The 107815-nt window shown below is 37.6% G+C and overlaps 4 protein-coding genes, 1 long non-coding RNA gene and 1 pseudogene across 7 annotated transcripts; 2 read left to right on the top strand and 4 right to left on the bottom strand.

The window, feature by feature from the left end:
* The first annotated feature begins 21686 nt into the window (after nt 1-21686).
* Nucleotides 21687-28202, top strand: LOC148878333 (aspartate carbamoyltransferase 1, chloroplastic-like). Its single transcript, XM_088953121.1, has 6 exons — nt 21687-21916; nt 22506-23126; nt 23260-23399; nt 27064-27237; nt 27389-27625; nt 27728-28202. Exons 2-6 carry the CDS (start codon nt 22568-22570, stop codon nt 27833-27835), a joined length of 1218 nt encoding a protein of 405 aa, XP_088809247.1. The 5' UTR covers nt 21687-21916; nt 22506-22567; the 3' UTR covers nt 27836-28202.
* An 894-nt stretch (nt 28203-29096) lies between these two features.
* Nucleotides 29097-33991, bottom strand: ALE1 (PA-domain containing subtilase family protein). Its single transcript, XM_088953131.1, has 10 exons — nt 33753-33991; nt 33400-33544; nt 32451-32848; nt 31967-32062; nt 31790-31859; nt 31249-31531; nt 30773-31113; nt 30396-30663; nt 29974-30246; nt 29097-29668 (listed from the first exon to the last, which is right to left on the bottom strand). Exons 1-10 carry the CDS (start codon nt 33941-33943, stop codon nt 29253-29255), a joined length of 2481 nt encoding a protein of 826 aa, XP_088809257.1. The 5' UTR covers nt 33944-33991; the 3' UTR covers nt 29097-29252.
* A 9674-nt stretch (nt 33992-43665) lies between these two features.
* On the bottom strand, nt 43666-52290 carry LOC148878335 (chromatin remodeling protein EBS-like). Of its 3 annotated transcripts, XM_088953179.1 has the most exons (7): nt 51494-52290; nt 51044-51386; nt 50892-50960; nt 47071-47209; nt 45029-45073; nt 44786-44919; nt 43666-43914 (listed from the first exon to the last, which is right to left on the bottom strand). In XM_088953179.1, the coding sequence occupies exons 1-6, from the start codon at nt 51564-51566 to the stop codon at nt 44842-44844; spliced, it is 747 nt and encodes a 248-aa protein (XP_088809305.1). In that variant the 5' UTR covers nt 51567-52290; the 3' UTR covers nt 43666-43914; nt 44786-44841. The 3 variants fall into 3 exon arrangements, with proteins under 3 accessions (XP_088809305.1, XP_088809295.1, XP_088809312.1); XM_088953169.1 differs by lacking the exon at nt 44786-44919 and having other exon boundaries at nt 44994-45073; nt 51494-51872; XM_088953186.1 differs by lacking the exons at nt 44786-44919; nt 45029-45073 and having other exon boundaries at nt 51494-52050.
* Nucleotides 52291-67194: 14904 nt separating this feature from the next.
* On the bottom strand, nt 67195-69995 carry LOC148878336 (uncharacterized). Its single transcript, XR_016105238.1, has 3 exons — nt 69784-69995; nt 68068-69675; nt 67195-67628 (listed from the first exon to the last, which is right to left on the bottom strand). It is a non-coding gene; the product is annotated as an uncharacterized LOC148878336 (long non-coding RNA).
* A 1495-nt stretch (nt 69996-71490) lies between these two features.
* Nucleotides 71491-74713, top strand: LOC148878337 (uncharacterized; annotated as a pseudogene).
* A 5130-nt stretch (nt 74714-79843) lies between these two features.
* Nucleotides 79844-87793, bottom strand: LOC148878338 (homeobox protein SBH1-like). Its single transcript, XM_088953199.1, has 4 exons — nt 86745-87793; nt 86196-86439; nt 80522-80766; nt 79844-80341 (listed from the first exon to the last, which is right to left on the bottom strand). The coding sequence occupies exons 1-4, from the start codon at nt 87093-87095 to the stop codon at nt 80138-80140; spliced, it is 1044 nt and encodes a 347-aa protein (XP_088809325.1). The 5' UTR covers nt 87096-87793; the 3' UTR covers nt 79844-80137.
* Between the last annotated feature and the right edge of the window lie 20022 nt (nt 87794-107815).

Raw genomic sequence — 107815 nt, forward strand, 5'->3', positions numbered from 1 at the left:
TTCTGATTCCTATTTCTAGTGAAATGGGATTCTCCAAATTGAGGGAGTAGCCATTTCTGGCCTCTCCCTTGGAGATGAGATTCTCATTTCAATCAGCTAGAGCCTAGAGCAGTGGGGGAAGGAGATAAATGAACTTCAAAACCCCTGAAATCTTATTTCTCGTTACCCAACTCCAATCCTCCCTCTTTCCATCTTTGCCAATGCCGCTCTCCACAAATCGTTGAAGCTTCAAACTCAAACAATATATAAGACTGCATCTGGCATTCTTTATTTTAAGGACTTATCTCCTTTTTATAATTATAAAAGTTTAGTGTTTATAGAAGCATTTTAACAAAAAAAAAATGAAATAAATCCTTAAAATAAGAAATGCCAAATACAGCCTAAATCACTATCGATCATCTCCTTTTTATAATAGCAATGTACTTATAATTGGCTTGAGCCAAGTAAGCTCGAATATCTTACAAGTAGCAACTCGAGTTGAATTCAAGTATGAAACTCAAAACTTGATCGAACTCCAAGTTTTTGAGTAGAGCTCATGACTTTTCAATACTTCAATGACCAAGCTAAGCACATTTATGGCAAGGGGAATTTAATTCTAACTTCTAAACGAACCAAACAACATCAATTGAGATTTGATTAATCGAATAGGCGGAGAATAAACGATTCCGATTCCAATTCCAATTTTAGAAGATTTCGATTCTGAATCCGATTATACACCAATCCAAAGAAAAACATATCAAACCATTTGTATTGCAATGCGTTTTTTCATGCACCCTTTGTCTAAAAAACAAAAACTGCATTAACTCTAGAGCTGTAAATGGTATCTGTTTGGTTAGAATTCGAACCATTGTTAGCACCAATAGTAGAAATAATTCCTTTTATGAAATAGATATTTTATATTTAATTCAAGAAGAAATAATAAACCAAGGCAGTAGGTGTTGAATAACAAAATACTTTATTTGTACTAAATCTCTCTAGACATCTCCTAATTTAATCCACACCCTAGCTCCAATTTCTCTTTTTATTACTTCTTTGAAAGCCCTTAAGCCAAATTTCATTTCACCAGAAAGAAAACAATTGAATTACATCATCTCGTAACTCCATAAGCCAATGCTAGAGGAGATGAAAATCAATATTACATCCAATACTTTTATTATTATAGTCCCGGCCCCATCAAGCTTTGGTAACATTAGGGCTGTTTATGGGTCGGGTTGGGTCAGTTTATTGGGGTTTTCTCAACCGACCTGACCTAGTCGGGTTACCTGAGATGGAAATCAAAACCAATCCAGTGTTAAGCAAAACCAACTTGGTTGGTTTGAGTCGGTTTCGGTTTTACTCCTGTACAAAAAGGACATAAAAGGCTAGAAGGAAATATCTATTCTGAAAACTGAAAATTGAAAATTGAAAACTGAAGTTTTTAAGATATTTTCTGGAAATATATTTAAAAAGTTAGAATTAGAATAGAAGACAAAAGTTATCAGGAAAATAGAAAGTCAAACTGTTTTATAAAAAGAATGCTGAAATTTGTATATTTCAAGAAACTTTCTAAGTTCTAATCTAAGTAAAAAAGGACACCTAATTCTAATTGTAATTGCCTAATTGGTTGCCTATTTGGTGTAAAAGACTATAGAATCTAGGATAGAGACAACTTAGTTAAATAGGAACTAGAAGACTAGGTTAGGTTGTAATTAGGAATTAGGATAAAGACAACTTAGTTAAGTAGGAACTAAGTCAATTCGGGTCGGGTCAGTTTCGATTTTCACACAAGAAAACCAAAACCGACCCGAACTATCAGTTTATGAATTTGTACAACCCAAAACCGACTGGTGCTTATGAAAACCCAGCCAAATCGGGTTGGTCGGTTTGGTCGAGTTGGACCTTCTTATGAACAGCCCTAGGTAACATTGTGCTACTTTAATGGCATCTAAATAACAATTTGGTGGTTAATCATACATCTTGTTCTTATAAATAGGGTAGCCCATGGGCTGGCCCATTTCACTTTTAGGCGAAATTGTTCTATGATTTGGTCTATCATTTCTAACTTCAGACTGGTTTAGCAAGTCTTTCTAAGAAGATCTCCTGGTAGTTTTAACAGTCAAAAGATGCATTGAACTTTTGTATGAAGATCTTTTGGTAGTTCTAACAGTCAAAAGATGCATTGAGCTTTTGTATGAAGATCTGAATAGTCTGAAGTTAGTTTGGCATATACATGTCTTTCTATGTGTCTTTCCATGTCTTTCTGCACGAGAATAAAATATGAAAGACGCAAAAAACTTTATTTGGAGCTTCTCGTATTTTTTCGGCACTCCAACTTTGGTAACTAGATGTTCCGTGAACCAAACGATAATAGACCGAAAACCGATCTACCTGACTTATAAACAGCCGAAAGACCGTATGAAAAAACGTGATAAATAGGCCCTTCATTATTTAGGTCATCTGTTGCGGAGGAGATGTAACCTTGTGATTGTTGAATGAATGTGCCTTTTTTGGGCCAGTGACGCCCCAATTGAAACTTCACCATCGTGAAAGCATATCACTTCTTTCTATTTTCTATTTTTGATTGAAAAATAACTTGCTTTGTGTTAGTATTCGTTGTGAAAGTGTCGACTGGCCATTCAGTTGGACTAAACAGCATCTCTTGAAAACATTTTTGCTGAAAGACAAAATAATGGTTCCTTTGTTGCACAAACTGACAAATATCTAAAGAGTCTTTCAGTTCAGCCACTTCAACTGTCATACGGTCCTAAAATTCAACTGTCATCAAATGACCCCTTTTTGTTGCACAATCAGCTAAATGGTCATTCAATTCAACGCACGAGCATCTGATGCCCTAGTCATAAAATGGAGTGGATCACATTTGCCATCAATCTGGTCCATATCATATCACAGTTAATGCCTTAATGGGTTTGGTGTCTTGACTCAAGAAAGATCCATGTTCCAAAATGGACCTGATCCAGGTTCGATAATGTTGACCTGAACAGAATTTAGGCCTGATCAGGGTGCTGTTATACCAACCAATTCGAACATGTAAACTGATTGAGTGTGGATCCGTTTGACTGGATCTCATTCGGACCCAATTCCAGCTAGAGGCTTAACCCTATTCAAATGTCAGTCCGGAATCCGATTAGGCCTGTTTCATGTCCCATTTCTAAAGGCCTAAAACTTGATGAGTGCCTTGCTAACTTTGCTAGTAGAACTGTAAGTTGCAGCCTGAATTAACTTTGATAGATGGGACCTGATAATTGTAAATCCAAAAAACTTGTCAAATGCGGATATTTTTTTCAAATAAATAATTGTTACAAACAATGGTTGGCCCACTATATATGAGAGAAATGTTTGAAAAATACAAAGAATGTGCAAAATGGAGATATGGGACCTGATAACAACCTTTCTTTCTTTCTTTTTTTTTTTAATTCTTCTTTCTTTTTTAGAATAGAGGTATTAAAAAGTATTTTCCTTTTACTTTATTTTCTTTTTCTATTTCTCTATTTTGATTCACTTTATGTTTTTTCTTATATTTTTTAAGCAAACTGAGCAATACAACCATACCTGTTGGAGTCCTTAGGGGTGCCGTGGGCTTATTTTTGAAACCTAACTAGGGTTACTAGTTTTTGGAAACCGAAACCGAATTGAAGGCGATCGATTAATAACCGGTTAACTAGTTCAGTTAGCCATCGGTTTTTTGTTTTTTTATTATTTACAATATATATATTATAGAAAAACATATAAATATATAATAAAAACTAGAAATATATATAATATTATATTATATTTTAAATAATAAATAATATATTATATATTATAAATATATATTTATATATAATGCATATTTATTAATTTATAATGTATAGAAAATATAAAATATAAAATATATATAATATACATAAATATAAGTAATATATATATAAATATACGTATACCAATTGATTCGATTAACCGTTGGTTTTCTATTTTGGTTAACCGAAACCAAACTAATTGGTTCAGTTAACTGAATTTTTTGTTCAGTTTTGATTGGTTTTTCGGTTTTTCTTGCTCACCCCTAGGAGTCCCTACTTCTTTATCATTGAACATTGCTTAAGCACTAAAAAGTTCTTTTGGAATTTGGTAACTTCTTGAGTTAGGAATTTGAGTTTCATATCTATAGTAAGCATCGGCCTACTCTCATTTGCCTCCTTACTCTCTTTATCTTTTTGTAGTTTTTATTTTAAAAACAATAATAAAACACGGACCATTCGCAACCGATTCAATTTCTTTTTATTAAGAAACCTTAATCATTTCCATGTAAAATATGATCATGTTTTAAAACCAGCATGTACATCGCATAAAAAGCTAGCTCTTCTAGTCACTCCGAATCTACTACCCACAAATTGTTTCCACATCCATACCCACAGATTGTATTAGGAACGTCTCTCCATGAATGACAAGGGAGATATTTTAGATGTACAACTATAATTACTTTTGGGCAAGAATGTGGGAACAACTCATGGGTAGCACATTCAAGCCCTCCTATATCTAATAGATTCAATTGGAACTATTCCAATCAATTTATGGATGGCGCATAGTTTCTCCTGTTTTTCTAACAAAAAAAAAAAGGAAAATGATGTTATAGCCCATTTTATAAATTTTAAATTCAAGAGTGCCTAATCATTAAAATTGGAGACACTGCAAACCTCCCTTTATTTCAAATTCCCAATGCACCTGCCTTTCCTACTTAATAGATATTCCATGTCATCATATCTTAAAGTCTTGGATGAAATTACCCCCAATTCTATACACATTGGTATGTTAAGTATGAAAGTAAATTGTGTTTGCTGTTCATGTGTTGTTCTTCGAAGCTAATTGAAGTTGTTATGTTATGTTTAAAACCATTCCATTGTTTTTATCTTTCTCTCGAGAATAGGAGGCAAGAGAGAGAGAGAAATAAAGTTCGCCCAGGTATCTTCATATTGATCTCAAGCATCTTCATCTTTATACAACTCTATTACTATTTTTTTCTTTCTCCCGAGAACAAGAGGCAATAGAAAAAGAGAAAAAGAGAGAGAGAGAGAGAGAGAGAGAGAGAGAGAAAGTTCGCTCAGGTATCTTCATCATGATACAATTTATTGTGAGAAGTTTTTTTATTTGTTTTTTTATTATTTTCTAGTTTACTGTTCATGTATTGTTCTTTGAAACTAAATGAAGTTGTTATACTACGTTTAAAACCACTCCACTATTTTTATCTTTCTCTCGAGAATAGGAGGCAAAAGAGAGAGAAAGAAAGTTCGCCCAGGTATCTTCATCTTGATAATGAGCCATTTTTTTCGAAGATGAATCTAAGATTCCATGGTGTTAAGTCAATTTGCTTTTTCCAAATTTATAACTAATAGTGAATCCCCTTCAATTTCTAGATCTCTTACTTTTGACCTTGTAGGTAGACCTGTTCATTGGTCAGGTAGCCCGATGGGTTAACCCGGCCCAACCCGTTATTAAGTCAGGCTTGGACATGATTTTAGGCCCGTGGGCTCAGGCTCGGGCTTTCTCAAAAAAGCCCGGCCCGAGCCCAAACCCAACTTGATACTATATATTAAATAATACAAATATATTCTATTTAATTAAAATATATATATAGTATTTTTCTTTGTTCTTCTTCTCTTTTTTTACAAGTAATAGTGAGATATTTATTATTTTTGAGTTTTGGAGGTTTTTAATATATTTAAAATGCTTTTTTACTGAATAAAAAAATTTTGTTTTCAAATTTCTAGTCGGGCTCGGGCTTAGGCCCAGGCTTCAGGCTTTATATAAGGGTCGGGCTCGGGCCTGAATGTATTCTATTGATACATATACAAAGACCGGCCCCGCCCATGAACAAGTCTACTTGTAGGAGAGGCTGAATTTCAACCTGAATTTATTATTCAAAGCCAATTGGTCCAAAGAACATTGCCACAACTTCTTCTTGATGGTTATGGATAACCCCCTATCCCAACCCTTCTCAGATTGCAAGGATCTGCCGTCAAAGTTCAGCTCTACCTTGTTTGGTCCCAGTGGTTTTCAACTCATTCCTACCCTTTTTATATGTATTTTTTACTATGCCACTTTCCTCTAATTCCTTAGGATATTATCTGTAGATATGTTTTTAAAGAAGTCCAATGTTTTAACCCAATGTGCGGTTCTGATCTTTATGACTTCAATCACTTCCTCCCTTGACTTAATTTTCTCTTTTAATATCCTTCGGTTTCTTTCTTCTCATATGGACCATACCACAACTGCCCTTACCACCTTCCACATACATTTTCTCCTCTTTTTCTGTTGCCATAGGAAATTTTAGCTGAAAATGTTCACTATGCCCTGAGGTGAAGCCCATTTGCAACCAAAAAGATAGTAGAAGTATTCTAAAATATAAGAAACAAAAGAACATGATACAAGTGAGGAAGGGTTTCACCACGAGCCTTGCATAGGATGCACACATGGGGAGAGAGGCACTTATTTGGCCTTCTTTTCTGTAGCATATCACAAGTGTTTACCTTTCCTAAGAACACTTCCCAACATAGAACTTGAACTTTAGGAGGGATTGATTTGCATAATATTTCTTTCATTGGAAAAGTCACTCCCTTAGGGTTAGAATGGGTAAGTTGGTTAAAAAATGATGCACAAATAAACAAATCATCGGGGGTTGGATGCCGAATTCTTTTATCTGAGGCATATTAATCTAAGTAGACATTTTCCAAAAGTAAAAGTAGATGAATGATGGAATTGTACTCAGAATGTATTACACCTCTCTTGAAGCCAAGATCCCAATTTTGCTATTTTATGAGGACAAAACAAACCTAGCAGTAGGTTCGGCCTTAAAGTTTGACAAGGAGTAGAAGTCTAAAAAGAGCAAATTAAGGGGCTGATCCCCAAGCTAAAGGTCTTCCCGAAATAACACTATATTCCCATTCCCAACATTAAGATGAATGCAATTAAGGAAAGTGAATAATACCTTAATGATTGCTTTCCAATGGGAGCTTGAATTTGTATTTGAAGCTAGTTTTGCATCCCATCCATTGTTGGCTAAACTATGAATGCTTACAATGACCCTATCCCAAAGTCTTTCTCCTTGGGTTTATAGACTTGTTCCCATCTTATCAAGTGATCTTTTTTTGCCTCTACTAGTTGTCACAAAAAGTCCATTATCTTCTCTACTTGTTTGCCTACTTTTGTTGTGATCCTAAAGGTGGAATGGAAGCAGGTTGGCAAATTTGTTAAGGTGGACCTAATCAAAGTGTTTCTACTCCCATTGAAATGTAGCTTCTCTTCCACATGGCTAGTTTTTTAGTGAATATTTGTACAATTGGTTTCCAAAAGTTATTAGACTTTGGTATTTCCCCCAAAGGCATACTAAGATATTCTAGGGGCCAAGAGTTCACCTCACAACCTGGTATATCCACTGAGGACTAGACAACATACTTTTCCTAGTTGATTGCTTCCACACATCTCTTACCCCAATTGACCTTCAACTTTGATACCCACTGGAATTCATTTACTAAAAGTTTCTAGTTTCTCAAGGCGGTTTTTTTACAATCCTCACAAAAGATAATAATGTCATTTGTAAACTAAAAGTGAGTCACTACAACCTCATCCCTACCAATTCTCTAACCTCTAAACAAACCTTATTAAGGATTTGTCAACTCAAGACCTCAACCATTAAGGTGAATAAGAAAGGGGAGTGAAGATCTCCTTACCTTAACCCTCTTTTATAAACACAACAATTGTGTATGGATTTTCTCTATGAATGGTTATTTTTATTATGAGTAATTATTCACATCTTCATTTGTATTATTATTATACTACCTATTTGTTTTGTATAATGATGCACACATTTGAAATGGACGTTTATGTACACGAATCTCATAATTAGTTTGTATTTTATTGTAGGTTGTTAGTGATTAATAATGTCCCAAAAATCAATTGGATCAACATGTTCAGCCAAATGATTACGACAACTAATTGCAAGCCTTGATCTATGACCTGAACACAAAGCTGCACTTGTTACAACTCCATTTGGGCATTTTCTTAGATTGCCCCATATCATAATGGAGACTAGTTCTTGATGTCTTGCTCTATGCTTGGGATTGCAAAAATCATTGCTTTCAATTGGGTGGTAAGTCAATACCATTCACATGCAATGATGTTGCAATCATCACTGGGTTAAGTCTTGTGGGAAAGCCAATGGAATTAGTCCCATAAAATTCAAAATCAGAACTATTTCTAAGATTGTTTAAAAAGTATGATAACAAAGTACTACATGTAGACTTACTCATGGTAGAGCGTAAATTACGCAAGCTTTTGAAGGAAGACTCAAATGAAGCTTTGCTTGACATAGTTAAATTGGTACAATTGTATATTTTTTGATTAATTTTATTCCCATGGAGTAGTGCCTGAATAAGTCCACTTTAGGCCAAGTATGTAGATGATTTGGAGCATATGGGTGACTATGCATAGGGTACGTGCATCCATTCATACATGGTTAGTGAGCTGGATACAATTACCTCTGGGTCTTGTCAAAGAAAGCATATTGCAAAAAGTACATTTACGAAGAATTTATTTGGTTGTAGCATTGCTTTAATGGTATGTTAAAATTGAATATGTATAAACTTTTTTTTTAAATGTAACAATAAATATGGAGTAGTGTTTATTGACGTAGTTGTAATGTTGTGCAGGCTTGGTTGTTTGAACACACCTCCCTGACAACTCTATCAAATATAACAATTCTTCCTCGATTTTTTAAATGGGGGAATGTAGGATTATAATGGAAGGCCAAACAAGTGGATTCATCGGCCAATTTGACAAATGAAATGGTATGTGTCACATACTTTATTTTTTATTAAAAAGTAAGAATAAACTTGGAAAGACAAACTCATTTTATTAATTTTTAAGTTTGTTCCCCTCTAATAATTCCACCATATTGTAGATTGTTGAAAGGCTGCTTCCATCAAATAAAGAGTTGTTGTTACTAAATGACAATAACACTAAGGAGGTGGGGACATGTCATTCCATGGCAATCAATGTGGCACTTCTATTATCTATTTAGACGTATGATAATTTAATCTTTTTACATTTTTTATTATGTAGGAAATTGTCCTTTCCGATCAAAACAATCAAGTATGCGTATCCATTTCCAGAGGGCAAGAGGATAATGCCATTGAGATAATAACAGTAGTTGGTGGAGATAAATTTTTTGTTTATTATAAAGTTTTGATATTGTTAAAATATGATCCAAAGACTCATGACTTTTTTTGCTTCAATTATGCAGTCGATGTGCTTACGATGTCCAGAGTCCACAAAGATTCAAGATATAAAGATGCAGGCCGATGAATACATATTAATGAGAAAAAAATATGATTAATTAGAAAAAGAGATGGGACAAATTCAAGAAGAAATTTTGCGACTACGGGAGCTTATAGCTTCTAATGGTGTATCTATAGAAGTTAATGAAGATCGTCTGCATGTAAATGATCACTTGAGTTTAGATGGTAACATGGAGATAGGGCCTAAACTTGATTCTGTGTTAGATTTACCCATTGATGATGTGTGTCCCAACTCCCCAAATAACTCGGTTACTAAAAGCATTAGCCTATCGTGTGAGATCATTGTTACACCAAGTCTAAACTTGAAGATGTATCAACTTAGGATAAGGGTGAAAGACAACCTAGTCATCTTGTGTAGTCTCATTTTGGTGCCCCACCCTCAAGTGGTCAAGTTGCTAAGAAAATTGCAATAGCGGTAGGGCAACAATGCCCAAGGCATGTAATACAACACCTTTGTTCTACTTTTACCATATTGATATTGACATTTGTATTATGATATTTATACTTTCCATAATGCCTTAGTTAGTGGTTGAATATTTCTAACCAGTTTTTCTAATGCAAAAAATCAATGGTTCATTATTGTAGAGGTCTTACCCACACAAACAACACTTTGCTTCAATGGAACTTGAAGTGATTGAGAAGACATAAACAACACTTTACCTCTTCAAATAGCCATTAGAGAGTAATATTTTTCTACTATTTCTCAAAACTTTATTATTTATTTCATCCAACCATTCTTACTTGTGATGTAATTGCAATGACACATACTTATGGAAAATTGGCTCTTTGCACTTGAGTCAGGCTCATTTTAGCACTTTGTTTGATATGAAAGGATGGCTATATGAAGAGGTAAATGTGGTGAAATTATTGCTTGATCTTATTCATACCATATATGTGTGTCAATTGCTTAAAAACAAATCCATCTATGGTATTCCATAGGTCATAGATGCTTATGCGACACTATTGCAGTCGAGGCACTGTAATAAGTATTCTTTTCATTACGTGCCTACATTAGCACATGTTTGTTCTTGTCTTATATGTCATTATGATTTACTAAATGCAGTCCATCTAAATAATAAATTTACACCATTACTTATAATGCAGGTTTATGCTAATTAGAAAAAGACAGTAAAACTAAATAAATACTTTGAACCCTTAAATAGTGGTAAGTATGATAAGATTTTTACCAATTAATGGTAGCTCACATTGGCAACTTGTTGTCATTGACGTATGTGAGAAGAATATTTGGGTATGTGACTCAATGAAATCCTCCGCGCATAGAGCCTTCGCTGCAAGCATGGTACTTTTTCTAGTTTTTGTTAGTTATTTCTTGTTTGCACAAGTATATTTTCCAATGAGTATTGATTCCTTGTTTCAATCCTTCATATTATGTAATGTGACTTTTATATATCTCTACTACAAGCTCACATTATTGACATTAGACAATGGAAATTTGAGGGTAATGTGTAGGCTCCACAACAAGAAGGGTATGTTTACCTATCACTATCATTAGTGAATCTAGTGCGCTAAATTTCATTCATTCATTTGTGATTGAACTTACCATCACTTTTTAAAGTGTTTGCAAGAATAATGATTGTGGTGTTTTTGTATTTAAATATACAAAATGTTTGTCTAGGTCAAGATATTTTGATTTTTTTGAAGTAAGCCCCATAAGATATAGCTTTTATCTTATCAATGTCAACTTAAGTTTACTAACCCTTTAATTCCAAAAAAGACCATGATAGGAATTTATCATTAGAATATAGAGAATCAACTTCTATAATGACAGATCTAGTAGTGAAAACCAATTATTTAGTGGTGAAGTATCCTTTGTAGATATGTGATATAAGATTTAACTCCGATGTGCAAGGTTCTTGTGGAGAGGGTAAAAACAATATATGGAAAATTAGTTTATGGGTAAGTCACATGGAAGGTACATATGTTGAATATAAATATTTAGTTTTGTTGAATGATTGATTTGAGAGCATCTTTAATGAAAATAAAAACCATTTTTCTATTACCATAGAATTCAATATTGGGTTGCTTTAGCATGTACATATGTTGGAGTTTTTCTCTCTTAAGTGGGAATGAATCCCCTTTAAAAAATATGTCAAATGCTTTCTAATTGATTTCCTTTGATTTGTTTGTTGTCATTGCATGAAAATACATAATCTAAACCATTATTTAATCTTCCATTATTTATATTTTATGTTTTAATTTTTTGTAGGATACATCTTTATACTTGGTTTCCAATCTTCAAGAATATGTTAATAATGGGTGTAAATGATGAGCAAGCTCCAACTCCAATTTCTGATAACACAATAGGAAATGTTATTCTAAAGGTAGATTCTAAATGTAAAAAGGGAAATAAATCCGGATATGATGTTTGGTAACATTTTTAAAAAAATTCTAAAACCTCATGGTTTAAAGCCTGACCAAGCAACATGAAAATATTGTGGTAAGGACCTTGCATGTGCTAGTGCAAATGGTATTAGCACATATAAAAGGCATCTTGAAAAATGTAAAAGGTATCCTTACAACAATAATGATTCAAAGCAAGGTTCAAAATATCGATACGCCCAATACGCCGGTATGGGCGTATCGAGCGAATCGATAATACATTTTTTATTTTTTTGAAACTAGTTCAAGGGGACCGATTTAGGTCTTCTCCATCCCCTGAATCAGTCAAACTCCCGATACACCCACTATAGAGGCGTATCGGTGGGTCCCGTATCGATACTTTGAACCTTGATTCAAGGCAATAAGTCCTTTCATTTGGGTCTGATGCAAATGTTGACTATGTGGTTTGGAAATTTGATCAAGATTTAGGTTGAAAAGAGCTAGCTAAAATGATAATTTTTTATTAGCTACCGTTCAATTTTGTGGAGCATGAGGGTTTTAAGAATTTTGGTGGATCTATTCAACCTAGATTTCAGGTTGTGTCTTAGACCACTATAACCAAGGATTGCATGGATTTATGTGTGAGAGAGAAAAATTGAAAGAAGAATTAACAAGTTCATCACAAGTATGTTTGGCCATTGATCTTTGGACTTCTATCCAAAATCTTTGATATATGTGCCTCATTGCTCATTATGATGATAAGGATTGGAAGTTGTAGAAAAAATTATTAATTTACATATTGTTCCAACTCCACACACCGGTGAGGTCATTGCACATGAAATTGAATTGTGTCTGATATCTTGATGTTTAGAGAAATTTGGAACTATAACGGTAGATAATGCATCTTCAAATGACATTGCAGTTCGGACTTTGAGAGGAAATTAAGTAAGAAAAATGACCTCTTGTTAGATGGTGAATTCTTTGATGTACAATGTACGGCCCATATTTTGAATCTCACTGTGAACAAAGGGTTAGATGAGATTCAAGATTCAATATGTTGTATTCATGATAGTGTCAAGTATTAGGAATTCACCATCATGTTTGCAACAATTCAAAAAATGTGTGAAGAGAATAAAAAGTAAGAAATCAATTTGTTTGGATATTTGTACTCAATGGAACTCCACTTACTTTATGCTTTAGAGTTCCAAAAAGCATTTTAGTGCCTATAAGAGCAAGATGTGCATTTTATAAAATTAGGACCTTCCATTTTAGAAGATTGGAAAAAGACTAGGAGCTTGTGTAGATTCTTGGAGACCTTTTATGATGCTACAAATAGGGGTGCAAGTCGGGCGGGTTGGGTCGGGTTTATGGTCAACCCAAGCCTACCCTAAAATTTGGGCTTAAGGCCTGAGCCTGAGGTCAAGCCCGATTTTCCCAACCCAAGCCCAACCCACCTTGTAATTTGATGCACTCAGGTTGGGTTTGGGCCGGGCTGGGCTCGGGTTGGTCAATAACCCACTCTAAAATTATAGATATATAAATGTATTTATGCAAATATATATACATATATTTATGTATGTGTGTAAGTATGTATCTAAAATATCTATACAAATGTTATATATACAAATATGTATGTATATATATGTAAATATGTATGCGACATTTACACACACACACACACATACACACACACACACACACACACACACACGTGTGTGTGTATATAATTAGGCCGGGTCGGTCCGAGTTTGGGCTACCTAAGGACTAGGCCTGAGCTTGACATGAAAAATAGAAAACCCGACTTCTCGGGCCCGAGTTTATGATGATGTTAACAAGGTGAATCAGATTATGGATAAAATTAAATGTACAATGGAAAAAGTTTTTCAGCAATATAAAGTCATGGATTCATCTTTTGTCTTAGCAATTGAGCCTTCACAAAAAGTTCATAATGATGGAGTAGAGGGGTCTATTAAATCATCTGAATCTTTCAAGAGAGAATATCATATGGTTTTAAGAAATGAAAAAACAATTGTGAAACCAGAAATTGGATCGTTACTTAGAGGATGCATTAGAAGAAGAGAGCTCAAGTTTTGATATTTTGATTTGGTGGAAATTGAATAGCCACAAATATCGTGTGCTTTCTCAAATGGCAAAAGATATCTTAGCTATTCTTGTATCAATTGTTGCTTTAGATTATGCCTTTAGTGCAGGGGGTAGAGTGCTTGATCAATTTCGTAGTTCATTAACACCAAAGATTGTTGAGTCTTTAATGTACTCAATATTGGTTAAGAGGTCCATCAAATCCAATTCAAATTGAGGAAAAACTATAAGTTCTTAAGGAGATAGAGACAGGTACTTCAATTTCTAATTATTTATTGTATTCTCCTTTTGTTTTATTAATATAAACTTATAATCAGAAGTTCTTTTTCCTTTTCAATAGCCTTGTCAAATGAAATTGGTGCTAGATCTGGCTTCAGTTCTAGCACACCTTGTTCTATTAATGTCTAATCTCACTACATAATGAGTGCTTGAGGTGATTATAATTTTTAAACACACGTGTATTTCTATATCCATTTAAATACTATTACTTCTTTACTAAATTTATGAATTTATTAATTAGTTTTTAGGAATAAGAAGTTGAATGGATTTTGGAAGATCTTGGGCTGCTGTTGAAGTTATTTTGAGAGATGTTAAACTTTGTAGCTAAAGATTTTTTAATGATCTTAGACTCTTTTATTGTTTTGTGGAGGATTACTTAATTAATTTTAATAGTTATATATTTTTATTTGGAAGTTAACTTTTACTTAATGGTTGTATGGCAAGATTTACATGACATTATTAATTTCTAATAGTGATGGGTGAAGTTTTAAGTTGGCGGTTCTTTAGATTAATTGAATTATTTTATTTTATACTTGATGATTGAAGTTAACACTAAACTTACCAAAACTAGGTATCTTTTCTTTTTCCCCTTTTGAAATTAAAGTTTTCAGTTTATGATTCAAAGAAAATTCCAGGTATATCTAATATTTTCTAAATAAAATAATATTCCTTTTAATTTTATGATGAAAATTATATTGTATTTTTTCTTTTCTAAATGCAATATATGTATTGCAAACTCGGCTTTAGTTAATGCAAGGCCCGTTCGAACATACTTTATGGCCTTTAATTGGGAATATCTCCCCATGAAATAAAGTACATAGGTGTGGAGGGCTATAAAGGCTATTTGAAGAGTGTCCGAATGAGCCTTGCATTGTTTGATATTAATGTATATTAATTTTTAGTTTGGGGATTTGGGCTAATTAACCAATCCAAATTTGGCCCGGGCTTGGGCCCAACCCGAGTGCCTGAAATTTTAGTTCGGGTTGGGCTTAATTTGGATAATTTAGACTTGACCTCAGGTTGGGCTTGGGCTTTAGGGCCAACTCTTAGGGTTGCCTGGGTTGAGCTAAAACTAGGGGTGAGCATTCAGTTTTTTTGGTTTAAAACCAAACCAAAAAAATCAGAATTCTAAAAACCGATTTAGCTATATGATAAACCAAATTACTGAAATATTTGAAAACTGAATAAACTGAACCAATTTTTTTCGGTTATTTCAGTTAGAACCGAAATATGGAATATGTGTTTTGAACACAATTTCCATAAAAAAGAAAAAAAAGAAAAAAAAATTGGCAATAATGCCAAAACCCAAAGGAAAATTAAGTGGGTTATGGGCCTTACTGCATCCTTAGGTAAATGAATCAACACAAGAAGAGGGCATGCCTATTTAAAGTTTTAAACATATTTAACTGATGGCAGCCCTATTAACATGTTAACAAACTAAGGAATTAACAGAAATTTATATGATAAGAAAGGTTTTTTAGAAGAAATATTATCCAAAAGGTTTTCAAAAAATCAATGGAACTTAGCTTCAACTTCTGTAGATTCTTTGGGATTATACCTAAAATCCTGTTTTGTGAAAGATTCAGAGAATTCAAAGAGTTTAACTGGGAAAGTACTTCAAGGATATCACCATTAAGAGAATTCCTGGCAAGATTCAAGTCCACCAATCTGGTACACTTACCCAATTCTATTGGTATTGATATTGTTAATAAGTTCTCCTCTAAATGCAGAAATGGTAGTTGCTTTAAATCTCTAACTTGGTAGTAAGCATACCAAGTTCTGGTGAGAGCTCACCTAAAAATTTATTGTTCTTTAACTACAATTCAGTTAAGCTAGTGGAAATCCCAATATCTGAAGATATTCCTCCACTAAAGCCATTATCTCCAAAATCTATGATATTTGCATCGGGTAATCCCCAAGTCCATTAGAAATTGACCTAGATAAGCGGTTCTTGTTGATCCTTAACCTCAGCAGTGACTTGCATTCAACATATGTTTCTGGGAAGTACCTAGAGAAGTCATTATCCAAAGCTCGGATTTAGCTAACATAGTAGAAGGAGCTCATATTTTAGCTAACAAAGCTCGGACCTGCATGAAAAAACTAGTTAGAGCCTCCAGTCCCTTCATGAATCCTTTTAAACTCAAGTAAAACTAACCTAATTTTAGCCATTGTATCCATCTCACACTCTACAAACCTTGCTTTGGAATCTGAAATCCAACAAACTTCAAATTCGATTTAAGAGTAAGACACAAGGTTCAATACATTAAAACAAACACCTCAACAACTTCAAATTCGATTTAACACTCTACAAACCTTTCCAACTCCTTGATATTAGTTTTGCTTGAGGCTGAACAAGACAACCTTAAATGGTTAAAGGTAACAATAATGGCATCTCTAATTTCTACAATTGGTCAAATACAACAAAGAGACAAAAATGAATCTGATTTATAGTTTAGATGATTTATATGATTCATATGATTCATTTATAAATAAGAAATGAATTCAATGGTTTCATATATAAATGAATCAACACAAGAAGAGGACATGCCCATTTAAAGTTTTAAACATATCTAACTGATGGGTAACTCTATTAACATGTTAACAAACTAAGGAATTAACAGAAATTTACATAATAAAAAAATGTTTTCTAGAAGAAATATTATCCAAAAGAAAGGTATTAAGTAATAGTCCAAATCTTCTTTGGAGCACCCAAGAGGCTAAGTCGCCAAGACTTTGTCTAACCTAACCGATGATTTCTTCTACTTCTCTTGTTTAGATACTTTTAGAACTTCAAAGACAACTAAAAGTCCAAAACTTCTACCACTACATTTCCACAAAGACTTTGCCTCCCACCTACTATATCTATTTGAAAGAAAGGCCCCTTGTTAGAAAATTAAGGTGAGTAAATATAAAATAGTCCATTATACAATATAAGTATGGAATTTTAAAACTTACCCAAGAATAAGCATAGGAATGAATTTAATGATCAAATATCAATCACTATTGTTTGCTCCAATGCACTCTTTGGTAAATCTAGAAAGGAAGAAAAATATGTATCATTTAATCATTTACGAAGGCTAAACAATTATCATTAAAAATGATATATGAAACTTAAATAAAAAAGAGTATTACCATTTTCAAATTTGTCAATCTCTTCTAAATCTTCAACATTAATTGCATGTTGCGATGATCGAGTCCAATCTCGAGTACATATAAGTGCTTCTGCTACCTTAAGTGCCAATGAGCTCTTAAATGCATCAAGCACTCGTTCTCCAGTGCTAAAAGTAGACTCAGAAGCAACTGTAGAAATGAGAACTACTAATACATCACGAGCCATCTGTAAAAGTATAGGGAATTTGGGACTATTAACTTTCCACCATCCTAGAATATCAAAGTCATCATTACCTTGTCCCTTTTCAGTATCTTCACTCAGATATCTATCCAACTTTGATTTAGCATCTCCCCCGCCACTTAATGACTTGTACTCATTAAATCGAAGCATCATCAACATATTCTTTGCTTGTGATTGTTGGAGTTGCTCACTCTCTATCTCACTTGAAATTGAACATTTGACCTTTTCAGTAGTTTGTCCACTCTAAGGTGCAAACATACTCTTGTATTCATTATACAATTCATACAAGTTTTCCCTAACTCTTTTTGCAAATTCTTGGTTCTTTGCACCTTGATAAGTTTCAAGTACAAACTTCACATACTCTAATTTGTTCCAAGGGTTTAACACAACTATAATATAGATAAATTTATTCATCTTTTCAATGTTTCCTCAATACTTATCATACTTTTCTTTCATCCTCTTTGCCATCGCCCTTAAATTTTTGTCCTCACAATTTACCCATTCTTGTAAAAGGCACTCAACTGCATTAATTTCATGGAAAAGTTGTTAGATGTGACATACAAGGAGCCTGAAACTAGTATTGTGAGATCATAAAAATGTTGTAAAAATAGCACTAGCCTCCTAACATTCTCCCAATAAAAACAAATAGGAATCCCATCATCCATCTCAAGTTCACTTCTAAAATGAGGATCATAATCCTCAAACCTCTCAAAGACTCTTTCAAACTTTTGAGCTGCATTTAACATTAGGTATGTTGAATTCCATCTACTACTAACATCTAAACACAACAAACTCTTACTTTGAATGTTTTCAACCTCAACAAATTCTTTAAATTTTTGCAACCTACGTGGAGATTACCTAACATATCTCACAGCCTCCCAAACACGACTAATAGACTTACCAATTTCTTTCAAGCCATCATTCACAACTTACCAATTTCTTCAAATTTTTGCAATGCACCTCATATGAAGCAATTTCCTATATAGAATACAAATTCCCCGATTAAAAATATTTCCCTTTCAAATATGTAATTGCAACATCATTTGAATTTGCATTGTCAACTGTAATAGAAAAGACTTTATCAGTCAAACATTTTTCCACCTCCTTACTAATGGTCTTTCCTTTATGACTAGAAATTGTACAAAAGTTAAGAACATTTTTATTCAATTTCCAATCATTATCAATAAAGTGGGCCGTTAAAGACATGCGGTTGATTCTTTGCAAAGAAGACCATGTGTCTATAGCAAAACAAATCCTTTGGCATGAATATTTTTAGGAATTTCTTTAACTTTAATTTTTCATTTAGATACAATTGGTAACAATCTCTGGCAATAGTCCATCTAGATAGAATTCGAAGCATAGGACATGAAAGTGTCATAAACTATTTAAAGCCCTCTCCATCCACAAACTTGAACGGAAACTCATCAACAATGAACATCTGAGTTAAGCCCTTTCTAATGGCCTCTTGGTCAAACTTCCAACAACTAAGGGAACTCATCTTCTTAGTGTTTCCACCCTCCCCCTCCCTTGAGGCTGATTGCATATTTAACTGTGACAATTTTGCCTCTAACCTATAGGGGCTTTTCTCTATCACAGTAGTTGCACTTACCCTTTACTTCACCCTTATATGAGATAAATTTTGAAAAGTGATCCCATACTTCTGACCTTTGCTTCATCGTTTTTCTTTTTCCTTTAGCAATTACATTCATCAAATCCTTTTGGTTGGAAGGCCGGGGCCGGGGCTGTGGACTTCCAACTTCAGTAATATTGATAGGAGTGTTTCTATTTTGTTGTGACATCTAAAATCACAATTCACAAAGGATAAGATATATGTTAAAACTAACAAACGAATGGAATAAAATACTTGAACGTCCGCAATCATAATTCACTTAAGAAACAAAAAGAGAACTAGGTAAGAGCAAACTTACATTACATGATAAGGTAGATGATGTCGTTGCTAAAAAAATATAGCACACTAAATAAATACTCCAAGAATCTAAGTCCAAATCCCTATCAAAATAAAAACAACAATTTATAAAAATTAAAAAAATACAATCATAATTTTAATGAATTAATGAGTATCTGAGAAGAGTGAGTTTCTATTATGTACCTTCCTCAAGGGGCAAATAGTTTGAATGAATTAATGAGTGAGAATTATGCAAATTACAACCATAGAGTGGTAGAAATAGAAAAAATAAATTAAAAAATGTAACAAAATTTGAAGTTTTTTTTTTTCACTCTCTTTGATCTCTTTTATTTTATTTTCTTGTGAAAAGGTGTAGAAAGTAGATGAAAGCAATAGAGAGTGATGATATGTGAAAGTAAGGAAATAATTCATGGGGAAATAAACCAAATCTCCAATTCCTATGTTTATGTGAATTTCAGATTGTTTGGGTGATAGGATATATTGATATTGTTTGATTCTTTGGATATGTGTTACAAATAGGGTATTTCACATTCTAGTTAGTTCAGTAACATATTTGTTGGCTCATATTAATCATTCTTAATAAATCAATTTATTACTTATAAAAAAATATATTTAATTGGCATTTTTAATTTGTAATGCAAAATTTTTGTTTACAATTGGGGAACCAAGAGTAAAAGGGACATGTCTAATAGTTTGGTCAAATAAACATATTATGGTAAAAGATTGTCTACATATATATTTTTGTTGATTACCAAAAAATATATGCATTACATTTATTAATCCGTTCTTATTTAAAAAGCTTCAAGTAAGAAATTCATGATATTTTATATGTATAGTATAATACATTAAAGATATGCATTTGTTAAATATAAATATTTTTAATTTTAGTTATATATAAAATTAAAGATCCTCAATTTTTTTTTTGTTCTGCATCTTTGAAAATTTGAATTATTTGATATTTCTTTATTTATTTTTCCCTGATTTGTTTGTCTTTTTCCATATTTTTGAAAAATATGCAATTTGGGACATTTTCTTTAAAATGTCAATTTCCATGTACTATTTGAGTTTGCTAACCATGGAATAGCTTTTTCCTAATGAATTAATCACTATAAATTTGTGTTGTGTGTTCACTGAGATGATGGTTAGGGCCATGAGAAAGCATTTGGCTTAAGCACTTTTTGAAAATGTTTGCATGAACCGAAGTTTTGAACTTTGATGAGATTCCGAGGTTTCATTTTCATTTCCATTATTTTTAAAATTTTAATGAACTTTATCTCTTCTTTTTTGTTTCAATAAAAAATACAGTAACCATATACGGTATAAAATCTAAATATTTAAAAGATTTTGATAAGAAGAAGTTAATTAGTTACATGTAACCGGAGGTGAAGACTTGAAGTGGTGAATCGGAGCCTGGAGCTAGAATAAGATGCATTGATGTAGCGGCAGCCGGCAGTTAGTCTCAGTCAGTGGAGCCTGGAGCAAGTCTTCTGTTAATCAGTCTTAGTCATTCTATGTTCTATCAAAAGAAGAAGAAGAAGAAGAAGAAATTAGTTTATTAGTTATCTGTTGGCTGTTGTAAGCCTGTAAGGCCTATAACTGACAGTGAAGAAGAAGAAGAACCGAAGAAGAACGATGGCGGCACGACAGTTGACAGTTGAGAGAATTCAAAGAAGAGATTGAGGAAGGAAGATTGGAAGAGCACAACGGAACTGAGTCTAGGTCTGCGAAAGTCGGAAGTTTGCCTGAGTGCAAAATGCTTGGGGCTGAGACTGGGAGGACTCTCGACTCTAGAGTCTGGTCTTGACTGCTTTAGAGTCAGAACTGGAAGTGCCGAAGCGGACCATAGAAGACGAAGAGTTTTCTTGTTTTTGACTTTTCGTGTCTAATACGAAATTAGTCAAACTTTTATATCAACTTATTGCTTATTGTGGTTATGGATGTTCCGTGTTCAATTTTCGATGTATAATTGTATATAAGTATATTTATTAATTAATTAATTAATTAAATATTAATATAAAATTATAACTTATAATATTAAAAATATATAATTATAAAATTAAATCGATTTTTTAGTTAATCGATTTAGCATATATGATGACCAAAATACCGAAATATACAAAAATCGAATAACAAAATCCGAACCCAACTGAAAAATCAATTAGGCTGAACCATTTAAATCGAAACCGAAATTTCGGTTCGATTTTTCGATTTTAACCGAATTATGTTCACCCCTAGTTAAAACCCGGCCCAATTCGCCCGACTTGCACCCGTAGTTAGCGTTTCTCTCGACCCGATATAATCCGGCCCGATTTGGGTGAGGTGACGACTATACTTTATTCCCATGCACGCGCAATACCAACTTGAGACGAGTGGCAACTGGTAAACGAAAGAACACAGATTTTTCCTCCAAAATCCCTTTCTTTTCCTTTTCCCGAGGTCTTAGGCTTTTATTCATTTTTATTTATTTACTTTTTTTTTTTCTCGCATTATTTGTTCGAAGGTTCCATTTTGCAAGTTCAATCCTGTATCTGTTCGCAGCAATAGGGTAGAGTCGTATAGACATTAATCCGAGCTCGTTCTCATCTTGCAGAGGTATCGTATTCTGGGTTTTCTCCCTACCGTCCTTCTGTTCTTAGTTTGATTTTGTTATTCAAGCCTCACTACAAACACTTGGGTCCTATTTTCTTTTTCTTCCCCTCTTATTTTCCTTTTTTTTTTTTTTTTTTCTCTTTCTTCTCTATTTGACGGGTTGAATCTCGAAGGAGATGAGCTTCAGGCTTTGTTTTAGGTTACAGATTTGCCGATGACGCTTGAATACTTTTCTTCTTCGACTCTTCTTGTTAGAACTTTTCACAACAGGCCTGGCAGAGATTATACATATTTTAGTTTTTGTTTGCTTTTTTTTTTGTGATATTATCCTGTCAATTTATTTTGATCAGCTTCTTTTGATTCACGGCACCTTGTTTCATGTATTCTTCATTTATTTGTTCATTTGGTTTAAGGATAACCAGTTCCTTCTGTAGTTACTGATTTTTAGTGTTATAGAAATTACCAGTCTCTTTGATGATTAAATTGGGTTGATTCAGTATGTTGAAATGGTGGTTGATCATTCGGAAGTTGGAATCACTATTCCTAATTAGTACAATCTGTCTAAGGTTGAACTCTGTATTATTTTCTAGAGGCTCTGGAAGAACTCCCAGGATCACTACAAGCTCGAGTATTTAGCTGCTTCTTTCCGTTGCAATGGCCTCTCCGTCTTCAATCTCTACTTGTTCCCTCAATGATAGTGTATTTGTTCGAAGAGCAGCGGCTGTTTCTGCAAACCAATGCCAGCAGGAGTGTAGGTACTCCTATTCAAGACTGATATCTAAACGATCACTTCTTTCTCAGTCAATTTCAGTGTCAACTCGCTCAAGCGGGTTCCTTTCCATTGAGAAAAATACTGGAAGAACCTCACAAAGAAGCAAAGGCCGATGTCATGCCTTGGAGCTGGAGGTTCAGAAATCATCTCCATTTTCTGTAGGAGAGAAGTTTCAACTTGATGATGTGATAGAGGCTCAGCAGTTCGATAGAGATACTCTGAGTGCCATATTTGAAGTGGCACGCGAGATGGAGAAAATTGAGAAGAACTCCCCTGGTAGCCAAATTTTGAAGGGTTATCTAATGGCTACCCTGTTTTATGAGCCTTCCACAAGAACTAGGCTTTCCTTTGAGTCTGCCATGAAAAGGTTGGGTGGAGAAGTTTTGACAACAGAAAATGCACGTGAGTTTTCATCTGCAGCAAAAGGAGAGACCCTAGAAGGTACTGGTGCATTCTTGTATTTATTTATTTTTTCTTTAACTTATTTATTTATTTATTTTTATTTTACATTGTTGGGGGTAGTTGGGAGTGGTTTTAATGCTGTGGGGTTTTCATTTGGGATCTTGATCTGCAGATACGATAAGAACTGTTGAAGGATACTCGGATATTATTGTGATGAGGCACTTTGAAAGTGGTGCTGCCAGAAGAGCAGCGGCTACAGCTAATATTCCTATTATTAATGCTGGAGATGGTCCAGGACAGCATCCAACACAGGTATTGCTAATATGTTGACCAATGAAGTTTATCTGCTAGAGTTCTTTGGATATTTTGGGGTGCTAACTGTGTATATCCATCTTAGCCAGCCTTGAACCGAAAAATCTAATCTTGTAGCATATAGCAAACATAGTGATTTATGAGCATCATTTTCTATGTAGTATAGGCATAACAATTTTTTAGTGAGAAGGCTTAGGAGTTTATTTCTATGCAACCTATATATATATATATACGTTCCTAAGCCCAGATATTTTTACTTGAATTGATAAGCAAAATGCTAAATTCTTAACTGTTAGAGACCTAAAACCTTCCTCATGTCTTGTTTTCCTTGTCTTAAGCAAATAACATGGATTTCAGCAAATCCCACATGACTGTATGGTGTGGCTCTTGCAAGTGGCTCTTTTGTCAGTCACCTAGTTTCGCCTCTTAAAACATTTTTTTTTCTTTTTTACTTTTGGTAATTCTTGTTTTTGGTGGTCCATTATTTCATGATAGTACCTCGGAGGGCTAAGTAAAAGGAGCAAATTATTATGGAAAATGTGCCTGGCTGCAATATTTGGATTCTATGGAGCGACAGAAACGATAGAGTCTTCAAAGGTCAATCCAAATCAGAAGAGGAAGTAATGAACAGGTTCACAGGTGATATTTGCAAGCCTAGGCATCAAGGTGGTGTAGTCATTAGACCACTCATGCAGGTTAACATGGCTCTTCTGACCAAATGGATTTGGAGATTTGCTACTGAAGGAGATGAACTTTGGTGGTTTCTGATTAAAGGAAAATATGGTGAACTAGCTTTTGTGTGGGAATCTGGACACCCTACTGAACCTTACAGCACAGGTCTGTGGAAGGAAACCATGCAAAACAGAGATTCCTTTTTCAGCTTATTCTCCTTCAAACCAGCTTCTGGTGAAGGAATACTGTTTTGGAAAGATAGGTGGTGTGGAGATAACCCTTTTTGCCTCTCTTTTCTGGCATTTTTTGTTTTGGCTCAAGATAAGGATGCCCAAATCTGTTGACTGTTTTGAAGAGCTTGCAAATCAGGTTGTTTGGTACCAAAGACTTCAAAGAAATTTTAATGATTGGAGCCTTGATTCTTTGACAGCCTTCTTACAGTCCCTTGAACAAGTTAATCCCCAACCAGGTGTGGAAGATCAGATTTGGTGGCCGCATTTTAATTCTGGAATTTTCAGTCAATTTGATGCTACATACCCTTTTGGCTGTGGGTGCTGAAACCCTGCCTTGGATTTGGATTTGGAAACAAAAGATTCCCACCATTGATATTTTAAGAAGGAAAGATCTGTACCTTGTCAATAAATGTTATTTGTGTGGCATAGATGAAGAGAATATCCTGCATCTCCTAGTAAACTGCACTTGCTCAAAGGTCTTGTGGTTTCATGCTTTGGAATTGTTTGGGGTGTCCTGCGTCAAACCTCCTGATGTGGAGTATCTGTTCTCTACTTGGAGAATACACACTTTCAGTAGAAGGGGGATAGCTCCTGACATGTGGTGCTTTTTGCAATCTATTGGTGCATCTGGAGGGAAAGAATTACCAAATCTTTGAAATGTCTCCCTGTCCATTGAGAAGCTTTGTGGCAAGGTCAAGAGGACTATTCTAAAGTGGGCCTTGATCAACAAGATGTTTAGGGGACTAAAGTATAGTCATTTCACTGATCATTGGGGTTCTATTTTGAGGGATGACACCTTTTCTGGTTGATGTTGTTCTTTGTATTATGATTTTCCTTTGGCATCTGTATGCTCCCTTGTAAAATCTCTCCCTTTACAGCCTTTTCGTTCACTGTATCTATTGAAACTATTACCACTTTCCCCGAAAAAAAAAAAAGAAAGAACAGGCTCGTGGGCATCCTATGTTCATGGCTTGGAATCCTCAAACTCTTTCAAGGAATACCTTATAGCTCTTTTTTTTTTTTTTGATGGAGAATCTCTTTTTGTAAACAGAATGCATAGAAATGCTTAACTCTTTGTTTCTATTTTAGCACATTCCTACTGTACAGTTACAGTCCCTTATTGTACATGGGTCTTTCTTTTATAGATCAATGAAATACTATACTTTACCTCTTCAAAAAGAAAAATCGTGATGGGCATCTTCTTCATGATGCTTACCATATTAACATTTGTGAAGAACCATCAAGTCTGAGGTCATTGCTTCTCTTTGAATCCATCAACATTTTATATTTTATTCTCTTATTACATGGGCTATGTAAAGCTTTAGAATTAGAACTTCAGTTAGTAGAGACAGTCTTAACTTTTCTCTTCTTATTCATTAGTTGCTCTTGGTTACAAATATCATTTCCTTATCCTAATGGACCTAATCTATCTTCTATGTTCTAACATTAATCCTTCACAGAAATACCATGATATCTGTAAATGGATTCTGAAGTTTGTCTTCCTCTCATCTCCAGTTGTAGTCATTGACTTTGCATTTCATACATTTTATATCCATGATACCAAAATTCATATTTATTGGTATTGATCATCATTATCCAAGCCTTGCCCCAACTATATACTGTTGCCTATATGGATCCTGTTCTGCCATTCTGTGATGTTTAGTGCCACATCCATTGTTAAATTATGGGCCCTTAAATCATTTCTTACTACTTCAACACATGTCCTTTTTTTGCTTGCCCCCTAGCTCTTCTAACCCCTTCAACTTGTAATATAACACTTTTCTTAGTCCACTTTCCTTCATTTTATCACCTATTGGAGACTCCTAAGTTCCTTTCAATAAGTTCATTTCTGATATCATGCTTTCTATTTTTTCCTCTGATCCATCTCAACAGTTGCATTTATTGGTACTGATCTGTTATTCATTTCGTGTACTTTTTTTCCTTAAAGCATATGGAAGTAGTGCTCTTGCAATTTTATCTTGGTTTGGAGCTTATGCAGAGAAGTCAGGGCAGTAAATTTGATGTGCATGAAACAAGATTACCTTCCTAATCCTACATTGACTCTCCGTATTTGAACTTTTATACCAAGAGTTCTTGCCTATTGGGACCACTCTTTGGAGGAAGAGTTGCAATGTCCCACTTATGATTGTGATGGAGCTCATTTGGTGGCATTTACTTGGCATCAGTAGTCAAAACACCCTGAAACATACAATAGTGAATCCATGTGGAAGGAATTTCTATCGTAAACTGAACATAATTGGTCTTATGACTTTAATGCGTCGTTAGAAGTTGTCAAGTTCATATAAGTATCACACCTGCTTTCATTTAATTGGGTTTATGTTTTAATAAAAATTGTTTTTATGTTTCCAATAAAAAAGAGTACCACGCATGCTCTGAACTGAAAGTAGCAACTGTTGGATCTTGTTTCATGCCAGCACCCACCAGGAACCAACCACAAAAGCAGAATGACTACCATAAAAATGCAGTCAGAAGAGTGTTGACATATAAGAGTACATATGCTTTTGTTACCGAACTTGGGTTCTTTCATCAATATAGGATATATTTCGTTTTTTTCTTCTCTTTTTTTTTTCATTTTTCTTTCTTTTTTTTGGCCTCATCACTCTTTCATTTTTCTTATCTTTTGGTTGGATTCATTTCTTAGTTTGGAATTTTTATGCCATTATCCCATTGTTGGTTACTCGGTAGAAATGCTAAACTGATGAAAGTCACTGATCAAGTCTTCAGTGTTCACTGTTCAGGCACTTTTGGATGTATACACAATTGAGAGAGAGATAGGCAAACTGGATGGCATCAAAGTTGGTCTTGTTGGAGATCTTGCTAATGGAAGGACAGTCCGTTCACTGGCATATCTGCTTGCCAAGTACCAAGGTGTTAAGATCTACTTTGTCTCACCAGATGTGGTAAAGATGAAGGTACTAAAAAAAGTTTCAGTAAACCAAGTGTTTTTTTTTTTTTTGGTGGTGATTCCCAGCTCAGGACCACTGATATCATAACTTGAAATACTTCTTGTCATAAAGATAAACTTTGGAAAAATCAGGAATATGGTTTTCTTGTTTCATGTAGGATGATATAAAAGACTATCTCTCATCTAAGGGGGTTGAATGGGAAGAAAGTGCAGATTTGATGGAAGTGGCATCAAAGTGTGATGTAGTCTATCAGACTCGCATTCAGCGAGAAAGGTTTGGTGAGAGGACTGATCTGTATGAAGAAGCTCGAGGGAAGTATATTGTGGACCTGGATGTGTTGGGTATGATGCAAAAGCATGCTATTGTCATGCACCCCCTCCCAAGGCTGGATGAGGTAAACATATGACGTATTGATACCATTTATAATCATAATCACAATCATTCTTAAATGCCTTATTTGGTTTGCTTATCAAATTATTTTCATGATATTATGCAGATTACAGTGGGTGTTGATGTGGATCCTAGAGCTGCCTACTTCAGACAAGCGAAGAATGGTCTCTACATCCGGATGGCTCTTTTGAAGCTTCTGCTTGTTGGCTGGTGATGGATGCTGGATCCTTTATGCTTTTCTTTTTTTGTTTTTGTTTTTGTTTGCTAGCCAATGCTTGCGCACTTTATTCTGCTTATGCCCAGAATGGTAAGTTACTTGACTTGTTTATTGAAGGAAGTTACCCTCTTCCACTTCCCTTTCAATAACACTAGTTCATAACCCCTTCACCATTTACAAGCACAAGTTGGCAGAGACATTATTCAAACAGCTGGCCTGAGCCCTGAACTCAAACATTTGGCTAATTGGCTGGTCAGAATTGAACATAATAGATAATTGAGAATATAATTTAGAAGGCTATGATTATTATTATATTCGCAAGTTCAGATGGGTATGATAATCTAAAATATTTCTTTTAGGAGCATATCTGGAAATACATTTCTTTCAAGGACTAAACGATTACAAATGTTTGCCATTAGGGCAAAACAAGATGGAGTTGCTTCTTGTTACTGTGTTCTACTTGACAAGATTGTCCTTCATATTGTTTTATTTAACCACATTGGGCTGAAAAAAATTGAAGGTTGTTGTCAAGTATCAACTGATGAGCAGCGACTTATTGTTTCAATTACACCCTAATTTTCAATTTCTCCTCCAGTAATCGTGCCTTATGTTTCAATACTGTTACTTTTAATAGTTTCTTGATTATGCTATTTGGACGTGGGAGGGAAAAATTACATTTGTCTCCACTTTTTTTTTGGGTGGGCGTCTCCTTCACTTCATGGTTTTTATTTCTGCTCCTCTGTGTCTCACCGTCCATATCAACTCACTCGTGTTTGCATCTAACCTCACATCAATTACTTGTGCGAACTCAACACAGATCACAGATGGCCAGCTCATCCTAAAAACGTCATATGCTAAAGTTGATTGATTGGCATCATTGAATTCCAGATGATCCATATGATCACCAATCTTTCCATCATTGAATTCCAACCTTAGTTGCATTGCAATACACAAACTTGTGAGACAGAATACCACCCGGTGTTCCTATTTATGCACCAACTGACCTCTGTTACATACTGTTCTTCAATACTGGTTGGAGGTCTAATGACCCACATGAAAGCCTTGAGTAGGTTAAAGGTTGAATTTAGTTGCTAGATTATGTTATGGCGATCCTGTTCGGTTGAGTCAAGTCTGTTCAGTAATTCAAGGATTCGATTTTGCCCAGAGATGTTTTTGGCTGGCTGAACAGTGAGTGCTAGTCTGCATTCCAACATTCATGCCGTGATTGTGCTTCGTAATAGTAACATTGTCTCTGCACTTTGAGGAAAAACCACTTCTTATTTAAGGAAAATGAGAGTCATGGTTGAATGTTTACATTGTTTAGCATTGGGCGATTTCTTTTTATTTCTCTTTTAAATATTAAATTGTATAGGTGGTTTTTTATTTTTCATTTTTGCATGCATTAGCCTCTCATTTACAAAGATGTTGAAACGAGAAAAACTGATAAGGGTATTCTCACTATGTGATCTAAATTTCCCGTGAGAACAATCTCGCCAAAGCTGAAAGTTTTGAGGGCGTGGACCACACTGATCCCGATTTCCAAATCTTGGGTTCCCTGTGGAGCTATGGTGAACAAAGGTGGGTTTATATGGACCAGAACCCCTTTCGGCGGTCTCACTGAGCACAAGTATGTCTCTGTCTTGCTTGCCACATTCTTGACACTTCGTTGCACTGACTGGTATCTGACCAATGCCGATATGGTTATCGAGGGGAGATTGAGATCAGATGGCTTGGCAAGTGAGTGATTGCATGATACTCCAGTAGAAGCTTTGACAGTAGCAGGATCAATATTGGGCAAGGAGCATAAGAAACCGATATAGTCTTCAAAACCTGCTTTATGACAAACGTGAGCTCAACGGCTCCCAAAAGAACTGAAGCTACAACAGTTCAAATCATGAATGACAGAATATGCTTGTTCCTAGAGCTAGAATTATCTCAATTGGGTTGCTGTGTCATTAGGTTCAAAGCACGACTGCATCGGTGAGCCTTGTCTTCCAACCCTTGACCACAGAGCGATCAACCCCTAAACTAATTAACCAAGATATATATATATATATATATATATATATATATATATATATATAGTTTTAGACTTCACGTCTTCACCTTGATAATTGAACGAACAAGCTGGCTACCTGATGGGAAGACAAGGCCTGGATACTGTGCACGCGCTGGATTGATGAGACCTGAGCCAAAATCGAAAGGAGTGGAGGGATATAATCCATTGATATCGGGTCCTTGTGCCAAGATGGGTTTCCCTTGGTTGTCATTCTTGGACGCAGTAGTGGAGATAGCGGAAGCAATCATATCCGGTGTCCATGAAGGATTGCTTTGCTTGATGAGTGCTGCAATGCCCCCTACATGTGGAGTTGACATGCTAGTCCCAGACAACAGCGCAAAATTGTATCCTACAAAGTACAAACAAATCGAGGCAACTCACTAATTAAAATAATATAGTTTTGCATTTAAACCCATGTCTTATGCATCTTAACATAGCAGGATATTCTGGAATCGTTAGCTAGCTCCTTAATTCCTTAGTCTTTAGTCCTTTCCTTACCTGTAAGAATGGGATCCAAGGCGCTGACAGGGCTCCAAGCTGCCCATACGAGATCTCCAGGGGCGAGAATATCAGGCTTGAGTACATCTGTTAGGTTCCCACTTTTGTCAACGATGTCAGGCCCTCTTGATGAGAATAAGCTAACAATGGGTGCCCGCCCTTGGTAAGAAGCAATTCTTCCCTCTCTAATGGCTGCGTTTCCACCAAATTCAGTGACAAGTCCACACTGATCCCTCTTTGTTGTCCGTTGGTAATAGTCCAGGAGGATCTAGGACAATCAAAATGCAACATAAAGAAGTACAGCAAGAATGATGTGTGAGCTATATATATCTCTACAGTTGAGACCTGATCAGTAATGTAAACAGAAGCATATATACCTGTGTATCAGCTATTTTGGGGATGATGATGCCCGGCACAGAGAAGGGAAGGGGCTGTGCAACGAAATCTCCATAATCTGGGTTGGCTACAAAAACAAAACCCGCTAATCCTAGCACCCTTGCAGTGTCAATGATGGCGGTGATAGTCGACGTTGCATTGGCGAAGCCTGCTGAGAAGGTGCAGATAACAATTCTGCCCTGCACAACCGTCCGGTCAAATGCCTCTGGATGCTGACACTCCTCAATATATTCTGGGGTCATTGGGAAGGTTCTATTTGCCCTCATTGCATCCTTTGCCAAGACCAGCTTATATAGAAAAATCCCACCTCCAAAAGAGGGTCCTGATTATTAACAGACAAGCAAATTCAATATATGAGGAAATCCAAATATTAAGAGAGCTCAGAGCTGTTTTAAGTTTCAGGTGATTGATCTCTTTCGCTTTTAAAAAATATATACGAGCTAAAGCTAACATTTACCCGATAACCCAACGCCTCCGATCCTTCGACCATCACCTAGAACAAGGGTGCCAGGAAAACTTCTGTCAGTGGTGCAGGCAGCTACACCCATTGCCCAAGGACTGAAGGACACAACGGTGGATGGACTCGGCCCCTTATTCCCTGCAGCTTGCACCACGAAAACTCCAGCTCGTCGTGCGAATAACATGAAAATGTCGAATACATTCAGGAAAGTGAGTGTATCTTCAGGAGGGTCATCTGGTCCAACTGAAAGTACTAAAACATCCACTCCATCTAGAACTGCCTGCAGTAGTAATACATATTGCCGCCATAATAAGAGCACTAAACACTTTCAGAGGTCCCACAGAAATGCCGTTTTCTGATCTTACAAGTTACACCCTTTCCTTCTTTTGAAATAACTGATGAATTGGATGCCGGTAGTTCATGTGCATATGAAATTAAATTCACAATGAATAAGCTCACATCCACATATGTCTTGATCAATTAGTTTTAACCATCCAACGAAGAATAATTTATAGAATTAATTAAAGAATGTTCTTACTTGATCAATTGCACAAACCACGTCTGCTAGAGTTCCGACGCTAGGAAAAATCGCCTTGTATACAGCAATTCTGTTTACATGGAACAAAGACATGATTCCACGTACGCCATCAGTTGTTGTTCACACTGGTTCCTGAGAACTTCGATATATTCAGAAACAACCCAGTTATAGTTATACCTGGCTCGTGGCGCCATTCCACTGGCACGGCCGTAAAAGAAGCCATTCACGACTACTGGAACTCCAAAATTTCCGGCAGCAATCGAGGCGACATGGCTGAAACAGTAGATTGATTGATACTAGTGTCTCATAAAACATGCGACTATATATGGAAGCTCTTGGGTAATTGATTTAGAAATACTAAGTTACGTTTGGGTAATTGATTTAGAATCCGTTGGGGGAACCATGACCTAAAGCTAGGTAGTAATCCTAACCATATTTGATTTGAAACAAGCTAGAACTATTATGATCCTTCAGCCCATTTCCTGCCATCAGGGACAAATCAGATAGTACTGTTCCTCTTCAATGTCAATGACCCAGAGTCCATAGTTCAGAACTTCAGATCATGGCAATAATGTCATAAAACCAGATCATGCCTATAGTTTCGGTCAAGCTAAGACGTATATAAGTGAATGTAGTTCTCTGAAAACATGTTAAAATTTACCTCCCATGACCAACTGCATCCATGGGTGAGAGGAAGTCTATCGAAGCGTTGAGAGGCGCGGTTGTTTGAGCTCCAGCTGAGAAGTACCTTGCTGAGATGATCTTACCATTGCATGCACTTTCAGGAAAATGAGGACCCGTCTCGCAAACGCCCTTAAATCGAGAAGGTTTCGTGGTGAATGGATTTAAGGGATCATAGGCGAAGCTGGGGTGTGTTGGGTCGATGCCAGTATCAACAACTCCAATAACTATGCCTTCTCCGGCATTTCGCTCTCCTCCTTCTTGAGTCCATACTCGTTCAGGTAATGAAAGGAACTCAGGAGTGTAAGTTGTCTTCAATTTGGCACCTCTGTCCTTCTCCACCAACTTCACTCCCGGAGTCATTTTGAGCTTCTTAGCCTGACATTTTACACAAAGAATATGGTAATAGTTTTGGTAATTCAGTTGACCTGGCCGGTCCAATCATTTGAACCATGCATCACCCAATCATGATTCTGGCCAGGCCACAGGCTTCAAACTAATGTGGCATGGCCTGATCCTCCGGGTCAATTTTAAAACATTGGTTTTTGGGGGAAGGGGCAACGCAAAACCCTAATGGGGTGTTTGATTTGATGGAAAATAAGAAAGAGAATTTAATAAGGAGGAATTCTCTTTTCTCTCATTTTCTATCAAACCAAACATAACTTAACGCATGTTTTAAAAGAGAAAGGCTACTCTTGTGCATTAATAAAATTTCACCGCTATCTTGCTTTCCCAATGAGAATGTGTCCACACCCATTTTGTCAAAAATGAGGATGCAGCCAAATCAAAAGATGAACTTCAGACGTGTGGATTGGCCGGGTTTACTTCTCACCCTAAATCGGACGACATTTGATTTACACCCATAAAAACAAAACAAAAGAAAGCAAATTAAACAGTGATCAAAACTGAGTACGTAGAATATTAATGACCTGAGAAGGACTGGTGTGAACAGCAAAGCCATTAACAATATGTTTGAAGCTGTAAAGCTTTCTATAGCTCCCGACCTCCAGAGCGGCCTGTAGAAGTTGGTCATGCGAATCTACCAAGTGCTTTGCATGAGCCTTGAAAGCTTCACTAAAAACATTCAAAGTACGTAGTATACATGAAGTAAGTGAATACCTACCTGGGACGCTATCTCAACAGTTCTAATTTAATTATGTTACAAATAAAAACAATATTAGCATCTATCTATGACACTTGCTGCTGAGATTTTCTATTGACAAACGATGAAATCTTTTAGACCCAAAAAGAAAACATGAAGTGACATCATCAGTTCCTCTACCTGTCTGGGTCCAGTTTCTTTCCATGGAGGTGATCAGGTGACGAACCTTGGTGGAAGGCAACAGGGTCTCCTTCCATTAAGACTAGGTATATTGCTGGCTCTTCTGCTGCTAAACCCAGGATGAGAATCATGGGGAGAAAAAGAACAACCACATGCCTCCATGAAACTAAGATAGTTGCAGTGCTTGCCATGATTACAGGTGCAACTACGCAGATAGGTTTCGTTCATTAGAGGAGATGGGGAAGAAGAGAAATTCCGGTTATAAATAATGCCATCATCGGATCTCATACTTAGCCACATGGTTAGTGTGAATAAAGCTACTGGACTTGCTGAGCAACTTAAGGAAAAGCAGTATCAGCTAATCACGTGTCCAGTATGAATTTAGGTTGTTTGAATCGTCAAGCAAGTTAACCTTGTAACCGTTTATTATTATTATTATTATTATTATTGTCGTTTATTTAATCAATTTCCAGTTAATGCACGTGAGAGAGAGAGAGAGCGAGGCTGTATGTGACCTTAGTTGGAGAAAACATTTCCCGCGACCCCAATGAAACAAACTCATACATCGCCATCTTGTAGATATGAGGCTGCAATGTACTGTGAGTAGGGTAATAGTAGAGAGTGTGAGTAGTAAATCTGTCCACCGAATGAAATGCGAATATACCAATCACAGCGTTTGAAATAAAAAATATATACCAAGTAATAGGGTATTTAAGCTTTAATGGCAGGGTTTGAAATAATAAATGAGTTTATGTAATGCCTTAAATTGCAAACGCTGGCATATTTCATTTTGTAACGAGAGCTCTACTTTGGTAATTTCTTTTGTGGTCTCATGGTGCATGCACTAGATTAATTGGGTCTTACTATTTATTATGTGGAGATCACTCTTTCATAGGTTAAGTGAGAAATCTCAGGCCACAAATTAGATGGGATATGGTGGGACCGAGTGTCATAGTACTACCAACAGAAGAGGTTGTGACGTCACAGCTCATTCTTTCTTTTTTTAATCCCAAATTTTGCAATAAGTAGAGGGGCAGCCACTAAGATAGTGCAGGGCTAAAACAGAAAATCATACTGCAGTGACCTCACCAAGAAGTCATTTCATTTTACAGTTTTTAAAACTGGATTGGACAGGATGCTCTCACTGAAAAACCGAGAATGGATCACTTGATTGGTTCCATTTTACCCTACGGAACAGTCTTGTCTTTTGGCCAAAAATCTGATTTAGTCAGCAAAGCTTTGACCTGAACAGTAGAATCGTTTGAACCGTTCAATGGCTTTTAGTCTTTTTTAACTTTTAATATTTTTGTTAAAATTCAAATGGTCAGATTGTTCAGCTTGAAAATCGGACCCCTAAACTATTTATTGTCCAATTCAATTTTAAAAACCTTACTTCATTTAATTCAAGGTGGAACCATGGCAACAAATCAAAAGGCTTTCGGCTTTCGGCGCAGGACTATGATACCGTCATAGCAAATGTGGGTTAAACCATACAAGGTAGTATTTATCCTACTTTGCCCCAGAACCCGAGCATACAAAGCACTGCATCCCCAATTCAAAACCACCCAAAACAAAAGGAAACCATTACAAAGCATTAACCATAATGAATAGGGGGAAGTCCCATAAGGTCTTCATGAAACAACCTCATTAACTCCTTAGGGAATAAATGAAACTGAACTTCCATGAATACCACAATTTGCAAGGAAATCCACACAACAATTACCTTCATGAAAGGTCTCCAATAACCTTCATGAAAGGATATAAGAAAGATGCCATGGTGAAGAATTTTGTTATCCACTTTCCATCTCAACATCATGAATTTCATGATCAATATACAGATGAATGTCATCGAAAATAGAAAATATTTCTGCTCTTAAGGAAATACCTAAACTGTAAGAACTGTGGAAAGCAAAACAGACTTCACCACTATGGTTTCTTTACAACACACCCTGACCCTCCTCCACTTGAGGTTCCTCTACAGCACCGTCAACATTGAATTTTAAAGGATACACCCTAGGCTTAAGCCAGGAGGTTCATCCTGCTCTCTTGTTCGTAACTGATTTGACTAGAATATTAAAGAATATGAAGACAGGCAATAGAACGGTTACCTTTTTATCCAACTGCTCCCACTATTCGTTCTCAGATCATAAAGTTCCGCTTTAATTCCGCTAAACATTCCTTTGCGTATATGCATGTATTTATTATATTTGTTAAGTGCACCATAAAAATCTTCACTAAAGTTTCTAATAATCATAAAAACCTCACCTTTAGTTTAATTTTAACAAATACCTTCTCTGAATTTTTTAGAAATTTGACAAAAGCCTCACTTTCATCACTTTCTTAAAGGGAAAATGTTACATTGATGCACCAATTTCTTCTAAATACCCATTCTATCCTTTTATAAATTATTTTACATACAAAATTACTGAAATAACTCCATTTTTTACTTGACAAAAATCTCCTTTTAACAATCTTCTAATGTTTTTGTTGAATTAAAATATGGTTATTCAGTAATTTTGTATGTAAAATAATTTATAAAAAGTAGAATGGGTATTTGGAAGAAACTGCTACATCAGTCTAACTTTTTGTCTGAGAAGGTGACTGAAGGGAGGTTTTTGTCAAGTTTCTCAAAAGTTTAATGAAGGTATTTGTTAAATGAAATTAGAGGGTAAGTTTTTATGATTGTAAGAAACTTCAGGGGAAGTTTTTGTATTTTACCCTTTTTTTGAAATTTTCGTTATACATTTTCTATCTCTTTTATTTTAGCATATAATAGGTATAAAGAAGGTATATATGTCCTTTACTCTCATTTCATAAACTATCCATTTATAACTATTCATAAATTGTTAAGATGTTGGAACCCATATGAATTATAAAAAGTGATCATGAATTATAAATAATTGTGTTAGAGATACTGTCACTTAAAAATGCACGTATTTATTAATATTTAAAAAATACTGAATATCCACTTGATTGTTATTTATAAAAACGGATACACCTTTAAATGTTTTACTTTTACCTATTCTGATTAAATTAATTTTTGGGCCAACCTAAAACAGTCAAAGTCTTGTAATTGAATCCCAAAAAATGTCGGGGTGTTAAATGGATCAATTTAATTGGTAAAGCATTAATTGGATGCCACTATGTCAGGTTGGCAAATGGCAATTAATGGCAGCTCGGTTGTATCCTGTTGGCATTACCAACTCGTTTTTTCCTTTCTTTCCCGTATTGCTTTGGGTGATGTCAAGTTATTGGTTTAGATACTTTTGTGATGTTACCAAACCCGACCCGTTTGACATCCATACATGATGATGAACTTTGGATCACATTCGTCTGATTTGCTGCTACGTCCAACAGTTAGTCAGTTAGTCAGTTACTATAGCTTCCAAATCACACGTATTGATCTTGTTTGCCTCGTTTACCAAAAATAAATAAATCAATAAAAAAAAAAGGTGTTATTTGCTTGGGTGGTGTTCAACTTCGGTCGCAATAATGATTCACTGAGAAGTAATAATGGAGGACAGTTCGAACGCCGGATTATGTAGGTCCTTTGGTTGGGCTGTAAAGAAAAAGAAAAGATCGGAGTATCCGGGTTAATTTACTTGGTATAAGCATTCCGATGCTTAAATCAGTGAATTAGGGTTTTCTGAGAGCTAAAAAGCAAACAAAGTCAGAGAGTTTAAGTGCTAAATTGCGCGTACCTTATGAGGTTAGAGGTGATGCCCTTATACAGGAATTTTTCCGTAAGCGCCCATTTGGTTCAGAGGTGGTTTCACAGGAAGTGGACTCCGTGTAAGTAGGTAATGTCTATGCGGGCGGGGTGATAACCAACTCTTCCTACATGGCATCGTGATTCCGGGGAATTCAGAGGCGATAACTCACTTAAGAGAGAGGTCGCTTGGCACGTTAGGTAGGTTGCTAACTAGAAACATGTCAAATCAGTGGAAGCAGGTCGCCACTTACGCCGACTTGAGGTCTTGATTATCTATTTGTAGTTCGGCCTACCGGGGTGGTGCCGAGGTTACTGATGCAATTGTGAAGTGCCCAAAGTGCTCATGGGGTCTGCTTATGTGGTGTCGAGGTGTCACTCTTCTGTTCTTCAATGCCATGTGTCATGATATCACTGGAGAATCAAATTACCCCTCATCAATTGCCCCCACTCCCAAGTTCGGTCCGATCAGTCAAATGAGAGGGTAGTCTTAACCCAAAGTTATTTGGTCTGATTCCCATCCTCATTTATGGTCCAACCAGTGGCTTAGGAATTGGTTGGTTTGGTCAGTCTGACCTATGCACAAGGTAGCATATTGGGGACGTGCAAAAGTCAAAAACGCACTAAATTGATTTTGCCTCAAAATATGAATCGTCACACCCTTGCGAACAGTTAGATCCAACCAATCTCAACCGTCGATAGTTCGGTTCATCTGTCTATAAATAGGACCCTTAGGGGCCCATTTTTCTTGTCCCTATCTTTGGAGTTCTGGTGAGATTGTAGAGCATGGCATTGTTAGAGTTATCAGTTTACTCGTTCTAGGTGAGTCATCTCCTTTAGTTCTACTTTATTCATAATATCTGATAGTGAGTCCGAGAAAGAGAGGGGTCCGTCCTTCCAGGTCGAGGAAGGGACCTCGGCTCAAGACCGACGAGGTTCTCATAAGAGGGCCTTGTCTTCCTGTAGTGCTAAGGCACCATACTAGTTCAGTCCCACTGAGCTCTCTACAAAGAACATCAACGAGCTCACATTTCAATATAGGATTCTGAACAGTTCAGATATTCCCCTCCCCTTGGGCAATACCAATGGGAGCACAAGGAAGACAAGGTCGCTATCTTCAAGGAAGCCCTAAAAGCGAGTCTTCAGTTCCCCCTTCATCCACTTATTCCCAAAGTGCTAAACTACTATAACATTAGGTCAGTTTCATCCCAACTCCATTAGGACCTTGGCCAACACCATATCCTTCTGTCACCACGTCGGCTTCCCCTAGATATTAAGACCTTCGTCTGCATATGCCATATAAAGAAAAACCCCTCCAATACTCCCATGATGTACAATTATTACTTGTCCTACCGCCATGGGTGTAAGTTATTGAACGGCTTCCCCTCCAAGGTATCGGCCTAGAAGAGGAAATATTTCTTCCTTGACCTAAGTAGCAAATGGTCGTTCTTAACAACCTAGAGAAAGGGAGTTAAGGACACTGGGGAGGAAACTCTTAGTAAGTGGATGTAGATGAGGGAGAAGGTCCTAGTGGAAAAGTCAATGCTAAGTGAGTACTTGGCCAAGGAGAAGTTGATCTAAGCTAACCTGAGTCCTCCAGGTAGGTCGTCATCTCAAGCTTAGGCATTTCCCTTCTTTTTCTTCTTTACTTTCTCTCTTTTTTTTAATAGTTTGGCTCACCATTTCTCGTGCAGTAAACATGTCGGGCATGCCAACTTTCGGGTTGTTCTAGGCCATGAAGAGGAAAAAGAGGAAGGTCACTCACCAAGAGGAGCCTTAGGTCACTGCTCTAGAAACAGTTGTGTGAAGTGCTACTGAGGTTGTGCCGATAGTTGACTTGGTTAAGGGAGACCAGCAAGAAAGGACCTCGCTAGAGCCTGAGACCGCTCGTACACCTGAGGAACCCCTTCCACCACCTAAGATCTAGGCAACCAGTGGTTCGAATGCCGAGATCGATCTTGAGGAGAGGAACACCATCATGGACTTCCGAACCACCCTAGTGAAGAACAAGGAGGCCATCTTTCCTGACGAGGTCACGACGCATCGGGGATCACATCCTAGTGAGCTCGGTGGAAAGCTTATGCATTGCCTCATGGTGGTATGTTCCCGACCTTTCCATCGTATTCATTTCGATCTCCATTCTAGGCTTATTTCCCTTTTTCTCATTTGTAAGCGAACACTTTGGCAAAATCCTTGTTGGGGCAGGTTGAGGGAAATTTGGTGAGGGCCCAAGCTGTCGATGAGGAAGCGACGGAGTATAGGTCCTGAATTGAGCGGGTTGTCTGTCTCATCGACGACTTGAAGGACGAGCTCATGGAGGAGTGGAGCCACACTGCGGACCTGATAAGGGAGGTTGAGAAGCTGATCGAGGAGCTCGGGCTCAAGGACTAGAAGTTGTAGGAGAAAGAAGCTGAGCTCACTAAGCAACAGTTGAAGTTTCTTGACGACGCTCATGCTGTTGAGGTCCGTGCAGTTGAAGATTTCAAGACTTCGCCTGACTTCTTGAAGGAAAGGAAGGAGTTTGGCTCCGACGCTTTTCATTAGGGATTCAAGCTGTGTCGGATGCTAGTGGCCTCGGTGTGCCCAGAGTTCGACCTAGCAAATTAAAGTCCTCGACGTGCACCAACAAGATGATGGGTCAGGTCAATCAAGAGACTAACTCTAAGAAGGAGGAGGACGAGGTCGATGTGGTCGGCGATGGTGCGGACGGCGGATCTGATGCTGCCGCAGAAGGTGCCGGTGTCGAGGGCATGGGGGTAGACGAGCCCCACAATGTCTAACTTTCTGTCTCACCGAGCTCGGCTTCCTTAAATTGTCTTTTTTTTTTAGTAGCGATATTCTCTTTCCTTCTTCTATTTATTGGAATTGACTTTTTGCATCTACTATGCCCTTCTTTCTTGTCTTGTATTTTCAGTTACTAGAAAATAGGCTAAGTCTTAGAGCATGATCCGAGGTTGCTGAGGTGCACCAGCTGCCTAGGTACCAAAGTGACTATGCTTATGATTTCAGCTAAGTCAGAACGATGTTGAGTTGTTGACTTGCCGACGTATTCTGAGGTCGGCATAAAGGCCTTAAATCTGAAAGAGGTTTGGCTTCCCTTATATATAACTTAGCTAAAGTGCTCATAGCGTAGATGGGCTAGACCAAGTCGTTAGGGTGGGCAGTTTAATTTTTCACACATCATTTGCGAACGCAACTCGAAACTTCTGGACTGTTCATAGATTATATCTCCTTAGGTTATCGACATTCTGGGCACGGGGTACCTACCTCCCCTCCAACATTTCGATCTCGTACGTCTCCTCACCGATCACCTTGAGAACTCTATAGGGGCCTTCCCAATTTGGACCTACCTTTCCCGCGTTGGGATTAGGTACTATAACCTTCCTAAGTAGCAAGTCGCCAACATGAAATTGGCATCTCTTAACTTGGGCATTATAATATAGAACTACTTGTTGTTAGTATGTTGCGATCCGAATATAGGCTAAGTCACGAACTTTTTCCACCAAGTCGAGGTTGGCCTGCAGCTCGTCCTCGTTAGCCTCTTCATTGTACGTCTCAAACTGCAAGGTCAACACCTCGATCTTGGTTAGGATGTTAGCCTCAATTCCGTATGTTAGGTTGAAAGGAGTCTCGTCAGCCATCATCTTGATTGTAGTTCGGCAAGCCCAAAGGACACTAGGCACCTCATTCAACCACAAACCCTTAGCTCGGGAGAGCCGAGATTTGAGTCTGCAGAATATCGCCCTATTCGTCACTATAGTGAAATTTTGCTAGATTTCCATCTTGGCACACCAACTTTGAAATTTTATGTCTTTGAACTACGTCCCTTTGTCTGATATCAACACCTTAGGGAGTCCAAATTTGCATATGATCATCTTTTAGAAAAAGTTATGTACATTTTGAGTTGTAATGGATACTAGTGGCTCAACTTCCACCCACTTTGCAAAGTAGTTGACCGCGACAATTAGAAACCTCATATGCTCGGTCGTAGGTGAAAAGGGACTGGGGATATCTATCCCCCACTATGCAAATGGTCACAGACTGGTACGATACCTCAGGTCAGTAGCGGGATGATGAGGTATGTTGGCATATCACTGGTACTTGTCGCACTTTCAAACTATTTCTAGTGCATCCGACTTCATTGTGGGCCAGTAATAGCCTTGTTGTAGTTAGGGGTCGTGAGCCTTTTTTTGTAACCAAACTAGTACTACCGGTTTTTAGAAAACCAGTAACCGAAACCAAACCGAAGCCAATCGGTTAACCAGTTGACTGGTTTGGTTAACCATCAGTTCGATTCGTTGGTTTTTCAAAATTTTAATTTTTAAAATATATATTATAAAAAATATATATAAATATATAATAAAAAATTATTAATATACGTAAAATATTATATTTTAAATAATAAATAATATATCATATATTATAAATACGCATATTTAGAAACCTCACTCTCTCTCTCTCTCTCTCTCTCTGATCTCAGATCTGTGATCTAATATCTCTCAGATCTGAGATCTCCTCTATTTACACTTTTAAATAAAACCGTGAACCACTGCCTGGGTCAAACAATTTAACGGTTTGACCACCCGAGTCAGTGGTTCTTTGACCATTTCAACGGTATTTTGAGAATTAACGGTCCAAAGCAAAACCAGACCCAGAGACATGACCAGTTTCTGGTTCGAATGGTCTGACCACCCAGTCCGGTCTGGTTTGAAAATCATGCTTCATGTATCTATAGAGACTAGAGACCCTTGGACCATGTACGCCACGAACACCTCCAATCCTCTGGACGGCTGGGATCAAATCCATTCCATGGTCCATGGCTGCATGCCCATAATGTTAGCATTCTGATCTGAAGTTGACATAACCAAAAGAAATTTTCAAAGGGCAAGGGAAAGCTGGTATTGGGGCTGTGACGAGAGATCATTTTGGTTGTGTACTCATGACAGCAGAATTTGGTGCGGCTAAAGATGAATCTACTATTCAGGTGGATGCTTTTGCTGTTCTCAAGGGACTGGATCTCACCCGAAGGTGTGGAGTGGCCCAGGTTACAGTGGAAAGTGATTGTTTCTCTCTTATCAAACTCCAGGAAGCAAGAACAGTGTAGGGGATGGGGGATGTCTTTTCTACTGCTTAAAGACTTCCTAGATAAGTCTGTCTGTAGACTAGCCTTCTGTTGTTAATAGGTTTTCTACTTTTCTAATAGTGTGGCGCATTTGCTTGCGCAAAAGGGTTCAGTAGAGTCTGATGCCTTTTCGTATAGTTGTTCTAAGTGGTTTAGAGGAGGCTATATGCCGAGACTCAATAGATCCTCCTGATGTGCTGCACTTTTTTCTGGTTAGTATATTCTCCTTCTAACAAAAAAAAATGAAATTCAGACGTCTTTAGTCTCTACCAATGTCCCATTGCATATTGCTTCAAGAGGGGGGGATCAACAAATAGGAGAATGACCAGAACCAAGCAGCAGCAGTCCTGGGCATTCTCAATGTGATCCCGCATACACAAGGATATAGGTAAAGTACCAAACTAAGTAGGGCAACCATCACTACCACAGAGTAGGGGAAGAAAACCCTTCACATTGTCGACTCCTACATGTATAGGATTGTTTCCATGTCAAAAGGCTCAAAACCAACCATCAACCAAGTATCCAATAGGAAACTCTCACCGAACAAAGTAGGGCTACTTGATGAAATTACTACTGTTGGTGACAATCCAAGCATTCTGGAAAGCAAGCATGCTGATGGACGCCACATTTTAATGTAGAAGAGTTTGGCCACTTCTAGTTCTGGGTGAACCCTAACCCATCAAAAAATCATTGTGGTTGCCCATGTTTGACAGTTTGTACTACCCACAGGCTCTCAACGTGACACGTCAGTCCAAACACCATGCCTTCACGTTAAAAGGCTGTTTCAACGTGACACATTGTGCGAAGTTTATATGGACAAGCGGTTCAGCCGCTCAGTGAGAGCCCTGTGGACAGCGGAGGCTGTCAAACGTAGACAGAATTTGTTTTCACAATCACCTAACATGGTGTTCTGGTCAGGGGAACTTTATGTTAATATGTTAGGTTGCATAGTCACCCAACATGAACGTGAACATGCTTGCTACAAAGAAATTCTATGCCTTTTTCCACCTAAATTTCTTTTTAGGGTGCAAATTAAGGGATCTTGTCCTTAGATAAGAGTTATACTTTGCAGAGTGTACACATGAGACAACACAATTTCATAAAGTCAGCTCCTAAAATCTACGGTGCGCACACATACAATATAATGTTAAAAGCACATAAATTAAGAAAAGCCTCCAGTTTGTGCAAGCACAGTATGTTCTCTGCACTGTACAATTCCACATGACACTAGACACCAATGAAGAGCAAACATGCAAGAAAACAAGTACCTCCTCATCATGCACCACAGCCTCTTCATTGATTGGTCATCTCTTCCGGCGCTTTGGCTCCACCTGTAACAGTAATTGGAATGCAATCAGAACAGACAAAAAACAGGTGACAATATATTGCAAATGAGTATCAACATTAGCAATTTGAATGAAATTTTCAATTTAAAACCAAGGCGGCTCCACATACAATGCCAACCACTTCTCAATGTAAAACCCCGTCCCTATGTAATGATTAGCAGCAAGGTCTTTGGCTGAGTATCAAGAATCGGTGCAAAACATTGTATACAACAAAAGGAATGCTATGAGATCCTATCCATGATACTCAGAGAATCCAGATTTTGTGTTCAACTGAAATCAATTTTTAAGACAAATACAGGAGACCCGATACGATATGAAAGGAAAATGGCTTCAAATTTCAGAAAATACCCAAAAAAAAGACCAGTTAGAATGTTTAGATTTATATTGATCTATTACTCCACGATATGAACATGGGGACTACCTGAAAGAAAACTCCCTATGAGGAATGTCAAGGATAAAAGAAATATAAGATAATTAAATGAACTTTAGATGGTTCAAATGGAAAATGAAACTAAAACAAATTAACAATCTCTAAATGCCAAACCACGGATTCACTAATTGTCTGTATGCATTAACTCTCATATTAAATCCTCTTTTGTTGTGAATTATACTTCACCTTCAAGTAAAACAACCGCTCACAGAACACACTAAGTGTCACAGGGATCAAGGAACCTATTAATGGATTTCATCTACTTCCTCGGATGCAAATCATATATTTTTAAAAAATAGTTCGATTTTTTACATGATAGACATTTGATGTTCCCCAAAACATTACAGAGACAAATAAAAAATCAAATACACGAGAGAAAGCTTCCCATTATACAGTTAAGAAATATCAAAGAAAAAGGTGACCCACTGGCTATTGTAGTGTTCCTGCTTGATATCAGCAAATTGTTTGAGAATGTTAACCCATCATACAAGAGTCCTTTCAATTTTGCCAATAGCTTCCCTCTTGTAGAGCTCTTTGTTTAAAAAAGTCCTGCTATTTCTCTTTCCATAGGCACCAATATAAAGCAAAAGGAAACAAATATCAAACAATTTTCCCTAACACAGAAACCAGTCACCTTCCAAGAAGAAATAAGGCTGGATAGATTCTCACTGTAACCCACTGACGGCTGAAAAGTGTCAAGAAATGCGACCAGATCTAATATGTCAAAGCACAATAGATCAAAAGTGTTAGAAACTCAGTCCCCACCACAAAGGTAACATCTGTTCACAATTGCCATGCTCTTGTTGACAAGGTGATCTATGGTGAGAAGAGAAAATTATATAAAAGAGAAGAATAAGAAGTGAAGAGAAATACCAACTCCTGTGCCCAGTCTAGGGCTGTCAATGGGTCGGACAGACCCAAACCATACCAACCCAATTATGTATAGGTCACATTATGTATCCCAGTTATAATTGGATGGCTATTGATTGGGTTGTTTCAAACCGATTAAGACCTCGCCAACTATACATGTACTTGTATACATAATTATTATATGTATATTGGCATATTATAAAGATAACTAAAGTCTAACACCTTTTTTTCTCTTTCAACAAAAAGGAAACCTATTATGGTAAATGCGTTCATTGTCAAATTACAGGTTAAAATTATGGCTGTCAATTATAATCGGATCTTATAGGATCAGATCCAATAGTTCCAATTACTGATCCTATAGGATCCACTTTGGAACTGGTTCTGCATGTTTACTTAATGGGTCACTACCTGGGTCTACCCTGTGGGTCAGACCAGATCCGATCTAATGACAGCTCTACAGTCTTCTATTTATATTAGACAAGTCATTCCAATGAACATTACCAGACTATCCTCCATAAAAATTAGAGTAGATGGATAAAATTTCCCCGATGCCTACTCTAGTAAATATTTCTCTACTTGTAACAGGAAAGCAGCAAAGGAACATCTTCCCTATTTACCTTCAAAAAAGGATAGTTTCATTCATTAGCAAATAACCATATAGTTTGAAATACTCGACATGGATGCACAATCTTTGGACAGCCTAAATTATTCACATGAAACAATGACCATCGCAGAAAATCTAACTTTTATATGACCTTGTGATAGCCTGAAGCAGGTATAAATCTGAAGTAGTTGTGAAAATTATTATTAACCATGATCAGTTTTATAACTTGGATGGTTCATCTCCCATTCACGAGTTTGTATCTCAATAGAGTGACTTGGAACTCAAGTCCTAAGAGCTAAGCTATTGTTGAACAGTTGAAGGAGGAAATCTGCAATCAACCACCACAAAATAATCACCCTACATTATGGCATTGCCAAAAGAAACTTTCCAGTCACCCCTGCATCCTGCTTAAACTATTTTAAACTAGGTCCAAAACAATCAAATAAAATAAATGGTATTTAACTAAAACATTTGTACCAAGTTAAATTAGTCAACACAACAAAATACAGAATCATACTTATTGAAGATGAGTAGATCAAATGTCAAGAAAGATAATCCCCTTTCTCATGCAACTGCAGCTTGAGTTCAGCAGAAGTTGTACACCCTATATCACTTTTTTGTTGACTTGCAATCTAGTAGTTATATTGAATTAGACTTTCTCTAATCCAAAAAAAAAAGCAATCAAAATGCAAAGGAACATAAATCGTGCCATTCTATAAAATCAAGAGGCCTCAAGTCAGATTTTTTTTTATATTAAAGCAGGATTTTCATAAAAATGAAAAGAGAATAAAAAATGAGTGATGCAAAATCATTGAGAGAAACAAAAGAACAACCTTCCCTGTTCTTGCATATCAACAAGCAACACAAAATACAAGGATGACTCAAAAAGTAATGTCCGATTTCTCATAACATAAAAATAAATAATAAATCCATAATACAGTAGAACAAGCTGGGACAAGGCTTTATTGAGTTAATTTGTACTAAGTAGGAAAAGATTCTGTCAGGGCAAAGTAAAGGTAAACACAACCAAAGTCCTAACAGAGAAAAGTATTTACCAAACATCCTATTTCTCAATACCATTTGACAGATTTTAACTTTAAAGTTCATTAATGAAAGTGTAACAAATAAAAAAAAAAAAGAATCATGTAGAGATATGTAACATTTTACAGAATTGATAACAAATGGAAGCAAAAAGACTTGTCTAATCATGTCCAAGACAATAAACCATCATCCTCACCTTGGGCTCAACAGGTGGTGAGAGAGGAAATGTGTTCAGGGATCTTTTAGCATCATCATCAGACGAACAATCGGAACATAAGAAGTGATCTAACTTCTTTGCTTGTTCAATAGTCATGCCCATACAAGAAGGATGAAACCTGCAAGGACGATAGTAATGCATAAAAATATGTAGAAAAAAATCAAGAGTACTGTTTTTAGATAGAAAAAAAAAAAAAAGAGTTTGCAAATATATAAGAACCAACTCCAAACCCAAAAGAAAACTTTGACAAAAAAGAAAAAGCATAACATATTTCAAAGAGATTTAAAAAAAAAAAAGATTTTAAAGAGATTAGGCATTGCAAACAGAGCAGAATGTCTCAATTTAGAGGGGAACCAGAACAAGAAAGAATTAAATAATAATAGGAACAGCAGCATACAAACCACTCAAATCAGGGATGTGATCCAATCCTCATATCTGAATTGACCTCAAAAAGGACACAAACTGCTGAACCAGCCTCCAGAAATGCACAATAAACTGACTAGATTAATGCAATGACAGTTTGAACTGAAAAGGGGGACTTACGTTTCTTTAAATAAATAAATAATTGGCACACAACTGTATAAACAATTTTATGCACACCTTATAAGTAAATAAAGATATCAAGTTGTATGAAATGTGTGAGTGGTTTTGAGAGCCTCATGCTTTTTTATCCTTTTTGAAAACTTCTACACTGAATCATAATTATCCACTCTAATTATAAAAAAAAAAAAAAAAAAAAAAAAAACGTATATGAGTGGAGATTCATAATATGAAGAGAAGAGATGGGAAAACATTATAAATAATAGCAGTTAATGTGTTATTTACATAATTTACTTTGAGGCCCAAAATTGTAAAACAAATATAATCAGAAAGCAAACATTACACTAATATATAAGATGCTATCTTGTGTACTATTATTATTTACTTTGAGGCCAAAAATTGTCCCGACTATATGGGGATGGCTATCTGAATCCTGTTTCACCATTCCATTCTGTTTAGTGTCAAACCATCCATTGTTAAATTATGAGCACTTAAAATCATTTCTTACCACTTCAACCCCATGTCCCTTTTGGTCTGCCCCTCACCCTTATAGGTTCTAGGCCCTTCAACTTGCAATAGATCGCTTATTCTTAGATGTTGGTGGAGAATCAATAATAAATTAATAATATTATAGAACTGAACAAGAAAACTCTCCTTAACAAATCAAGGAGAAACTAATTTCCTGATACTGCTTCTTATATGGGGTATACTAGAGATGCCTTGGGTAAACTCATTTAGATTAAATATATGAAGATTTTCTTTTTCAAATTCTTAAGGTTTATCAAGAAGAAAAAATCTAATTAATCTTGTTAAATGTGTTTATAAATTGATAACAGATCCATATAATTAATAAATATTTTATACATTTGTACCCTACTCCTACCTTTGGATATTACGTGTATGGTCAAGAAAAACAAAACAAATGGGGCCCACTAAAAAGAGGAAGTCCATATACAGTTTTACTCGAAGGCAGAAGTATCGAGGTTCAATTTTCAGTCTATCTTCTGGTCCTTGATTTGTGGTTTTGATTCTTACAACATCTTATATTTAGCATTCACTTTATGCAATGAAAAATGGTTGAAAAGAAATTTCTGCTTTAAGGAAAAAGAATTGGGGTTGACATAAAGATTGAGTTGGTTTTGTCTTTTTATTGGGGCTCTATAATATAGTTCTCTTGCAATCCATATGTACCTTAACTTATCATAAGAGATAAGACATGCACAATGCCATGCAACATTCTATGATGAGTTACCATACTTGAACATGATAACATTCTAAATGAATGCATGACATTATGATATAGAATTGTAATTTTAAACTATAGGTACTAATGCAAATTTTGTTATTATGTTGGAGGGTGGGATGGTGTGGAGTGTGGGTAGGCTAAAATAGGAATTTGTCTAATAGATTATTCTACAATTAAAATGTAAGTAGACAAATACAAATTTCACATTGAAAGGAATAAATAATAAAGCAATTAGATACGCTTTTCCAAGTACACATTTTCTACAGTTCCCTTGCATTCAGGGAAATGCCACCCATAGATGGGGGCTGGTAGTCACACGAAAAAAAACCTGGAGAATATTCTCCATGTATAATTCACATTCCTCAAATAAAAGGAAGCTGCAGTTATTTGTCCAGGACAACTGCACCAAAGATAATTGTAGAGTGATGTCACATAATTATTTTGTTTATTTTTTTAATGTGCATTGTCAAACAAATTCTTGAGAAAAGAACCCATCAGTAAAAAAAAATTGCAGCCTTATACAACAAATAATCTGAAGATTGTCTAGCGAAAAACTAAATTCTCTTAATGAAGCAACAGTGTTTTAAAAGGCACACAATCATTCTGTAGGGTGTTCCTTACCTGAACCTGTTTGATTAGATATATAAGTTGTAGATCTAATTCTCTGAATTTAAAGTTAGTACATGTAGGACTTGAACCTAATAGGTTATAGCTTTTGTGTTAAGTACAAAATTACTCTATTCAATTGAACTAACAGGATCTTATTTTCTTTCAGGATTTTGATTTGCACATTGTTATAATATTGGGTTTTTCATTTTTATAAACAGCATCTCATTTAATTCAGGCAACACCTCATACCTAAGGCTCTAGGAACTCCTTGCCCTTTATTTGTGCTTTTTTGCTTTTTAAAACACTAGAATTGCCCATAGGTTATTCAGGGACTATGCTGGAACCTGGATCATGCTTTATTTACATGATTCATTGCTGAATAAGCTGGAAAGCGTGGAATAACCTGGACTCTTAGCCTCCTATGTCATTATTATCATAGATGGGTAATATCCAATTTTCCACCAAAAAAAAAAAAACTGAAACAGAGACTGTGCAATGAATGGAGCCATATCTGACTCCCAGAGATTTATACTCCAAATCTAAAGCACAATCAATTGGAAGTAGCAGTAAGTGCAAGAAAACAGTAAGCTCAAATATAGAAATGCAGCAACACCCAGTTTTCCACAGTTAAATTTCTACCATTGCTACAGAAATTTTATGAAAAACTCCTAGATATCAACCTAAAGAAACAAGCTCCAAAAGCAGTAGTTTCTAAACAAATCATTTACAACCAATGTAGTCAAAGTGTTGCCTAGGCTCTTCAGAGGCCCATTACCTAAGGGACAAACTAGGCAGGCGGTATATATACAAACATCTTAGTGGAGGTAAAAAGTAATTATGGATCTTGCATACATTGATATAAGCGTGTTCAACCCACTTTGGATCATTATGAGTGCATGTGAAGCTAAAATTTGGGGTTCTAAATCCTTCTGCACGCATGTGTGCTTTACATTGAGCCAGAGAGGTTATTAAAAAAATTGTCATTTCTTTGGAAAATTATGTGTAATCTGTTATTAAATTATTTCCTTGTATATTTTGTAGTTTGGCGGTCTACAATTAAACATGTAATTGCACTATGCTTGTACACGTGTGAAGCCAAACCGCTTAGGCATCACCTGCCCAGGGACTCGTCAAAATACACCATTGACATTAAGTACAAAGAAGGCAGAAACAATATCTATGCAATTCCATCTAGCAATCTTATGATCTAAGATTGTGAATGTATTGTTCCTTAAAATTCAGGACGGATGCAAAATGAACTGTGACGAAAGCATAAGTATTAAATGACCCCGGGAAGTAATGTTTAATATTGCAACTCCCACAAACGATCCAGCATAGTGCAGATTAGTGTAATCAAATGTGAGACAAAGTTAAAGGAAAATCTAAGGAACAAAAACAAAGTTACCAGTCTTTGCATCCTTCACACTGAACCATGAGATCGTCAGGATTATAAGGCATTTCGCACTTGCAATACCTGCAAGCTAAAATCAATTTCAAAATACATACTCACTCGAATAAGAAATTCAATAAGGAAAAGAAATAGAGCACTAAACTCACACTGCAACTCGGTCAGGGGTGAATCCCCCAGTAGCAGCTTTGTACTCGAATCGGCAGAAGTAGTCCTCAGCACCAACATTCTCAAGTTTGGTGTAATTCTTAAAAGAGTGGACAGTGCACTTCCCCTCAATAGTGTGGGCACTCTGCACATCATAATGGTCCGATAGAAATAACTCCTTGGCTCCATGGAACTGCCTCCTCCCTCCAATCGACTCCTCCGGTCGATAGTACCATCTCACCCGTACCTTCACATTGTTCCGGTTATCTGCTTCGATCTTCTCCACTCGAGCAACATAAGGCGGCTTATCTGAGTCTGAGGGACGCATCAGAACACAATCTCCCGCTGCCAAATCCATTTAACCACCCAACTTAGCGAAAAAAGAACTCTATCTTCAAGCATTTAATCTAACAGCTGAAGTTTATTAGAGGAAAAAAATAGAGAAAAATTACGTCTGACGATCTTGTTGGTGCCCTTGATTGTGTAGGAATCTAAGTCCTTCTTCCCCGGTTTCGTCTTCGCCATGACTGATTAGCTTCTATGCTTCGTTCAAAACAAGGCTCTTTTAATCGAGAAAGAGGAATAGATAAAGAGATTAAACACTACCAGTCGGAAGCAGTTTTAAAGGCGAAATCAAAAAGATGAATGCATTGATTAGATGATTATGGGAATCATTGTTCAAACCCTAGATTCTGGGAGAGGAAGTACGCAGAAACCCTAGAACTAGAACTCTTCCGAGAGGCAACTGACGACTGTATGAGGAGAGAGAGAATTTCCGACGGGGGCTTATGTTCGCATTCGAGTATGAACAGCTTCGCCACATCATCCCATGCACCCACACATACATACATGCATATTATACACATCCATGGTGTCGTATGTTTCTGTATTTCCTTGGCGTTGATACGTATTTTTGTACGTAGAGAGACGACAATTTGTCCTGCTGTTCAAGTGGATCACCGTCCACCGACTGTATCAGGGTTTTTTTTTTAGCAGGTCGTAGATATCCAACAGATGAAGACGATCAACGAGTGGTAATAAAATGAACGGCTGAAAACGATTTCTGCTTCTTTTGTTGATAAAAGTGTATCTGTTCCCTGTGGATCAATGCGGTGTTTTGGTTTGATTCTTTGTGATGTGGACCGTTCAAGGTGGATAAGATAAATCGCGAATCAAGGTTATTAATAAGGAAAAGCATTTCAAAAAGCAGGTTGAAGTTGAACTACGAATCGTGTGGACAAAGCCTCCTTACTCGTTATTAACTTTGATGGGCTTACACTTATCTCATCCAGACTATTATTATTTTGATTTTTTTTTTCTTTTGTATTGTTCAAATTTGCACTATAAACAAATAGAACCTTGTAGAAAATATTAATAAGAGATGGCGTGAATTCTTATTCAGTGTTCTTTTAGGTCAAAGGATCCTCTGCTAGGAGGACAGTTTAAATAATTCATTACATGACTCCACATGGCAAATTTATGACAAATTAGTTCACTTGAGGCAATTATGATTTTCTTTTTAAAATTTTTATTCCATGAGACTAGCAAGGGTAAAAGACATATGGCCAATCAACTGGAATTATAAACTTTTCGGATTTTAACTTAACCCACCTAATATTCACAGCTAATCTCGTATGTCAAGTTGTCAACAATAACAATTATTATTATATAAAAACAGACAAGAATAAACACACAAATTTTGTTTTGTTATAAAGTTTTAAAGTCCTCTAGCGATGGCAAGTGAAGATCATCTCGCCGAATCATGAATTCATTACTCTTTTTGTCAATTCTCCACCCAACCCAAAATTATAAAGTCATATAGGTCGGCCAAACATTATTCGCATATACTCGGCTACTATCTTGTGGGACACGGGGCTCAATTTGGTGTTAACAGGGATACAAGTCAGGCAGGATGGGTTAAGGTTTAACATCAACATAAACCATAGTCCCAATCTAAAGAATCAGGCTTGATTTGTCCAACATAAGCCCATTTTAAATAGAAATTTGACATTTATGGTTAGGCTCAGACTTAGGCCAAATTTGGATTGATCAATGAGGATCAGGTGGGTCTATTTAAGCCCAATATATTAACAGGTTGCCCTGAACTGCTTTCTAAGTATTACATAATACAACATTACCAAGGGATTAAGGGGTAGGGACAAAGGAAAGAGCACACAAGATCCACTAACTTTACCATAGAAAGCAAAGCTGGTAGTTATACAAATTTGATTCAATGTTTCTATTTTGGGAGGAATGCTAAGTGGCCATCTTAGGGGATGTTTGGAATTGTGGCTGTTTAAAAAAAAATAGTGTCACGTCGGATCCACATAGGCATTTCAACAAATGCTTATGTATTTTATTGTTTGATTCAGTCAATTATTAAAATATCGGGTATGTCTCGAAAATCAGGACCCCACCGATGCATGAAACGCCAATGTTGACGGATGTGTATCCTATGTAGTGCTTATTTGTCAGTACATACATGAAAAACAGTGATGAAAATCACCTTACCAAATAACATAGTGTTACTTACTGCCTACGTGGCAAAAACGTTTTTTTATGAAAAACAGGTCTTAAAAGCATGAGTATTTTTCTTAAAAATCAATCCCAAAAAATACCTACGCTTTCAAACACCATGTTAGTTATTGGGTCATTGGCTACTCTGGGCGTATTTAGTATTAGTAATTTAAACCACTATACGAATATTTTGTATATTTTATATTTATTGTGTATGCACCAAAATGTATATGCATGTGTAAAGTCGTGCCAATCTTGAATTTGGCTAAAGTCAGATCAGGCTCAAGTTGTTACTAAGTGTCATGCCCAAGTCTGACTAAAAATTGAGAAGGCATGAAGTTTTGGCACAGACCGTATTTCCTTTGTGTTTTTTTTTTTTTTTTTTCCGATTAATTTGAGAACCAATGATAGATTGTAATACCATGGTGACTTAAATGTTTGTTTGTTTTTTACATCTCATGGATCTCTTCCTTGTAGATATTGTGCAAAGATACCATAACAAAATGGTGTCTTTGCAACGTCTCCTTAAAGTAGCATGTGTCATAATGTTGCACATGAATGTGCCATAAATGTTTTGTGATAGATGTTGTGCTTGTTCTTGTTTATGTAATCAATGGCATGCCCTCTTTACAAGTCCCTTCATCAATTTTTATTTTCTCAAAAGGTAGTGAAGACAAGGTTTCTGAATTGAATAATTCCCTGTATGGGTTGAAATAATCCCCTAATTTAGTAGGTTTCATATGGTTGTTTAACAGATTGGTTTTAGGCAAAGTTAGTCTGATTATCCTCTTTATTAAGAGGGGTTAGGGAATACACATTTTATAGTTTAAGTAGATGACATTGTCATCAAAGCAAAATGTAAAAAGACAAAGTAGATAATAGATAACACCCATTATCATTTCTTTCATTGGCCTTTTTCTTCTTTAGCTAATGGGTTAGCTAAGAGGGTGTTTGGTAGCATGAAAATATCATGGGCGAGACCATTTTGGCCTTGTCCATGATACAATGTGGTGTTCTGCCTTGTGTGGACAGTCCACATCTGCAAAATAGTGTGGATAGGGACGGGCCATAGTCCAATTTATCATCCACATTATTTTTTCATGGACAGACCACATTATAAACTTGTATGTTTTTTCTATTAATCATTTATTAAATTTTTCATAATTCGAATCGGATCAGATTAGATTTAGATATCTGAAATTCTTAACTGATTCGAATTCGAATCACCATTTGTAATCAGATTGAATCTTGTATTCTTCTATCAAATTAAATTCAGATATACCTTGATTCAAAGCCGATCTAATTCATTTGCACCCCTATATGATCGATTGTATAAATTATCTCACAAGTTGTACATGAGATATATAAAATCAATAGGTATAGTGTGAACAAATCCACACTAACGTACAAAATGCCCCTATGAGTGTAGACAATTTCTTTCCACATAGTTTTGTCTATAGTTTAAAACAATTGTAAATAGTAATTTGGTGTGGGTTGATTCTTTTCATAGTGTGGTGTAGATCAATCCACACCCGTGAATTTTTCATCCATATTATAGAAAACCCCCTAAATTTGATGGCTAATTTATGGGTAAATGGGACCAATGCTAACACCTCACATCAGTCATAAATGTGAAGTGAGAGATTAAGGCCTCATTGGTATTTATAATTGTAAAAGCAATTAATAAGTACCACACAACAAGAAAGGTGAAAATTGTAAAAGCAATTTTACAATTAATACATAATTGTTTATTATTACTTTAACACTCCTAGATGCCATTAGGTACTACTAAGTACCACACAACAAGAAAGGTGAAAAGCATTTTATGAGAACAATAAACACCAAAAACATATTTACATCAAAGGTCACTTTTACATAACACGATGAAGGGAAGCATAATTAATTTAGTTGAATGTTTTGATCACCCACCTACTTTAATTAGTCCAACCAAATAAGAAGTTACTTTCAATTATAAAAAATAAAAAATTAATAATAAGAAGTTAATTTGAGTAAAATGAAAACATCTACATTGTGTTGATTAGGGGTGCCCATGTTTTGGGCTTGACCCGCATATATTGTACATGTCACATCATAATATCCATGCATAAAATATACAATACAACATAAAATAACATGTATTGATATGCATATATTATATAAAATATGTATACTAAAATAAATATGTGCAAGCTAGACTTGAAATATTAGGCCTAGGCCCGATCTTGGAATTTGCAGGCTTGATGCCTACCTAAGCTTAAAATGGGTTTGAACACAAAACCTAAGTCCAATCCTAAAATTTCTAGGCTAGGCTGAAACCCTCACCCCTATATTGCTGATGAGATGGCATTTCTTTGAGAAACAACCATAATACTAAACATGTATTGATATATATGTGTACGTGTATGCATATATATTCTTTTTTTTTTCTTCTCATTCCTATCCCATCTACTTGTAGAATGATTTGTAGTGGTCAAAATAGTATTAAGCCCCTTCTAATTCTTTTATCTTAATTACTATATGATGCCAATACTTGCCTTGGTTTCACTTATCTCCCCTCTCCCCATTATCCATTTATCTTTCTCTCTTTGCACACACTCTCTTAGGGGCAGATCTGAGTCGAGCTGAATATGTGGCTATTCAAACTTGGCTTGGCAAAAAAAAAAAAAGCTTTAATTTGAGTTTGGGCTCAAACTTGATTCGAACTATAAACATGAACTTAAATTTGACTTAACTCAAAAGTTCATATATTCGAGCTTGGCTTGACTCAAACTTGATGGTGAACCAAGCTTTTTATAAAATATTATATATATATATATATGCATAAAAATTAAAAATTATACATGTTATTATATATAATATAAGCTCAATTAGGTTTGTGAGTTTCACAAGCCATGTTTGACTCAAAACTCGATTTAAACCAAGCTGAACCAAGCTTCTTATGAGCCAAGCTTTGTTCATATCCACCCCTCTTTGATGCATTTATACATAGGTACAACTCAACTAGTATTATACAAGTGGATATAGATGAGAATTCAATAGTATTTCAGCTGCCATCCATTCTATGTTAAGAGATAGATGGCTCCCTCTAGAGGACACTATGCGCATTTGTACCGGTGCAAATAGGAGACGAGGGTTTTATGAGCACCACTCATATATATAACATTGGATGTACACCTGAACCATTTGCTAACATTCTTCTAAAATCGTGGCAACACTTATTGAGGAAATCTACTGGACAAGAACTTTAACAACATAGTATGACCATCCAAATAAAATTGAACACACTAACAACTCCTATGCCCACACCTCATATTGTGAATTAGGTCTCATATTTTGATGAGTGCAGATCCGCTGACAACAAAACTATCACATCCGCATGCATATAACACCTCAGCTACATATTGGAATTGGAACATCTTCCCATGATTATTGATAATAAATATTTAAGTAGTAAAAGAGATGGTTCCACTTCCAGATGATGCACGACCCGCTCACTCCCTCGTGTTCACTGATTGGGCTCGAACAAGGTTCTGATCTAGCAGTGCCGAGCTGGAAAAAGCTGTAAAGACAGAAGGATTAGAGTGCCTGGGTAGGTTTTACCCAGGAGAACACTCCGATGCTTAAGTCAGAGTAGGGGTTTTGTGAGAATTTGTGAGAGAGCTTAAGAGCCCTCACTCTCGAGTCGCTACTCAACAGGTGAAGAGAGTAGAATCTTCTAGAGCATTTTTGGTCTACTCGCCTTTGTAGGTGGTTCAGCTCGCCCAGTTTGGTCTTGGTCTGAACCGCTTCTTTTAGAACCTTCTAGAGTTCGGAGAGAAGGAAGTGGCTTCGCACGTGTGGCGTTCATGGCAGACAGTTTGAATTTAAACGCCCACCTAAATTCAAACTAAGCGTGTGCGCTTAGTTTTGAATTTTTTAACTGGCACACTCAGAGGTTGAGTCTGCGCACCAGTCCCTGGCAGTGAGCCTCTGCCAACTATGGTTTTCATCTGGACCGTCAATTTCGTTTCTCGCAAGCTATAAATATGGGGGCCTCTGGTATTCCCTACATATTCATTGTTTTTGGATTTTTCCGAAGGAGGAGGGTGATCTTTGAGTTGGTCTCTAGCGTTGGTCTACTGAGGCGAGCTCTGTTTTTCATTGGCAAGCTATATTTTCTCCTTATCCCGATTGTTGTTGCTGTTGTTTCTGGTTCTCTTTTTCTTTCTTAGTGATTTTTTTTTTGTATTTTTCACCATGTCTTATAGTTTTTCCAAAGATAGGTCATCCGGTGGAAGGCCATATGAGGAATCGCACTCCTCTGGTGAGGGTTCATACAAGTTCTTCTTCGGCTGGCCCTAGTGGGCAGGAGGGAGGAGGTAGAGGCTGTAATAGATTCGTTTGGGCCAACCCAACTATTTGGGGAGGAGATAGTGGAGATCTGTCAGAAGTATGAAATTCCCGATGAGTATCGTTGGATTGAGCCTACTGCCAGTCATTATCCTTGGGAGCATGGTAAGGAGGGGTTGTGCGTTTATGAGGAGTCACTGGCAGCTGGCCTTTGTTTCCCCCTTCATTCATTCATTACTAGCATATTGAGGCACTATAGAGTATCGCTGGGTCAACTCGCCCCAAATGGGGTTAGGACACTGGTTGGGTTGATTAATTTATGCCACCACCGGGGCTTCCCTTTGAGTCTTGAGGCCTTCTTGGCTCTAGTACAGATGCAAAGGATTTCCTATGCATTTGGTTTTACCTCCCTTTTCATGGTGGGAGGAAGATTTTCAATTTACCCAACAAGGTTAGGGGCTAGAAGCAGAGGCTCTTTTTCCTTGAGAAGGATGGTGATTGAGATGTCAACATTGCCTGGTACAGCAGTTGCCAGAAAGTTGCTGAGTGCAAGGACGACGAGCTATAGGCTGCTGTCCAGTAGCTCGCCCAGGAATGAGCTAAGATTGGAGAGTTTCTGGCCGAGCCGATGCTTGTGCAGGTAGGACTGAGCCGTATAGGTGGGTCAGATATCAGGTCGCGCATTGCATGTTTTCTTTATATCGCAGATCTACTTATTTCTTTTTCTCGTTAGCTCAATTGTTGATGCTTCTATCTTCTGTTTGCAGGTATGGCGAGCTTGTCTTCTATGATGTCAACCGATGAGGAGTTGAGGCTTTCTTGCAAGAAATGCCGAGCTGAGCATAGATTGTTTAGGGGAAAGGTTTCTTCGTTCGGGACCCCTCCAGTTGTCGATCTGGAGGGGGAAGGGGACCTAATGTGCACCGAGCAACACCCGCCTGAACCCCAAGTCGCCCAGGGGGAGCGGGAGATTGGCTCTTATGTATTTGACATTCCCCCCTTTATCCCCAGTATTCCTGACATAACTGTGATTGACCAGTCGAGTGATGCTCACGTAGCTCTTTGGTTGGGCAGGGGCATACTTCTTCCTGAAGACATGCAGGGATTTAGCGAACACTTATAGCCAAGTTCTACTGAACCATGCTCCCTTTGGGCATAAGGAAAGGACTAGCATGCATGCAAACATCGGCTTGCTCAATGTTGAGGTGCAGAAACTTAGGATTGATTCAGAGGGGGGCGTTAGGAATGCCAACGCTTGTACAATGCGAACCTGAGTCTGCAGCGTGAGATGACCTAGCCCCAGTACGAGCTGAGCGAGTCATGGTCTAGGTGTGCCCAGGAGGTTGATCGAGCTACGGAGGAGGCCGTTACTTCTTACTTGCAATCTCCCATAGAGGGCAGTGGACGGTATCCCTTCGGTGAAGAGGGGATTCAAGTTGTGTCGTCATTATCTGAAATCCATGTATCCTGATCTCGATGTCATCTTTGTCACAACATGCAAGGTCCCGCACGAGCACGTCACGCAGGTGGATGAAGAGCCTTTGGCTCCAGAGGAGGAAGAGGAAGACGGTGAAGAGGGGGTCAAGGAAAGAGGCGACAAGGAGGGCCTGGGTGATGACGGCAGCGACGAGTAGGTCGGTCTGCAGCACGACTAGTTATCTAGTGGAGATGGTGATGGTTTTCCTTACTGTTCTAGGGGTTTTATGCTCTTGTAAGATTTCTAGGGCCTGCATGCCCTATATTGTCCAAACTTGTTGAACTTTTCTTTCTCCTTTCTACTTTTGTTTTTAGCAACCACTTGGTCTGCTTTCTTGTAAGGCCGTTTGGCCCCTCTTTTTTTAATAAAAGTATTTGTCCTTTGCAGTACCATATGTTTGTTTGGCTAACTTTTCATTGTTCAGCTTGCTTCTGTTGTAGGGCATAATTCGTTGTTGATCTATTTTCATAATGTCGAAACACCTTGATTCTGGCGAACTCGTAGCTTGAAACACCCGGTTATCAGAGATAGTACCTACGTAGGTTGTCCACAATCTAGGCCCAGGGCACTACCTTCCCATCAAGTGTTTCGAGCTCGTACGCGTTCCCACCTATGGTCTTAGAAACTCTGTAGGGGCCTTCTTAATTTGGGCCAAGCTTCCCCACACTGGGCTCGGGTACCATAACCTTCCTAAATACCAGGTCGCCAAGCTTGAAGTTGTGTGTTTTGACTCGAGCATTATAGTACCGAGATACACGTTGTTGGTACGTTGTAGTCCGAATATAGGCGAGGTCTCTAACTTTCTCTACTAAGTCAAGGTTGGCTTGCAAGTCTTCTTCACTTGATTCATCAGCATATACTTTAGATCACAATGTTGGGATCTTCATTTCAGTTGGTATCACTGCCTTGGTCCCATAAGTTAGGTTGAAGGACGTCTCGCCTGCTGCTATCTTGTTGGTGGTTCTGTAGGCTCATAGCATGCTAGGTAGCTCATCCACCCACAAACCCTTTGCTCGAGAGAATTAAGCTTTGAGGCCACGTAGAATGGCTCTATTGGTGACTTCAGCTTGTCCGTTAGCTTGAGGGTGCGCCACCGAGGTGAAGTTTTGTCTTATTTCCATTTGTGCGCACCAATTCTAGAATTTAATATCCTCGAACTGCTTCCCGTTGTCTGAGATCAATACTCTAGGTAGGCCAAGACTATGATTTTCCAAAAGAAGTTATGGACATTACGAGCTATTATGGTGACTAGGGGTTCAGCCTCTATCCACTTGGTGAAGTAATCTACTGCCACCACCAGGAATTTTTTATGTCATTTCACTAGCGAGAAGGGGCCCATCAAGTCTATGCCCCATTGTGCGAATGGCCATGAGCTGGTTAAGTACCTCAGGTCAGCAGCTAGCTACTGCAAGATGTTGGCATGCCATTGACATTTATCGCATCACTGGATCGGCTTGGTTGCATCTGCCTTCATGGTGGGCCAATAGTATCCTTGTCATAAAGCCTTCTGTGCAAGGGCCCTGCCCCCTATGTGTCCTCCGTAGAAGCCTTCATGGATTTTGTGCAGGACTTGGTCTGCTTCAACACATCGTAAACATTGCAAATATGGCAGTGTGAAGGATCTACTATAGAGTAGCTCGCCTACTATCACGTAGAGGGTTGCTTGTCTTTCTATTCACCGAGCTGCATTTCTGTCTATTGGTAGTGTTCTGTGTTTCAAGTAGTTGTAGATCGGGTCGATCCAGTTCGGTTCTGCGTCAGTTATATTGGTGACCTCTTCACCCCCCCTTTTCTATCGAGGGGCGAGGTAGCTCTTCTATGTAGGCTGTTCATTTTGTTGAGTCAATCATGCTCGCAAGTCTAGAAAGGGTATCAGCCTCTGTATTTTCCGATCTCAGAATCTATTGGAGGTACCAAGAATCGAAACTGGGGAAGAGTTCTCTTACTTTGGCCAAGTAGGCCACTATGGAGGGCTCTCGGGCTTCGTAGTCCCCATTTACCTGGTTCACGATGAGTTATGAGTCGCTACAAATTACTAGGTGTTTAGCTCCTACTTCCTTTGCTAGTGCCAAGCCAGCCAACAGTTCCTCATATTCAGCCTTGTTATTTAAAGCTTGGAATTGAAACTAGAGTGTGTACTCCAGCTTTACCTAACAAGGCCCATAGAGTATTAACCCCACTCCGCTCCCTCCCTGGTTAGACAAACCATCAACATGAAGTATCCATGGCTCCTTGTCACAGCCTGCTATCTCGCGAGCTGGAGGTGGTGAAGCACTAGATGAAGCTTCCGCTTTTGGATTTGCCATCATAGGGGGGTGGTGAGTTGAAGGTGCACTCGACAATGAAGTTTGCTAGGACTTGCGCTTTTATTGCTGGTCGCGGTTCGTACCAGATGTCGTACTCACTGATCTCTATTGACCATTTTGTCAGTCTGCCCGAGACCTCAGGTTTCTAGAGGACTTGCCTTAGTGGTTAATCGGTTAGGACAACAATGGTGTGGGCTTGAAAATATGGTCTTAGCTTTCGGGCGGCTAGCACCAGCGCAAATGTGAGATTCTCTATGTCGGGGTACCTTGTTTCTACCACATGCAGGACTCTGCTTATGTAGTACAAGGGTCGATCTATTTTATCCACTTTCTTATCAGGACTGAGCTAACCACCTCATCACTCACGGAGAGGTAGAGTTTTAGTTCATCCCCAGTTTTGGGTCTGGTTAATAGAGGAGGCGAGTTGAGGTATCGCTTCAGCTTGTCAAAGGCAAGCTGCCACTCCTCAATCCACTTGAAGGCCTGGTTTTCTTTATAGCCTTGAAGAAGGGAAGACACTTCCCAACCGATTTGGACATAAATCGGTTCAAAGCAGCTACCCGTCCAGTTAGTCTTTGGGTCTCCTTAACCAAGCTAGGTGGTCTCATGTCTAGGATAGCTTAGATTTTCTCAGGATTCGCCTCTATACCACGTTGGCTGACGATGTAACCCAGGAACTTTCCCGAGGTCACACCAAAAGCACACTTGTTTAGCTTCAATTTTAAATTATGTTTTCTCAAAACATTGAACCCAAGGTCTAAATCAGAAATCAAATTTATTGAAAAAAAAGTCTTTACAACCATGTCATCTACATAACACTCTACTTTATCACCAATTAAATCAAAAAATACAGAATTAACAAGACGCTAGAAGGTTGCCCAAGCATTTCTCAAACCAAAGGGCATGACCTTGTAACAGTACAAGCCCATTTCAGTAATAAAAGCAATCTTCTTTTGGTCCTCTGAATCCATCAGGATCTGGTTATAGCTTGAATAGGCATCCATGAAGCTGAGCAACTCGTATCTCGAGGTCGCATCCACTAAGCTTTCTATGCTAGGTAAGGGAAACCTGTCTTTCGGACAAGCTCAGTTCAGGTCTGTATAGTCTATGCACATTCGCCACTTGCCATTCGCCTTCTATACCAGAACTAGATTTGCTATCCAGCTCAAGTATTGGACTTCCTCCATGAAGTCCGCTAATATCAGCTTTTCCACTTCCTCATCTACTATGTGCCACCTTTCCGAGGTGAGGTTTCTCTTCCTCTACCGGATGAGTGTAACTATAGGGTCAATGTTGAGCTTATGAGTTATCAATCTAGGGTCTATGCCGGGCATTTCTGCTGCCAACTAGGTGAAAATGTCTAAATTATTTAGCAAGAAGCTTACCAGTTTAGATCGCATGGGTTCTACCAGGCAAGCTCTAATTTGGAGCGTTTTTTTGGGCTCTGTTCTGGAGATTAGTACCGCAATGGTTTCTTCAATCGGGCGAGCTCTTTCTTCTGTATTTTTCCGGCAGTGGCTCCAACTCGATATCAGCAATAATCTTGCCCTTTGCTTTCAGAAATGCTCCACAACACTTCATGGATTCTAGTTGGTCTCCTTGTAGCACTTCTACACCTGTGTCCGTTGGGAATTTCAATGTGAGGTGGTATGTGGAGACAATAGCTTGCAACGCATGTAGGATTGGTCATCCTAAGATTGCGTTGTATGGTGACGAGGTGGCAACCACCAGAAATTCATGCTCAAAGTGTACTGTGTGGGGAGGCAAGCTCGCCTCAACCGATACTCTCACTCTGCCAACTGGGCAAACTACTTCACCATTGAATCCTACCAGTGGGATATCTGCAGGCTGTAAGTCTGCTTTACTAAGCTCCATTCTCTTGAAGGCTTCCATAAACAAAATATCCGTCGAGTTGCCAGAGTCCACTAAAATTCTCTTTACCCTGAAGTCATTCATTTGTAATTTCACTACTAGGGCTTCGTCGTACGGGTACTAGATCCCACGCATATCATCCTCAGTGAAGTAGATTACTTCCTCTTTTCGAGGGCGCTTGGACGGATTGCCATCTTCTTGCTCCATCTCTCTTACTGCATTTCTACCTACTGATGAGGTGCAACTAGCAACTATTGAGCCTTCTGTGATTACATTAATGGTTCCTCGGACCTGCCTTTACTGCGGTTGCTGGTTATGGGGAGCTGGTTCCTACTGCCTGCTGGCCTAGGGCACTTGTCCGTTGGTTCCATCTTTAGGTCACCGTTCATCTTTGACAAAGCGCCTCGAGTAGCCTCTTTTGATGAGATCTTCGATTTTATTCTTCAAATTCCAATAATTTTCTATGCCATGCCCTACATCATTGTGAAAATGGCAATATTTGTTTGGGTTTCAGGTGGTGGGGTCCCCCCCTCATCTTAGGTGGTCATTTCATGTAGTCATTGGACTTGATTTGCATCAAAATTTCTTTCCTCTTGGTATTCAGTGGTGTGAATGTTTTGGTATACGCTAGAGGTGTGGCTGATCTTCTAATCCACCCTCGGGCCAGCGACTTGCTTCTTCGGCATGGCCAGTTGCTACGCCTACCTCTTGGTGACTTGCTCTTTTTGGGAGACTTGCTTCTTCGCTTGGTTCTACTTGCCTCTTCTTCAGTTCGCTTCCTCTTCCCATTCTAGTCAAACTCTTATCTCACCGCTTCTTCTGCCTTGATGAATAGGTGGACTACATCAAGAAACGCATCCACGATAACTGGTAAGTGTAGCTCAAGTTCCCATTTTAACTTGCAATATTTCACTCCCTTCTTTGCTGTTATAAGTTGTACAGCAGGATCCAGATCCGAGATCTGTAGACGCTCCATGTTGAACCTCCTGATGTATTCCCTGAGTGTTTCATTCAGCCTCTGGACAACGTTAAACAGGTAGGTCGCTGATTTAGAGTGTCTCTTACTAGTGGCAAATTGGTTGATAAAAACCTTGGCCCAATTTTTTATGGAACCAGGAGTCAACCTGGAGTACCAGAGCTAGGCTTCTTCTTTCAGTGTTGTGTGGAATGCTATACAGATGCTGGTGTCGTTTGCCCCACGGAGGAGCATGAGGGCCTGGAAGCTGTTCGCATGCTCTACTGGGTCTGTCTTACCTCTGTAGGACTCCAGGGTCAGGGCCTGGAAGTTCTTTGGTCTTGGCGCTTTAAGGATTTTAAGAGCCAGGGGGTTTCTCATGTCAGACAGGGTGCTTTAGAGAGGGAAACCGTCCTACTGGTAGCGACGTTGTTTTCCCCATGCTGGAATTCACTGCTTGCTTGGGCGAGCTGAACCTTCCTTCTGGCATGATGTATGCGCTTCTTGTGCTTCTTCTTGGTATCTTTTGTCGAGCTAGCGATGTCGGTCTCAACAGGAGCCTCAGCTCGGCTTTCTGTTGGGACCTGTTCATTTCGGGCTGCGGCATGAGCATGGTCCTGGTCATCAACTCAGTCAGGGACCTAAACCTGGCTATGTATCCTTGGGCAAGGTGGGTCTTAACGGTTTAGGCCGTTGTTATGAGAAGGCAATTGTTGGTTGTTCCTGGGTACTTCCTGGTTGTTGTGTGGTACTTGTTGGTCGTTGGCCGACACTTGCTGACTGTTGAGCGGTTGCTGTTGACTTTTTTGTGGCACCTGCAGCTATCGGTGCTATTGGTGTTGATGTTGTTGCTGTTGTTGTCTAGTAATAAAGACAAATATGCTCTCCCAGGTCCTGAGTTGTTTGGTCATGGTCTATACACATCGTACTAGGTCATTGAATTGCTGCACGTTGACTGCCATGGGTGGTGCTGCAGGGTCAACAACTGGAGGAGGCACATTTATGTTGCCTTGAGCTTTAGTTGGAGGTAAGGGAATGTCGATTTGGCCTATGGTAACCATAGGGATCTGGCCATTGACGTTGTTATTGGCAGAAGGATTGTTTAAGGATGCCATGGATGAGTTTTCGGGAAAGAATGAAAGAAGAAAACTCTAGCTTTTTGCTGTGTTTTCCACAGGCGACGCCAATTGATGATGCGTGGTCCGCTCGCTCCCTTGTGTTCAGTGACTGGGCTTGAACAAGATTATGATCTGGCAGTGCCGAACTACATGGCCGAGTTGGTATCTATATGTCTGAGTTGGAAAAAGCTATAAAGAAAGAAGGATTAGAGTGCCTGGGTAGGTTTTACCCAGGAGAACACTCCGATGCTTAAGTCAAAATGGAGATTTTGTGAGAATTTGGGAGAGAGTTTAAGAGCTTCTGTGCGTATACATTTTAGGGTGGATATGGAGTCCTTTTATAGTTATATGAGGTTCAGGTGTCATTAGGTGACGTCTCTGAGTCTCCCGCAGAGCTGTTTCTATAGTTTAAGGCGTACTGGTGCATCAGTTGCTGGATTCGCATGACGGTTACAGGTCGTTCGTAGGTTTTGTGGCGTACAGTTCGACGAACTGTTCTTATGGTCACGATAACGGTACTTGTGGGGGCGTGGCACGTGGAACGGTTTTGGCGAGCTTGTATTGACAACGGCCTGAGCTCACCCTAGATCGGCCACACACCTAATGTCGGGTGCCACGTATTGACTTGTCAAAATGTCTTGCTAACTTGGACATTGTGTTGTAACAACGTTCACGTATCGATAATTGTATGGGATGACCAAAATGCCCCTTATCAGTTTCGATGCATGGTTTTAGAGAGATCGGACTGAATCCGAATTCGGTTATAGATGTTTATATACAGCATTTTGTGATTAGCAGATCTGGGCTCTTTTCTAACACAGTAACACCAAGCCCTAAGCTCAAGTGAATCAAACAATGGAGAGCTCTGCAACATCGTGATGTTTGTATAGTAAGTAGGCTGTGCCGCTGTGGAATCAATGATAACGCCTACAGCCTGTTAAACAGTCAATGCATTCAGTTCAGTTAATACTTAATACTAATTCAGATGAATTGAATGCGAATAGCTGTAGCCAAAGCTGTGGAACCAATTACAACGCCCCGCGCCACGGCGACAGTGATAAACGCCAAGTGAGGGAGAGAGAATGGTGTTGTGGCCTGTGGGCCATGGTCGACAGCATCGGATCAGCAAATCCGATGTGGTGAAAGAGACGTTGAGATCCTTTTTATTTGCTATATTTTGTCATTTTCCTCGTCAAGCCTGGAAGTACGCCACGTTTTCCTATAGCTTTCCCTTCCCTCGTAAAAAGTTGTGAAACAGACGTTTCATTATTACAGCTTCTAAAATGCAAGCGTTCGTATGGGCTTAGCAGCCTTTAAACCATGGCCATGCGAAGCGTTCCATGGTAAATTATGCACATCATATTGGTTTCTCTATATTTATTAATTATTATTATTGTTGCTTATCAGTTATATACTAATATATATATACACGTTTTTTCTTCGGGGTCACTGCACCTTGTACTCTCAGCCGAACAAGTGAGCAATCCCTCCGGGCTTCCAGTCCGATTTCAGTCAGTGAAGCCTGTGTTTACACCTTTCGAACAGACAGCCCTTAAACATTAACAAAAAAGAAAATATCGAATTTACCCTTTATTATTTATCAAAATTTCAAAATTAAAGCGGTAAGTGAAAATAACGGCCGCTATATTATGGTGGCAATAGGGTAAAATTGGCCAAACTGAAATCCATTTTTCCGAATTCAAACAAAATTACTATTGATCTTCTTTGAATTCACGATCCCGAGTGCCGGCGGCAGCAACCCCTTCCGCCTCTAGTCTCTCTCTCCTTCTTCTTCTTCTTCTTCTCCTCCTTCTCCTCCTTTCTCTTCTTCGTCTTTCTGTCTTCCCTCTTGTCTCTCTCTGCGTCTAGTGCGCCATCCTTTCCCGCCGATAATTGTGAATCAGGGATCGAGATGTGTGAGCGAAACAAAAACTTTTCGCATTCACCACCACACCAGCTCTCTTCTCCCTCCAATCCATGAAACCCTTCAGATATCAGTCTGTTGGCGATGACCTATTGGATGGAAAGACGGGTGAGGTGAGTTGCTAAATCAATACCAAGTCCGTATCTCCGGCGATAGTATCAGTCCGTACCAGGAAGTCCAAATGGATTGATGCCTCTACTTAAGAGAGCAGAGCCCAGGAATAGACCACGTGTTCCAATAAAATAATTAGGATATTTTAAGAATTTTAAAATAATTAATACTCATGTAACGGAGTGTGACGGAAAACTAACGGCAAAAGAGGTATTAAACAATTGTCAAAAAAACTTAAAGGTATTACAAAAAAATATCTAAATAATACTTTATTTTACGAAAAAGACCCTATACTATGACTGAGACAAAGACCTCATTTTGTTAGTTTTCGTTGAAATCCTCTATTATAATATTTTTTAATCCCCAAATTACCCTTGTAATAACTATTCAGAGAAAATCAATGTTTACTTTTCATACCTCACAATACACGAACAGCAACGGCGGTAACTATTACAGCAGTGGTGGACTTCCGAATTCCTCCTTCTCTCTCCCCCGATCTTTCTTCCCCTTCCCCTTTCTCCTTTCTCTCCTCCCCTTTCTTCTTTTTCGAGAAAAACACAACAAATATTGAGCACGAAGCTCAGCCCCAACACCAACGTAGTTGATCCAGTGATTGTCGCCAACGATGCTGTGGACGTCATAATAACGAAATAAAAAGACGGCTTCTTTCTATACCACCAGCAACCAACCTTCTCCTTAAATTCATTTGTTGGTCAATCATCTCTGCATTAGCCATTTGCTCCCTCTCTCTCTCTCTCCCTCTTTGTTATAAAAACTCCGAAATTCATCTTCTCAATTGAGTGAGCCATAAGGACAGAATTCCAGACTTGATAGTGGAAGTGGTGATACCGACACCACCCAACGGCATGGATTTCAACTTCGACAGCGCCTGCTCTTCCCCCTACATCAGCACTCCTTCCAGCCCCAAACGTTTTGGTGAGTCCTTCAGCGCTCCCACTAGTCCTACTAGGGCCATTGCAATCTATCGTGGCTTCATTGACTTCTCCATCATCAACGGCACTAGCAGCAGGGGTGGCTCTTCTTCGGTCATCCCATTTGACTGGGAATAGAAGCCTAGAAAGTCAAAATCCAGTGACACCCAGAACGACGATGATGACTTCGCCTTTGATTTCAGTGGTCAGTTAGAGGTAGCTTCGCTCACCGCCGATGAACTCTTCGACGGAGGCGTCATTAAACCTTTAAAACTTCCTCCTCGGTTACAGCAGGTTCCAAACGGAGTTGACGAGTTTGCTACTCGGAAGAGAGTTGTTTCGTTGCCGAGGTCCCTAAGATCACCAATCTTGAAGGGGAAAGGGATAATCCGTGAAGCGTTGTCCCCGCAACACAAGAAAGACTTCAACCCATTCACAGCTGCAATAGAGCAAGCGTGTAAAGGATCCGAACGCGATTGAGGGAGAGAAAGGTTCTCTGGTTCAAATTCCAGCCGTAGGGGTACCCGATCGCTGTCGCCTTTTAGAGTTTCTGCGTTTGCATGGGAAGAAAAAGAGCAACAGCAAAGCACCGAACCCGCTTCGTCAAATTCAAAATCCTCTTCTACATTGTCGTCATCTTTGAAAGGGAGCAAGAAATGGAGGCTAAAAGATTTTCTGTTGTTTCAAAGCGCTTCAGAAGGTCGAGCGACGGACAAGGATCCTTTCAGAAAATTCGTGGTTTTATCCAAGAAACAAGACGACGTAAAGAACTCGAGCTTCCGGTCAACCGACAACTCCGGTTCAAGGAGAAGAGGGCCGGTTTCAATTCACGAGTTACATTACACGGTGAACTAACGATATCTGAGGAGTTGAAGAAGAAGACCTTCTTGCCGTACGAACAGGGTCTTTTGGGTTGCTTGGGCTTTAACCCGACCGTCCATGGGCTTTGGCTCCCTTACACGTTGGTGGGTTGATCATGAATCAATCACAAACCCTTTGGTTCTTTCATTTCTATGCATGCATTATTAAGTAAAATCTGCAGGGGATTAACTCTTCTAGTAAATGGCCACCACCATGAATCCTCTCAGTAGCCCTGCAGAAATTAAGAAACAGATAAGTGATTGCAATGTACTTCTTGCTTTTGTCACATCTGGTGGAGTCGAGGAAATTGAGAACATGGGTGTTCGTGTTGTTGAAGTACCGGAGAATGCAGCCTCTGATTCAAGTTGGTCTGAGTTTTCCTATTTCGATAAGTTTCTTTTGAGTAATCCCAATTCCTCACCTAGAGGTGCAAGGAACGGAAAATGGAAGAAACCGGGAAGAAGAAAGGGGAGGAGAGAAAAGGGGAAGGAGAAGAAGAGAGATTAGGGGAGAGAGAGAGGGAGGACTTCGGAAGTCCGCTGCTGCTGCAACAACAGCTACCGCGTTGCTGTTCGTGTATTGTAAGGTTGGCAAGATGAACAATGTTTTTGTCCCGAGGGTAGTACGAAGATTAAAAAATATTATAACACGGATCTCAATGAAAGGTTAAGGGAAGGGGTCTTTGTCTCTTTGTCACAAAACAAAGTACAGGAAAGTTTTTGTCTCACGGTCACAGTACCGGAAGGTCTTTATCCCAAAACAAAATACAGGCAGTCTTTGTAATTTATCCAAATATATAAATACAAAAATATTTACAATGCAAAGACTGTTCGATTAGGCTTTACACGGACTGAAGCCAAATTTCCTGGCTCCGGCATGGCGGCATCCCATTTGTAATGTGACCCAAGTGAACCTCCTTAATTCGATCATCCTCAGCTTCAATAATGGTTTAACCAGGAATGAAGAAAAAGGTTAAGAAGCGGTTTTTCAATTTTTACAAATTTTGATTTGACAAAAAGCTATTAAGATCGTAGAAGGTCTGTAGTGGTTCGGAGTTTTTGATGGGTTTGGCCGATTGGCCATCCCTGTCCGGAATTAGCAAATAGAAATGAGATTTTAATCATACTGTTTACAGATTTTACTATAAGCCATTTTTTTTATCTTACATAAAGATGGAATGTCTTAAACTCTGGTCCACCATTTCTATTCCTATTCCTTGATCATCAGCATGAATTCCGTGAATTTGGTAGTTTTCATTAGTTACAATTTACTCTGAAGTCGTTCAATCTCCGAGCTCTATTTGTTCAATGCTGGCGTGAAATATAAACAATCGCCTGAACCTCAAAAAAAGAAAAAAAGAAAAAAAGAAACAGAAATTCTATCATGACCGAAACAACCATCACATTCACTTTTTACAAATCTATATCTATATATAAACTCCCAATGCCTACAATTTATTCCAAACAATATTGTAAATAAATCTACGTACACTACCAAAATTTGATAGCAAAGCCGTAAAACCAATGCAGTGTCCTTAATACGATCTGATTAACGAACCAAATCTTCAAAATCACAGCAAATGTAAGCCTAGCACCCTGCAACTAAAAAGGGGTAATCAAAGTTCTGTTGTAGCTGTAGAAACAGAGCAAGAAAGAAGTTATATTATTTCAAAAGCGGTCTATTGTTTATGGAGGGTAAGATATAAAATTTTTTAATATTAAAATAAGTGTTAGGATTAGGAGTCTGTTCATGTATAATCCTCTTTGTATATATCTTTTTTCTTTATCATGAATAGTTCAGATAGGATAGGAAAGATTGAGTGCCTGTAAACTTAGGAGTTCTAGTTGCCATAAGCTTAGGAGTTCGATGGTTGTATTCATGTATATATATATTTGAATTCTCAATGAATAATTGACAGAAAAGGATAAACCAGAAAAGCTCTGATTTTACATGGTATCAGAGCCAACTGAAAGCCATAGAGAAAGAGAGAGAGAGAGAGAGAGAGAGGAAGAAGAAGAAGAAGAAGAAGAAGAAGAAGAAGAGAGAGATGGCCATCGATAACGAAAGCAGCAAGGGATACCCTGCGAGTTGGAGCATGTCGGCAAAGCCCTATGATTCGTGCAAATCGGCACCGACCCTACTGTTCTGTCGGGGAGACTTGGTGTTCCTTTGCTTCAACTGCGACGCCAAGGTTCATGGCACGAACAAGCTCACCTCCCAACACGAGCGGGTCTAGATGTGCGAGGTCTATGAGCAAGCCCTGGCCAGTGTCACTTGTAAGACTGGCGCTGCTGCCCTCTACGCCACTTGCGACCGAGACATCCACTCGGCAAACCCACTCACCCGGCGGCACGAACAAATTTCTGTCGTTTCGTTCTACGAATCGGCTGCCTCCGCCATGAAATCTAATGTAGCCAACCTCCTTGTTCTTGATGGCCTCCTCAAGTCCTCGGACGACGATGACTATCGTAATGACAAAGCGGAAGACAATGACACTTGCCGCGAGGAGGCCGAAGCTGCTTCTTGGTTACTTCCAAACCCAAACCTTACCAAACTCATGGAAACACCCGATCTGAAGTCAGGCGACTATTTCTTCTTCAACGTGGATCCTTATCTCGATCTCGACTATGGGTCATCCATGGAGACGAGGTATCACCACCAGAACAGCGCCAATGCTGATAGTGTAGTTCTTATGCATATGAAACCCCTTCCACCACCACCGATGAACACCTCCGATCACTGCTTCGATATGGGTTTCTGTCGATCCAAGCCTTCTTACAGCTACACCACTCCAACAATTAGCCATAGCATATCTTCATTGTCGTTGGACCTTGGAGTAGTGCCCGACGGGAACAACAACGCGGTCTTGGATATAACGAATCCGTTCGAATGGAAAGGCGGAGTGGATGCGGGCAGGGGGAATCACGGAGCAGGGGCAGGAGGAAAAGGTCGTGGCGGCCAAGTCAGGGCCAATATAGCCAAAGTCTCTATGCAAGGCAATGCGTCTCAAGGAGAATCAATCGATGTAGTCAAGACTAGGTTAAATGGATTAAGTAGTGAGCAGTGGAACATGTTACTCAACATTTTGATCACACAGGAAGAGGGGAGTCAACAACTAAGTGGTAAGCGAAAATTGTCAAAATGGATAATAGACACAGGGGCTTCTCATCATATGATAGGAAGCCTCGAATTGATGAGAGACATAAAGAACGTAATTCCATGCTCTGTTGGGCTGCCAGATGGGAAAGCGACAATAGTAGAGAAAGAATGCACAGTTGCATTGGACGATCATCTGAAACTGACTAATGTTTTATATGTGCCTAATTTGAATTGCAATTTAATTTCTGTGTCGCAATTGATTGAGGAGTCGAATTGTGCTGTTCAGTTCACTAATAAATTCTATGTAATACAGGACCGAACTACGAGGATGCTGATTGGAGCGGGTGAGCAGCGAGAGGGACTCTATTATTTCTAGAGCATTGCATCAGCAAGAGCAATGAAGACTATAGAGAGAAAGATGTGTGATATTTGGCGTCAAAGGTTAGGGCATCCTTCTCATAAAATTGTTAAGTTGTTGCCTTTTGTTAGTACTAAAAATAATAATGATGACAATATTAAGGGTTGTGATGTATGCTTCCGAGCTAAACAATGTCGAGAAGAGTTTGTTTCTAGTAATAATAAAGCATCCGATATTTTTGAGTTAATTCATTGTGATTTATGAGGTCCTTATAGAATTGTAGCTTCTTGTGGTGCTCATTATTTATTGACAATAGTAGATGATTTTTCTAGAGGTGTTTGGATTTATCTTCTGATTGATAAGACGGAAGTGGGACAAGTTCTTCAAATTTTTTTTGCTATGGTTCAAAGGCAATTTAACAAACCTGTCAAAGTGATCCGTACTAACAATGGGACTGAGTTTGTCTGCTTGGCTAGTTATTTTGCTCAGCATGGTATTATTCATCAAATCACTTGTGTCAGGACCTCTCAACAAAATGGGAGGGTTGAACGCAAACACTGCCACATACTCAATGTTGCCCGAGCATTGTGTTTTCAAGCTAGCATGTCTCTTGATTTTTGGGGGGAATGTGTATTGACAGCATGTTATTTGATCAGTCGGACACCGTCCATTCTGTTGAAGGGAAAGACTCCCTATGAAATTTTATTTGGGCGACCTCCTTCTTATGATAATGTGCGAGTTTTTGGTTGCTTGGCATATGCACACAATCATAGACATGGAGGGGATAAATTTGTCAATCGAAGTAGACAATGTGTTTTTATTGGGTATCCTTTTAGAAAGAAAGGATAGAGCTTGTATGATTTAGAGTGCGACACGTTCTTTGCATAAAGAGATGTTACTTTTTTAGATGATGAATTCCCTTATGCACGCAAGGAGGATGAACAACCAAACAAAGCACAAGGCCAATTTCATTGTGGAATAGGTGGGACAGATGAAGTGTTGGTGCAGTCCACTTATTTACCAAGACAAGCAAATGGCGAGATGGAGATTGACTAGCGGGGTGAACTCGCTAAAAAGGAGTTTGCGTAGAAGAAGAAACCCGCGTAGACCCGAATGCAAATGCTGGTGAACCCATGCATTCTTGTGACGCCACCACAGAAAATGTAAGCGAAGACAGTCTTGAAGTAAGGGGGGTGGCGATGTTGAGCAACAGGAGCACTCTGAATTTCATTGGGGGCGTGGGCATTGACAAAAACAACAGTCCACAAGGTTGAGAGATTGTGTGCTTCATACCACACAACGATTGAGTCCCTCTCCGTGTCCCTTTGCAAGTTTACTCGGCCAATCACATTCTGTAGGTAGTCCTTATCCCATAGATAACTATGTGAACTATAACAATTTTTCTTGTCGACATTGTGCTTTCTTGGCAGCTATTACTATAGGAGTTGAACCTACTTCTTTTGTTGAGGCCGTAAAGGATGAAAAATGGAGGGATGCAATGCAGAAAGAAATACAGGCACTTGAAAATAATCAGACATGGACCGTGGAGCCTTTGCCATCCGGAAAACGAGCCATAGGATGCAAATGGGTGTATCGAATCAAGTATAACGCTGATGGGACAGTGGAAAGATACAAAGCCCGTCTCGTGATTTTTGGGAACAAGCATGTTGAGGGAATTGATTATAATGAAACTTTTGTCCCAGTTGCAAAAATGGTTACTGTCCGTACCTTTCTTGCAGTCGTAGCAGCTAGAAATTGGGAGCTTCATCAAATGGACGTACATAACGCATTCTTGCATGGTGACCTTTCATGAGGAAGTCTACATGCGAATGCCTCCTGGTTTCAGTCAAATAAACTGGGTATGGTGTATTGGTTGCGAAAATCTCTGTATGGCTTGAAACGAGCATCGAGACAGGGTGCATGTGCTTGTTCTTGTATATGTGGACGACATTATCGTGTTAGGTAATGATCATATGGCAATTCAAGTCTTCAAAAAATATTTAAGTGACTGCTTGCATATGAAAGACTTGGGACTATTGAAATATTTTTTGGGCATTGAAATTGCCCGAAACTCAACAGGAATTTTTCTGTCTCAACGAAAGTATGCTTTGGATATTATCTCTGAATTTGGATTACTTGGTGCAAAACCTGCTCCTTTTCCTCTGGAGCAGAATCACACTCTCACCTTAACAGATGGGCCTCTCTTATCTGATCCTAAGCGATACAGGTGCTTGGTGGGCAGGTTTATTTATCCCTCAGCAACTCGTCTAGAGTTGTCTTATTGCGTGCATGTTCTATCCCAATTTATGCAGCAACCGCAAGAAAGTTATTGGGAGGCTGCATTGCGAGTGGTGCATTACTTGAAAGGAAATCCTGGTCAAGGAATTCTCTTGCATTCAGATTATGACTTGCAGTTATATGCATGGTGTGATTCAAACTAGGTGAGTTGTCATTTGTCCCGACATTCTCTGTCTATATGGTTTATTCTGCTTGGGAAATCACCGAGTTCTTGGAAAACTAAGAAACAACACACTGTGGCTCGTTCTTCAGCGGAAGCAGAGTATCGTTCTATGGCCACGACCACGTGTGAATTAAAATGGCTAAAGGGATTGTTATTGGTTCTTGGAGTTACGCATTCAAACCCAATGCGATTATATTGTGATAGTCAGGTAGCCTTGCATATTGCGGCAAACCCAGTGTTTCATGAACTTACAAAACATATTAAAGTTGATTGCCATTTTGTACGTGATGAGATTCAAAATGGTTACATTTGTCCTGCTTATGTATCGACTATCGTTCAGCTGGCTGGCATTTTTACAAAGGCACTAGGTCGTAGAGAATTTGAATACTTTCTCCGCAAGTTGGGTATTCACAATCTGCATACTCCAACTTGAGGGGGGGGGGGTTAGGATTAGGAGTCCGTTCATGTATATATCCTCTTTGTATATATCTTCTTTCCTTATCATGAATAGTTCAGATAGGATAGGAAAGGTTGAGTCCCTGTAAACTTAGGAGTTCTAGTTGCCATAAGCTTAAGAGTTCGGTGGTTGTATTCATGTATATATATTTGAATTTTCAATGAATATTTGACAGAAAATGATAAACCAGAAAAGCTCTGGTTTTACAATAAGTTTATAAAAAGGCATATAAGGTTTTATTGTGTTTAAGTCTCCTCGGGCTTCTCGAAAAAAAAAAGTCCCCCAAGGTCACTCCTCAAGTATGTTTAAATCAATTTATGAATAATTTGGGTATATTTAAGTCTTTTGCCCTTTTACTTTATTATCACATAGGAGCTCAATAACTGCTATCCAGTCTTAGAATAATACAAAATGAAAGATGTTTAAATCCAGGAATTGGGATATATTCTTGCTTCTCATACCAACTTCACAGTCACATCCTACTATGTATTAAAAATATTTCTCATGAATGATAAGATACAATTAGAGGGGATGTTTTTGATGTATAACTGATACATGATGTAGGTCAATATGAGGAATACTCCATGATGAAATAGATCCAGACTCAAAATCCATATGGAAATTTCATATACTGTCAGAGAACATCCTAATAATCCAGTAGGCACCACATCAGCATAACATGAAAAATGTCTGACTGTTCGAGGAAACTTCAACCAAATGCTAGGCCTGCACAGAGACTGCTGAAGTGATGCCTATATAACAGCACCCTCTTAATGATCTGGACTCAAAAGCCTGAAAGCCAAAGGCATCTCAAGTGCGAGTTCAGGCTTGAGTATCTGCGAATCAATTGGTTATTTCAAGTAAAGAGTTAATTATTTGTACACCCTGTTATTTTAGGAAATAACATAAATATACCACAAACAAACCTTCCGTTAATAAAACGTCTATGTCCGTTTATAACTTACACCATATACCTATTAGATTTTTCTATAATACCAATTTCGCCCATTCATTTCAAAATATTGTATGTGTTCCCAAGCTTTTTTTGAAAGCTAGCTTGTAAAAGCTGCTACGCATCTTTTCAATCCTAACGTTATTTGCAGCTTACAGAGGTGAAAGCGTTCATGTGGAGCCCGTAAGACAAGTGTTTGAAGTTACGGTTCCACTCAACAGAGAACGTCATAAGTTGTGGTTTTCTGTTCAACTTGTATTGATTTTTGCTTTTTGGATTTTAATGTCATTTCGGGAAATTGAATTCGTATGATATATTTGACCGGTTTTCATGTTTTTTTTTTTTGGATTTCTCTCTGCTAAATAATCCTTCTCTCGTTGTCCTCTTCTCTGCAATTACATTAACATTTTCTCAACGCATTCATCGGTAACTTTTTTGGGGGTTATTTTTCTTTTCTTTTATTACTCTACTTGGTTTAGTCTTATGGGACTGATTTTCCTCGTTAGACTTCATTTATTATTATTTTTATTTTTCTGATTGTGTAGTGCGGTGCCATAATTACATTCTAATTTCTCCCTAACCTCTGCGTGCACAGTTCATGTGTCCCTCTTCTTTATTCATTAATGCATATTCTTTCTCTTTTGTTTTGCTTACGATGTGGAGCGTTTGATGATTCCATATATTTTACAGAGATTTTCTGTTTTATTACTCTTTTCTTTTTCTTTTATGTTTGATACTGTACTGGGTATTTGGTGATTGCACACTAGCAAAATTGGTTCATCACAGCCACAGGGGCTTTCGGCTTTCGAGGAGATCGCTTAATCTCAACTAACAGGAAACTCAGGAGAGAAGAAATGAATCAGGGAGAAAATTAGGGGCATGTTTTGAAAATTTAATGAACATTGGAGGTCATTTTTGTCTTTTTATTCTATTGTTAGATTTAATTAGGGGTCCGATCTGATATGGTCGACTTCTGATCACCCCTATCCGGTCTCATATATATTATATATTTATAAAGGGCTAGGGCATCAAAGAGAAAAGATAACAAAAAATTTAATTAACTAAAAGGGGCTAGGGCATCAAAGAGAAGAGATAAAGAGATTAATTCAATTATTAATTAAAAGTTAAAATTAAAATTATAAGTCTTTAGTCTTTATTCTTTATTATAATTTTATTATATATTTTATAATTTAAAGCCTAAATATTTGATATTTCGTTTTATATATAAAAAATTTAATAAACCAAAGTTAAAATTATATTTTGTTTTATATATTTGAAATTTTTGGTTTGGTTTATAAAATTTAATAAACCAAACCGAAGCCATAAACCATATTTTTAAAAACTTTGAAGCCGAATCAAACCATTTTTTACAGACCAAACCAAACCACAAATTCGATTTGATTCAGTTGGTTTTACAGTTTGAACCGTATAATGAACACCCCTAGAACTAGATATGAAGCCATTACATTTTTCCTCTTGAAGGCAGAAGAGATTTTAGGAAGTGGACCTTTTATCTCTTTTTCTTCTGCCTGAGGATCCATGTAGCTATCATTTGCATCAACCTCTTCAAGGCATAAGAGATTTTAGGAAGTTGACCTTTTAGCTCTATTTCTTCTGCTTGAGGATCTATGTAGTTGTCATTTGATCAACCTCTTCCCTCAGAAGGGGAAGTACCCAAGGAAGCCAGAGATTTTAGGGGTGTTCAAGGTCTTGGGTAGAGAGATGATCTTGAAGTGGTTTTCGGGATGTGCATCCACTGATACATGCACCTCTCCATTAACATCTCTCTCTCTCTCTTCATTAGGCTTCATTTGGTTTATGGGATGGGAAGGGAAATATGGCATCCCATAATTTTGGTGGGAAGGAGGGAGAAACTTGTTTAACATAAAAAACACTTCCTTTTAGTGTTTTTGAGAGTTAATGTTAGATCAATGCATGGTCCATTAATAAATTATTAATTATTTAATAAGACAACAATAAAATAGTTTAATTATAATTAATTATAAAATAAAATATTAATTATCAAAATACTATATAATAGAACATATTTTAATTGTTAACAATTGATTAATAATAAAACATAAAATAAAAGAAATACTCCTAATTAATTCATAAAAAATTAAATTACTAATTAATGCATACAATTAAATAACTAATTATTAATATAAATTAATAAATAATTAATATCTAATTAGTAATGAATAATAAAATACTACACAAATAATATATTATTAATTAATTAAAATAATTATTTATTATTAACTTACTTAATAAATAAAAATAATGATTTTGATTAATTAAAAATTAGTAATACAAAATAGAAATTATTGATTAATTTTAAAAAATAAAATTAACAATTGGGTGACTGATTACATATTAAAGTAAGAAAAATATTAATAATAAAACATAAAATCATATAAATATTACTAATTGCCTAATTAATAATAATAATTTGGATAGATTTTCCCACTATTTTCCCTATTGCAACCAAACGAGGAAACAAGAAAAATTTCTACCCATTTCTAGCAATTTGTGGTAACAACTTCAACTTCGAAGGGCAACTGCATTCAATTAAAAAAAAAAAAAAATACAAATCGACAAGTCCAGAACACGACATTTCTTATCTCTGTAACTGTCACTCTGTGGAACATCATCACATTTGTGTTTTCAGATATTATTGTTATTTTATATATACCTGGAGAATACAAAGGCAGTGCAACTGAAAGAGGAATGCTCATCATATCATCATCTCATCCACCTCTTGGCTCTCGCTGTAAGATGTAAGAAATAGCAAGCAAAGCTGGCCTGGCATTAATATTTCGGATTTTCAGTATGATCCGATCAGAGTTCCTCTACACTATAGTACGATTTGAAGAAAGAACTCAACACCAGTAACCTAAATACATACCCGTGTCAGGCAGACTGCGAACATGTCGCGTTTCTAATGCAATTTTCTGTCCCACGACAAAAAAAAAAAATATATCCTTTATTCTATACTATTTTCTAGATCACGGGATTGATTACCAAACACAATTTCATTCAATTCCATGAAAGACAAGGCCTCCACCCTGAATTGATGGACGGATCGCCAACAGAAAGTACGTACTTTTAACTAATAAATATAGATAACCAAAGATCCATGATACACATCACCTCCAATAGCTAGTCCACACCATAAACTCACTACCAGGTAGAAGCAGCGAGCAGCCATGGCCATTTCTACTTCTTCATGCATAAACATAGTACAACACTTAAATATTTAATTATTAATATCATCTACGTCTACGATGGGGTTTCAGAAATCAGAAATCAGGAAAGCAGCGTATCCACCAATCGATTATCGATGTGGGGAGTGTCATCCTCCTTGTCAAAGGAGAGCGGGTGTGCAATCCATGGGAAAGGGATTGCCCAGAACGTTCTCCATGTAGTAATGCGGATGTGCTGCATCCATCACCACAAACTGCATCTCTTCCGATGGTTTCCAGTGGCGCTTCCTCTGATTGATAAACCAGTTGTTTATCTGCTTCTGATCCAGACCTGTAGACTCCGCCAGTGCCAGTTTCTGTGACTCCTGTAATAACAATTAATATTTAACCATCTATTGGCAATGAACACAATATAGATAGATATGGAGTTCGGTTAAGGGAGAAGATCTAGACCCAGTCGGGGGGTGGGGGGGTGGGTGCCCCAGATCAGAGCCTCTGCGTCAACATGGTAATTAACTAAAACAGATGGCAGGATATAGAGATACCGATGGGTAAGGCCATTTGTAGTGTCGACTCCACCAATCCAGCAATTGCTGCCTGGCTTCCTTGGGCAACTTCCCCTTCTTTCTCTTCTTCAAAAATTCCTGCTTGAGGCTGCCCAGATATCCACTGTACTTGCGCAGAAGTTGACCTTTTAGCTCTTTTTCTTCTGCCTGAGGATCTATGTAGTTGTCATTTGCATCAACCTCTTCCTCAGAAGATCCATTTCGATCTGTACCCTCACCACAAGCTGATGGCAGGGCATATGCAAGTTAAAGAGAGAAGCTCCAGTATTAATGAAATTTGAACATTCCTATAAACTTTATACAATCATGTAATGAAGTTTAAAATGCTTCTTGGAAGGGCGTCGTCCAAGCTTCAGAAAAAAGTACAACATCTGGAAATAAAATTAAAACAAACTTTGATATCAAACACAGTAAAAACTGTATTCTTGATTGAGATGGACTTTGATATTAGAAGAGATATACAGATGCTGGTCAAATACTTGAATCATCCGAAAGCCCACATTCAAGTTGAACACCATATAGAAACCATCATCACCAAAGTATTCCAAACAAAAATCATGTTACATTCAGGGGTAGAGCTAGGGAAAAAAGGGTTTGGTGGGAGCTTTTAACTAAAATGTATTTGAATGGTTAGTTGTAATAAATAATTAAAAATGTTTGGGGACTAACTTTTCATATAACACATGCAATGCTGACGTACACATTCAACCAAGATTGCATGTGAGAATTTGATTTTGTTCATAACAACTATCCCAATCGAGGCAATTAATCATAGAATTGTACACAGTGAGACATGATAATGTTATCCAGACACAAAACAAGAAAGTATAAAAATTATATACATGTCACGAAAATGATCTATACCACATGTGGATAAAAAAAAAAAAAAAAAAAAACAGACCAATGCAAGACTCTAATGTAGATATGAAGAAATGATCAAGTAAAATTGGCCTTGGATTTTGCTCTCCTATTTGCTTCTTCCGTTTTGTTTTTTCTCCTCGTATAATTTGTTCCACAAGATATTGGATGGGGGACACAGATCATGGCCAAAGCCAGTTCAAACTAGTGATGCAGACATGGTTTTAAGCATTGATACACCCAAATGTATCAGCAGAGGTGCATTGGTACTTCAAACCATGTACATTTTATTTTTATTACTTTTCTTTTCAAACTTTCATTTTTGTAGATATTTTTATATTATTTAATAAAGGGTTTCATGAAAACACCTTCAACAGGTGTGTCAAAACCTCACAATACAATACGATATTTTGAACCTTGCTACAATGAAATGAACCACAGACAATTGACGATAAGAGAATACATGCATAGCACACTGTAGAAGACCTTGAAGACCATTGCTGGTGTTGAATAATAGAAAACAAACTAACCTAATCCAAATGAAAATCTTAGCTACTATAATGTGAGAGAACAGGAAAAAAGCCACGCTAGTGGATATGGCCCTACCAATCAAACAAGACCGTATAAGCAGTTCCCACTCCCCAAATTATAGTGCAAACTAATATAATAAAAGAAAAAAAATTAAGAACTCAAAATCCCCAACAACCATTTACTAATTCTCATATCAAATATGTGCCTTCAACTTTTTTTGCACTTCTTAGATTTTGCATACCGAAAGGTACACGATAAAAGTTTTGCCATTTTTTTAAGGTATCATTCTACTGAAAACTTCTCTCAGATGCACACATGCATTTAGTACTTTATGCATTAGATCACAATGGACTTCAAAATTTTCCATTAGCTTACTTATATTAATTTGACAAAATATCTCAATTAAAAGAATCTAAAAGACATAAAATTTCCAAGATAATGAATCATCCTTTCAGTTTGTTAACACACCTCCTATAAACTGTTTGTTAATATAGACTTGCTGTAGTTGATAGTACTAAGTGAAAATTAAGATGGGACTGTCAAAGGTGGCAACGGTGTACTTGTACAATTCATCACTATAACGCCTGATCTAGTATGTGCCCTAACATATATCAGCCACCTAGCAGGAAAAAGCACATGGATGAATGTAAAAAAAAAAACAAGTAAATGTCGATACCCAAGGATGGCAACCTGAACTTAGAATTCTCAAATCTTTACAGAAAAGTCACCATGGATACAAGGATTTCCTTCAATTGTAACATAATTACCCAAATGAAGAAAATCCATCTTTTACATTTTGCAAAAATGAAAGTACAAAGCTAGTTATATTGACAAGGAACAAAATTTGGAGGAACAAATGTCACCAATCCAATGGATAAAACAAGGGATACAAGGTCAATGATCCATCTCAAACTAGTTCAAGAACACTAATCCTCTCCACTTTGTAGGAAAAAAAATCCAAAGGTTAGGTCTCATATCCAATCCAACCTACCAAGAACACATATAGATGGGACTGACATTTGGTAATTGCCTTTTTTAGGTTCTCTAACGTTCTAACCTCCCTACATGGAATTTAATGGGGTTTTCCCAGTAGTGATATTGGGTATTGTCATCGCCAAAGACTTTCTTCTCTGTATTCCTTTACAAAATAATAGGTTGAGAATCATCTTCAAGAAAATGAACTTATGTATCTAAATTCCCTCAGGTGAAACCTACTAGCTCTTTAGACACTTGTTCTTTCTTAATCTCCCTCAGCAATTCTATGCGATATCCAATGCAGTCCTTCATATTTTGATATAAAATTTCCTCTAGGTTACTACCATGAAAACATAGTTCTTTCATACTTGGTTACCTATAGCAGTAGGGTTCCATATTGTGTTGGTTGGTTCAACCTTTTGAGTAAATTCCACATCCACAAACATGTCCCACCATGTCCTTAAATTAATCTATCTGGGTACCATAACATAATGCATCAAGAGGGTGAATAGGCCCAAATCTACATTACCATCCAACAATGCCTAAATTGCTTTGCATTCTTTAGTAAATGAAAAGATTTTCCTGTATGCATTTGAAAATATATTGGTAAAACAGCAATGTGGATTTCCTAAGAACTAATAATTTTTTTATCAGTCTCTTTTATTGAATTAGAAGTGATAAAAAAAAAACATAAATGGTGTTCCAAACACTCCAAATCCTCTCGGGGAACTAATCCCCAAGACAAATGATTCATAGATGCTCCTTAGGTTGTGTTTGGTTGCAATGCAAATAAATTTACACTGATGCAAAACTATGGCAGTGCAAATGATTTGAGTGTAAATTCTGACCTATTTTTGTTTCAAATTTTAGCTTATGTTGTTTGATTGTAGTGCAAATGAAGTAAATTAAAACATGACACAAAATAAAGTAAAACCAAAATAAAATTAAATGATTGCTTTGCATTTTTTTTGCATTTGCACTCCCATGCATTTGTACTAGTGCAAATAAAACTGCACTACAACCAAACACAGCCTTAAGAAATGGCGTACGATTTAATCATAACCAACTGACATCAGACTCAAACACCAGCTAAAAATACATATACTCTGTGCACATAAGTTTCTTCCTAAACTAAGCCAAATCTATTTCATAGGTCTCAGAAAAAAAAAAGAAAGAACAAACTTCAAATGCCAAAACTGTATCCAGATTCAAGAGCTCATCCTAAACTCACATGCAATGCATCTCAACCCTTTTGATTTCCAATATATAATAGTTAACCTGAAGGGCTTGAGATATAAGTAGGGAAACCTTTCATTTTCCCATCCAACTCTGAATCTATAATGCCATTGACGAAACACTGAGCTTGAGATTTTTCATTTTCTCACCCAACTCTGAATCTATAATGTCACTGACAGAACACTGAGCTTGGGAACAGCTGATGAAAAGGGGGGAATGATTGTTCATTGAGAATATCCTAAATTCCTAATTGACCCTTTTGAGGTTCCATATTCCGTTGACAGCTTACTATCATCACATACTCATGTATCAATATGTTCTTATTTCCCTAAGAGGAAAACATGTATTGAGTGAAACTGTGATACCTAAATATTGTCTATCCAAATCACAATTTCAACTCTACCTATGCTCTCTTAAGGCATGGAACAGTAATATATTACACAAATATATGGAAATAATACCTCGTGTAATTGAGATATATAGTTAAAATGTTATTTGATAGGTTATTTAGAACAAAAGATGCAAGATGAGAATCAAGAAGCCATAGAATATTTGAAATTAAAGGTTCCTTGATAAGATTTACAGAAAGTTCAGTCATCTTATAAAAAATAACATATTGATGAAATTTCTATTAATTTCTGAAAATGAGCATCAGAAGCCTGCACTATCCTTTCAGGAAAAAAAAAAAAACCTTTCCTGCTCTATAACAGAGGTGACTACCAGTCTGTTCAATGATCAGAATATTATGTATCATCAGCAAAATCATTTTATTATTATAACAAAAAAGGAGTATCATAGATTAAGATGGCATTAAGCCATTAACTGAGTAATAAAATGAACATAAGTTAAATTAATAAAAGGTAGGAAGATATACATCCAATAAAACTGTATACAAGATATATGCACAAAGATCTCCAGGACTACTTTCTTTTTTCAATTTTCTCAAATTTAAAGCACATAGCATGGAAGGGTAGGATAGAAGGTGATTGCTTATTTGTACATGTTAACAGGCTACCATTTACAATAGAATTTCTACTAAACAGCATTAATTAGTTAAGTTTAGCCTCTATACAGATTTCATAGAAACGAACGACTTGAAATTTCTTTATTATAATATTCTGTTGTAGTTGTATCACTGTATGGCTCAGCAGGTACCCTGCTAGTAGGTTTTCTCCTCAAAATCATAAATACATTTAAATCTTTCTCGTGAAATGTTTCTTCAAACATGACCAACCTCTTTAAAAGCGACAAGGAAAAAGAAAACAAAAGGAGCAGAAGTTTGGGTAAATTACCATGTTATCAGTGGGGACGAGCGAAGAAATTAAAAAAACGCAAACAACTCATGCACAGATAAATCTTAAATAGCTCACCCTGTGCCTCATCTATTCATTTTCCGAAGGCTACGCAAAGCACAAACCAGACTTGCACTAAGTTATAAACATGCATTCCAGACTAGCATTCAAATCTTCTGGGCAAGTACTCCCTCCCTCCAAATGAGTAGGTTCATCCTAACTGTGCATCTCTCAATTCTCAACTTACAGGCGTCGTTAAATAGACAAGACTTAAAAGAAAATACGCGCGCTTCAGCTGTTTCGGAGATACAGAAAACATTAAGCCCTTCAAAAGCCTTCACAACCAGCTATTTTCTATCACATCAACTGCAGAAATATGTCAGGTTTTAACGAAACCGAGCCTGGAAATTTTCACAAGACAACAAGCCAGAAAAGACCGACTCAGATCACAACGAGAAGACAATCAAAAACACCGCTGCTTGCCTATCCGTCTACGCTCCGCTCTATTTGGATGTAAAGAGGGAAATAGAAAATATATAAACATGTAATTTTCGTTACACAAATTAATAAATTATTATGCAGAGAAATTAAAAACCTAATCTGTCAGTTGTCTAATGCTTAGGTCGACATGCATGAACATGGGCATGGCTGAAGGACGTTATTATACTAGTTATTAAAGAAACAAACCCAGTAAACAGTACAAAATTAGTTAAAATTATAGCTAAAGAGAGAAACAATGGTAAGGAAGAGAAGGTCGTCACCGGAATCTACAGAAGAAACGGTTAGGGCTTTGAACTGGCACTCGATCCTCGAGAGGAACATCATAGCTTCTTTAAAGGGTTTGGTGAGCTCCTGCTCGTACTTGGTGAGCATCTCGCAGTAGGCCTCCATGAACTGATCGAGAGATGGATCTTCGCCGATGCAACCCCTTCCGTTACGGCCCATGGCCTCCTCGGAAGCGCATGCCTCCTCCAACTTCGCGACCACTTCAGGAGGTGCTCCGACCTGTCCGGCCGTATGTTAAAGAAGGATCAAACAACGAAAATGGAAATTAACATGAAAAGGATTGTTACCCTTATATCTTCCTGGTTTAATGGGTTTTTGGTTTTACCCTTCGTGGAACCAAATCTTTGGATAAGAATAAAAAAGCAAAAGATTGCAGTTACAGACAAGGTTTTGTTCCTTAGAATCAAAATCTCTCGATTGGAAGAAGATAATATGATGAGATCGTTGACAAATTTTCAGTTCTTTTTCTTTTCTCGTCCATTCAGCAAGTCGGTTCTGATATTGTATGGTAAATTATCGTTCACCTTTTGACAATTGACGTAGGCCGACAGGAGACGAGGATAGTGAGGATGCGCCATTATCTTAGCCCTGATAGAGCAGCTGCTTCCATCGTTGTTGTTGTTCCTGTTGTTGTTCTCCATGAAATAACACCCAGAATTGCTGTTGTTGTTGTTGTTGTTATCCTCGAGAATCAGAGACGAACCAGTACTGCCGATATGGTTGTGGTTGTTGCCGGAAGGTAGAGGAAGAAAAAGACTATTTGTTTCTGCATTAGGAGTAGAAGTTAGGAGAGGCATCATCATCATGGAAGAAAGTCCATTACTGTTATCTCCAAAACCCATCAGACAAGAATTACTACTAGGACCACCCTCCATAACTCTCTCTCTCTCTCTCTCTCCCCACGCCTTGTTGCCTTTGTACTTGATATTTTGTTTGCTTTCCCTAGTTAAATAACCATAACTAGAACATCTCTCTCTGACTCTCTTTCACTCTCATTTTTTTCCTTTTCTCTTTTGGTTGTTATCCCCCCCCCCGCCCCCCAACTCTCCCGGTTTTTATGCTACCACACTCAGCCTTTTTGCAGAAAATCCTAAGTAGTAGTAGCAGTCAGTTTTGGGGGGTTTTTTCTTGTTTGCTGGTCTGCAAAGCAGATTCAGGTTTCAGACTTCCTTTGGAAACGGGTGTTTTTATTTCCTGTACATTAACAGCACTACTTCAGTTCCCCCTTTGTTTCTCTCTCTTCTTTCTCTCTCTAAAAGCGAGAACAGTGAGAGAAGAGAGAGAATAGTAGTAAGAACTGTGACTCTGTTCTGTGAGAAGAGGGGAGAAAGATGGAGAGAGAGAGAGAGCGTGTGCGTGTGTCTAGTAGCGACGCAGGGAGCACGCGGCGTTTACATATGGTGCAAGAAATAAGAAGAAAGGGCGCCCCATGTTATCCTGGGCGTCTGCAGCAAAGCTTTTCCTTCCCGAGATGAAACCCCGTCTCCCTCGTTTCTTGCACTACCACTGATTCACTGCTATAACAGGCTAAGACCTAAAGACCAACTAGAGACCAGAGAGAGAAGAGAGACATGTAGAAATAAACGATCAAATCGAGGATGGTCTATAGTACCGGTGGACTGAAAGATTTTTGGGGCACGGTGCTGTTGATGGAAATCCGTCCATTCATTTAATATTCGCTCGTGGATTGTCGTGTTCCTCTCTCACTTTCTCTCTCCCTCTCTCGCTCAATCTCTCCGTCGCTCGTTTTACATAAAAAGTATTTTTTCTCCTTCCTTCTTCGCTTGCAAAGTTGCAATCGGTGATCTCACATCTCTCGTCCGTTCCTTTGGCTCTCTCTCTCTCCACCACCCCTATTATTAGTCTCATCCCATCTAATCGGTAATTATTCACTGTAGGAAAAGTGGGAGAAGCTAAAGAAAAGCTGGCCAAGTAGTGGGACAGTCCGAATGTCTCTCCCTCTCTATCACTGCTCTGGCCTCTGTAACTCTACTCTGGGTTCATCCATCATCCATAGTGCGCCCTCTCGCTCTCCCACCTTTGCTCACAGATTGCGAATCCTCTACGGGAACCGGAGGACGCTCTGCCAATCACAATATGCCACGTCAACCTAAAAACCCAAGTATACGCAGTTGGCATGGATTATCAAATTAGCCCAGTTTTACGAGTTAGATTGTAGAGGCAATTGATCATCCGTAGCTAACTTGAACCTTTTTTTTTTTTTTGATAGGCTGCCAGCTTAAGCTACTTATAGGTTTAAGGTAACAGTAGAATCAGTAGTAATACTAGATATTAGATTAGATAGATAAATAACCTAAATAAAACTTGGTACATATTCAGTTATTCGCACCCTACAACCTACGCGAAATTGATGATTACCAGTATTTATTTTAGTTTTATCGTCCATTAATGTCAGAGCAATAATAAAAAGTTAAAATCCTCTGAAGATACTAGTCTTGCTCGAAGCTTTAAAACAAAAAAAAAAATGGAGACTAGCAGTAGCAGTAGTACCACGTGCATACTCTACCTGCAGTCGTCTGTGCAAGAAGAAACCTTCAGTCTTCAGTCTTCCTTGCACAATCATCACTCATCAATACAAATGAATGTGATGAGGCAAGTTGCTTTTGCTGTTTCTAAACCTAAAAACCCGTTCGAGTATCCAATCAATGGAACCCCATTGGAAATACGATAACTTTTCGACAGCCATCTGAAAATAATCTCTCTACCTCCTCAGAGATCTGAACCATTGATAGGACGCTACTAGTCTACTACGAACTGTTAAGATACGGAGATCCTGCATTGCTGAGAAATATGAATTTTCATGAACGATGAGAATAAACAAAGGTGAACAACTCACTCAGGTATGTGTGGTCCGTATATGTTCCTACTTCCTATAACATTTAATAATTCAGAAATAACTAATAAGAAGAATAACAGTACAGTAAGGGAGATAGAGGCCTCTCCTTTCGTAGAGACTAACACACTGTTAATCTATTAGTGCAGCAACACGTGGCTGCTTGGTGATGGGAACAATTGGACGTCTCCTCTGTCTTCTCAGCTAAACGATCGAGTCGACTAGCAGACTAGCATAAACTATCATGCTTAGTTTCTTCAGCCTTCAGAGCTTTCATGCTTACGACGAGCCATGCTCGACTTGGGAATTACACGTGGCAAGTTAGCTCACCCTGAAAGCGCTCGACCGATTAGCTACATTCTCTTTTCTGCCACGTCACAGTACGTAATCTGACGTGACATTTTCAGGGTTTTTCAACAGTTCCAGAAATTTGATCGGTTGCTTTTCCCGTTAATTTCTACTTCTGATTGGAATTGAAGGTGTTGATGTTATATATGCTCGACGCTCATTGCCTTCCAACTCTTGGTATTTGACGGCGTCCGTTGCTTCGCCGTCTTGAACGTTTGACCATCCGTACTCGTTAAATGCAAATATACAGGCAATAAAATAATATTAAAACAAAAAAGAATAATATAAAAAAGGGGATGAGAAGATGGAATATGTGAGTAGGGTTTTGAGGTCTAAGTCGTTTTAGGGTTTGGGACGGCAAAAGCTAGGTGGTAGGGTTAGGGAGAAGAGATGGAGGGGGAGGGTATACGATGCGAATCCGTCAAAGACAGAGCTGCGTAAGAAAAGAAACGAAGAGAAAGTTGGAGAGACGTCACTGCTGTGAAGGTGGAGGACATGGGGAGTGAAGCCAGCCCAAGCTTTTTCTGGCTCGCCTTTAAGTCTTATCCATGATCATGAGAGAATAAAAATATGGAGGAAGGAATCAGTAAACAGGCACTATCGCTACTGGGGGTTGTAAAGGTTAAGAGCAGGTCCAAACAAAACAAAACAAACCCCTCAAATCAAAACAAAAAGAAACCCTCAAATCTCTCGCAACCATTTCAGTAATCTGGAAACAGTGACAACAGTTTTAGATCACTTTATTTATTTTTTAATCTTAGGTCCTTGTGTCCTTTTAAAATGACAATACACTGGATATAAGTCCTCAAAATCTATCTACTAAACTAATCTAAAAAACATTTCCAATCATAAGCCAATTGTTTATGAAACCAACTCAGTAAGTGATAAGTGTTTGTTTGTATATTTTTTAACTAGTTTAACTGATAATGTTATGCCTGTAAGCTTTACTTTGACATATTTTATTGCATGGCAACGACCCAAATATCAGTCTGGTCCAACTTTTGGTCTCTCTTGATTAGAGCAGACACATAATATATAAATATATAGTAATTAATTAAGAATGTTTGTATCATAAAACTCAGTCTTTTATGTATAGCATTATATTATTAATTAATGGCTAAATGTTTCATGCATCATTAATTGATTTGGTTTATAAACGTTTCTGTTCAGCGTTTCAATGGGGACCTAGACCCACCATTTCTGTTCCTTTAATGCTGTTGCCTGTAGGTGTTCCAGCGTTCCTCAGGTAAGTTAAGTATCCAATCAGATTACCGACTCCGCTCATATTTCAATTTCTGTCATCTGTTAGCCTTTCCCTTCACCAAACATTGAAACAAAGGCAAGACTACAATTGTCAAATGCAGACAAAGTAATAATAATGTACGTGTTCCCTCAAGCACTAGCTTGCATTAACAACCCTTCTTTATCCGGAAATTGACCAGAAAATTTGCCCTTGCAAAGACAAATTAGAACCCTCCACAGGAATGGATTGTCGCGTTCTGTTGGTTTCCAGGAATTATGCTTTGTAAATTGAGAGAATTATCGATCTACCTGCTTTTCAACCATGACAGTGAATGATTTCAGAACAGGGTTGACTCTTCCTACGTACCACCCACAGAAAGGAAATGCTCGTAGTTAAAGGTAAAAAATATTGGACAACACAGAATAAAATTGTAATAGCAAAGTGCAACAGAGACAACTAATTGAAGTACATGGGAAGGATGATATATACAAATCAACTCAGAGACTACTTCGAATTATTATTGGTTTTGGGTAGATGAGAAGCTAGTGAATGAGATATATAAATGTGTACTCTGATTACAAGAAAAAGGAAATGCAGGAATGAAGAAAATTAAAAGAGGACCCACATAAAGGTTGATTTTTTTTTTTTTTTTTGTGTCTGTGATATATTATGCAAAATGATTTTAAAAAATTTATATGAAGCTCGAGTTCAAACCTAACTTAGGAGAATCAAAACCAAATATTGATTCCTGAAAGTAGTAGTCGTAGCCTCTCAAGTTGTGCAATGGATGGTGAATATTCTAAGCACTAGCCAGTTTCAAGAACAGACCAAGTCTAATCCAATAAGTAAAATCGTTTAAATCAATTACTAACATTTCCAAGAATGATTTAAATAATCACTACTTCCACCCATCCTATATCACCTTCTAATTAGGCAAAATTATTAGATAGACTTCTTTTTCATGTGAGATTTAATCTGGGTAAGTATTTATATTAAGATAGTTTAATTCTTTAAATCACAGCCTTGGTATGATGTTATTGGAGCAAATTTATAATTAAGGTAGTGTTTGAATGATGGTAGATTTTCTAATGAATTATTATGCACCATGATTCAAATATTTCAAATAACTAGTTAAGATTTAATTACAAATTCCTTAAAATTGAATTGGGAATTGGGAATTGGGCCCCTAGTTCTGCCTCAATTCCCCTATTACAAAAACAGCCCTAATAAACAGATCTATTATCTAAGTGAACCAAGAATGGGCTGCCCCCCCTTACATCCGGGTTGGGAGTTATGGTTATGGGGATGGGCTAATTAAATAAAGAGTTATAATTTCAATTTTTTTTCAATATTTTTATTAAATATATATCCAATGAAAACACTGTAAAAAGGTTTGGTAAGACGTGGCTCCTGAATCTCTGGTGTTATCATTTAGGTGTGAACTGATCAAAGAGGTGGATTCTCTTATTCATTCAATGCAAAGCGTGTTAGGAGGGAAAGTTTTTCATTTTCTCTACATTTGAGGGGGGGCGGGTACGCCACTATCAGCTATCGTCAAAGAAGGTCCTTCACTAAAGTAACTGGAATTGTGTAGCATTGACTTTCTTTTTAAAATCAGTGGTAGTTTTATTTCATCTAGATAACATAAACAAGGTGATAAGACACCATCAGAAAGACTCAAGAGTTTTAAAAATATCGTTTGGTGAACTATTTTGATTATGGCACCATTGAGATAAAATGTTGAAGATCATGACACTCTATTTGCAACAAAATATAAAAGAAATAAAAACATTTCCAGAAAGATGAGTTTGTTAATTAGAATTTTAATCTTACAATGAGTTGAGGTGGAAATGTTCTTTTATATCATAAAAAATAAGATGTTAATGAGTCTCTCACTTAGGGCTGTCAACAGTCAGGGACATGGCCACTGAACCAATTATTAATCGGGATACAATCATATACTTAAAATCGTCAATGAGATGAAAGATTGGGATTATACTGACAGTTATAATTATTTATATAAATAATAATTTAAGACATGATTTTTAATAATATAATTTTAATAAAAATGACAGTAAAATAGTAAATTAGTTTTTTTAACTAAAATTATTTTATATATTATCTACCAAATTTATAATTTTAAAGATAAAATATAATAAAAATTATGAAAAATAATTTATTCATGTCTGAATCAGTTTGGAACAAGCAAAAGCTAGAATTAATCCAATTATTAATTAAGACAACACCACAGAACCAAAACCAATAGAATTAGTTCAGTTTGTTTTGATTGGTCGAGAAGAACCGAACTATCAACGGCCCTAATTTCATGTAATTCTAGTTTTTTTTTTTTTCTTGAGAAAATTTATTTATTTATTTATTTTGAGAAAAGTAATTCTAGTTATTTAAGTATCCAATTTTTAATTGAGAAGGATGAACAAGAATTAAAACCATAGAATTTGCTTGTTACCGGTAGATAGGAGTTGGCTGAGGCCTTAGTTAGATCAAGCCCAGAACAACTCAAACTGAAACCAATCCAACCTTTGATAACATGTTCATCTCATGTGTGTGTATCTACTTATTGCTGTAGATCACATTTAAAATATAACCTGGGACTACGTTCATCACAAACATGTCTAAATATTATTCGTGCTATATATATACATGTCTATAATATTTGCTCTTTCAAAATTGAACTTATAATATACCCAAATGAAAGATAAAAGTGTTAATAAATAAGCCCTGTGTTAGAACTTAGAAGGTTAGAGGAATCCTATAACCATAAACTAATGGACAAAGTTAAAGGGATTATGACCAGAAAGAATCAAAAGAAAAAAAAAAGCATTTATTATGATATTTTGCATTAATAAATAAAAAAAGAGGAAAAGGAGACAGAAGTCTCACCTTCCCTCTCTCCATTAGAATATAACATAGTTGTCAGATTAAATTCTACTACCCTATTACTTAATAATAATTTTATTAATTATTTAAAAAATATATATTCCATTTTTCCTAGGAATATATATATATATAAGTTGTATTTTTGACATATTTTCCATCTTCCATTAAATTTTGGTACCCGCAAGTCGAGATCTAATGTACTTTTTTCCTGCATTTCCATTTGGTCTGTGACAGATGTCATTATACACATGTAATGGGACACCTGTGACAGACTGAAATGCAAGTGCAACAGATCCGGACTCTTTTTTTTTTTTACTTTTTAATTTATTAGAGTTACTTAATTTACGTAATTATCATTCATAAGCTAAATTTGAAGAGGATAAGATCAAAATCAACCTGAATTATAGGTGAAATAAAATTGGGCAATGTCATGACAAACATTGTATGTATTGATTTATGAAGGGGAGTGGGTGCAATGCAAACAGATGCAGACAAACTTTTAAATGTGCGCGTGATAGTTGGGAAGGTCTACTCCTCCCTATCCTATCTATCACCTCTTGGTGCTATTGCTTCTTTTAATATATTTGAGGGATTCAAGAAAGCACTTCCAAAGTATTTCTGTAATGATGGATTTGGATTGAAGGGCATCTGTACACAATGCACGGGTTTGATATGAAGGTTATGTGGAATCCCATCAGATGGTTGACAGCACATTTGCTCCTTGTATATATATATATATATTAGTTGGATGCTTGTATGTTTGGCGAATATTTGTGTATTTAAAGAAATAATTTACATTTTTTTTAGATTTATCTCAATTATTCCATTCCATGAATTTGCACAGCAAGGGATCGATAGAGGAACATTTTTGTAGAGGCTACTGCTTTAGTATTCTGTCTCATGAGTCATGACTTGACACCCCTTTTAAATTCCTACCTGTTTGCATGGAATATAATATATTATTTAATTTATAGAAACAAAGCAGGAGCTTCAGCAAGTCTACTGAGTAAAAGTGGTGACTGATTTATGTAGATATATCACATCCTTGAAGCATTGAAGAGACACCCCCCATAACCACAAATATGCATAATCATAATTCTATGGGTACTACTTGGCCATCAATCCATCACCATCGATGCAATGCAAAACGTAGTGTTGTCATTTGGGCAGTGGTGGGTGTGTATTGTATTGCATACATGGGTCCCCCCCTCCCTCCTCGTTATCAACATTGAATTGAACCAGCAGGGGCCTTAATCGAATAAAATATTCAAGACTTCACTTTGATCGATGTGGTTACAATATTGACAGTTTGGCAGACAGGATATCCTTTTTCTTGTCTTATCCACGCATATCTCTGGATGAAATTGTGGAGGTTGAGACTTGAGATTAGATGCCTCACTCAGTCACTTGTCTCTCCATACCCAGTTTCAAACTTCAAAACCCTACCTGCTAGCTGTTATTTAAATGAAATCATCTTGGCTGGCCCTCATGTTGGTTACATTAAATTGTGTATATGCAAGTCTCATGCCATTTCTTGGTTCGTTTTTCATAAGTTATTTATTCAGATAAAATAATTATTTAGGTAAATTTTTCTTGAGAAATAGTAAATTTATTTATGTTCTTTTGTTTTTTAAATAAATAAGATAATGATCATTTTAGTCATAAAAAATTATTATTAAAAAGGATATTTTTATCTCATTCAAGTGTAATTAATTTTCTATCTTGATATATACACCTAAGATATAAGCATCACATAATCTGGGTAAGTGATATCTAGCTAAAAAATAAACTTTCTCCGATCCCCACATAAATATGAAAAATGAAGATGAGATTATTAATTAATGAAAACTAAAATTCTATTGTCCAACTTTCCCCCTCTGTAAAGAGAGTTAATGGATAACAAGCGAATTATGGTAAAAGACGCCGTTCCTGTATTAACTCTGAGCAGTGGAGCAGTACAGAATACATACTACATACTACATGGATAGCCTAATTAATTAGCCTTGATTTTCTTCGTTTGTAAGCTTGTAAACTCTGAGGATACTCACTACTGCCGTTGCCTAGTCTCACCTTTAATTTCTCTAGCGGCCTACTTGGTGATGATGATCGATGAGATAACACACAGAGGCATGACATGATGAGTAGATATATTAGCCGTGTCTAGCCACATGGCTAGGCACCCCACCAACGGAGTTTACGAGGATGCAATAGGAGATAAGTTTAGTCGTGTAGTGGCTATATATTGAGTCCTAGTTGTCACACTAAAACGGTAATCCAAAAGAGAAGAGAGAGAGAGATCAATTTAAGAAGAGAAGGCAGGTAAGGAATGTGAAGGCCAATTTAATTTGAGCTCGGGCTGCACTTGATAACTGTATTAGGGGCCACGCAACCATGCAAGTGAAATGAGAGATTGAGTGCGATTGTGGGGCATATATATATTTATCTTTTGTTGTGAGTATATCTAAAAGCTCATTGGTTAATGGTTACATGTACAACTCCTAACGCAACTAATTCAAATTTGTCAAATCTATGTTTATGTTTATATATAAAAGATGAATAAACTATACTGCCAGAAATAAAGAAAAGAAAGAAAAAAGAAAAAAAAAAAAAAAAAACTGATGCTAGCTAGAAACTCAATTCATTCACTTTAAAACTGCTCAGAACTACAATCAGAAGCAACGGGGGCCGTGCGATGTATTAAGATAAAACGTTCGGATGGAAATGTAAATTCTTACATTTATAATTTTCTATAATTTCAGGTAATTCCCAGTATTTTTCCAAAAAATAATATCTATAATCTCTAGTAATTGTATATCTAGGTTTTTTATTGTAAATTCCAAGTAATTCTCAAGTGACAAGTTCTGAGATTTGTAATAGAGTTTTTTATAAATATCATGTGATTGATTACCGCTTTTACAATACCAGTTGTGTGGTTATAAAATGTTTCTAATGTCATATCTGATCGAAAGCATGGCAAAGCCTCTCACAGGGTATTTAGATAAGCTTTAATTCAATAAATTCAAAGTATTACATCAACTCGGTTTTTGCATTTCATTGGGTCGCTTCGGCACAAAAATAAAAAATAAAGTTCTCTTTACATATACTTTTTTGTTTTTATTTTTTTTGGGTAATTAAGTTGGCATTTTATTGAGTTTGAGTGGGGCCACCACATTGTCCTGCGACTCTAATGTAAACTGGCATTAATCCCACTAGCTTCTGTTTCAACTTTAACGTTTAAGAAAACGTGCGTATTTGCATTGATAAAGCGAATTCAACTTGACATGAGGAATTGAGGAGAGCATTATTTCGATTTTCGAATTTGGATCCGTTGATGACAATACATTGTTGGACATGTTCATTTAATTTAACTGCATATTGAGAATATCAATGACCATAACACAACCGATATTATTGGATAAATATGATTAACAATATGTTGTGATCAACAGGCTCCTCGGACGGCACTGAAATAAGTACTAAATTGATGTGTATTTTAATTTATGGGACATTTGAAGAAATGCTAACGGCTACCAAACATCATGTTTGATAGACAAAGATAAAGGAGACTCCAACGCTGTTGTTGGACCAAGGCACGATCAATGTTGTTGTGTAGGCAGATGCCATGTGTCGTTTCTTGCAAGATATCAGTGTGAGGATTCAAGCTATATATATGTTATACGTGGAGGAAAGTTGTGCAACAAACTCTTAGTCTTTACTATCACGAGCATCATGCCAAAGAGCCTTTTTTTTTTTTTTTTTTACAGAAATGACAAAGGAATTTTAAATGTTAGCCATCCACATTCCTAATCGGTTTTCATTTTTTTGGGGAAAATTTCCAATTATTATTCTGTAATTTGGGTCTAATGCGGCTTTGGTCCCCAAATTTTAAAATGCCATAGTCCAATAATCAAACTTTCAATACATGTTAATCCAGTATTACTGTTAATCAGCTGTTAAGTGGTATTTGAAAAGGCACAAATATCTTCCAAATATCTTCTAATTCTCTTTATCAACCATTCAAACGTTGATAAAAATTGAACAGTCCCAAATCCTTACTTCTTTTATTCAATAAAGTTGGGGTCATGTCTCAATGGACATTCTGGTGACTCCAACTTTTTTTAATAGAAGAGGTAAAGATTTGATACTGTTCATTTTTTTAATCAACGTTTGGATGGTTGATAAAGAGAATTATATGACATTTGAAGGGCATTTGCATCTTTTCAAATGCCATTTAATGGCTAATTAACAACATTTACTAGATTGACATGTTTTGAAAGTTTGGGTACTGATTTATTGTGTTTTAAAGTTTGGGGACCAAAATGGCAATAGGCCCAAAGTATAGGGTATTAATAACAGTAAATTTAAATGCTTGTTTATTGATTTGGATCTCATGCTAAATGATTTGGATGCAAATTCAGGTTTAATTTTTGTTTTAAATTTACTTTACTTTGCTTGATTATAGTACAATAAGAACTAGTAGAATAAAATAAAACCCAAAATAAAATTAAATCAGAATTTGCATTCTTTTCATTTGCACTCCCTTACAGTTGTACTAGAGCAAATGAAATTGAACTGCAACTGTTTTCTCGTACCAACCAATAATATGATCCTGCATAAAGTGGTTGTCCAAATTAAATTAAAAGAGAGAATTAACTGAGTTTTCAATCTCTCTCTCTCTCTCTCTCTCTACTTTTTTAGTTTGATATTTCATAGAAGAAAATGTTAGGGCTAATATTGATATTTTAAATCATTAAAGTTCCCTAACTTCCAATATTTATCAAAGGGGTGGATTCGAGCCAAACCAAGTTGTATGTGTATTCAAGCTTGGTTCCCAAAAAAACTTCAAGGCTTGAGCTCGATTATGAGCCAAGTTTTCTATAAAAATAAAATAAAATAAAAAATGTAATAAAAACTAGTTATTATTAAAAGGGAAAATTCTTGATTAGTACCCTCAAAAATTCAATACCCAAACTTTCAAAACGTGATAATCCAATACCTACCGTCAACTAACTGTTAATCGGCCGTTAAGTGACATTTTAAAAAGATACAAATGCCCTTCAAGTGTCAACTAATTTTCTTTATCAGCTATCCAAACATTGACAAAAAAATTAATTGTCATGGTAACTTTAACTTTCTTGAATGGAAGAGTCAAAGATTTGGGATTGTTACTTTTTTGTCAACATTTAGATGGTCGATAAAGAAAATTAAATGACACTCGAAGGGCATTTGTGTTCTTTTCAAATGTCACTTAACGACAAATTAACTACTGATTAATGGCATGTACTAGATTGTCACATTTTGAAAGTTCCGGTGCTGAATTGTTGTATTTTAAAGTTTGGGGACCTAAGTGGCACTAGGCACAAAGTACATGGTACTAATCGAGAATTTTCCCTTATTAAAATAAAATTGTTTAATATATATATATTATGTATAATATTTTTATACATATAAAATTTAAGTACTCTTAATTAAACTTGCAAGCCTCATGAACCAAGCTTTAGTGAGCTTGAGCTCAACTCAAAGCTTAATGTAGACCAAACTGAATTGAGCTTCCATTAACTAAACTTGAATACCTCATGAAAAAACTTAATATCAGTATTGACCCCTGTTTATCATTTTTATAGTACTGAATACCAATACCTTATACATGATATATACAATAAGATATGTATAGATACTTTAAACCTTGCCCCAGCCTTAGTGAGTGAGAATTTGTTTCCTACTCATTGTACTAAATTGCTCTTTTAATCTTGCGTGGACCACTTTGAAATGGAATCATCTTATTGGTCAATGAAGTAACACTGGAAGAGAAGTCATTAACATATCAGTTATCACTTCTCTGGCGTACCGCTGTCTTCATAGAATGTCTTGTATGTTTTAAATAGGGATGGAGAGAGAGAAGTACATGTACAAATACTTGTCTTTTGCATGATATGAGATGACCTTTGATAGCAAACAACAACCACAAAACAACCATCAAGACGTATGAAAAACAACAATAAAGTAAAAGGCTAAATTTTATCTAACTTCTGAAGAAAGTACTTGTGGCTTACTCTATTTGATAGATCATTGGCTTTTGGGAAGATAACTTCAGATGGAAAAGCCAAGGCTCAGTATTTGATGGAATATGATCTTGAAATTGAACCATTTCTTCTTTGGGTCTAGACGAAAGAGAGTCATTTGAGTTCGAAATGGACGATTATGATATTTCCATCCGATTATGTTGTTGGTTAATGTGGTTTCTACCCATGTAAATGTGATATTATTAATTAATGGGATTTTTAATAAAAATATGATAACAGAAAAAAATATTAATGGATGATTATGATAAAAATTGGAGCAAGGAATATTAATTAGATGTTTTAAAAATATATTGTAAATCCCGTAATATTACCATCATTATTATCATGATTAACATTTTAAGCTTTAATCCAATGATATGGGGTCGATTGCATCAATCCTACGTCATCATTCCATCCTGTTTAATTTCATATATTTTTTAAATACTATGTGAATCCTTTGAACATATTGAATTAGATAGCAACTACCCCAACTGAACTAAGTTTATTTATTAAAGTTGAGAATACCTTACAAATACAACACAGGAGTAATCCTTTGATTTTATTTTTGCTGCTTTATTTTGGCGTTTATTCATCTTTCGTATTGTTGCATGTCTAAGTTGTAGTGTTGCAACAGAAATCCACCAATATTGGGGATGTTTGGTATGGCTTTTATTTATTTAAAATGATTTTGTACTGCATTTGATTTATCATCAAGATTAAAAAAAAAGTGGTTGATAAAAATTTTTCTACTGTTTTTTTTTAAAAGTGGTTGATAAACATTTTTTTACTGTTTTTTTAACGGTTATGTGCCACTAGGTGCCACATAAGCGGAAACCTTGGGACAGGCGGGGTTGATGAATCAGATAGTCTTTTTTATTTTTTTATTTTTTTGGTTATAAATGAATCAGCAATCACGTAATCCAAACCTAGAAACTTAGCCTGATGTAAACCCAAGTATAATCCAACCAAAGTAGAGCATGAAAAAAGATGATAATGATGATGAACTTGATAGCTGTTTCACAGGCCGTTCGGCATCAACCATAAATGCAAGTCAGAAATTGAGTGATTATGCACCATATGAATTTTTGGCTAGGGATGGCAATTTCTATCCTACTTGGTGAGAACCCGACCCTACCCTATCTGATGGGGCGGGGACGGATTTTAAGATTTTACAACCCATATGGGTATGGGTAGGGTATAGTATTAGGCTAAACTCGACCCACGTATTGTTAGAAAGCATAAAAACTTTATGCATCAAGTGTCGAATTTAATAATGTTTTAAAATTTCTATGAAATATAATTGATATAGTTCATGTGTTTTCTACATTTCTTAATCAAATATTTGGAAATTTTGTTGTTTATTTCTGTTATTTTACTTATTTATTGCTTGTACATGACAAAGAATAATAGGAGATTAGATATACGTTCTAAATCCAGCCTGCTATACCCTTGAATGTGGGGGAAGGGTTTTGGTGTTTTCATATGCGGGTAGGGTTTGGATTCCCAAAATCCAACCTGCTATAGGTTTTGGGGCGGGTATAGGTTGGGAGGTTTAGGGAAACAAATAGGATCTAGAATTTACAAAACCCTTCCTGAACCCGCCCCGTTGCCATTCCTACTTTTGGCTGGAGTAGAGCAAAATTAGTTGTGTAGGCTGTAAAACAACTATGAATTCAGCTAATCAGCTCTTTAGTATGGTTTCAATCCATTGACACTTCCTATATTTTAAGATAGGGAAGTTTTCTTTTATTTTTTATCTAAAATAGGGAAATTTTCTTAATGTCCATTGAGGTTTACCCTAATATGTAGAATAAAATTACAAATATGTAGGGTGCAAAAGTTATATTTTATATTATTTTGTATATATTTATACAATACATATTTGCATTTGTAACCTTTCCAAATTGAGCCTAGGGGTATTCACAAGCCAAGCTCTTCACGATCTATTCGAGCTCAACTTCGCTTGGTTTCAACTGAGCTCGAATATATATATATATAAGCCAAGCACTTCACGAGTTACTCGAGCTCAATTTCGTTCGGTTTCAACTGAGCTCGAATATATATATTAAAAATATTATAATTTTTAATATTTTAAATATTAAATAAAAATATTTTTTATACATTATTTTTTATTTTTATAAAACATTTTTCTCAAATCGAACTCGAGCCGAGCTAAACTTAAACTTACAAATTTTTAACTAGAGCCAAGCTCAAACTCAAGATTCTAGCTCAAAGCTTGTAATATTCCCATCAGTTCCGCTTGAAATCCACCCCTATATGCCACCAAAAATGCCCCTCAAGATTGCCAGGTGAGATTGGATCTAAAATTGTCATTATCGCATCTATATATTATATTGGATTGGATTGGAGTAGAATCCAGTCCATTGACAACCCTACCCGTAGATAAGTCACCTGATCTTTGACGTGACCAAATTAGCGGCTTCATTGCATATCAAAGCGATCCAACACTAATCATGCCACCTGTAAAATTTGAGTCCAATTAGAGATTGACATGCAACCGAGAAAAGTTATAATGATGCCTACACTACATTTTAGAGACTTTGAATGGATAGATTGTTAGGTGCTAGGAATCGTCCATAATGAACATTTTGGTCTATTTAATTTAACATCAAGTTGAATACTAGGGTCACTATTGGGATTTTAACAATTATGTATATGGCTACATGCTAACAACAACTAAGGACATCATAAGTGATGTGTGTGGCTTTTGTCTTGCCATGTCAATCAACATTTAATAGGAAAAGTTAAAACGAAATACTTTCCAACACTCTATCTACATGATCTGACACCACACATTTTATAAATGGTGGGTTCGAGTCTTATAGTGAGATGTGCCGTGTTAAATCTTTATTGGTAGAGTATTAGGTGTTTTGTTCGCAGGAGATTTCAATGTCCGAGAGGCTTCTCTATTTGTCAAAAGCCCACTAAAGATTTTGAGGAATTTTCTAAAAATATAATATAAACTCGTTTAAATATTTCTATGGAAGATTTTGAGCCTCGAACCTCATATATACTAAATAATCTTAATCATTAAACCTATTCATTTGGTGGCTTTAAAACAATACCCTAAACCTGGCTTAACCTGCCCAAGTTGTAGCCCAAAAGAAAATAAAAAGGTTCTCTTTTAATTGTTAAATGTAAGAAGAAATAAAGAGAAAGGAGAAAATCACACTTAGAAAAAAATCTCTCCATGGTCATTATTATTATTATCTAAAACTCTCCTTCACCTTTCTAATATTACCCTGACTTTTGATACCTCCTAAGACACTTTATGTGATACATAACTTACTTTCCTTTAAATAAATGTCGGTGACCATAATAAAAGTGCTCAATATGTGCCATTTTTATTTTTGATGAAAAAATTAACCTTGGCCAACTACTCCATTCTATTAATTATTTTTCATATCATATAAATACTCTTAGTCGAACTCTTTCCTATTTTATTGCTTATTTCATCTCTACTCACCTCACAACCTTGAACCTACTAAGTACCAATTGATGTACCGCGATCTGATTACTCCATGTTGAAAGATGATTTGGCTTTTAATAGGGCAGCGAGTTAGATGAATCTGCAAGAAATGATCAGAAAATCTGGGGTAGATAACCTGGCGAGGTCAATCTGATGCATAAGTCAATAAACTGATGCGAGCTAAAAAGCTTTGAGAACTTAGAGAGCTAGAGAGCTAGAGAGTAGAAAAATCATGTGGACCTTGTGTCATTAGGGTTGGTGCTTTTATATAGTTGAGCCCTCGCGGGTTTTGCGAATTGGTTCCGAGATCTTCGTCCTGATGGGATCCGTTTTCGCTTTAATTGGGGAATAACGTTATCAATTAATAAAGATTATCAATTCTGCCCAAACCGGGCAAGGAGAAGGTAAGGCTTGCCGTTATGCGGTGTGATCCCGTGAGCTTCAGAGTTTGTTGGAGAGACTTCTGGGATCGTTACGTGACGGTCCAGATCGGTAGCCCCGAGTTGATACTTCAGTCTTTTAGTTCCGAATTGGATAACCCCGTGCCGAGGTGAGCCTTGTGCCGAGGTGGCCCTTGTGCTGAGGTGACTGAATACTCGAGCTCAATTGTTGCGAACTAATCTTGCTAGGCTAAGCTGTCATCTCTTGATCAGGTCGTGTCCATGTGTCCCCTTTTCGCTAGGTCAGGCCAAATCACCTTTCATTAATTGCCCCCCACTCACAGAGCCAAGGGTCTCAACCCGGTGCGGGGAGTTCATGACAAGTCCAAGTGAATTTGGCACGAGGTCTAGGCGGTTTAACGGGCGAATCATTGGTCAGACCAGCTCAGCCACTCGGCTCAACCAGGAATAACCCAGGTCGTGTCAGGTGTACGCGCGGACGTCAAGCCATTTTATAAATTATGCAGATGTCAAAACACGTGCTAAACCGATTTCAACTTTAGGGGTCGTGCAACCGATTTTCCTAGGAGTTGTTGGATCATGACGATCTCAATCGTCGATTCTCGGACACACCGGCCACTCATTTTCTTCGCCACAAGTCCGCTAATCTTCAATTTGAGGTCGCGCTCGAGTCCTTCGGTTTGGTGTTTCAAGGTCATCTTCGTTTCTCCGATCTTTCTTTTGGTGAGTCTTCCCTAGCTCTCATTTTTTATTCAGCGTCTTTCCATTATGTCTAGCTTTAGTTTCAATAGCCTTTTAGATTGGAGTGGTGAATCCGCTAGAGCCAAGGTGGGTACCTCGGCTCAGGCCATAGATCTTCGTCCTACCGAGGAGGTTACTTCGGGTCAAGATGTGGTCCACGGTCCTCCCGAGGTGGACTCACCCCAGGGGGAGTGAAAGGCCTCTAGTGACTTGGCTTCCACCTTGCATCGAGGTTGGCAGCTAGATAACTTTGGCCTGTCAACAATGACGGCGGACAGACTCCTATCCCTAGTAGTCCGGTACAAATTTCCCAATGACCTCGTGCACAATATCCCCTTAGGTAATTTCCCTTGGGAGCACGGTCACGATGAGATCGTGATCTTCGAGGAACAAATCGTAACTGGTCTTCGTCTTCCACTTCACCCTTTGATAGTCGAAGTCATAAAGTTGTTCAACATCACCATAGACTAGTTGCACCCAAACTCCATTCATAACGTAGTAGGAACCATCTCCCTTTTCTGCGACGACAACCTTCCTCTCAACCTCGACATCTTTTCCTCTATTCTTTCCATTAAAAAGAATTCGTCATGTGTTCTGCCCGAGCACAGGCGAATTGATTACCTGTCACCTCGTCCTGGCTTCAAACTCTTGCACGAGCTCCCGAACAAGGTCCCAACCTGGAAAATGCATTATTTTGTGATCCGCAACACTAAGGGGTGGCCTTTCTCGACCCATTGGAGGGCAACCATCCAAGACCCCGGTGTCCAGTTGGACCTAAAGACAAGGAAGGCGCTCTGATCTTGGGCGGAGCTCGGCTTGAAGTTTGTAGACTTTGTGACCGAAGAGAAGCTTGTGCAAGCCAGTCTGAGTCCTGGTAGGTCACTTTTTATTGTATTTCCTTTGTTTTATTTTGGTACTATTTCTGATAGTTCATTTTTGTTGCAGCTATCATGGACATCCCTGCGACCAAACTCTTCAGGAGTATGAAGAAGGGGAAGAAGAAGCGAGCTTCAAAAAGAGCTCGCGTTGAGTCCCCACCAACTGTCGTCCTAGAGCCTGAGCAGCCATCAACCACTGAGCAACCTCCTGTGATAGATTTGGTCGAGGAGGAATCAGGCAAGCTCTCCCCGCTCCGCGCGCTCGAGGAGACTATGTCTTCGGAACCCGCCCCGGTAGCTGCCGCTTCTTCAAGCAACGATGATGTAGATCGAAGCATTCTAACTCCGAAATTCGGCCTCGTGAAGTGCAAAGGCGCAGTGTATGCCGAGGAGGTTGCTAGTTGGGTTGAACTACTGGTTGCTCAACTCGGAGCCTGAGCGGCTACTCACTGCATGGTGGTAAGTTTTCGGGCTTGTCTTCTTTGATTTGTCTTGTACTTCGCTTTTTATATGCTGACGCTTGTTTCCTTCTCTTGGTAGGTGAATTCTGCCATCCATGCCTTGACTTATCAGTCTGAGGTGAACTTGAAGCGGGCCCTCGCAGCCGAGGATTCTTCCCGTAAGCCCCACACCGAGCTGAACTTTGCCTGCAACGATAATAACCAACTGAAGAAGGAAGCACGAGCTTAGAAAGAGATGATCACGTTGCTAATGTCTGAGAAGAAGTAGCTCAAAGAGCGTGAGGCAGCCTTGAAAAAGAGCTCACAAAGCCGAAAGCAGCGCTAAAGAGGGAGGTGGAGAACCTCGAGGCTCACATGAAGGAGCGAATTGAGATACTCCTTCAGGTGATAGAGAAGGCCAAGGTCAAGGCCTTCGAGGAGTACAAATCTTCGGCAGAGTACCAGAAGGAGATGGTCGAGGTGGGGACAGCGAGCTACCACAAAGGTTTTAAAATTAGCAGGTGGCTGACCCAAGGCAGAAAGCGACAGTGACCTATTCGATGACGATGAGGAGACCAATGTTGGCGAGAGCCGCATGGAGACAGATCCTCCTACCGAAGCCTCCGACAAGGGTGAGGAGCCTCGAAATGACTAGAAGCCTCTTCTTGATCCTTTATGATGTATACTCCGAGCTTGGTTCATAGTGAAAGTTTCTCTTTTTTCTTCTTTTTTGTACTCAACTTTACATCAATGAAATACAAGTATTTTGGCTATCACTGTGCAAGAAACTTTCTAAGTGTAAATGACTCTCGAATTGATGAACTAAACCAAATACAAGTATTTTTGTACTCACTGTGCCAAGGTCTTATGTCAACTCGGCATCATGGGAGTGACTCGCAGTCCTCTCTCTAGTTCGGTGATCACAAGTAATATCTTCTTAGGTTGTTGATGTTCCACGTTCGAGGTACTTGCTTCCCTTCCAGAGAGTCTCGAGCTCGTATGTACCTTCCCCGAATACCCGTCTTACTCGGTACGGACCTTCCCGATTTGGTCTGAGCTTATCGACACTAGGCTCATGTACCATAACCTTCCAAAGAACTAGGCCGCTGACGCGAAAGTGTCACTTTTTTACCCGGACGTTATAATACTGAGCTACTCTCTGTTGGTAAGGTGCAATCCGGATGTATGCCAAGTTTCGTACTTCTTCCATCGGGTCCAGGTTAGTATGAAGCTCGTCATCATTCATCTTTTCGTTGTAGGCCTCCAAGCGTAGTGTAGGCACCTCAATCTCTGTTGGGATCATCGCTTCTGTGCCGTAAGTGAGGTTAAAAGGAGTCTCACCTATGGTAGTCTTGATGGTAGTCCGGTAGGCCCAGAGTATACCGGGTAGTTCGTCTACCCACAATCCTTTGGCTCGAGCTAAGCGAGCTTTCAATCCGCAAAGTATAGCTCTATTGGTGACTTCCGCTTGCCCGTTCGCCTGGGGGTGTGCCACCGAGGTGACATTTTGCTGAATTCCCATTTCGACACACCAATTATGAAACTTGATATACTCGAATTGCTTCCCGTTATGGGAGATGAGTACCCGAGGTAGCCTGAAGTGGCACACTATGTTCTTCCAAAAGAAGTTCTGTATGTTGCGGACTATGATTGTTGCTAGATGTTCAACTTCCACCCACTTCGTAAAATAGTCTACTGCTATGACCAGAAACTTCCTCTATCATGTCGCTAGTGGGAATGGGCCAAATATGTCAATTCCCCACTATCCGAAGGGCCACGGGCTAGTGAGGTATTTCAGATCAGCAGTAGATCGGTGGTGGATGTTAGCGTGCCTCTATCACTTATCGCACTTCTTGACGAGCTCGAGTGCATCTGCCTTCATCGTGGGCTAATAGTAGCCCTATCATAACGCCTTCTGTGCGAGAGCCCTGTCCCCCAAGTGTCTGCCGCAAAAGTCTTCATGGGTGTCGCGAAGTACATACTCGGCTTCTGAGGGTCGTAAGCAGCGCAAGCAGAGAAGTGTGAAGGACCTTCTGTACAGTTGTCCGTCTATAATGACATACTTAGCCGACTGGCGCTCTACCCTTCGGGCTACATTTCGTTCTACATGGAGGGTCCCATGAAGTAGGTAACTCACGAGTGGATCGATCCAGCTTGGTTCTGCTTGTACTACAAGAGCGACCTCTCCTGCCCCCCCCCCCCCCCGAGAATGCTAGGCTGAGGTAAGTCCTCTATGTACA

The sequence above is a fragment of the Nelumbo lutea genome, chromosome 1 (assembly GCF_056320005.1).
Source record: "Nelumbo lutea isolate HS-2025 chromosome 1, American lotus-T2T, whole genome shotgun sequence".
In the NCBI taxonomy this organism is placed as follows: Eukaryota; Viridiplantae; Streptophyta; class Magnoliopsida; order Proteales; family Nelumbonaceae; genus Nelumbo; species Nelumbo lutea.

Bases quoted from the DNA above. Each gene is read 5' to 3' on its own strand.
- LOC148878333 (XM_088953121.1), top strand. From the start codon at position 22,568: ATGGCCTCTCCGTCTTCAATCTCTACTTGTTCCCTCAATGATAGTGTA. The intron at 27,238-27,388 runs GTACTAAAAAAA...TGTTTCATGTAG, and splicing joins CAGATGTGGTAAAGATGAAG to GATGATATAAAAGACTATCT. The intron at 27,626-27,727 runs GTAAACATATGA...GATATTATGCAG, and splicing joins CCCTCCCAAGGCTGGATGAG to ATTACAGTGGGTGTTGATGT.
- ALE1 (XM_088953131.1), bottom strand. From the start codon at position 33,943: ATGGCAAGCACTGCAACTATCTTAGTTTCATGGAGGCATGTGGTTGTT. The intron at 33,545-33,752 runs GTAGAGGAACTG...GAATGTTTTTAG, and splicing joins AAGAAACTGGACCCAGACAG to TGAAGCTTTCAAGGCTCATG. The intron at 30,247-30,395 runs GTAAGGAAAGGA...TGTACTTTGTAG, and splicing joins CTTGGATCCCATTCTTACAG to GATACAATTTTGCGCTGTTG.
- LOC148878335 (XM_088953169.1), bottom strand. From the start codon at position 51,566: ATGGCGAAGACGAAACCGGGGAAGAAGGACTTAGATTCCTACACAATC. The intron at 47,210-50,891 runs GTAACTTTGTTT...TCGTCCTTGCAG, and splicing joins TGTGAAGGATGCAAAGACTG to GTTTCATCCTTCTTGTATGG. The intron at 43,915-44,993 runs GTGACTGGTTTC...TTACTGTTACAG, and splicing joins GCCTTATTTCTTCTTGGAAG to GTGGAGCCAAAGCGCCGGAA.
- LOC148878338 (XM_088953199.1), bottom strand. From the start codon at position 87,095: ATGGAGGGTGGTCCTAGTAGTAATTCTTGTCTGATGGGTTTTGGAGAT. The intron at 80,767-86,195 runs GTGACGACCTTC...CCCTGCCATCAG, and splicing joins CGTTTCTTCTGTAGATTCCG to CTTGTGGTGAGGGTACAGAT. The intron at 80,342-80,521 runs GTATCTCTATAT...TTGTTATTACAG, and splicing joins ACAAATGGCCTTACCCATCG to GAGTCACAGAAACTGGCACT.